We start from the raw sequence: 144,179 nt of genomic DNA on the forward strand, positions 1-144,179 counted from the left end.
TGCATGTTCATGTTTGTCTTAAAATTTTGGTTGACCTTAAAAATTGTGATTTGATTCTCATTGGTGAGCTTAAAATTTTGAACACATGATCTAATGATAGGATTTTTCAGTTTGGTTACTTGCTTTTGGCAATTGAGAATTCACATGTTTGATATGATCTTACACAAGCACATTAGCACATAATTTGTGAGGTATGACATGAAAGTCTAATGTGTGTGTTTCTATGTCTTGGGTGAAACTGGATGACTTATTAGATGGATACCCTGGTATATATATATATATATGTGTGTGTGTGTGTGTGTGATAAAAAGAAAATAGAAAAAAGAAATCATTGATAAGCTTTTCACTAACTGGACCTCTTGCCTCAAAGCATTGAGTGTTCACATCAAAAGGTAAAGAATTTTTATTTGGTTATAGTTATGGTTAATTGGTTTCATAGCCTTTTTGACTCGAGTTAGTAAGTCCTTAAGGGTGTTTTACACCTAATGCCCTAAAACCACTTGGTTTGGGAGTCATTGGCCTAACACTCGCTATATGGGTCAATTAGAAAGCTTAAGGGAACCAAACATTGCACAGTCTGACAAAAAAAAAAAAGTTATGCCATAGATATTCATTCTAATAGGGATTTTAGTGGACTTTGTGATATTGAGACATTGCACATTGGAAATAATTGGAAGCTTCATATTTGTGTGCTAGTTCACTTTACACTGTTTCGAACTTGTGATACCTTCTTGTCTTGTGTAAGTAATTAGACTTTAAAATTCCGAATTCATTGCGAAGATGAAGTTTATCCTTTTAAGCTTGCTAATGAATGAAAATCATGATCTTGAGTGATACCTTAATTTTGGATAACATGAACTTATGCATAATGTTTGTGGGTAACATTTCTGGAAAACCCTCACGAGACTTCACACATCCTCTAGGGAATTCCTAGGGTTTTAAATGGCTTGTTCCATATGCTAAATGCAATCGTACATCCCACGAAAGATAGATTTATCTTTTTGTTTTCTATTTTTCCATTTTGTTTTTAGTTCATATAGCTAAGGGACTAGCAATGTGTAAGTTTGCAAGTGTGTTAAGTGCCAAAATATTCATATTTTAGCCCTTAAACTTATATGTGTTAATTCCTTAGTGTTGTTAGTTTGTGCTTTTTTACTTCCGTTTTGTATTTTTTTTGTTTTATAGGTTTTGGAAGAAAAGAAAGCATTCCTGGAAGTATCGGGCTTCAAGGATAAAATTTGGAAAGAGCTAGAAGACTTGAAACAAGCAAAAGCATTCTGGTAGTGCGATCAATCACAGGTTCCCTTGGATCTAGCGCACTTCCAAAGAGGTCCAGATGAGTGAGTGCACGGCGTGCGCTCGCACGCACAAGAGAAGACTCGATCACATTGCGATCAAGCGCAGAAGACATACGATCGATCGAGCACACACGGGCTACGATCGAGCGCTAGAGAATTCCAAAAGCTACAGCCAGACTCCCTTTGCTTTCCATATTAGAGTTTTTCTAGTCCTAGTTGCACTAGGACTAAACCCTACGATTTTACTAGGGTTTCTAGGTTTTCTAGAGTATTCCTAAGCCTATAAATAAGACCTCTAAACCTTTAGAATAATCATCCTTGAATAGACACAACTTTGGGGAGAGGAATTTGGAGGCTACTTCTATGAGTGGTTTTCGGTTATTTCTTTTCCTTTTCTTTTTAAGTTTTATTTTAATTATGTGTAATTAACTCTTAAGGAGGGCTAGATTGAAGCCCTAATTATGTTTATTTAATATTTCAATATTGGCGCCTTTGTGATAATCATATTGTGTTGCTTAACTTGATTAATTCTTGTTTTCTTGAATTCTTCATATGTATTTGATTGGCCATTATATGCATGTAGTATAGATTAGTTAATTAAATCAATTTTGATGATCGAGTCTTGGGTTTAATAAGAGTAACAAAAGAAATCCACACCGAGTTCTTAGGTTAATTAACATGGGGAACCGGGAGTAGACACCCATGCCCTAGGCCTCATGTGTTTGTCGATTTTCACAGAATTATGCTTTCTTAAAGAACAACTTAGTAGACACCCATGCTAAATCCTTTAAGAAAGAAAAGAATTAAAATAGATACTCATGCCTAATTCGTTGCTTAGGAAAATCAATAGCTTAAAGAGTAGACACCCATACTCTTAGGTTGGCAAACATTAAGTATTCATAATATGATTGGATCATTGGCATATTATTATATTATCTAAGTATGATTAGCAGTGGATATTAAAGCCTACCTTTTCATTTATCTTTAATCTTTTAATTTCTTTTTCATAATATCAGTTTAGTGACAACTTGATATTTTTAATTACTTCTAAAACAAAATCAACAATCTCCGTGGGATCAATCTTGTACTTACTACACTATACTATCATTTGATCTTGTGCACTTACAAGTAAAACGTACTAAATATTATCTATTAATTTAGGTAGTATTTAGTACAACAATGCTTAATAAGGCAAGAGATACAGTTACTCAATGAAAAACTCAAAATAATCTCATTTTTTTTATAAAAAAAAAAAAAAAAAAAATAGCCAAGGTTATTCATCAATAAGTTATCCAACAAAATCTCAAGATAAACATGATTAAGTTCAAATTTCATAACTCATAGACTATATGCTAATATGCTCGTAATAATTCAACTCAAAACAAGTGAAGTCTATTTTGCCCAAAAATAAGTCACAGGACTCAGATTCCTAATGAAATGATCATGTGTTCACAAGTTTAAGCTCACTGATGAAATGCAAACCATAGTTATCATTCAACCCATTCTTAGGAACAACAATTTTTTTTTTTTTTTTGTTGAAACTGATTACAAAATTAAAACAAAAACAAAAACAAGTGGAACTGGACCATTGTCTTTCCGTACCTCCAAACTTGAATCGCACATTTTCCTCAATGTGTAGTATATAAATACAATACCAGGAGGATAGGAACACCTGATCGTGAAAAGGTGGGGTGTCCCCCAAACTTATATGCAATAACACTTGTCCTAAAAATCACAGCAATACTTCATAACAGAAATGGGCATCATAAGATTAATTGCTGTTAGAAACGAAAATAAAATAATTTGACAATAAATAAAAGGAAAAAGAAAATGTGACTCGAGGTGTGGAAAGTAAAATGAAATATAAAAATAATTTAAAGATTAAATAAGTCACGTCCCTGGATAGTGCCAATACACTAGAGTAATCAGAAGTGCTCAAGTGTAGTAATCTTCTGGCGGGTTTGAATGTACAAGGCATTCATTCGAACCCAGTTACCCGCTGGAGGTCTGGAGTGTACAGAAATTGCACTTGATCCCTCTAGGGTCTAACCTATTTAAGCTCAAGTCCGAAGTTGATGGTGTTTTCCTCGATCCTTTGAATGTCCAATTAATCCCTTCTACCCTTTCTTCTTTAAAACTTCATAGCACTCAGGAAGAGTGCTTCGCCATCTTAGGTAGCCAACTTGCTTACTTAGTAGGACATTCTTAGGAAGATGGTTTCTAGATTTGCGTGCTTGTGTGCATAAGCCCTTGAGAAGTTTGGCATAAGATGGATCTTTGAGACATTAGGAAAATGATGAAGGAAGGAGCTTCAGTACTCACTTCCCTGTCATTGGACAAATTTGGATTTGACGGGGGCTCAATTTGCTCCTCTTTTTCTTCCTCCTCGTTGTTATCCTCTATGCTCTCATTGTCCCAATATTGAGTTATTGGGTCAAGTTGATGTTCAGCTGGATAATACTCATTCTCACTCTCACACTGAATTATTAACTGGCCAATCCCTTCTTCCAACCTTCCGATAGCTTGAGTGTTGGTCATGGCGGCATTGTTGGTTTCTAAAATGGATTGGTCGGTTAATTGCATGAAGGATTTGAGAGTGTCCTCCAACGAAGATTGTTGTGGAGGATAGTCGTAGGATGAAAGATGGGAAGATTGGTTATCGAATTACAGATATTCAGGATGGTGCAATTCATGAAATTGGGGAGCATGATTTCTCATAGCTTGAGCTTGCCACAAGAAATCAAAATGGTTGCTCTATTATGAGTTGTAAAAATTGGAATTTGATTCAAAGCCTGGGCTGGAGAAATTGGTGTCCCATTGCTCATAAGAAAATTCAGGAAATTGTCTATTGGATGGACAATTTCTTACCTAGTGATAAGGATTAGAACAATATGAACATGGTGCATAAGGTGTGTAAGTGTGAGGAAAATGGGTATGGGCAAACCTACCTGCTATGAGTTGGTCTAATCTGTTAGATAAGTCATCGATCTCAGCAGCCAAATCTATAGAGCTACTTTCACCAAAAAGACCTTCAGTCTTTAGAGCATTTGGAAAATGTGCCCTACCACTAGTTGAAACATGTTGCACAAGATTTTTGCTAAAATTATTAAAAGAATACATGATCACTCTCACTTTGAAAACAAAAACATACTTCCACATAAAACATTAACCATTCTTCTAAAAATAAATAAATAGACAAAAATTATAACATCAAAAATTAATACTAACACATAAGCATACAAACAATCAAAAATACTAGAAAGTAAAAACTAAAACTTAAAAATTCACAAAAAGGACCAAAAATAAATTTTGGCAAAATATTAGCTACTGCCAATTTGATGGTGCTGTTTGTTGGGCTGGTGCGCTTATTGGTGGAGATCGAGCGCCAATGCGCTGATTCATCTAGTTTGGTGATGTCTGAGAAGATGCGCTCAAGCACCGTTTGGAAGCGATCGAGCGCAGATACGTTGATCCTTCTGGATGGTGTTATCTGTAGCACCACTGTGCTCGAGCACAGTGGGATATGCTCGAGCGTATGCAGTAGATTCTGTCTGGCAATTGTGATAACATAAAACTAATCAAGCCAAAGTTGATCCTTGAAGAGCTTGCAGTGGCTCAGTTGCAAATGGAGTTACTGAGCTGTCCTGGATGATTGCGCTCGAGCGCAATATGGACTGGCTCGAGCGCAACGTGCAACGGGTCTTCTTTGTTTGAGCACAGCTAGTGTGTGCTTGACTTGCCTATGCCTAAGTGCAAAATGAGCTCGAGTGCAATTTTTAAAGGATCGAGTGCAAATGTGCTGATCTGTCGAATGGTGCTCCCTGCGGCACAGTTATGCTTCAGCCCCAAAGTTGTGGGCTTGAGCGTGCTCAAGTACAATATGCAAAACACGATCTGGCAGAAACTGCAAAATAGAACATAATTTTTTTTTTCTTTTAGTAAATGTGTAGAAATAGAATATAAACAAATTTTAAAAGTGAAAATTCCTAGCTATAACTAGTAGAAAGATAAAATTGATCTAGATATAACTTGCTTTCAAAAATATATCAATTCCCCGGCAACTGTGCCAAAAACGTGTTGTATAAATTTTAATGTACTCTCAAGTGCACGAATCGTTTTGCAATATAGTATTGCAAGTGCGAGGTTGATCCCACAGGGAATTGTGTTTATGAAAATCAAATGTATCTAGACCAACTAAATCTTAACCTAGTTCCGCAAGATGAGTGATTCAAGATAGAAAAAAAAAAAAAAAAAAAAAGGAAATGAAGTTTATCAAATGACAAAGTACTAAGGTTTAGGAATCAACACTCACCAATTCATAGCAACATATCCTCATGGTCATCAATACTTCCGAATTTCTCTACATAACACTCTTGGCTCTCACCAAGATTGTTATGGATAGTATTATCATTAATGCTTAATAAAATATCATGTATGTTCTTCTTTGCTTAAAAGAATCAAATCAAAAAGGATACCCAATCTTTAGATCAAATCATCCAATGTATCTGTAAAGCAAATCACAATGGATACCCAATTTTAATATCTTAGCAATTAACATAGGAGCAATGAATTAAATTGCAGTAAGAACATTCAAACCATATAGGTCATATATTCGAAAAATATCAAATCACATAAAGATATGGTTGCCAATCATTGGAGAGGTTTCATCCTAAAAATTGGTTTGGAGATTAGCAACACATAACTATGAAAATAAACCCTACAAACAAAATGCTAAACGTGAAGGAAAAACTAAGCTAAAAAGAGAAAAACAATGCTTTTAGTGTTGTAGCTGAGAGAGAGCCAACATGATCCTCTTCTCTTCTCCCCTACTGCCAGCTGCCCCCCCCCCCCCCCCTCTCCTTCTTTTTCTTTTTTATATCTCTTTTTCTAGGGTTTTTTTCCCAAAATCTGCGCTTGAGTGAATAGGGCAGATTTTCTGGAATCTAATGCGTGCACTCGAGCGCACTCATGCTGATGGGGTTCCTTCCTGCGGCGTTGGCTCTCGAGTGTTGATAGACTATGCTCGAGCCCGTATGCGCTTGAGCATTTCATTTGTCAACTAAGCTCGAGCGCAGCGGCGCTCGAGCGTAGCTGCGCTCGAGCTTAAGGTTGGGCGCTCAATCCTTCATTCTTGGGTTGCATTTTTCTAGCATTTGCATTTCTCATATTATATCTGCAGTTTTTGCTTAGCAACCTGCAAAACACTAAAATTACAGAACTAACACAAAACGTTATGTACAACTAAAGGATTAACATATGTAAATTAATGAGCTCAAATATGCAATATTTGACACTTATCATATAGCAAGTCGGCGCACGTGCGCTGAAGCTCAAATAGGAGTGCGCTCGAGCACATGTGTGCTTGAGCCTAAGGGAGATGCACTCGAGTGCTACTACGCTTGAGCCTAGAATTTCGAGCTCGATCTCTCTTGCTGCCAACGCTCTCTGAAGTGTGTCTTAAGCCCAAAATCAATAGAATTTCTTGCATCTTCATTTAAAACCTAAAAACATTAAAACAATACAAAATCAAACAGATAACAATACTAATGAATTAACATATGCAAGTTAAGGGACTTGAATGTGTAACATTGGTGCTTATCAATTCGCCTTGTGCCTCATTCCAGATGAGGAGAAAAAGGCGAAGAAGTTCGAAAGGGTTCTGAACTTGCATATCTGGACCATGATGACTTGTTTTGAAATCCACAATTTTTCTCAATTGGTGGATCATCCTTCGATATATGAGGAGAGTTTCAAGGAGAACACAATGGTGTTTGCAACCAAAAAAAGGAGAACTTTTGTGCCTGGAACATCATCTAGAGGAGCTGGACTAGTTACCTACCTTAACAACCACAAGGACGTGCTTCAATTGCCCCTCAACCTCAGCCCCAGCAATCCAAAGAGGCCAAGCACCAGAGTTGTGCAAGAAGTGCAACATGGTTCATTAGGGACACTGTAGGGGTGGGTGTCGGGCTATTGGTGCTGCTAGTTCGGCCATTTTAGCAAGGAGTGCTCGGGGAAGTTGCCACCTTAACTAGGGAATGCCTAAAGGCCTTCGACACCGGCACAAGTCTTTTCACTCATTCCTAGAGAAGTGGAAGGATGATTGGAGGTGGTAAGATGTACCATACCTATTCTTGGATTTGAAGCTTTAGTTTTGTTTGATTTTGGACTACTCATTATTTCGTATCTAGCATGTTTGTAAGACAGTCCTGACTAGGAGTAAGATCCCTAGAGATTAGCCTGGCACTGGCTACTCCAATAGGAAAAACTATAGTGTGTAAGCGTGTAGTTTGTGGATGCTTCATGAGCATTTGTGAAAGGGTTCTTCTCACAAATTTAGTAATTCTTGCTATGAATAGTTACAAGGTCATTGTCGGGATGATGGATTGGTTGGCAAAGCATTTTGCCGTTATTGATTGCACCTGAAACTTGGTAGTTCTTGAAAATCTCACTTTATCTAGGTTTAGGGTTTGGAAAAAGGGGGGGGGGGGGGGTGAGAGTGTGGGGGAAGTGAGGGAAGTGAGGGATGAAGGCTGAAGGTGGAGGAGGGGGGGTATTTATAGGGGGAAGGGTATGCAAAAGCTGAAAATGTGGATAATGAGTTAAAATTGCTTTTCAGATTGTCATCAAACGTTTAGTACTATGCTTAAACGTTCGGTGGTCCCCCATCAAACATTTGACCATAAATTAAAGTTAGATGTTTGGAGTCTTTTTTGAATAAAAATGTTTTAAAACAATTTGTAATTAGTATAACATTATGAAATTGTTGAATAAAAACGGTTGCTCTCTATTAGCAGTAATCTCTTTTGAAGGTTTTGAAATTTTGGGCATAACAACCACACATACTTGTCATATTGTCTGGGAACTTGGATCCTAGCAATCTCTAATATTTGCTCCTTCACCTCCTAGCTTGTATTCCTATTAAAGAAGGATAGATGTTTTCTCTAATTGAGCTTATAATCCAAGGCCTTTTCATAGATTTATAGCAATCTTAGCAATTTATATCATTCAAGAGAATTTGCCTCGCAAAATAACAAACTATTGTTAAAAAAAGAAGAAGTAATTTTTGTTTGGCCCTCCTTTAGTACACCTATTATGGTCCTCTATGCACAAAGGATGAAAAGCTAAGAAAATAGTGGATCCATCTAGGGGTGTTCTAACGGGGCGGTTATACCCGCCAACTGTTAATAACCGCTAATTGTTAACCACTTTGGTAGGCCGTTATTAAAAACCGTTAACCGCTTACGGCAGTTGCGGTTAGCGGTTTTAGGGGTTGGGAAATGCGGTTAATAATTGTTAACTACCTACCCTTATATATATAACATTTAAAACCACGTTGGTGTCATTTTGGAGGAAAATTTTGGCAAAAAACTTATAAAATAAGCCAAAAAATGGGCCAATTAAAGGCTCAAAACACTTAAAAAGCCCAAAAGCTCAAAAGCCTATATAAAAAAAAAAAGCGATTATAAAACCGCCGATTATTGGATTGAATAATTTCTAATCGCCGGTTATAAAATAACCGCTAACCGCCTAAGTAGTTACGGTTGCAGTTATTAAAAAGCGATAATCGCCCAATGCGGTTGCGATTAGCGGTTATAGTCAATAACCGCCGGTTATAATTACTTGAACACCCCTAGATTCATCTTCATACCCGATCTATTTTTATTTTTAAAAAATTGATTTTTTTTTTTTGCTTTTGGAAAAATCTAAGAAACAGTGAGACACCGTGTCACCGACCATACAGTTTACCACGCCATTTTTTTTTAAAGACCATATTTTTTCACAGTAAAGTATTTATAAAAAAAAGAAAGAAAAAAGAAAAGAAAAAGAAAGCCGCCCAGGCGCCCACAGGCCACAGAGCATTTTCTTATTTTCTGTTCACCGCGGGATCCCCAAGCTCAGCACTCCATAGTCCATATGCCATACAACGATCCCTTCAAAATTTAGCACAAGAAAGAAGAAAAACCTTTTCTATGATTTTCCCTCAGTTTCTGCCTACCCAAACACTCCCCTCCTAATCCCCAGAACTTCACCGATTTCGTGTGACTCCGAGAAATCGGAACTCCGTCCTCTAGTGTTGTTTCGCGAGTGATGGAGGAGGAGGGGGGATCGGAGATCAATGTAGGGCTGGGCCAGGGCTCCATGGACTCCACCGAATCGCGCTGGGTGTTCCAGGACGAGGACGACTCGGAGATCGACGACGACGACGACGACGTTTTTTCGCAGCGCTCTGCGGCGGCTGGAGGATTGGACTCGGAGGAGGAGGAGGATAATGCGGAGCAGAGACTGATTCGCACCGGGCCGCGCATCGACTCTTTCGATGTGGAGGCTCTCGAGGTCCCTGGTGCGGTCAGAAGTGACTACGAGGTAGCATCCGGGGTCCTTGTTCGATGCCCATTTTTGCTTTGTGAGAGCACTGTGAATGAAATCTGTGTTTAATTTTACTCTGTTTAGGTCTATTTCGCTCTTAGTGACTGTTTGGTTGTTCAGAAATGAAAATTGGATTCGAATTGTATGGTTATTGCTTGTCTTTGTTCATTTTACTAGAAGGACAGTTTAGTGATAGACAGTTCACCAGAGATATGCCGATTCCTTTTTATGATTTATATGGAACATTTTGCCAACTGGTTTGTGCACTAGTTGTCTGGTGTTTGGGTGTGCTTGTGTTCTGCGTCAGAACCCTACAGATAAATAGGTAAGATTGTGGTAATGTGCTGGATGCCGTTACAAAATGCTTGTTTGATCTTCATTGAGTGATTATATTAGGCTGGAGGCCCAATGTGTATTTGGGTGTACGATAACTTGTCCTCTACACTACTCTTCTCTCGGCATGAAATATTTCTTGTTAGAAGGAAATTGATAATATTAGATAATGTTATTAGGGAAAGCTTTCTGTGATATTTTACTTTACGCTGGTGAAGGAGGAATGGATTAATTATATAGTAATTGATTTCTTTGGCATAGGCCATAGTTAGAAGGGTTTGGACTTATTGTCTTAACTATGTAAATGAAATTTCAGGACTTCAGTATGGGAAGGAGAATTACACTTGCTTTTCAGACCCTTGGGGTTGTCTTTGGTGATGTTGGAACAAGTCCGTTATATACCTTCAGTGTGATGTTCAGCAAGGCACCGATCAATGGAGATGAAGATGTTATTGGAGCATTATCACTAGTCCTATACACCTTAATCTTGATCCCTCTGGTCAAGTATGTCCTTGTTGTTCTTTGGGCGAATGATGATGGTGAAGGTATGCTGATGTTGTGAAATAAAACTTCAGAAGTCCATCACCTTCTCTCTCTCTCTCTCTAAGCAAGTGATGTAGTCTGTTTGTTATTCGTGTGTGCATGGCCATTCACATGATTTTTTGTAGTAATAAATATTTCCATTGTGTCACTTAACTGCTGTAGGTGGTACCTTTGCTTTGTACTCATTGATTTGTCGACATGCTAAGGTCAGTCTTCTCCCAAATCAGCTTCCATCGGATGCCCGTATCTCAAGTTTCAGGCTAAAGGTGCCATCGCCTGAGCTTGAGAGATCACTAAAAATCAAGGAAAGACTTGAGACTTCACTGGCTATGAAAAAGCTTCTTTTGATGTTAGTACTTGCCGGTACTTCGATGGTGATAGCTGATGGGGTTGTCACACCAGTGATGTCAGGTATTTACTTGTTGCTTATTGGAAACTTACTAATGCTATGGTTAAAAGAAAAAATCTGCCTAGATGTACATTTTATATATTTTCAGTTTTATTGTGAAGGGGTTTGCAAAATTAGCCCTTAGTTTTAGTTGTTACCTTATGACCATTTTTCATGTAGTTATTTTTCTTACTGCAGTAACATCAGCTGTTAGTGGTCTAAAAGTTGGAGTAGAGGCCATTCAGCAAGGTAATCTGACAACCTGTGATCAAATCTGTAAATCTTTATTTGTTGATCATTCAATGCCCTGTTCCTTGATATAAAGTTATGCCAATACATAATTAGAATTTTCTGAAGTATTCTTCTTTTTGATTAAATCAATTAAATTGTAGTTGTCTTCTTGGTCCTATTAGCTGGTGAAGGTCTGCTTTTTGTGTAGTGAGTAATTGTATACCTCTCCCCTCTCCATTGGTGGCTGTTGAAGAAAACAGAAGTTTTTTACTCATCAAAGCTCTGTAGAAGAAAATAGAAAAATGTTGTTGTTTTTAGAAAAGATTACAATTGGATGCCTAAAAGAAGTTTTCTGAAATGCCCCAATGTATTGATCTCTTTGATGTAGATAGAGAAATCAGTTGTTACTTTTATGTGAGAGGGGTCCTATGCAAACTATTGGATGATTTCCTTAAACAAAATCTTGTGATAATTCTGCTGCTTGGTTTGTTCTGTGTAAATTTGATTACATGGAACTTTGATGTAGAAAAAGGTTGTTGAGACTTGATTAGGAACAGGAAGTTCTCCAATGAGGGCATTTTTCTTTGAATTTTTGCATGTGAGTGATGGGAGCAGTTTTGTAGGGAACATAAATCTGTCTACTTAGAAGGATTCATTTTCTCGCATTAGGATATGGGCAAAGATTGTTTTGCAAGGTCATCTCTCTTGGAACTCTTCAATTAGGCTATGCATTTCCATTCTTGTACGCTGAATAGAAATGCTAAAGTTTATTTCACCCAACATTCTCTGCAGAAATGTGTTTTAGTCTCCAACTATTTGTGTAGTAACTAACTGCTTGGTAAGACTTGGAGGCCTTGTTCTACTGTCGGATGATGCAATATATGTGATTTATTGGTGATTATTTGCCTTCTCATGTATTAGTCTCCACTCAAATTGCTTGGGAGTATCCTGGTGTAATCAAAATGGGAGGCTAGGGTATTGGAGTGTGGGCATAATGGAAGTGCAATGTTCAATTGATGGTGCAGATGGTAATAATTACCATTTGTTCTTAAAATTTTAAACTGATCGGTCATAGTAAATTTAATAATTTAATCAAAAGCTTAAGCATACGGAGAAACAATGGATTTAATCATTCAATTAATCCTTTAACAGTTTTTTTTTTTTTTTTTTTTTTTGATGTTATCAACAAGTTTAGTTGAGCACTAAGCTTTTATAAAGAACTTTTTAAAAAACGCTCCGTTCTCTCTCCTCTCGTTTTTCGTTGGTATTTATTTTTCTGCCCCGCTGCCTGTTAGGGCTTGTCCCGGAGGTGTACATGGAAAGACGATTCTCAGTTGAAGCTAAAACCTTCAACCTCTCGGCGAAGGAAGGGTTATCAGGTTTTTGTTTGGAGGAAAGAAGGAAGGGATTTGTAGGGGTTATTCTTGCGGGTCATTGTTGTGCTGCCTGGTTGGTGGGCATGGTGGAGGAGGCGGTCCATTCTCTGGTGAGGGATGAATTTTTTAAGTCTTTTCGTGAAGACGAAAAGGCGTTGATGGTTCGCCGGGAGGGAAACAAGGCAGGAAGGTTCCTAGAGGTGGCTGCCTACACTGAAGGCGGACGACAAGGGATTATCCGGATTCCAGAGGGTTGAGATGGGCGGGGCTGGCGTTAGTTTGCAGGTGAGTTGCTTCAGATGTTGGCGTTTCAGGCTACTTTTTTTGGGTTTTCAAATTCAGACGTCCCCTCTCAGGCGGGGAAGTAGGTTCAGGATGGGAGATCTTTTGTGGAAGTTTTACGATCGAACTCTTGTGCTGCAGCGGAGGAGGTTGGGTTGAAGCTCCTTTCGTCGCATCTGCTAGATTTGTTTCCGTTGTCGATTCGCTTTGAGAAGGGGAATGTTGGGGTGGAGCAGCGTTTAGCAGTGGATTGCTATGAAATGGAGAGCTCACCTCCATTGTTTCAGCATTGCTTGCTGAATCCTCTTGTGGCGGCTGGTGCAGAGTTGGGAAGGAAGAAGAGGAAGGGTATTTTCGGCAATCGATGGGTGAAGAAGCATCTAGGGTTCATTCGTTCAGAGCTGGGTCGGATTTTAGGTGGGTTGGCCCTGAAGCCCAAAGGTAAGCGTATTAGGGTTGGGCCTATTGGTCCCGTGCGTCCAATCCCCACGTTAGACATTGGATTGGGCTCTGGGTTGGATACCGGGTTGGGTTATGGGTTGATTTCCGGGTTGGATCCTGGGTTAGATACCAGGTCAGTTTTCGCTTCGTTTTATGGTTTGAATCTTGATCTGGATCCCGTTTTGGAACTCGGATTAGTTATTGGCTCAGATCACATCTCTGGTCAAGTTTTGGATCTCGACCCGCCTCTTGTGTCGTATATGGTGCCTCCGGCTCCCAAGGGGACTGACCAGATGCCGTCTTCTTCTTTTGTCTTGGTTTTCCCTTCTGCTACTTCTTCCTCAGGGCCGGTTTTTGTGGAGCTAGATAAAGTTCCAGTCGCGTCAAGTGATATCGAAAGGAGGCTTCGGTTTCCGATGCCAAAACAGTTTCTGAAATATTACCGGAGAGCTAGGGAAGCAAGAGGCAAACTGGTGAGAGAATCCTTAATTTTGGAGGCGGTGGAGGCTCTCAGTGACCCTCCGGTGCAGTTCCAATCCTTTGTTGGGTTTATTAATCAGGTTCCGAGCAATTCGAAGATTGAATCGGTGCCTTCTCTTGGGGCTGTTCCTGCTTCGAAGCCTAGCCTTTTATGGCGGGGTTTTCTTAATCCAAAATCGAAGCCTAGCTCGTCTAAGGTGCCGCATGATTTGCTGAAACCCCAAAATTGCCCGGTAGGAGACGGTCAGTTTGGGGGGATTGTTGTGTGGGATAAGGGTGGCGAGCAATGGGGTGGTGGGGATGGTGGAGAAGGTGTTTTTCCTGTCCCTCTGGATATATGCCATCCATTTGAGGAGATGGATGAGTGGGATTATTCTCCCGACCCCCTTGATTGGGATTATGACAAAGAGGAGGATCTGGCCTTGGCACTGTTGGACGCCATTGTAGAGGATTTTCATAAGGAAGTTAAAGTCACTTGGGCGAAGTATAAAGGCACTAGGGAGCTGCTCAACTTGAAGAGCTCAGTTAACTATGGCGATGATTTTACTTCCAATCGGCGAGGGAAAGGCAAGGTGCAAGGGCGACAACGCTAAGCCTCTTTATGGGTCTTGGGTTTCGGGTGGGAGGGCTTGTGTCTTAGGGCTTTTGTGTTGTAACGATTTGTGTGGGTTTTGAGGGCTTTTGGGCTTCTCTGAGTGTTTGTTCTTGTAGGTTTTTGAGTAGGTCTGTTGGGTGTTTGTTTTGAGGGTTTTTGGGTGGGTCTATTGGGGTTCTTTTGTGGGTGAACTTCGGGTTCTTCTCTTTCTTTTTCTTTTTCTAGTTTGGTGTTCCTGCTTGTATACTTCCAGTGTACGTAGGGGCGCCTTACACTTTTAATAATACTTGATTATTACTTATAAAAAAAAAAAAAACAAAATTTCGCTTTTCCCTTTCTAGTTAGGTGATCCTTTTGTATACTCCCAATGTACTTTGGGGCGCCTTTACGCTTTCAATAAGACTGATTATTACTTATATATAAAAAAAAACTTATCAAAAAAAATTAATCCTTTAACATTCACCTTCATATGTGAGTTCAAAATACCTTTCAATGATTTGGAGTCAACACATGGAAATCCTAAATCTAAGAGGCATAGATTTGAAGAAAGGACTCCGTCTCTTTGCTATTTGTTGCTCTGATACCAGGATAAATTATCACTTGTCTCAACAATTTGAACTAATGGGAAATGATGAATGTAATCATTTAATTCAATATTCTAATCGATAGCCACTTAGGAAGGCTATTCTGTATACATGGAGAGTGGCATGGACTACTTCACCTATTTCTATTTTTTTTTAGTTTTTAGATTTATGTTGTTCTTTCTCTATGGGATGGGGTTCTTTTGTATACTTCCTGTGTACTTGGATTGCGCCCATATGTGCTATGAATAAATATACATTATTTATCAAAAAAGAAATAGGAAGGCCATTCTAGTCTCTTTACACCTCTGGTATGTTCTTAGGAAGGTTAGGTTGGAGGTTGCAGAGTTTGGTTGTGTTTTTGTTGTATGTTTAGGATCAAATAGTGTGTACATTGGAACCTTATATGGAAGGGACGTATGAAATGCGTTGTGGAATTGTAAGACTGATGGAATTTGTGTAGTTATATAGTCTGTACAGATTCCAGTTGTGCTCTAGCTTCCTAGACTTTGAAGGTTCCAAATTTATGATCAAGGAAGGCCATTCTAGTCTCTTTACACCTCTGGTATGTTCTTAGGAAGGTTAGGTTGGAGGTTGCAGAGTTTGGTTGTGTTTTTTATTGTATGTTTAGGATCAAATAGTGTGTACATTGGAACCTTATATGGAAGGGACGTATGAAATGCGTTGTGGAATTGTAAGACTGATGGAATTTGTGTAGTTATATAGTCTGTACAGATTCCAGTTGTGCTCTAGCTTCCTAGACTTTGAAGGTTCCAAATTTATAATATATATATATATATATATATATATATATATATATATATATATATATATAGTGTGTTAGCCGGCATTTTAGGATGCGGGGTTGCATCTTTGCCAGTGAAGTATCTCGGTCTTCCGCTAGGAGCCTCTTATAAGGCCAAGCATATCTGGGATGGTGTCATTGAGAAGCTAGAATACAGGTTGGCTAGCTAGAAAATGATGTATTTAGTGAAGGGTGGTAGGGTCACCCTTATCAAGAGTACCTTGGCTAATTTGCCCACCTATTATTTGTCACTCTTTCATATCCCGGTGAGTGTTGCTAAGCGCATCGAGAAGCTTCAATGCCAATTTTTATGGGGTGGTATAGGTGAAGAGTTCAAGTTTCACTTGGTAAATTGGGCGAAGGTTTGCACTCCAATCAAGGAGGGAGGGTTGGATATCAGAAATTTGATGGTGTTCAACCGCACACTTTTAGGGAAATGGTTGTGGCGCTATGGGCTTGAGAGAGATGCTTGGTGGAGAGTGGTGGTAGATTCGAAGTATGGTAGCTTTTGGGGCGGGTGGTGCTCTCTTGAGCCTGGAGGAGCTCATGGGGTGGGGTTGTGGAAGAATATCAGGAGAGGGTGGGGGACCTTTAAAGGCTGTACTAGATATGTGTTGGGGGATGGAACGAGGATTTGCTTTTGGCATGACTTGTGGTGTGGAGATTCGGTTCTCAAGGTAGCCTTTCCAATTTTATATGGAATTGCTCGTGAGAAGAATGCTTCAGTTGCAGCTAATATGGAGATGTTGGGAGGTTCAAATCAGTGGAATGTGAGTTTCACCAGAGAGGCACATGATTGGGAGTTGGAAGTCTTTGCGTCCTTTCTACAGGTGTTGCATTTAGTTAGAGTGAGACAAAGGTGTGAAGATAGATTGTGGTGGACTTCTTCCAAAAGAGGTCCTTTCAAGGTTAAGGCCCTCTTTCTTGCTTTGGCTGGCAATGAGGGTAGAAGTTTCCCTTGGAAGAGTGTGTGGCGGATGTAGGCTCCTCTGAGAGTGGCTTTTTTTGTTTGGTCAGCGGCTCTAGGCAAAATTCTGACTTTGGATAATCTCAGGAAGCATCACGTCATTGTGATAAACATGTGTTGCATGTGCAAGAAGAGTGAGGAGACGGTGGATCATCTTCTTCTTCATTGTGAGGTTGCTTTGTGGTATGCCATCTTTAGTCGCTTTGGGATGGCCTGGGTGATACCTAGACAGGTTTTTGATCTTTTAGCTTGTTGGTGGGCTTCTGGGAGGCAGAGGAGTGCTGTGGTGTGGAAGATGTTGCCTACATGTCTGTTTTGGTGTTTATGGCAGGAAAGAAACAATAGGTGCTTTGAGGACTTGGAGAGGTGATTTCCTTGCTTGCTTTTCTTTTTCTAGTTAGGTGATCCTTTGTATATTCCTTGTGTACCTTGGGGCGCCTTACGCATTTAATAAGACTGGTTATATATATATATATATATATATATATATATATATATATATTTTTTTTTTTCTTTTGGATATAATTTTTTTCTCATAGCTTTTTGCAGATGGTTTTTTTCCCCCCTACATTGTGCAACCAGTTCCTTATAGAGTTCATTTTAATAATATATTTTTTGGTGCATAGAAAATATCCATTAAAAGAATTAGTGTTTCTTTTAGGGTTGGCTGTAGGGGTGAGGTCATTTTGTCGTGATTGTCCAATCTAATTGTAGAGGGAACTGGGCCCCTTCTATAAGCTTTTAGGTTAGACATTATTATTTATTGTTATTGTTACCATTATTAGTATTGTACTAACCTATAGGCGCAGGTTTTTTTTCATTATGATTTAAATTCAATTTTTTGTTTTTGTTTTTGAGGAAACATCTTGAGAAAGAATCGTAAAAAAATAGAAATAATAATATTGAAAAAAAGTATAGGAAAGAAAGGTGTAAGATGATTGTGTATTAGGTTTGCGCCTCCTTGGCGTTTTGATATATATATTTTTACTTATAAAAAAAAAAGAAAGGTGTAAGATGAAAATAGCAATCTATTAGAATTTTTTAAAACAGCATTTAGGCTTTCAAGTTGCAACTTAGTGATTTACATCTATGAAAAATGAACCAAACCTAAATGCATCTCAATGGCACTTCCTTGTTACTTGTTAAAGAAAAAAAAAAAGATGTTTCTTTGTTGACCTTTTTTCTGATCTTGTCAAAATACTGCTGGTCTGTTAACATAACTCCTAGCCAGAGCTACACACACGTAGACACTCACCATCAGAACCTGTTGGTTGCATCAAAAGAACACTAATTAAGAAAAAAATATAAAGGAAGTTCTCCATCTTCTTCACCCTATAGACACTTGTGTTCTGTTTCTAATGTTTTTTCAAGGTATCACCATTAGACAACAGATGAAAAATTACCATTTGAATGACAACTTTTATCATTTCTACCTTCATAATCACAGCCACCAAAACTGCCAAACCCATAGTCCTAACTTCTAAATCAAGGCAGCCAACATAAGCACCAGCACCTACATCAACAGTCTCCCTTCCCAAAAGCGCCTTCAATCAGAGCAATATAAGGATTAAATAATGACCAAGGCATAAATACAAGTTTTTTTTTTTTTTTTTTTTTTTTTTTTTTTTTTTAAGTCATGACTAAGGCATAAATATAATTATATATAAAACACAATATAAATTGAATATCAACCAACCATAACCTTCTTTTTGCTGTTGAGAACAACAGGTGGGAAAAGAAAGTGCATAAAGCTTTGCATCTAATGAGTTACATTCTGTATTTTTCACAGATTGAAACCTTGGCCAAATAAGCCAAATACTTCGTTGAGTTAATCGGATGCCAAAACTTTATTTACCCTGACCCTCCCATTGTCGACCACAACCATTCTTCTTCAATGATTCAACAATCCATAATTCTAAGTGCGCTAGTATAAAACTCAGATAAAAGGCTCAATAAAATATATAAAAGCAGTATAAACATGTAAAAAAGAAAAAGAGCAACAAAAATACCAAGTCTATATTAATTAAAAGAGATTTCCCATCTTTCTTATAGTACTCCCTTATCGACACTAGAGTTTCGCCCCCTTAACTCTTGAATCATATCTTAACCCTTCTCTGCTACAGCTGAATTAAAACCCTCAAATAATAAATAACAAAAGAAAAACAAACTTTCTCAAATTTGCCATTTTACTTGCAGATTAAATAACATAATTAAAAAACGCAACCCACTTCACTTTGAGGGATTTTATGTAAATGTTGTGTTTAGTCTTAGATTGAGTTCTTGTGTTCAACCAAATGAAAGGAAAAAAAAAAAAAGGACCCTCGTAAACCCAATGTAGTAGTACAATTTTCCTTTTGTGCTACAGTGCAATTATAGATACCATAAAACGATATTGTTTTGCAAAGTTACTTCTATCTTACTTGGAAGCCTGTAAAAACAGAAAAAAAGATCATAATTCTTATTGCCAATCCATACGTTTTCTTTGACCGTTTGGTTTAGATAGGTAACTTGTGTTCAACGAAAATGCTCAATTAAAAGAAAATGTCCCAAAAAAAAAAAACTGTTCCGTTCATTTAGGCAGCTCAATTTAAAGAAATTTTTCTTGTAGCTGCAGCATACTCTAAAATTCTATTTCCGCTATAATCTCACATTTCACATATAAACATATACTTCAGGGATACTAACCTATATCAAAGTTGAAACATAATGCCATTGAAAGAAATCGTTAATTACCCTCAATTGAAACCAAAATCAGCACCTACTATAAGAGAATCTAAATAAACGTAGAAATTATGAGATTAAAATATCAAGGAAGTTGAAGTTGAAACCTTGGTGATGAAACGACGTTGAAATATATATGCAAAATGTAACAGTGTAATTAGGTTTGTTTGGAGGTCTCATTTTCCCCCTCCCCTTGGGGTTAATTTCTTATCAAAAGAAAAAAAAATGTGTTTGGAGTCTTGGAACTGATCTGCCTAAAACATTATTGACAACCCTCGGTCCAACTCTGATATGAATTATGGCTATGTTCAATAGGAAGCTGGACAATCCTTGATCCAAATTTGCTTTCCTCCGCATAATGATCCAATCGGGTTGGTTGTGGTTGCATCACTGGCTGTACCATATTTTGCTTTAGGCTGACATGAGAAGATGCAGGAGTCATTGTCATGTTCATTGCAGGAACAAACTGATGAGAAGGGTTTCCAGTAGATTTATCACAAACAAATGGTTCCACTATCATTCACTTGCGAGACATCAGTCACTCTTCCCCTTCAACACAATTATTTCTTCAAGTGCCACGTTTGACTCTTTCACTATTTAGATCGAATGCCATTGGCCGCGCTGTCTGCTTCAGTATCTTGTTCGTTTGTGGAATCCAATAATAATCACATTATAAAGGTAAACACAACATTTTATAGGCAACAACCAAACAGAGCAATAGGTAATTGGCGATATGTATACCCATTTTTTCTTGCTAAGATTTCTGGGGACAGCAATGGAGATTGAATCGGAACCCATGGAGTTTGTGGACAAAGAAGAAGAAGAACGATGAAACGGATTGCCACAAGCCCTAACTTTAGAAGTCTGAAATGAGAAAAAAAGGGACCTGAAGGTGATGAGAACACCAATAAGGAAGGAAAAGGATCCATTGGGCAAAGATTTTCCCAGGGCTGTAGTTCTTCATTTTCCACATGTGTGCGTGAGAGAGAGAGAGGAAGAGCCTATTGGTTTACAACTCTTATCTCAAATGAGAGGAAAAGTGCAAACCCCAAAGAAACTTTTACAAATCTCAAGAACTTGTTGGAGGCTTAGAGTTCTACCTGACATGAAGCGTTGTGCTGCCTAAATTATTGCTAGAAAAATATGCCACTCGTCAGTAATTTGGGAACTCTAAAATGCCATGCCTCATCAACTCTAAAATGCCACTTATCACAATTTTAACACTCCATTAGTCAAAATTTTAAGCTACGCTCTTGTGATTATGCTATTATACAATATATATGATTAGTGTTATCATAATTATAATGATCATTAGTACTACTACTACTACTACTACTACTACTACTATTATTTTTAGCTCATTGAATATGATGTTGTGCTTGGACATGAAAAACCAGAGATTGTTTTGGTATTTCTTAAGACTTGTTATGTAATAGGCTTGAAAAGCATATATAATATGAAATCATTCTTTTCTGACAAGATACTTGATGTTCCTTGAAGATTTGACTCCAAAGCCTATGCACAAGTGGTAAAATGTAGTTCACTTTATTATTATTTCTTTTAATCTTTCATTTTTTTTCCCATTTGATAAGTAAGACCTTGGTGGTACAATTGTTAGATTCGTCAAGCCTATGAAAGTATATTAGTGTGATATATAAGTTGTAGTGTAGTTTGTCTCGATTAAACAATGCATGTATAACCTATCGTGCCCAAAGGTTATGAGTTTCAAAGCACTCTATACATGTTTGATTGTCATGACTTGGGATCTCATTACTCAGACTTGCGTGATACCTAAAAGATTAGTTATAGTTAGAATCCCTGTTAGGGCCATGCATTGTCACCATCCATACTGAGTAAAGCCTAAAGAACTTCCTCCGCTTGTAACGGTCTCTCCTACCAATCCCTTTCTGCCGAGTCTAAATAAGGAAACTCCTACCCATCTAGCAGTTTCATTAAAGAGATTCTTGTAATATTGAGTGATTAAGTCATTGATCATCCTTTGATTGGAGGTGGCAGTACCTTCAATACAAGGATTTGAGATAAAGTTGTTTCTCCTGTGAGAATTGGCAAGGCGGTGAAAAAAATCTCGTGTTGTGATCCCCTTATTTTAATCAAGTCACCCTAGGCTTCTTCCTCCAACTAATTTCTTACATTAGGGATATTCTTCAAATCTGTTTTTGCCTTAAATATCCTAACCCTCTCTCCTCTTCTACAAGAAATCTCTCCTCTTTTAGAAAATCCAGGGACTGAATCTCCTTCAATAAGGACTTCTTCCTCTCCTCATCATTTCCAAATACCTCCTTGTTCCAGCATTTTAAGTCAATTTTCAGCCGTTATAGTTTATTAGCAAAAACAAAACAGGGGGCGCCAATGAACTGATGAGTCCCACAACTATTGCACCATGTCTACAAAACCTTCTGCTTTCAACTACTTGTTCTCAAATTTAAATGAGCGTGGACCTTTAGAGTTACCTCTGCTATCAAGCAATATGGGAAATTATTTGATAGGGGTCGAGGAATACAGCGCTGAATCAGGCCTGGGAAATGCTCTTCTCACTCCGGAGATGCTAGAAATCTTTCAAATTTAAATGAGCAGACCTTTGTTTAAAATCCTTGTTTTTGAGATCTCTCTTGGATTGGGTTGTAATCTTTGTTCCAAATTTCTCTTCTTTGAGTCTTTTCGATCTTGTCTCCTTTTTAGATTTTAGATGTTTGTAGGGTTTTTGTTTCTCCTATATACTTTTCATGTACGAGGTCTTGTAGTTTCAATAAATTATTATTTATCAAAAAAAATTCTACAGTCTAGATCGACCTTGAACACACTTGATGTGAGACTCAACACACATCTAGACAATGTCCTCATAATTCAAGTCTTTGACATTAATTGCCATGATGAGGTACCACAATCTTCCCTAATTAGATAACTGACGTCCCTGTTAAGGGGAACGTGCGTGAAGTTGCAACCTGAGCAATATAATGTTATCAAGTTGGCTCTAATACCATTTTTCATGAGTCATGAATGGCATTAGCCACATTTGTGTGATATTTCAAAAAGACTAGTAAAAATTTACGGTTTCCCATATCGTTTATATGGCTTAGATCAACGTTGTAAACATCCATTGTGGTGCTTAGTACATGACCGCACAATGTCCTCAATCCAAATCCTTAACGTCTATCACCGTTATGGGGTACCAAACATTATCCAATTCTTGTACCGCTACCTTGCTAGATTGATTGTTCCCCAGTCTGATCATCAGTTCATATGTAGTCAATGATGCTCTTTTTACTCTTATTTAGGAGGATTCTGTTCTTTTCGTTGTAGTTGTTCATTATGATTTTTCCACCACCTTTAAGCTCATGTGTTGCATACCATGACTACTTTCCTTCTTAAGTACCCCAGACACTTTAAGACTGCCCTCTTTAAGTTGTCTATATGTCAATTGGATTCTTCTAAATAAATTAGATTATAGGTCCTACCTTTTGGTTGAGGGATGCATTCCCCATGTCACTTCTACAATATGTTGAAGTATGTATCAAATGATCTTTGGGTTGAATGCTCATAATAATGGTTGAGGATGAGGCCCTAGATTAAGTACTATTGGTGTTCACATTGTGTATATCTGTGAAAGGATCTTTTGAAGTGAAATAGAGGGTAGGGAGTTTTTCTCTTTGTCTTTTATAAATTCTTTATTTTTCTTTTGACTTATGCATATAAACTAATGGCATTGAAATTTTCTATATTTAATCAAGGCAAATTACCCCTGTTTTGAGTAATACATTTATTTTCCTTGTGCAGATCAAGTGGTGATGATTTCGGTTGCCTGTCTTGTGATTTTGTTCAGCGTTCAGAAGTTTGGGACAAGTAAAGTGGGACTTGTTGTAGGCCCTGCTTTATTCGTTTGGTTTTGTTCTCTCGCGGGCGTTGGTATTTACAATCTTGTTATATATGACAGCAGTGTCTTGAAGGCATTTAATCCTGTTCACATCTATTATTTCTTCAAGAGGAACTCAATTAAGGCTTTTTATTCTCTTGGAGGTTGTCTCCTCTGTGCAACAGGTAAAACCATCAGTCTGGGAATATTGCATTCCAGAATGAAACTATTTGTCTTTTAAAAACGTGCATAAATTGGATTCTACCTGTATTATTACTTTCTCCCTTCTTTTACTTAGTTGAATCATTTTCTCGTTCTTTGTTGACCTGATTGTTTTTTTGATAAGTAAGTCAATCTCATTAGAAAGCGTAGAAGAGCATAATCTGTGTACACAAGAAGTATATAGGAGAGATCCTATAAGGGAGAAAAAGAAGAACAAAAGTCCAAAAATTTAGTAAAAACTAGAAAAGTGAACTATTATACATTGCCATCCATGCATAAAGGGGATTTGAACATAACGGATTGATAGCATTCATGCTGACACAAATCCAAATTATTTTGAAGTCTGTTTACCTTCAGGTGTAAAACAGTTGGGGTTTTGAGGCCTATTGGATGATCTTTTGACAGGCTGCTTCATCAAATAATTTATCAAAATATAATTTTATGGTAAAGTTTATAAGAGATTAGTTAAATAACTCTTGGATGTAAGAGATTCAAGGAAAGTTATTTCTGGAAATGGGTGGCATGTTGATCTGAAATTCAATAGATATGAGAGAAGGCTGATTAGATTCATCACCAGTGTTTATGAATGGAGATTAGAATCGATTCATATGGTAATTTTTGGTACATGTAGTCTAACTTGATGTAACCGATTCTTTCCTTGGGTTGGGACAGATTTGGAAATCTACCCACCATTGATTATGTGGTGAGGTTTTGAGTTTGAAAACTTATCAATATATGGTTTACGATTGTGGAGGAAAAGGCTTAGAGTTTGTACATTGACTAAAGTTGGAAAAGATGAATCTTGACTGGATAAAAGAAGCTGGAAACTAAGAAATCTACACACCTAAGATAGGTGCTCAAAGCTGGTTCTTCATATAAAGCATTAGTTATCAAGAATTCATTGGTGTCTGATCAAAATTTTATCATTCTAGTCATAGTATGTCATAGAAGAGGCTATTCGGGTTTATGAATTTGTACAAATGATTTAGGAATAGGATTTTTGTCACGTTTATTCAGCACGGACAAGCATTGAAAGGAATATAAGAATTATATTAACTGGGTCTCAAGGATTTAGCCATGGACTCTATATGTATGAATACTTACATTTTTTACTCTATAGTTTGGTTTTAGGAATCTACTGGGTAGGTGTGCGTGCTGTAAGAAAGACTTAGAACCTGGAGTCATCTGAAATTTTTTCCTCCGCATTTGTGACAACAAGACACATGATTGAATTTCCACTGATCTTGCAATCAAACTGTAGGTCATACCTTCTATCTCATCAAAACAAATTTGGAAGCATGAATTATGGATATCTTGCATCATTTGTAAACAATACATGGAGCAAAATATTGGAGGAATTTGTATACAATATAAAATGATATAAATCATATTTATGCCCCAATTAAAATATGGTGAACGTGCAATACGACATTAATGGCTATCGTAATTTTACGATTGTCTTATCTATTTTAATATTGCTGATGATGGATTTTGTTTCAGGTTCCGAAGCAATGTTTGCAGATCTTTGCTATTTTTCTGTGCGATCAGTTCAGGTAAAGACACAAGATTCAGTTATGGTTACTGGATCAGATATCTTATATGTTTCCTTTGAAATGTAATAGTGACAGCATCTCTGGTGGTTCTCTTTTCTGTTACTGTTTACTGGTGTTCCAATTAGCTTTACTTCTGATTTACTTGATAGTGGTCGTTTGCAGCTTACATTTGTATTTCTCGTTTTGCCTTGCCTTCTTTTGGGTTATTTGGGTCAAGCTGCATACCTTATGAAACATCATGGGGATGTCGAGCAAGCATTCTTTTCTTCAATTCCAAGTAAGCTTCACTGTTTAACTCAATTATTAAGGAATCAATGTGGTCTGTATAATTCTTTATAAGTGGATTATCTTTGTAATTTGCAGGACTTTTGTGTAATACTTGGTTCAGTAAAGAGTGTACTAGAATTGGATTAAACTTTGGATCTGCTATTTGGAACATTTTATTTCCATGCTCACACTAAAACGAAAATTAATTGTTGAGAAATCGAATTGTCTGTAGGTGGTGCTTTCTGGCCAGTCTTTCTCGTTGCTAACATTGCCGCATTAATTGCCAGTCGGGCAATGACAACGGCCACATTTTCATGCATAAAACAATCGACAGCACTTGGTTGTTTCCCTCGGCTTAAAATCATTCATACCTCTCGGAAATTCATGGGCCAAATTTATATCCCTATCATAAACTGGTTTTTGCTGGCAGTTTGCCTGGTGTTCGTCTGCTGTATCTCAAGCATTGATGAGATTGGAAATGCATATGGTAATAATTCTTCCTTGCTTCTGTTTTTTGAATTTTTGCTCTTTGTTTACGGATTAATTCTGGGCTTCATTTTCCTTGTAAGGCGTCCCTAGATATCTGAATAAGTGCTTTGCACCCACTGATGTAGTAGTTTTTTGTTTGTGTTGAGGTGAAGCAAACAGCCTAAACAATATTTCCTTTTGAATGGGCATTTTAGGAAGCACAAGATGTCCAGTAATGGATACACTTGATCCTTTTTGGCATTTATTTTTCCATTTTCTTGCTAGTATTGGTACTGCGCTTTTTAATTAATCACTTATTTATCAAAAAAAAAAAAGTATTGGTACTAGACTTAGCTGTCCGCCTTGTTCCCATTTAGGTTTTAAAATCTGCATCATTCTTTCCCCAAATCCTTCCTTTTGTACTTCATTACTTTAGATTTGTGATATTTTTATTCTGTTCAAAAAGGATTATACAAATCCAAAGGACTTTTCTAGGAATACTAATTAAGGAAGAATGTATTTCAAGTGTTATAAAAGCAAATGCGAATGCTATACAAAGTTAATTATTGTTTCCATGGGACATCCTAGTATACACATTTTTCCCTCTTGTATAGCTGGGTATTGGTGCTAGATTTGGCAGTTTGCCTTCCTTTCATTTAGTTTCTGAAATCCTGTAATTCATTTTTTGACAAATCTGTCTTATTGAACGCTGTTATCGTGGAACTGCAGTGCTTCTGTTCGGTTTTTTATGTTTTGAGACATCCTGGGTGAAGTCATAACGAAATACAAGTGGATTCTTCTCCATTTGATGACTTTTTTCTGGAGAATGTGAAGATTCTCTCATCCAATATAAGGGATTTTCTCTTTTTGGATGCCATAAACCAAAATATTTCAAATGTTGTGTTGGACTCTATCGTTGTTGGTTCCTTGACCCTGGCTCCATTAAAAGAAATAATTGTTTTTACTGGACATTCTAGTGCTCTTTAAATGAACTTTGTTTTAAAAGTGGTGAACGAGGAATTAGAGCTTTAGGAAAATGGAAGGGAAAGGTTTGTGAAATGTGTATGGTAATGTTGTGTATTAAATTGAAATCAATTATATGCTTCCAATTTTTGTTAACTTGATCTTAGTATTGCTTCCTTTGTGGTTACTTGTACAAGCTTTTTTTAATCATCCTGATATTAATTCTTTTTTACAGGCATTGCTGAGTTAGGAGTAATGATGATGACAACAATTTTAGTAACCATTGTTATGCTGCTTATATGGCAGATAAACATTGTAATTGTGCTGATTTTTGTGGTATTTTTCTTGGGGTTAGAATTGACTTTCTTCTCATCAGTTTTGTGGAGTAGTGTTACAGATGGAAGTTGGATAATATTGGTTTTTGCCGTGGTTATGTTTTTTATTATGTATATCTGGAATTATGGAAGCAAGCTGAAGTATGAAACTGAAGTTAAGCAAAAACTATCAATGGATTTGATGCGGCAATTGGGTTGCAATCTCGGGACAATAAGAGCTCCTGGCATCGGTTTACTCTATAATGAGCTGGTGAAAGGAATACCAGCAATTTTCGGCCATTTTCTGACAACTCTCCCAGCAATCCACTCTATGATAATATTTGTCTGTATCAAGTATGTTCCTGTTCCTGTAGTGCCTCAGAGTGAAAGGTTCCTTTTTCGACGTGTCTGCCCAAAGAGCTACCATATATTTCGTTGCATTGCCAGGTGAAATGCCAAATTCCTGCTAGTTAGGAGTGGTTTTATTATATCTGTGGTAGAGTGAGATCATGAGTGTTACTGCCTTTGATGGACTCAGGAAAATCCCTTCATTTCCTCCCAGACTTGTCGGGATGTCGTTATTTTTGATGTCCGTGTTTTAGAACTGAGTGCCTCAATAAAATTGCAGAATCAATTTATTTTATTGCCCAAGGAATGAGATGGAATCTTGACATTATTTTCATTTAATGCTTTATTCGCTTTTATTTTGTTTACATATGTTTGATCACCCTATAGTCTTACAAGTGCAATTCATCACTTCAACAGGTATGGCTATAAGGATGCACGCAAAGAAAATCATCAGACATTTGAGCAGCTGCTTATTGAGAGCCTTGAGAAGTTCATTCGCCGTGAAGCTCAGGAACGATCATTGGAGAGTGATGGGGATGGTGATACAGATTCCGAGGACGAGTCATCTGTCTCAAGGGTTCTTATAGCTCCCAATGGGAGTGTTTATTCACTCGGTGTTCCTCTCCTAGCAGACTTTAAGGATACAAGCAAACCCATCTCAGAAGCAAGCACATCAGAGGAGGTGAGACTAGCAACGCCTCCGGCAGACCCAGCAGTACCTGATGCAGAGCAGAGTCTTGAGAGAGAGCTGTCTTTTATACGCAAGGCTAAAGAATCCGGCGTAGTTTATCTCCTTGGTCATGGAGACATTAGGGCGAGAAAAGATTCGTGGTTTATTAAGAAGCTAATCATAAATTACTTCTATGCTTTCTTGAGAAAGAACTGCAGAAGGGGAATTGCGAATTTGAGTGTCCCCCACTCAAACCTAATGCAGGTTGGCATGACATACATGGTTTGACTGTGGATTTATCTGCAAAAATGAGGCCAATTTCACTTGATCGGAGTTCAAGAAAGGTTTGAAACAGGCGATTGGAGTTCAAGAAAGGGTGTTCTGGCATGCTCTGCTGTAGATGCAAACTTCGTTCCTAAATGTACACATTTTTTGCACTGTTCTGGTGATTAGGGCATGGCCTTGGATCTACCAATCGTAGAAACGTTTTTTGTCGTCAATCAGAAAGCTTTTGTAGTATTATTTCTTCTTGGGTTGCCTTGTATTGATTTTGAGTCATGCATACAAAATCAGGTCGTGTAATTACAATGTCATAATTCCACTTCGAATTGTTTGACTTCAACTCAAGTAACGTTGGACTGGGCGATTGTACTCCCACTCACTTCAACTTCTTTGACCTGCTCACAAGATTTGATCTTTTTGTAACAGTTTATAAATATACCTTCTTTTTTTAATGGTGGTTGAACTAATTGAATATGATATATTTGAGTTCTAGATTTGCTTTATTAAAGTAAATTACTCTCAAGTAGGGTTGTAAATGAATAAGACTACTCAACAAGCCAATCTCGAGCGGCTCGATTGATTTCGACTCATGCTCGATTAGTTTATTAAATGGGTTGTTCGTGAACACAAAATTACGATTGATTATTAAATTTTTTCACTGTTCCTCAACGTTGTGTTTATTTCGGCGTAAAATATTTTCCATCAGAAAATGTTTTCTAATGAAAAAAACATTTTATTGAAAAATGATTTCCTTTTAAAGTTATAGAACTTATCCACATAAGCCTAGAACAAAGAACCAAAATGCATAAGGGCATGTTTGAGTGTGCGTTTGAGGGGTTTAAAAGTGCGTTTAATACTTAAAAAGTCCTTTAAAAAAAAAAAAAAGTATTCGTTTGGTAAAAAAAAATTGAAAGCTTTTTTAAAGGTTTAAAAAGCAAGCCTAAAAATAACAAAAACTCAGTTTTGGAAAAAGCTTAAAAATTAAATTTTTGCCAAAAAATAAACAAGCTCTAAATCAAGAACCGACACGACTTCTTCTTTTTTTGATAAATAAAACAAATTAGAGAAAAAAGCAAGGGGAAAACAAGCATATATCTGAAAATTTTCTTGCGAGGATGAAAGCAAGAAATATTTAACAGAAAACTACTAGGGGTTAAATCTCAAACAATGTCCTGTGTAAGTCTCAAAATTTCAAGAAGTTGCAACATTCCTGATGATCCAACACTCCAAATGATCTGAATAGCCATCACAACATTTCTCGATTCAGTCACATGGTGCGGGGGCCACCACAATCCACTCAACTCAAAGCTATATGATCTTTCACTATATAAAGAAGACAAAAAAGCAAGTAGATGCTTTTTTTTTTTTTTTTTTGGTCGTTAATGAGTTGGTGTCTTTCATTACGCATCCATGATCCATCAGTCGTGTAGGTCCATCACTCCACCAGGCTGTTTCCATCCATCATTTATTTGGTGTAAAAGCAAAACACAGCTTCCCAATCTCATTTTGCTCTGTTTTTTTTTATGCAAGCCTTCGTTAATTTCCTTTGATTCGCAAACAAGATAACATGGCTGAGGTTGCAGGCATATTTCTCTCTCCCTTCCTCCAAGTGTATTTTGACAGAATGGTGTCTCACGAATACATCGACTTCTTTCGGCGACGAAAACTCAATGATGGACTCTTAATGAGGTTGAGGATGACATTGTTGTCTGTGAATGCAGTGCTTGAAGATGCAGAGGACAAGCAATTTACAAAGCTTGACGTGAAAGAGTGGCTTGATGAGCTGAAAGATGCTGTCTATGATGCAGAGGACATCTTGGACAAGATTGTTACCAAAGACTTGCGACGGAAGCTCGATACTGAATTTGGAACCATTGCAAGTAAGGTAAGTAACCCCATCTCTACTTCTCGTTTTGTCAAGAAGGTAGAAAGAAAGATAGAAGATCTACTTAAGAGACTGGATTTTTTAGTAGAAAAAAAGGAGAATTTAGGTCTAAGAGAAGGTGTTGGAGGGAATCCATTAGAAAGACTACCCACGACTTCTTTGATTGAAGAATCTAGTATTTGTGGTAGGGAAGATGAAAAGAAATCGATAATTAACTCACTGCTCTCTGATGATGCAAGTGGCCGTGAAATATGTGTGATTGCCATAGTTGGCATGGGGGGAATTGGCAAAACCACCCTTGCTCAATTAGTATATAATGATAAAAGGGTGGAGAAGCACTTTGACCTCGAAGTATGGGTTTGTGTTTCGGGTCTATTTGACGTGTTCATGGTAATGAAAACAATTCTGGAGGCAGTAACTTTGTCAAATTATGATATAAAGGATTTGAATCAACTTCAAATTAAGCTCAAGGAGACGTTAACAGAAAAGAAATTCCTGCTTGTTTTAGATGATGTTTGGGATAAAACCTATGCCAGATGGGAGGTCTTAAGTAATACTTTTAAATGTGGGGCACAAGGAAGTAAGGTCATTGTAACAACGCATGATCAAGAAGTTGCATCTGTAATGTTCGCTAGTGCAATTCATCGTATAGTAGAGTTGCCCGAAGATGATTGTTGGTCACTATTTGCAAAATATGCATTCCATAATGGTAATTCTGATGAACGTCTAAAGCTAGAGGCACTAGGAACCGAGATTGTTAAAAAGTGCAAAGGTCTACCATTAGCAATCAAGGCTATTGGGGCTCTCTTGCGGTCGAAATTAAATGTTGATGAATGGGATAAGGTCTTGAGAAGTGAATTATGGGATTTACCAATTAAGGAGATAGGCATCCTGCCTTCTTTAAGATTAAGTTATACCTATCTTTCGTCAGATCTAAAGCGATGTTTTGCATATTGTTCCATATTCCCAAAGGATTATTCCTTTAAAAAAGATAAATTAGTCTTATTATGGATGGCAGAAGGTCTCTTGCCGCAACCCAAAAACAAAACAATGGAAGAAGTTGGTGATGATTACTTCCATTCTCTTGTATCAAGATCCTTATTCCAACCATCCAATCGCGATGAATATATAATGCATGATCTTGTAAGTGATTTGGCAAAATTTATATCTAAACAATTTTCTTTAAGCCATGAAGATGACCGTTCTCATGAAATTGGAAGCAAGACTCGCCATTTTTCGTATTCTTGGAAAAAAATTGATATTAAGAAGTTTAAGGCCCTTCAAAGGGGTAAGACGAGGTTACGTACTATCGTAGAATTAAATTTCTTTAGGGACGATTTGTTCCTCGAGTATGAAACCCAATATTTATTTCCAATGACAAGGTGCCTACGAGTGCTCATTCTATCTCATTGTGGGGACATAATTAAGTTGCCAGATTCAATTGGTAAACTTATACATCTACGTTATTTGGACCTTTCTTGCACTAATGTTAAATGTTTGCCTGATTCCATATGTAAGTTGTGCAATTTGCAAACATTGAATTTATCAAATTGTGGGTACCTTGCTGCCTTGCCGAGAGATATGCATAAACTCATTAATTTGCGTCATCTTGATTTTGCTGAAACTAAGATAATGGAGATGCCGACAAATCTGGGTAAACTAAAATGTCTTCAAACATTTACTAGATTTATCGTCAGCAAACACAATGGATGTTACATTGAAGAGCTAGGGAAACTCACAAATCTTCGGGGATCGCTTCCTATTTTTGAGCTCCAAAATGTTGAATCTCCTATGAATGCCAAGGAAGGAAGCTTGAGGGATTTGAAGCACCTTAAGGAGTTGGTATTGGAGTGGAGAGTTGATGCTATTAATGCTTCAGAAGTTCAAATAATGGTACTTGATAGTCTTCAGCCCCATTCAAACTTGAAAAGCCTCGCCATTAACGGCTATGGTGGTAAAAGTTTTCCAGCCTGGGTAGGGCATGCTTCATTCTTTCATATGACATCTCTTCGTCTAGAATATTGTAACCACTGTTGCAGCTTGCCACCGCTTGGGCAACTGCCATCTCTACAGAACCTCTCTATTGTTGGGTTGGATGAAGTTGTGAAAGTGGGCCGTGAGTTTTATGGAAGTGGATCTTCTTCAATGAAGCCATTTGGAACCTTGAAAGTTCTAAGTTTCGGGAATATGTTGAAGTGGGAGGAATGGTTTTCTTTTGACACTGAAATTGAAGGTGGAGCATTTCCTAATCTTAGAGAGCTTGAAATTTATGAATGCCCTAAGCTAACAAGAGGGTTGCCTGCCCATCTTCCTTCTTTAACCAGATTTAAGATTCTTAATTGTTCACAACTGGTGGCTCCACTCCCTAGAGCTTCTTCTCAGTGTAAACTGATGCTCCAAAATTGCAATACAGTGGTTTTATTAAATGAATCATCGACTGGAATACATGAGCACAAAACTCGACAATTTGATTCATTAGAGCTTACCATCCAAAGCTGTAGAAAGTTAGAGCTCCCAACACACCTAGACTATTCGTTTCTTGAATGTTTGAAGTTGCACAGTTGTGATTCTCTCAAGTTCTTTCGATTAGATTTATTTCCAAAGCTTCGTCATTTGAAAATAAGTGATTGTGGGTATCTAGAATCTCTTTCGGTTAAAGAAAAGCATGAACAAGATCTACTTCTCTCATTGATAGACATAGACATCAGTGGATGCTCTAATTTTGTTTACTTTCCGAAAGGAGGATTGCGTGCCCCCGACCTTAAATATTTTTGGGTCAGTAATTGTGGAAGTCTGCTGTCACTACCTGACAAGATGTACATACTTCTTCCGTCTCTTGAGACTTTGTCTATAGATAATTGTCCAGAAGTTAAGTCGTTTCCCCAAGGGGGCTTGCCTTCCAATTTGAATGAAATTTACATCGACAATTGTGACAAACTCTTTGCAAGCCGGATGGAGTGGGGTTTACAAAAACTCCCGTCTGTTAAAAAATTCACAATTGGGGATAAATCTGAAGAAGTGGAGTCCTTTCCAGAGGCGAGGCTGCTGCCTATCAGTCTTTCCTATCTTCGCATCAAAGGCTTTCCAAATTTGAAATATTTGGACAGTAAAGGGCTTCAACACCTCACCTCTCTTCAAGAATTGCATATTGATAACTGCCCTATGCTTGAGTGCATGCCAGAAGACGGGCTTCCTGCCTCCCTTTTTACTCTAAATATAATTTTGTGTCCTTTGTTGGAGAAAGAGTGGCAAAGTAGAGAAGGAAAAGAATGGCACAAGATTGCTCACATCCAGCACAAGTGGATTGATTTCAAACTAATTGGTTGAGCCAAGAGTCCAGCAAGATTCTCCATTTTATTTATAATATCCACTTTTACAGTGAGGTACTTTCCTTTTCAACCAACTAATATTTATCAATATACTTTACCATTTCTATTTTAATTTTTCTGCTATTACAATTTGATGAAACAGAATACTTTGTCCTCTTGTTTACTCCTCCTTTATATGGGAAAACTTCATTTAATTCTCATTAACTTTTTACCACTTTTGTAATTACCATCACCAAGTTAAGAAAAAACTCTTAATTTAGTATATCGAACTTCTATTTTTTTTGTAATGTCATCCATCCATTAGGTTTTTTTTTTTTTTTTCCCGTTAAATCCTATAAAATTTCCAAAATGAGCAATTTTTTTTTTTTTTTACAAAAATAAAAAAATAAAAAATTACAAAGATTCAAGCGTGAGTATTTTTGCAAATTCCGTTAGATCTTGATCAATGCATGAATCTTTGCAATTTTTTTTTTATTTTTTATTTTTTTCAAAAAATGGGGTATTTTGGTAATTTTGACACTCCCTCAGTAGGATTTAACAGAAAAACCTAATAGATGGGTGGCATTGTAAAAAATTAAAAGAGTTAATAATTTGCTTTGTGATGGAAGTTCAAGGGGTGAGTGAAGTTTTCCCTACTTAGATTTAGCATTGAATAGAATAAACATCTATAATTTCTATATGAAAAGAGTGAATAATTTGCTTTGTAACTGCTATATATGCTTTCAAATAGGTGCATTTGGCATTACGATATCATAACCAAACAAAAAGTGCGATTTTAAACCAAATCGCAGAAAATTGATTGTTTGGGATTGTGTTTTCAAAAAATTGTGATTTAAAAACGCAAAAATCGTATGAAAGGAGGTTATTTTCTAACAACGCACAATTTGAAAGGCTAAACTACCATTTTAAAGGCCAAATCATGATTTTGCCAAACGTTTAACTACATTTTTAAAAATTACGTTTTAAAATCGCACTTTTTGAATTCGTAATCCCAAATGGGCAACATGAGCAGTGAATTTCTGCAACAAACACACCTTCATTGAGTGGTTCTTTCGATACTTAAGAGTAAACTGTTCGACAATAGTTTTTCTTTAAGGTGGCAAATGATCCCCGCTTCCCCAGAAAATGATCAACTCTACTTTGTCTAATGGTTGTCATCTTGTTGAATCAGGAGAACATCAAGAATTATTGAGGTCAAAACTCAGCATAATTTCCTCCTTTTCAAACAAGAGAAATTAATATTGCTGACATAAAATCCAACAGACAAGCCCTCCTTGTTTTCTCTGCTGCTATCCCTCATGCGGCCATGCCCAAAAACTCAACTGGAATTCTACATTGAATAGAATATAAAGAATATGAACCAAAAGACCCAAAAAACTGGGTTGAGGGTAAGGGTACTTTCTTCTTATTTATTCATCCTTTATTTTTGTTTAAATAATTATGTATTCTTCCTTTATTTTATCTAATATGCTTATTTATATGAGTATTTCTTAAAAAAAATATTTTTTATTTTTATTTTTTTGTGTTTATATCTAGGTACCAATCAGCTTGCAAAAGCAAAGTCTTGAATTTCATTGGAAAATGCAATGGAAATTAATAATTAACTCATTATATATAAATTTCTATAGTTGCTCCTAGTACTGCATGTGAAATTCAGTATTCTAGTAGCTCCTTTGAGAACTCTAAAATGGAGTAAACATTCTGTTGGGATGTCATTTATCTTTGGTGGCAAAATCCTCAGCTACAAGTGTTCCAATTGATAGTTAAGAGGTGTATTTATTGGGCAGTGTCTCTTTGTGTTCTTATGAACAATTTGTGTGATCATTTTTTCCAAAAATGTCCAGATTTTTGCATATAACTTGGTTACAGAGGACAATTTTGCTCAGTCAATTTTATCCAGCACAAATGGATTGATTGTTAAAAGTCTCCACTTTACTGTCAACTACTTCCTCTGTTCAACCAGCTAATTTCTCTCTTTGTTGAGGGTACAATGCTTTGCTCAATTGTTTATCCTTCCATTATTTTCTTTTGATAATTATTTTTTACTTTGACGCTAGTTGTCTAATTTAATCCATAAAAAATAAAATAAAAAAATAATTAAAAGCCTAGAAGATTCCAAATTGGTTGGATTCTAAATGGTGTTTGCCTTTGGATCAGGTCATCTAGAATGAAATACAAACACCACTTGTCTGCTCACGGATTCTACAATGCTTATGCTTCACATGCATTTCATGTTAATCTTGTGCTTATTGTTCTTTCATTCCTTCTTTTTTTTCTTTCTTTTTATTTTATGGTGCTTGCTTTTATTGAATGGTCTAGAAAGAAGTTCTTTGCCCTTCTGATTATTTCGTGTAGAAGTAATATTTGGAAGAAGATTCAGCAAGTCTTTTTCTTTTTCATTTTCAGATAATTCTTTGGTGCTCTGGAAGTTCTTGAAATAGAGTATGCTACACAAAGCTTAATTAATCTAACCCTTCTTAGAATTTGGCTTGCTCAATTTACGCAGAGCAAAGATGCCATTTAGATTATTGACTGATTTTTGGTTTTCTTTGAAAAATGCTTTGCCAAAATTAAGCTTGTGGTTGCACATAACTCGGTTACAGAAGACAATTTGTTCTGTCAATTGGTAAATATACACCATTGCCAAGCTCTCCTGATAATTTTGCTATTGGGTATATTGTGCATCATTCAGAAGTTCACCTTATTTAAAGGGGAATAGCATTCTTTCTATTTCATTTGAAATGGATAATATTCATTTAATGTAAAATGATGAGTAATATTGTAAATTTTATCCTTCAACTTTAATATTAATACAATATTACCTCTCATTTTACATTGAATGAGATCTTATTCCATCGAAAGATGCTTCTATCAAAAAGATAGCTCTGGAGCATTTTTCAGCTTGGAAGGCCAAGTCTCAACCAGTTAAAGAGAAATGGTCTCCTCCTCCTGCTGGATCTTTCAAAATTAATTTTGATACAGCCATCAGGGATAGCTTTTCAGCCCAATCTGCTATGTGCCAAGACTCCAATGGGTGCATCATCAAGGCTGCCTCTCAAATTAACCCTCCATGTGATCCAAACTATGGAGAGGCTCTTGCAGCATGCCTTGCTTCAACTTTAGCATCCACTTTACAGCTTCAGCATTTCATTTTTGAAGGGGACTCCCTTGTGGTAATCTTTGCTCCTCAATACCCCGGCATTGTTCAAGATTGGAAGATTGCAAATGTCATTGCTGATTCCATCTCTCTCATCCCATCCTCCTGCACTTGGGAGGCTCAAAAAATACACAGAAGTGCAAACTTCTCCGCTCAGCATGTAGCATATTGGGCCGCAGCTAGAGCTCATTCTGGCTGCATTCCCACCTACTTTCCTCCCCCTTCTTCCCTCCTAATATGTAGTGGCAAAGATCCACCTCCCCTTTAATTTATGTTTTCTGTTTTCTTTCTTGCTGTTGTTTGTTGGTTTCTCTGGTTTCTAATGAAAGTTTGAGTCTCATCAATTTTCATAACTTGATTTCATGATTTGAACACGACCAATATAGCAACACCAAAAAAAAAAAAAAAAAAAATCAATTGATTTCATAAAATTGTGAGCATGTTTTACAAGGCTTGCAAATCTAATTTGAAAGAATAAGATGTGACATTCTTCTTGGTAGCCGATTTCATGAAATGAAGTCTTTTTCCACATTTTTACATGAGCATGTGATATCTTGTAATGCCTTGATCCCATAATGGGTACATAAATGACGTAGCAAAAGTGATAGACGTGAAAGAGAAACTGTGTTCTCAATACGCAAAATCAACACACACGTTAATAGAGAAAATTGATAATATTATTGATGAAAATAACTCTGATTATTGTCAGCATGCACGGGGTGAGGCCTCTTGCCAAAACAGCCACGGAGAAGTTTCTTCTGGTATTTTCAAAGGGGATAAACATTTTTATAGGCACTCAAGATTTTGTTATAGGATCACAAAGCTGTAGGAAAGAAGGGAAGGAATGTTAGGAAATTAATCCTATTTTCCAAGACCAGTGAAATGTGAAAAATAAGAAGAATGCGGAATAACAAAGATTAAGCAATCAATACATGACACCAAGATTTAAGTGGTTCGGCTTAACAAGCCTACATGCACTAGCGGAGATGACCTGGAGAAAATTCACTATCAAAAGATAGAGTACAAAAAATAGTGAGGAGAAAATCACTCAGATCCCATAGCCCCAATACATCAAAATCTCACTATCACATAAGAGAGATTATTCCCAAAAGAAATCCAAACGCAAAGTGGACTAAAAGCTTCTCCAAGTCCATCTCAAACTCCAACATCTAGGAGGCCTTGGAGAAAGAGTCGGTGAAACAATACTCCTATTACAAATCCAACTAGAAGAAGCCACTGCACGAGCCCACTAGGCAAATAAATGGGTTCATGTTACCCTCAACAATCTTCACCTTGACTTGAATCCCATCAAGTCTACCAAAACGAATCTCCTTTGGATGTCTTCGCCATAGCCCCTAAGGGCAATCACACTCCACAAGTGTCACTCAAGTTCAAGCGCCTCTAGAACTTGAGTATAGGACTTGATTTAGACATAACACCATGTCTCCCTATCAATCCTGTCGACCATACAAGTTTCTCTGATGACTTTTTCTTTCTATAGACCCATCTGCACCCTTTAGCCTTCTTTCTCTTAGATAATTCTATCGATTCTCAAGCTTTACCTCTCCATAGTGACTCCACCTCTTTTGTGCCACTGAAGCCCCTTCCGCCATCTTTAGGTTGAACAATTTCTTCAGCAGGTGCACCTTGTTGTTAGCCGACGGTTTTTCATACATACTTGATAAAGCTACCATTAGACCTATTGTGGTCTTCTCCTTTACAACGTTGTGTGCAACTGATTTTGACAATGATAATTGTTGTGAGTTTTAATTGCACTCGAAAGTGCATGAGTCGTTTGCAATATAACTTTTGCAAGTGCAAGGTCGAATCCACAGGGAATTATAACTTGAAAACAAATTTCTATCTAAATTAATTAAACTTTAACCCAGTTCCAAAAAGTGTGTGATTTTTCTTGCAAAAATATAAACTAAATGAAATTGACTTTAATTAAATGACAAAAAAATACTAAGGTTTCAAAATTCACTCTCACCAAATTAAAGCAACACACTCTCATGTTTTGTTCATACATCCCAAGAACTATAAAAACCTATGCATGTTCTATTTTTTTTATAAAAATATCCTATCGAAACATTCGACCAATCCATCCATTATACAAAGCACAACAAATACTCAACTTAAACCAAATCATCCAATGTATCTGTTTAATTTACGAATCACAATGGATATCCAATTTAAATTGAATGATTCGATGTATCTGTTGGATGAAACACACCGAATATCCAATGTTTGCACAAGTAATAATCAAACAATCAATTAAAAGAATTTAATTCAATAATTGAATTGAAATAGAACAACTACTAAATTAAACAACGGAATTGTACGAACATTACATGAAAATGTGAAAACTAATCAATGGTGAGGCTTCATCTTCAACCTTAGTTGAAGGTCTTAGCCTCTCATGACTACAAAAAAAGGAAAAAAAAAAAAAAAGAAAAAAAAAAGAAAAAAGTCTAATTGAATTCATTGAAATTGATAAACTTACAAAGGGAATTGTATTCAAAGCTACAAAATGCCAAAAATGCGAAGAAAAACACTGAACAGCGCCCCCTTGGAACGTTTCCCTAGAAAATTATGCTATTTATAACCCTAAATTAGGGTTTTCAGGCTACTGGAAATAGCATCTGATGTGTCCGTCCGGACAGGGACTATTTTTTTGGTGCTTCACCGGGGTGCACTCGAGCGGCACGTATATGCGCTCGAGTGCAGGTCCGTCCAGACAGGCCTTGCTTTCTTGGTGGCTTTCTCCCCAAAAACTAGTATTTCTCACATTAAATCCACGCATTACCCATAGCAACCTTCAAAACCCCAAAAACACAGAACTAACACAAAACATCAGATTATAATATGGCTAAAGGATTAAGAAATGTAAATTAAGGGGCCAAAATATGCAGTATTTGGCACTCATCAAACACTCTAAAACCTACATTTTACTAGTCCCTTAGCAAAACAAAACGAAAAACAAAATGAAAGCTTGAAACATAAGTCCCCTATCGTGGGAGAGACGATTGCATTTACATGCAACAAGCCTTTTAAACCCCTTAGCATCCCTAGTGGACGAGTGAAGTCTCGTAAGGGTTTAACATCAATGATACCTATAAACATTTTTCAGCACTATGTTATTGACAAGAATCCACACAAAAAAAATGGTTCTTACTGATGGGCATGCTTAACAAGATAAACACCACAATCACATCATTAGGACATCCAAAATCAATTCACTCATAAGTGGGCATTTGAAACAACATATGTTCCATTAAATGCAAAGTGAGATTAACATACAATCATGAGGCTTCAATTTCCTCAAAGTTTGTATACCTCAAAATTCATAGGAATTCCTATCAGATGAAGACAACCAACGCTTAAGTCAAAATATGAACTTTATTTTATTTTATTTATTTATTTTTTTGTGTAGGCTGTGCAATGCTCAGCTCCCTTAAGCTTTCTAATTGACCTATGTAACGAGTGTTGGGCCAATGATTCCTAAACTAGATGGTTTTAGGGCACTAGATATAAAACATCCCTAAGGACTTAATGACTTAAGTCAAAAAGGCTACGAAGCCAAACCAGCCATACAATCAACCACACTGAATTTCAGACCTATTTACGTGAACACTCAATGCTTAATGAGGCAAGAGGCTTGGTTACTCAGTGAAAAACTCAAAATGATTTTTTTATTTATTTTCAAGCCAAGGTTATGTCATCAACAAGTTATCCAACAAATCTCAAGCTACACATGATTTAGTTCAAATTTCATACCTCACAGATTCTATGCTAATGTGCTGTTCAAAACAAGTGAAGTCTCTCTAAGCCAAAAATGAGTCCTAATGACATAGGGTGTTCAAAATGCTAAACAAACCAATGAAATGCAAACCATAGTTACAGTGTAACTCATGCTTAATCAACAACATAACGCAATTTTTTTTTACGCAAACAACAACAAATAAAAAGAAATGGATAGTTATGTCTTTCCCAACCCCAAACTTAAATGACATATTGTCCCTAATGTGGCCAGAAATACAATACTGAATGGGACGAACACTTCAGGCATAACATTGGAGAACATCCCCCAATCTTGAATGTAAGACACTTGTCCTGAAAAACACAACAAAAGAACAAGAAAAACAAACAAGATCGAATGACAAAAAAAAAAATACAAAGAACGAGGGTTGCCTCCCACAAGCACTAAGTTTACAGTCTTCAGCCAGACTCTCCACAGCAAATGACGATCACTCTGGATAACTAGGATCCTCCAACAATGTTGTCTCAATCTCTAGACTCTTCAATCCCAAGAATGGTTTCAGCCGCTGTCCATTTTGCTTGAAGGTGCTGCCATTATTTGGATCCTCAATCTCAATGGCCCCATGAGTAGAAACTGACCGAATAATGAATTGGCCTGTCCATCGAGATTTTAGCTTGCTTGGGAAAAGATGCAGGTGTGAATTGTAAAGAACCTTCTGACCAGGTTCAAAGGATCGTCTCAAGATGTTTTGGTCATGGGCCTTCTTCATTTGTGCCTTATACAACATTGCACAATCATACACATCATTTTGTAGCTCCTTTAATTCATTGAGTTGGAGCTTCCTTTGCGAGTTAGCCTTGGTGAGATTGAAATTTAACTACTTGATGACCCAGTATGCTCGATGTTCCAACTCCACCGGAAGGTGACATGCTTTGTCGTACACAAGACGATAGGGAGACATGCCAATCAGAGTCTTGAATGCTATTCGGTATGCCCACAGTGCATCGTTCAATCATAGAGACCAATCTTTTCTTGTAGGATTCACAGTCTTCTACAAAACATGTTTGATCTCTCAATTTGAAATTTAAACTTGGTCACTCGTCTGTGGGTGATATAGGGTAGCAACCTTATGGGTTATGAAATATTTCTTCATCAACTACTCAAAAACCATGTTGCAAAAATGCTTGCCTCTGTCACTTATGATAGCTCGAGGAGTACCAAAACGAGCAAAGACATCTTTCAAGAACTGGATCACGACTCAGTGGTCTTCGGTTCTACATGCAACGGCCTCCACCCATTTGGACATATAGTCCATAGCAACAAGAATGTAGAGGTGTGTAATGCCCCAAAAATTAATTAACTGGTGATTAATTCCATGGTTTGTCTCCCAGCCTTATTCCACTCTGAACAAGACTCAGAGACCTTTACTCCTTGAAAACAGAGGATACTAAACAGTGAAAACATCCAAATTCTATAAACATTAAGGGAAAACTTCAGAAAGCCCCCCTGAACTTCCAGCCGCTTGTCAAAACAGCTGGAAGTTCAGGGGGACTTTATGAAGTTTTTCCAAACATTAATCATTACAACTAGAGCATCTACCAAGGAACATCAAAGTAGCTGAAATCATATTATACACATCATCATTACAAGGAATCTATGCTATACCTTAATATGCAAGCATACATTAAAGTTCTTAGGTCAACGCATAACTCAAAAGTACTAGTTACCATGAGTACCCACCTAAGCTTGCAATAAGTCCTCAAGCATCTACCGGGTCGAATCGTCCACAAAACCGGATGCTTCACGATATCGATCTTTTACTAAACTATCTATAACAGCATAGCTATACATATGGAGAAAAAAAAGAGAAATAATACATGGGTAAGTTCGACGACTTAGTGAGTATAAATGCACATGATATACCCGTCATTCAATAGTGAACTTAGTTGTTTATAAAGGACATGCAACATTATGAGATGACAGTTTATCATAAATGTGATATAGATATAATACATGCTTCTAGTCATGAGTAACAGTAATAGTTCAACTGTATGATCTACCAGAGATATTACACCTTCTCAGCAGGGTTGGCGCTATCCCGAGAGACTTGTAATACAACACCGGTGCCACGGATATTGTACGCTATAGTACATAACATTAGTGGGACGACTGAGTCCGACCTTGGGTGGTCCACACCACTAATGATGTTCGTCCTATAGTGAGCATTCATTAGGGAATGGCTGTGCCTTGGTCACAAAACCACACACGCACATTTGACCATAAAGTTAACTTGTATAGTAAGCCCATGGCCGTTATCCAGCACGTACCGGTATACCATGTCATATGATGTAATTAATCTTATCAGTCTTTTACATGCATAGTTTTACAAGCCTTATTGTTATCTTATTAATCAACACACATTTTCACAAAAGAGAGTCACAGTAGTTCCAAAATCTATTTCATGAAAGTTGCAAGATATGAATGTTTGATATATATAAAGTAGACATGCACTGTGAGAAAAGTAACAAGCACCCATGTGAGTTTGTACTAACCTAGGTTGTAAGGTTCTTTCGTAAAATTCCCTTGAGGCTCCATAACCTCAAATACTGAGAAAAAACTTATTATTAGTTCTAAATCCAACTAAAACGAACTTGAAACCTAAAAACAGAGGTTATTGGATGACTGGCCAAAATGGCGTTCCCTAGAACACCTTTGACCGTACGTCCAGGCTCGTGGCCATACGTTCGCCCAGAAGGCTTGTACGTCCGGTCTCGTGGCCGTACGTCTGCCCAAAAGGTTCAAGTAGAGCCTCATTTGGTTCAACCGTCTTCCTATCCTCCCAATATGGTTCTAAAGCTACCAAAAGGATTCTTAGGACCTCATATCTCAAAACAACACCTCCATGCAAAAGGAAATATGCCGAACAAGAATTAAACGCTAGGCTATGCTTAAACCAAGATTAAGGGTAACAACGTCACTAGAAGCTACCAACTAAGCTAACTATGAAAAGCATAATGCCTATGGAACAAACTAAGCGTAGAAGATTACCTCCTCGAAGCCAAAACCTCCAAGAATCACCTCTCCTTCTCTAAGGACTCACAAAACTCACAAGAACATACTCACAAGAGGATTTTCACAAAGCTTGGGGCGTAACTGGGTGTGTGAAACGTTGAGGGTAGGGGGTATTTATAGTAGAGGGTGCTACCAAGTTCTCTGAAAAGTAGCGGACGTCTGGGTACTATTGAGGCGTATGTCCGGTACTATTTACACAGCGGTCCGAAGGCTGTATCGTACGTCCAGGTATTATGGGGTATTCCAAAAGTAGCATACGTTCATGTTGTCCCAAGCGTATGTCCGTGTACTATTTGCAGAGTACGGCATACTATTGTTAGCGTACGTACGGTGGTCCCCATGCATACGTTTGCACCAAAAACAGAAGCATACGTCCGGCAGCCCTAGCGTACATCCTGTTCGAAAGTCCAAATCCCAAAATACGCCTTTAGCGGTTCTTAGTGACCCAAAACCCAAATTAACCCTCTAACTAAGCTATTTAAGCTTAGTTAATTATTTGGGTCACTACATTCTCCCCTCCTTATAAAAATTTCCTCCTCGAAATTTCGTAGCCCCAAAATACATGAAGAAATAGTAACATCACCTTAACATTCGTAGTCATATAAGGTTCATGCTCAGCCTCATCTTTGGAAAAATCTTATCCCATTTGTTCTTCTATCACTAAGCTCCTTTGTCCAATATAAAGTGATCCACGTCAGCATCCTCACAAGTTGTACCAAATCCCTTTGTAAGTCACCAAGGGTGTCGTAGTCAATGTTACCCACACTATATCAACCATCATCAAACTTGACGACCCCTAAATTCACCAAAACAATAGTAGCTCCACATGGAGTCAAGCCTATGGGTATTTTTCACATGATGCCATACTTCCTAGCCGAAAGCAAACTTATCTTAATCAACTACTCTTATACAATCCAAATGTAACGGTTACCCATAATCGTAACGGATAGGCATACAGTCCAAAAGAAATTAACCATACGAATAAAATCATTGAACCTCAATGTAAAGACATGAAAGACATTGTACCAGTCCTCATCAATCTCGACACCCAAGTCAATTAACTCACAAAATGAGTAGTTCCACATACAGTCCGAATCGGTAGGTATCTATGCCTTAACCTTATAGAGGAAAACAAACTCTTTCTTACTCGGCTATCCCTTTAACCATAACAGGAATAGGTATAATGTCCAAGTATAATCTTGAGAAATCCAGAAAGAGTCATACATAATCAAACAAATGCAGATAACGGTTCTGCATGTCCTATAGTCCTACTCCACTTCTCACCATGATTATGCCACATACCTTAATGATAGGAATTGTCTTGGTGCGTAGCACTTGCTTCTTCTGATCTATGATCTTCACCGGCTCCTCGTTGTACGTCAATCCTTCTTGGATCTTCAAAGGTTCGTACTCCACCACTAAGTATAGATTAGCGATGTACTTCCTTAATACTGAGGCATGAAAAACATCATGTGTTCCCAGCAAGTCTGGGGATAAGGCAAACCTGTATGCCAATCTCCTCTTCCTTCTCAAATCGCATCATTCCCCTCATCAATGATATCTTAAGGAACACATGATCTCCTACTTCAAATTTCGAAGGTCGTCTCCGATTATCGGTGTTGCTCTTTTGCCGACTCTAGGATGAACTCATCCTTTGTCTAATCATAAGCACTTTGTCACGAGTATCTTTCAAGCCCCAACATCTGCCTCTTTCAGACGTTCTCCCCGTACAAGGGCGACTAACACTTGCGTCCATAAAGTGCCCCGTAAGGCAACATTCCAACAGTCGCATGTACCGAACTTGATCAAAGGTAGGTACTAACTCTAACTACCTCTAAACTCCAACATGCAAGCCCCTGACATGTCGTCTAGGATTTGGTTAGTCCGCTCCGACTGACCATCCGTCTGTGGGTGGAAATCAGTACTAAACTCCAATTTTGTTCTCTTCTAATCCTTGTACATCTTGGTACTTTCGGGATGTACAATATGCAGAGAATGATGAGCCTTCAAGATCTCCTTACTTAGCCCTTTGTCTTCCGACACACACTTATTGGAAATGGGTGAGCAACCCATCATCCTTAAGGCAAAACCCTTATGCCTTAGCAACTGCTTGATCTTTGTGCACTCAGGGTTCTCCAACTGAGTGGCCTTAATTCTAGCAAGCAATTCCAATTCAACCACCAAGTTAGACAAGCGTGGAGGCAGACCCTCATCTACCACTTCTACTCCCATCCTAGCGAATTCCATAACCAACTAGGGTTGGGAAATTCCAAGAATGGCAAGCTTTACCATCGCCTTTCCTACTCAATGCGTCAGCTACTACATTAGCCTTGCCAGGATGATCTTGCGATCATAATCCTTAAATTAGCTATAACCACCTCCTTTGTCTCAACACACAACTGCACCCGAGAACTCCTTAGTCCATTCAGGTACAGAAAGATCCTCAGAATCTCTTAGCTTATACGCAACCCAAAATTAGGTAATCCATGCGTACAAGATCCGAAGGTACAAGATTCACCAGTTGGCCTTTACCAAAGTCCAAGTTCAAAAATATCAAGCCTTAACATCCTGATAATGGGCAATTAACAAAATCATGAATCTTATCATCAACACATCAGACATAGTCTAACAAGCATCACGCATTAATAAAACTCTTAGTCAATGTTACACATTTAGGTCCAAAACTCCAAATCAAGTGCAAGTACAAAATAAAATTCAACTGGTTGATGCCTAAGTATACATTCAGCAACCCAGTCCCCAACTCCAAAACAAAGCAAACCCGCATGCCTTAAACAATTCTAGTGGTTACGCTTATCTCTTGTCCTGCCATCATTTCCTTCCAAGTAAACCAATACCATTCCTTTTGACCTGGTTGCAGTTTCGAATGAAGTGTCCCACCTTGCAACATCGGTACCACAAATTCTTCCTTGATTTGCCTTTCCCAAAATGCAGCTTGGCACACCTATGGCACCAACGACTCTGTTTCTTGTTGAACCGCGACTCTTGGGGTGTCCTCATCCTTAAACCCACGAGTACTCTCGATAGAATTCTTCCTTGAATCGGGTCCACGTTTTAGCATCCTCGCTTCCTAATTCCATCACTACTGAGTTCCTCTTAGCGTACCATCATAGCCTTGCTTCTCCAAAGAACTTGTAGGCTACGTACTTCACTTTTTGCTCCTCAGTGCAATCCATAACTCGTATCAATTCTTCCAAGTTCGTAAGCCAATCACTCGCTTCCCCAGAGTTCAGATTCCCCTTAAACATCAGGAAATGATGCTCATAAAACTCCTTGAAAGAGCAACCCTTGCTTCCACTTGGAGTCCCTTCTCCTGGTACGTTGACCAAAGCCTCCACCAGAAGACTTGCCACCGTTTCCAATGCTTGGGTGGAGTCCAGAACATTCCTCGTCTTCTCATTAGGTTGGGATGACCTCTTACCATTGTTGGTCCCAATGTCATCGTACCGTGGCATCTCTGCAGTCACAAGGATCATTAGCCCCTACTTCAAAGTGCTACGTTAAGCCTCGCTTAAGACGTCAAACCTAGTCGCAAACCTATCCTTACGAAGGGCCTAAACCACTACAACCGTATCCAAAGACCTAATGTAGATCTAAGCTTAAGACCTTAAGTAACTATCGTAGTGTAGATCATTCCTAATCCCCAAAGTTGCATCATTAAAGTGGTCCTAGTCCTACCTTCAATACCATATTGAATTACTAAAACCCTCAAGTCCAACATCCTTAAGATCATCAAGATTCAAAACTCTATATCCCTTGTATACATCTAATCCATCCTATGCTCTAGTAGATCATTTCCTACAGTCCACAGAGCCAAAAACTCTAATAAATCTAGACTTAATATTTAACAGATCAATTCTTATGGCGCGAAGAGCAACTGCTCTGATACTAACTGTAACGCCTCGAAAATTAATTAACTGATAATTAATTCCACGGTTTGTCTCCCAGCCTTATTCCCCTCCGAATAAGACTTAGGGACCTCTACACCTCGAAAACAGAGGATACTAAACATTGGAAACATCAAGATTCTTTAAACATTAATTATTACAGCCAGAGCATCTACTAAGGAACATCAAAGTAGCTGAAATCATACTATACACATCATCATTACAAGGGATCTATGTTATACCTTAATATGCAACCTTACATCAAAGCTCTTAGGTCAACAACATAACTCAATAGTACTAGTTACCATGAGTACTCGCCTAAGCTTGCAATAAGTCTTCAAGCATCTACTGGGTCGAATCCTCCACAAAACCGGATGCTTCGCGGTATCGATCTTCTGCTAAATTATCTATAACAGCATAATTGTATATATGGAGAAAAAAAGGGAAATAATACAAGGGTAACTCCGATGACTTAGTGAGTATAAATGCACATGACGTACCCATCATTAAATGGTGAGCTCGGTTGTTTATAAAGCACATGCTACATTACGAGATGACAGTTTATCATGGATGTGATATAGATATAAGATTTGTTTATAATTATGAGTAATAGTAATAGTTCAACCGTATTGTCTACCTGAGATATTACCCATTTATAGTAGGGTTGACACTATCTCGAGGGACCTGTAATACAACACCGGTGCCCTGGATATTGTACACTACCGTATATAACATTAGTGGGACGACCGAGTCCGATCTCTGGTATCCCACACCGCTAATGATGTCTGTCCTATAGTGACCATCCATCCAATAGGGAATGGCTACGTCATGGTCACGAAACCATTGGATCCAAAGCCCCGCCCACACACATTTGACCATAAAAGTTAACCTGTATAGTAAGCCCAAGGCTGTTATCCCGCATGTACCGGTGTACCATGTCATACTATGCAATTAATCTTATTAATCTTTTACATGCATAGTTGTATAAGCATCATTGTTATTTTATTAATGAACACATATTTTTACAAAAAAGAGTTCACAGTAGTTCCAAAATGTATTTCAAGAGAGTTGTAAAATATGCATGTTTGATATATATAAAATAAACGTGCAATGCGGAAAAAGTAACAATAAGCATCCATGTGAGTTTGTGTACTCACCTAGGTCGTAAGGTTTTTCCGTAAAATTTCTTTGATGCTTCATAACCTTGAATACTGAGAAAAGACCTATCACTAATTTTAGGGAAAATTACAGTTTACCCTTTCAAAGTTGACATCGTTTTTCAATTTGAACACTAAAGTTTCATTTTTTGGAATTCACCCCCCCAAAGTTCCAAATTTTTACAATTTGACCAATTGTATCCAAAACTTTCCATATTGCCTCTAATTTTTATTTTTTATAAAAAAATTAAAAAAATATACAGCCACTCCTTTGGCCATCTGGCCATTTTTACAGCCTCAAATTTATGTATTTTTCATAAAAAATAAAAATAAAAAAATAAAAATCAGGGGCAATATGGAAATTTTGGGATAATATTGGTTGAATTGAAAAAAAATTGAAACTTTGTGGGGGTAGATTGCAAAAATTTGAAACTTTGGTGTTCGAATTGAAAAACGCTGTCAACTTTAAGGGGGTAAACTGCAATTTTTCCTTAGTTTTAAATCAAACTAAAACGATCTTTGAACATAAAAATAGAGGTTATTGGACAACTTGCCAAAGTGACGTTTCCTGGAACACCTCTGGCCGTACATCCAGGCTCGTGGCCGTACATTTGCCCAGGAAGCTTGTACGTCCGGTCCCGTGGCCGTACGTCCGCCAAAAAGATTCAGGTAGAACCTCATTTGGTTCAACCGTCCTCCTATCCAATGATTTAGGCGTCGGTCAAGATTAAACGAAATTTTCGAAAAAAAAAAAAAATAATAATAATAAAACAATAATAATAAAATAAAATATTATATTTTCTTTTAAAAATAACAAGGGTATTTTAGATTTGTTAGACAACATTTAATAAAAAATCCTAATAGATAGATAAAATTGAAAAATGATTTCACTAATTGAGAGTTTTTAAAATTTAGGAAATAACTACAAATGTAACGAAAAAGTTCGAGTTGCTTAAGTGAAGTTCTCACTGATTTTAGATTTTATTTTATCTTTTTGCCTGTCTCAATAATCAATGTGATATGAGACAAAAGACTGATTCTCTACTCGTTGGTGATTACTAAGGGAAGAGGAATGGATTTTATACACTAAATAATCAGCTGTTGCATGGGAAAATAACAGAAAAATAACTTGATTCTCAAAGAAAAAAAAGGAATGGAAAAGTTACCCCATTATGCCAAGCAGATAAATTGGAAACACTCTAAAGTTGTCCTTTTTGTTATCTACTGTTGGCTACAATGCTTTTTAAGTTGCATACAGCCGGATAGTCACAGGTCAACAATTTCAATAATAACATAACTAATTTTTTTTTTTTTTTTTTTCAATAATCACCGTTAGAGGACCATGTATATATGAAAACCCTCGATAGCATCGAAAGCACATTATTAGGCATCAATCAGCCAGGGTAATTGAGTTGGGTCAAAAGTCAAAAAGCAACAAGCCCTTATTACTTCTAACTCAATATCATCATCTATCAAACAATTTCAATGCTCTTGGACATTGAAATTTGTATTGAAAGAAGCAATGAGGTTACCCCTTTCATTCTTCCACAATGGGATCTCTTGCAAATGCTCATTTCTTCCATCTTAACCTTTCCTATGCAAATGCTCATTTCAAAGAATCTCTCTCTCTCTCCCTTGCTATGCCGCAACATTCTTCTGTTTATCGTCTCTCTCCCCCAGAATCAGAATCATTCTGCTCCATTTTCTCTTTCTGGCCCCCAAGAAGATCAGACTCCGAATGAATCTTGGCATTTGCATATGAACCATACACCTGTTTTTGTTTTGAGGAAAATTTGTATCTCAAAAGCAATGAATTGGTCATCACCCCAATAGAACTCAAGCCCATGAGGGCTCCAGCAATTGATGGAGTCAACATGGTCCCAGTTAATGGCAGCAACATCCCGGCAGCAATTGGAATTCCAACCTGTACAAAAGTACTAATGGCATCAGACCCATTTTTCATCGAAAATTTAGGCAAAAGCTGCATAAGATGACACCACGAAAATCTTATATTCAGTTATATACAAGCCTATAGCGACCTTACAATCTAGCCATTGACTACATATATCTCTTTTAGTTTAAACCCTTAAGGCAAATCAAAGCCACATGCTTGTAACAAGACATTTATAAACTGAAAACATGACTACAATTTATAGAATAACAGTAATTTAGACACAGTAGACGCATAAACACAAAATAAAGACTTCACTCATCTAGGTAGTGGGTTGATCCACGTGGACTGGTGGGTCTATTGGTGGTGTTACTAGGCTTATTGGATGCTACTGGATCAAATTTGCCTTATTAGGAAATAAACTTCAAATACGTTCAAGAAGTTGAAAGCAGTATTACCAACTTGAAGTTGGGAAACTAGACCCTTTTAGGCATAAAATATCTGAGGGCTGAAACCCAATATTAGTCTCAGAATCTTCTTTTCAATCATATGGGAAATAAAGTTTCACACCCAACTCCATTATCATCCCATACCATCAAGAGGAAGAAACTGATATTTGCCTTAAATTTCCTTTTAAACGGGCAAAAACCTCCAAACAAAGGCATATGACCTTCTCTTCCTAGGTGCTTATTTCATATGCAGTTTCACTACTGAAACTAATTAGAAGAGAAAACAAATCAAACAAACAAAAAAAAAAAAAAATGAGAAAGCTATGTTTATATGATGCATAAACTTACAATATTGTAGGCAAAAGCCCACCAGAGATTTTGCTTGACGGTCTTCATGGTTAGCCTGCTGAGCTCCAAAGCATCGAGCAACTGCATGTAGGTGATCTAGGTCAACCAACCAATATAATACGAGATCTCAAATCAACATAGAGGATTGCTCATAAGATGAAATCAGATAAAACTAGTTGACATTAGATGGTTAAAGAACTAGATACATAAACCTAATTGAAGTAAAACAGATGGGAAGGAAAAAAGGCATTACTAGTTGACCATGTTAAGAAAAATTAATGAAGGCATGCTTCCTGAGAGACATGTGCCTTAAGGAAAAGGCATACCAACTCTCAGCCCATCGAATAAAAGGAGACATTTTTTTCATGGGAAGGCACTTTGTTTTGCCTTGGGCCTTTGCGCATTTTGTGCGTAGGTGCACCTTCAGTAATATTGGTTATACATCTTCAATTTCTTACTTGTTGCACAGAGAAACAAAGTGATACATTACTGTCGAAGAAAAAAAAAACTTAAATTTCAATAATTGAAAATGGCAGTTCTATTTAATGCTGCAAAGAGGACAGATGTCTGAGACCAAAAAAAAAAAAAAAAAAAAAAGCACAGAAATTGGATTCCTGGCTAATTAGAGAAACTAAATAAGTATCTCCAAATGGAGGGAGTTACGAAGTTAAAAAGAACATGTTGCTTCAAAGATACCTGCGAGAGCCTATTGCCCATCAGCACAATAGAAGACACCTCGCTAGCAGCTCCGACACCCCCACCCATGGCAATTCCAATATCTGATGAAGCCAAGGCAGCAGCATCATTAATTCCATCACCAACCATGGCTACAATGTTCTGACCCTTCTGAAGTTCGGTTATGAACTTCTTCTTTTCATCTGGTTTAACTCCAGATACTACCTGCAGTTGCAACATGTTTATGACATTTTACTACATAAAATCTTTTCTTAATAATATCCATTGTTGAATGATTTTGGATATTCTACAAGTTAATCACTTTGCGACAATCAAGCCTCACTACAATGGCAGTTCCAGAAAGAAAAAGAGGAAAAAAGATAAAGAAGCATTAACAAAAAGAAAACCTACACTTACAATACTAAAAGCAAATTGCAAACCAACTGGTTCACTTGTTATAAACCTAATGCAAATGCCCATCTATCTCAAAAATCAGCAATCATGATAATGATAAGAATTGTAACATATTGTTAAAGAATCCAACCCAAGAGCTTAAGCTATAAAGTGACGAGAGCCAACTAATGCGGTTCCTTAACACCCCCTCTCATCCAGGACTAATGACCCAACCTTATCTGAAACAAAAACAAGTGGCCTGACAACTCAACCAAATCCAAAACAAAGACAAATGAGTCTTTCACACGCAGTCCAAAACAATCATACCAGCCTCTGGTACTGTGTTAAAGTATCCAACTCCAAGGCTTGACCTATTAAGTAGAGAGGCACAACAAACATGTAAACCCATACCAAGTCCCAAAGACAACCATTGTGGGATTCTCTAACCAAAAATACAGGATATATATATATATATATATATATATATATATATATATATATATAAATCCAATCTAAAAAAGAAGCACAAAGGGGTGCAACCCCAGTACATGGGAAACACTCAATTAAAAAGTACACATATCAAGAAATTCTAAGAAATTAGAGAAACAAAATAATTATAAGCATCCATCCAATCCTAAAGAGGATTGAACATAAAGACTCTTCGAAGTTCCGAGCATAGCGTTCTCTCTAAATGCACCACATTAAGCACATTGGAATCATCTTCCAAACTTCTATATTGCAATGTCTTTCAAATTGTCCTCTCCAACAAGCCAACAGCTCCACCACCCATTGAGGAATGACCTCTCTATCCCGAATAGACAGAAGATTGATTGCCACAAGTCTTTGGCTAATTGAATCCACCTCCCAGTCATGCACTGTTATGATAGAAGTGATGTTCCACTATAAAGTGCCATTAGAAAACTGGAAGTGATCTGTCACTAAAGTGTCCTTGAAGCGAGTTATACTGTCAAGGAAAGCTGCCTTCAAAATCTATCCCCACACCACACATGATGCATCCGATCTTAGAAATATCACCTACCTGAAATCTAATAAATTTAGAGAATTCATCCCACACCCATGAACACCACACTCCCCACATGTTGTCATATTAATTTCCACAATCATTCTTCACAGAACCTCTCTTCGTGGCATAAAGCAATAACCCCTTCCCCAAAAGAGCTCAGTTAAAAAGAAGCAAGTTTTTAATGCCCAAAGCACCTACGGAAATCAGATTGCAAATCTTTGACAAACTTACTAGATGGAATTTGAAATCACAACGAAATCTGCCCCACAAAAAATCCCGCTGTAGTTTCTCCACAAGATTAGCAAGACCAATAGGGAGGGAGAAGAGGAACAAAAAATAAATTGGAAAATTAGATAAATTGCTTTTAGTCAAAGTAATTCTTTTTTTTTTTTTATAAGTAATAATGCATTAAAAGAGCGCAGAGGGGCGCAAGTAGGGGAGAAAGAAGAAGAGAACATAAATAGAAAATTAGGAAAGTTGATTACTAAAGGAGCAAGCCAGCCTGTAGTCCATGTGAATAAAGTGTACAAAAAAAAGTGAATAAGGTCCTCAAGATTCCTCGACACATTCTCGAAGCATCTTGCATTCCTTTCCATCCAGAGACACCAAAGAAGACAAAGGGGAGCCATCTTCCATACCACAGCACTACTCGTTCTCCCGCCCGCCCACCAACTAGCAAACATCTCCTTTACGCTTCTAGGCATAACCCAACACATGTTAAAGCGAGAGACGATAACATCCCACAACTTGCGTGCGACTCCACAATGAAGATAGAGATGATCCACGGACTCCCCATCCGCCTCACACATACAACATCAATTAATCACAACGATACCTCTCTTCCGAACGTTATCCAACGTGAGAGGTTTCCCAAGGGCAGCCGCCCATGCGAAAAACACCACTCTCAAAGGGGCCTTGGTGCGCCAAATGCTTTTCCACGGAAAGTGGTTAGGTACCTTAAAGGCAAGCATTCTATAGAAAGAGCGTACCTCAAACTTCCCCTTTCTTGAAGGAATCCACCACATCCGGTCCTCCCCTTCCCCCCAAATCGAAGACGAGTACAAGAGCGAGAAGAAAGAGGCTAAGGCCATCTCCTCCCAATCATGAATACTACGGGTGAAAGTAACATTCCAGTGAACCATCCCATTTACACACTCCCGAATATCCGCAATGAAAGCATCGTTATTGCAAGCAATATTAAAAAGACCCGGGAAGGCATTTAGTCAAAGTAATTCTACTACCCTTAGACAAATAAAGTCAGTTTCCTTCCTACTCAATAATACCATCCCAAATTGATTTTTCCATCAAAGAAGCCCCCAACAGAAGACCTAGGTACTTCATAGGCGAAGAAGAAATCCTACAATCAAGGATACAAGCCAGGCCTTCAACATCTTCCACAACGCCAACAAGGACTAACTCTGATTTAGCCAAATTAATTTTCAAACTTGACACAACTTCAAAGTATAAGAAAAGACAACACAAATTACAAAGGTGATCTGGGTTAGCCTCATAGAAGATGAAGGCGTCATCCACAAATAGGAGATGAGACAAAATAAGCTCTCAGGATGTAAACATCCTAGAAGACATCACTCAAGTACCTAATATATTATTTTTGATAGGTAATCCAATCTCATTAAGAAGCACAGGCACACCCCTTGTACACGAAAAAAATACAAGAGAAACACCCAATCAAAAAGAAAAAAAAACCCCAAATCCAGAAATTTTAAGAAATTAGAGAAACGAGAACAGTAGGCAACCATGCAAACATAAAGAGATTTGAGCATAATGGCTTTCAATTCTGTCACCGTCTTCTCACAATCTTAGAAGTTTCAAGCATTCTATTCAAATACCTAATATATTATTCATGGCTTTAACAATGTATTCAGAGACTCTAGTACTAACAATCTTAGTGAAAGCACTTATCAAAAAAAAAAAACAATCTTAGTGAAAGCTAACACAACAAAGAAGCCAATTTACTAGGCTTTTCCAAAGATATTAAAGAAGGGGATAATTTAGGTATTTCCTCTCTAATGACTAATATTGCAAACTAGTAGGCTACTCTTGAATGTGTCAAATCAATATGGCTCTCAAACCCGAGGTCCTGCCATAAGAATAGTTGGATTCTTCCACCTACCTTGGCAATGGCATGGGCATCTCCTACATTACTCTTAAACAAAAACCCCCTTTAGAGTCCCCTAGTTCTTTGTTTTTGTTTTTTTCTTTTTATACAAGTAATTGACATTGTTATAGGATTTAGCGTTTGCATGAAAAGAGAATAGAAGAAAAGGCTCAATATTCACGTAGCATATATATATATATATATATATATATATATATAGTAACTTTGAATACAAAGGCCAAAATACCCATATAACATATTAACCCTAATATTCTCCTCTAACACTCCCCCTCAAGCTGGAGCATATATATTATATAAGCCCAGCTTGGAACAAATAAACTCTAACTTCTTTCTACACAAGGATTTTGTAAACATATTAGCTACCCGATCTCTAGACTTCACGAATGGTGTAAAGATATCTATGTTGAGTATCTTATCTAACAAAGTGACAATCAACCTAATATGCTTGGTTCTTTCAAGAAAGACATAGTTAGATGCAATATGTATAGCAACTTGATTATCACAAAATAACGGGATAGGAGTAGGAGCGGCGAATCCAATCTCCTGGAGAAAATGTTGTAACCATGTCAATTCACTAGCAGTATTAGACATTGCCTTGTATTTTGCCTCAGCATTCGATCGTGCCACCACTGTCTGTTTCTTAAATTTCCAAGTCACCAGATTACCACCCAAGAATGCACACTATCCTGTAGTAGATTGCCTATATGAGGGAGAACCTGCCCAATCTACATCAGTAAACCCTTCTACCCGGAGGTGTCCATTCAGTCTATACAATATCCCAAGGCCAAAAGCTCTTTTCATATATCGAATAATACGAGTAATAGCTTCCCAATGTGAAACCCTAAGAGCCTCCAAGAACTGACGAACAACACTAACTGCACATGAGATGTCTGGCCTAGTAATAGTAAGATAATTCAACTTTCCAACCAAAGGACAATACCTACTAAGGTCTTCAAATAATTCTCCTTCATCCTTTACTAATTTCTGGCTATGATCCATTGGAATGTCAACAGGACGAGCACCTAGGAGACCTGTCTCTTCTAACAAATCAAGTACATATTTTCTTTGAGATAAATTGATACCTGTTTGGGATCCAGCAACTTCAATCCCCAAGAAATATCTTGGTTTTCCCAAATCTTTTTGTATGAAACTTTTGCTGTAAAAACAGTTTCAATCGAGCAATGCCTCTTGAATCATCACCTGTAATCACAATGTTATCTACATATACCACAAGAAGAATGTAGCTTGCACTTGTATGCAAGTGAAATACTGAATGATCTGTCTGACAACGCTGAAGACCAAACTCCATAACTGCCTCAGAGAACTTCCCAAACCATGCCTGTGGAGATTGCTTGAGGCCATACAAAGCCTTTTTTAACTTAACAACTCTGATACTCCCCCTTAGCAACAAACCCAGGTGGTTGCTCCATATAAACTTCCTCATGTAAATCCCCATGTAAAAAGGCATTTTTTGACATCCAACTGAAATAAGGGCCAATTAAGATTAGTAGCCAAAGAATAAGAATATAGATAGAAGAGATTTTGGCAACTGGAGAAAATGTCTCATCATAATCAATAACATATGTCTGGGTATAACCCTTAGCAACCAAACGAGCTTTCAACCATTCAACTGAACCATCAGGATTAAACTTAATCGTGTATACCCATTTGCAACCAACAGTCTTCTTAGCAAGCGGTACTGGAACAAGTTCCCACGTACCATTTTGATACAAGACCTTCATTTCCAATTCCATAGCTTGCCTCCAGCCAGAGTTAGATAAGGCATCTTGCACTGTCTTTAGGGTGGAAATAGTAGAAAGATGGGAAATAAAGCAAGAATGAGAAGGGGATAAAGAACTAGTGGTTACAAGCTGACTAATAGGATGCTTAGTAGTGCAAGACCGTGTACCTTTCCGTAGGGCAATGGGCAAGGAATCAGATCCAGGTGATAGCGGATCCGAAGACGGGACGGATGATGGTGGGAGTGCAGGAGCTGATGGGCGTTGCTGACGTGTATAAACTTGGAGAGGAGCAGAAGAGCGTGGAGGGAACACGACAGACTCAAAGAGATGGAACAGGCAGCGGAACAGACGTGACATTAGGCTCAAGGGTAGACGCTTCGAAAGACGAATCAACATGAAAGTAGGAAAGAGACTCAACAAATGTGACATCGGTGCTAGTTAAGTAGCGGCGAAGAACATGATTATAATAACGATATCCCTTTTGAGTTGTGGAATAACCAAGGAAGACACATTTAGTAGAGCGAGGATCAAGTTTATCAAAGCCAGGACCCAAGTTATGAACATAGCAAACACACCCAAAAACCTTTAGTGTAAGGCAAACGGGGGTGAAGAAGAATATAAGAGCGAATGTGGAGAAGCACCATCTAAGACCGAGGAGGGCATCCGATTAATGAGATAACAAGCAGTGAGAACAGCATCACTCCAAAAATGTTTGGGGACATACATATGAAATAAGAGACAGCGTGCAACATCCAATAAATGACGATTCTTGCGTTCAGCCACACCATTTTGTTGTGGAGTGTGAGCACACGATGTTTGATGGATAGTGCATTTATCAAACAAATAAGAGGCAAAAAAACTAGATGTGTATTCTTTGGCACAACATTATATCTAACATGACAAATGATCAAGCTGGAAGGTTTTCCGGCTCATCTAACATTAATAGTCATATGGGACAACATTACCTCTAACATGAAAATGATCCAGCAGGAACGTTTTCTGGCTCATCTAACAGTTAATAGTGATCAGATTGATTATTCCAGCTAGGGAGCTGTTTTCCTTAATGACTAAGCAATTTTGTGGCCTTTCTTTACTTTTTTTCCTTTCTTTTTATTTGTAGGCACATAAAACTCATGCATATGGGATTGAACCCCAGACCTTTTTGTGGCTAGATAGCATAAAATTCCAACCTTCGCCTTAATATGATGCAATCTCATTATATTTCCTTAATTATTGCTCCCATGTGTCATTTATCGCTTTGAGTGATGTCTTCTCATAATAAGGTATCTTCTCATAATAAGGCTCACCAATCCGCCTCCATCTAGACAATGAAACCAACATTCATCCTAACAGGTAGAAGTTAGTGCTAGAATCTCAACCTCTACACTGTGTTACTCAGTCGTGGAATGTTGTTAAGAAGGAAAACTGAATAATTCTTACCTTTTCTTTTGGAATACCAATAACAGATGCAACATATTCGGCAGTACTTCTCTTGTCCCCAGACAGCATGTATGTGTTAATTCCCTGCCTCGACAAAGATTCAACCACGAATCCAGCATCTTCCCTGATTTGATCCTCAAAATAAATAAGACCAACCAGAGAGTTATCTACTCCAACAAATACGTAGGACTGATTCTTAGGCTCCTCCACTTCTTGAAATGGATTCTCATTAGCTCCTTGCCTGCAGAAGACAAAATATTACATGTGATTCAAACTAAAAAAAAAAAAAAACATAAACAAAAGAAGAATGTCTAAGACCCATGATTACAAATCATTACTAGTTTCCTTAAAGTATTCTAATCATTAACCATGCTGCTTTGGGTGTGAGTCTGTTTCTCTCTTTACATATACACATAAGATACCAAGGATGACAAAGTTAAGTTGATTCCATATCTCATATCATGTTCTTGTGGCAACATGTAGATCATGATCATCGCTAATAGCATCTTCATTGTAATTATCATCTTCTAGAGTTTGGGCACACATTTCTTTTATAAGTAAAACCAAATTCATTAAAAGCACAAGGGGTGCAACCTAAGTACATATAACGTATACAAAGAAGAACACCCAAATTAGATGAAGAACAATGAAAAAGAGCATAAACATCTACAAAGTTAGAAATATTGGCAGGGGCGTTAACAGAGATCCACTCAAAGAGTGATTTAAGAAAACCAAGTTGTAGCTCCAAACTCATCTTCTCACAATCTTTGAAACTTCAAGCATTTCTTTATCTCCAAATGCACCACATCAAGCAAAAGGGGTTTCCATTCCACACAATGTTTAAATCAGTCCAACAAAATCTTCCTTTCCAACACGCCATGAGCTCGACCAACCGTTCAGGCATAACCCACCCTGCTCCAAACATCTGAAACACCATATTCCACAACTCTCTTGACTCTCGCAATATCACAGTGAAGAAGGTGATCCGGAGGTGTTCCCCACTTTTTTCACACATGTAACACCAATTCATCACTATCATGTGACGCTTAAGACGACTATCCTTTGTGAGAATGTTTCCTAGTGATGCTGTCCAAGTGAAGAAAGCCATCCCCAAAGGAGCCTTAGACCTCCAGATGCTCTTCCAAGGGAAAGAGAAAGAGAAGCCAATGTTGGTGAGGACGACTTTTTAAAAAGATTTGACCTCGAAAGATCTTTTCAAAGGATTCCAACAGAGGTTATCTTCCTCTCCCTGTCCCAGCCAAATGGAATACAGAGCATTGAAAAGTGAGGAAATAGAAGAAAAAAAATCATGTCACAATGCACTCCGTCATTGTGAGCGACCATGTGGCTAGCCACCAAAGCATCCATGTCCCTTCCAATGCAAAATAACTTTGGAAAGGTTTCCTTTAGAGAACGATCCCCATACCAAACATCATGTTAAAACCTTGTTCGAGCACCATTCTCAAAGACTCACCCCATATGGCACAATAACAACATTAGAAAGGAAGATTTTGTTGGAAAGGAAGATTTTTGTCGGAAAGGACGCCTTCTCTATTCTAATATGTTTTCAAAGACTCACCCATAAGAACACCAACCACTTGCCTCACTACCATATTTTTTATCTGCTATCTATTTCCAATAAGCTTCTCTCTCCACAACACATTTCCCCAAGACAGCCTTATTAAAAGCGAGCAAATTCCTTGTTCCCAATCCTCCAGGATGAAGGGGAGTACCTACCTTTTTTCAATTAACAAGATGGAACTTAGACTCATTATCTAGTCCACCCCATAAGAAATCCCTCTTTAATTTTTCCAACCAATTAGCAACACTTACAAGGATTAAAAAAAAAAAGAATAAAAAAAAAAGAAAAAAAAAAGGGTAATCGGTGAGAAAGTTGGAAAGCATGCTCTTTGATCAAGGTTAACCAAACACTCTTAGATAAATAGATTCTTTTCCAACCCACTAATCTTCACTCCATTTTCTCAATAATTGTATCCAAAATAAATTTGGCCTTGAAAGGAGCACCCAGAGGGGGCCCAAATATTTCAGGGGCAAAGATGAAATCCTACAACCAAGAATACAAACCAAGCCATTCACATTCAGGCTCAGCACAATACCAACTAGGACCAATTCAGATTTAGCCAAATTGATCTTCAGTCCAGAAGCAGCTTAAAAACAAAGGAGAACACATCTTTGGTATCGACAATTATCTGGTGCAGCCCCAGAGGAAGATAAGGAAATCGTCCGCATATAGAAGATGAACAGATTGATAATGAGTCATCATTCCTAGCCCCCATCGAAAAATATGAATACGCCCCCCATTCACAATGGCAAACATCATCCAACTCAGAACTTCCATAACAATCACAAAAAGGATGGGGGATAGAGGGTCGTCGTCTCGTCTCAAGCCACGAGAGCTATTGAAAAAGCCATTGGGAGTATCATTAAATCACAATAGAGAACTAAACAGTGGATATTCAGTGCGCAATCCATCTTTGCCCTTTCTCCCCAAATCCACGTCTCGTAACATATATAACAAGGAAATCGCGACTAACATGGTCGTAGGCCTTCTCTAAATCCAATTTACATAACACTTCTGGCTCTCCAGATTTGAGACGACTATCTATGCATTCATTGGCGATGAGAACGGAATCTAGGACCTGACAACCTTTGATAAACGCATTCTAAGACTTCAAAATGATGTTTTCCAAAACAGTTTTCAATCAGTTAGCCAGACCCTTCAGTTTTATTTTATAGATGCCACTAACCAGACTAATAGGGAGAAAATATTTAACCTCAACAGCTGCTACTTTCTTAGGAATAAGAGAAATGGCAGGCGCATCAAACTTTTCTAGAACATACCACACTCATGGAACTCAAGAAAGAGTTTCATATAGATCAAACTCATGACGAGCATAGTAAGAGTTTGCTCACTAATAGGATGACAAAGGACCTGGATCATTCTCATACATAATGAAACCAATTAATTAAACATTAATTAAATGGTGCGACTCAGCTACTATACCACACAACAGAGAATTTATTCCATGATATCGCTGCATTTCACTATCCTGATGCCAAACAAATCGAATAACCTTAAACTTGCCATCCAAGTTTGTTGCTGTTTGACGAACATCCGCTCTTCAGGTAGCAAATCACCAAAAAGTGGTAGCAAATCACCAAAAAGTGGTAGAGATTAAATTAGAATGAGCTTCAAATAGAACTTCTAAAACACCCTCTGTCCCATTTTCTTTGTCCACCATTCCTTTTTTGGATGTCTTAAGAATGCTTGTCCACTGTGCAAAGTTTGTCATATGTCCAAAAGCACTATTATATTCACTAAGGAATAGAAAATTTGTTTGAACTCATATAGCTTAAGAAATCTTTAAAAAAAAGTTTAACAGTGTCATTTGAATGCAATAACAGAATGGTTTTCTAAAATAGTCTGGTTCCAAAAGATGGGCAAACAAAATGTGACAAAATAGTAGTATTTGCAAAGCAAAGGAAAAAATGGGAGGCAGAGAGAGAAGAAGAAGAAAACAAAAAACAAGTGTCACAAAGTAATCAAGTAGATGCAGAATAGCAGATGGCATGTAGAGCAGAATCCATACAGGGCTAGGACATTACGTGATACATGAATTGTTGAAGTCTTGATTACATAATTGAATTTATCACTTCTTATTAGCGTAAACTTTTGGGATAAGTGATAGTATAACATGGTATCAGAGCCAGAAATCTTGAGTTCGAACCCTAACTCCGTCAATTTACCCCCACCCCCACCCCTCCAATTTAAATTAAATATTTGATGGGTATCACCTATTAAAAAAAAAAATTGAGCCCACACATAGAGGGGAGTTTTAAAGTATTGATTAAATAATTAAATTTATGTATTCCTTATCAGCTTAAGCTATTAGAATAAATACTAATTTAATATGGTATCAGAGCAAAATGTTTTGAGTTCGAACCTTATTTCAATTATTCATCCCCATTTTAATTAAACATTCTACATGTTGGGCCTCAACTATTAAAAAATAGAGTTTTAGCCCACACGCGAGGGGGAGTGCTAAAATATTGATTATATGATTAAATTTATCTCTTCCTCTCAGCTTAAACTTTTGGGATAAGTTGTAGTTTAACATGAATATTCATTGCTATAAACCTGAATGCAATGAAAAGGATTGAAGTATTTTCTACAGCAAATCACTGTCACATGTAATAAAAAGGACAAATGACTACAATACCTTCGAACCCAGTCCAACGTGCCAACAGAGACCTTTTTGTTCCCAATAATGGCTACTGTACCAGACCCAGGTTCTTCCATGAATGTTCCATCCACCACCTACAAAAATAGCTTCTTAGACAAAAAAATAAAGAAATAAACAAGAAGCATAATTTCATTAAAATAAAATGATGACTGATAAAGCTTAAAAACCAACAATGCATGTCCTATAAACCACATAAATCTTGTTCACGAACCCTGTAATGACAATTAGAAAACCAAAAACATACAAAAAATAGACAAAACAAAGATACCAAACAGCCGAATGAAGGGTGGACTGAAGCCCATCTTAGCTGAACTTTTAAGAAAAATCAACCTGATTTCTCCCATGGACTTCTCTAAACCTTCAAAAGCCCTCTTGTTTCCCTCACCAAATGCACTACATAAGACATGAAGCAGTTTCTCTGCTTGTCACTAGGCTCCAGCCACCCTCGAACTTTGGTTAACTCAGCATTGATTTAGGCATAAGCAAATGCATCCCAGTTAGTGTAAAAACCAAATGATCATGGAAGAGCAAATGATCAGTTCCATCATCCTTGCACGTGTAACACCAACTAAGAATACAATTCTTAGTGTAATGCAAATTATCATCTGTCAAATTGTGTCCTAAGAAAAGAGACCATAGAACGAGTTCTTGCACACCAAATACTCTTCTACAGAAAATTATTATCTGCCTAAATGGAACAGAAAAAACCAACAATTCTGCTCAACTTCCACCTTAAAGTATGCTTCCAACTCCACTCATCTATAAAGCATAAAGAATTAGTAGAAGAGAATCACAGTATTCTACCCCCAATCTTGAACTGATAGTTGGCTAGTATTCCTGTATAGATTAAATAATTTGATACTCAACAGGAATGTTGGATCCTGGTGGTGGCCAGAGGGTGCAATTGCAATGACTTTGTGTGTGGCTAAACCTTTGGGAAAGAAAATAAGATTGTATTTTCATGTGATAATTAAGGTTGGTAGTAGCTGCCTGAAAGTTTTCAGATCTGATTGTCGAACAATGTTAAGGTTAAATTCAAGTGGAAGTATTTTGGGGGCCTGAGAAATGTACTGCTCAAAGTGTGCATGGACACATCACAGATAAAATACTAAAGGTCATAAACAATAGGTTTGAGAGAAAATAATGGCACAGATAGAAATAGATGAGGTTCAATCATCGGAGAAGTTACTTCTGAAGGGAACCAAAAATGCAGTGGTGGAGCAATTAATTGGGTGTTAGCCTAATCAAGTTACTCATTTTTTAAGAAAATAATGCTGAGGTTAATACAGAAGAGACCAGTAGAGAAGAGAACAAAGACACAGCATAGCATAATAAAGAAGAGGACTTTATCAAAGAAAATGACTATGAATAAGAAGATAAATGATATAGCTCAGCAAGCTTAGAAGAAAACAAACAAAAGAAAACGGAAAAAAGAAAGGGTAGATAGTCAATATCGAGAAAGATTTCTGTCCATTTTGTAAATCCTGGATTTAGTTCTGTTGTTTCTTAATTTTACTTGGGTTCTAATTGTCGTTAGATGGGGTTTTAGCGGCCTATGGAGCTGAATTGCCCTTTCTTTCTTGTGGTTGCCTAATGTCTTGGGTCTAACATGTTTTCCTTCTTGGTCTTAAAATTCTACGGTCCCAAGCTTGGTAGGCTTCTTGTAGCCTACATCACTACAAACATGTATACACACACACATTACATAAATAAAGAAGAAAAAAAAAAAGACAACTGCTCCCTCAATCCAGAAGAATAATTTTACAAGCCTTCTCCAAATACACCTAAAACAACTTACATGAATTTCTCAAAATCATTTATAAGTTTACCCCAAAACAATAGCAAAATTATAGAAGTTGAGATGTTATAATATTGTCCACTGCTGCTAAGAGTTAAACTTGAAAGAAGATCAAGTCTAGCAATTTATGGTTCACGTCATAATATTCCAAATTAAATAAATTTGAAAAATTAAACAACAGTTGGATGGACTACATATGATATGCATTTAAAAAGAATTTAAAGGAAAGGTAAATGGAAAATGCACATTCATCAAGCTGGACTGTAAAGAAGTTAAAAAGAAAGGCTAAATGGAAAACACACGTTCATCAAGCCACATAAGAATGTACCTTTGCATTCTGACCATTAAAAGCCCGAGCAGCTTCCACAATTGCTTTCCCAACTGGATGAACTGTATTTGACTCTACTCCAGCAGCTAACTTCAGAACCTCAACTTCGGACCAGGTATGATGGGAATTTTCACTGTATCAGAACAAGCAGCTCATTGTTATCTTAATTGGCAAAACCTAGTGATCAATGACATTCTCCTTATTTTCCGATGTATCATCTTTCTTCAATGAACATTTAAGTGACTCCATATGTATCTATAGAATTCACTTATATTTTAAACAAGCCTAGCAGTTTTCTTATACCTTTCAGTGATTCTTAGCCCCATAAACTTCTAAAGGTATATTCACTATGGAGTTCAGAGTTAGTCTTTGTGTAATATGCTAGCATCAAAGGAAATTAACCGAACAGGTTCAAAATACTCAATCATTATCGCTATTTGGACGCATTACTGAAATAGTAAAATACTCACCGACACAAGACAAGTGACCATATGAACATCATAACTTATTTATTAATTCATAATTTAAACTCTAGCGTCAAATGGTTCTAAAGCTTATGATTATGTACAGGAAAATGCAAAATGAGAAGTGATAATGAATTCCCATTGTATAATCAGATTTATTTGAAGAAAATAATCCTAATAGAACATATTCAAGGTTTTATGAAAACAGCATAAAATTTACTTTTCTCATCACGTTTTTGTGAAATGTAACCATAAATTATAGAAATCAAGAAACTGGATTCTTGAGCAATATAATAGATAGAAACAAATGACAAAGACTCTACTAGGAGAGGAAGTCCCACATCCAAGAAAAAGAGCTACCTAATACGGATAAACATCACCTTTTTTGGGTACACAAATGAGTCTCAATGCTTTTTGATGGTACTATATCATAATTAGTGAAGTAATTACCTAAACAGATCACCAAAAAAACAAAAAATAAAATTAAAAGCTAAAATAATACAATAGATTTTATCAACAATAAAAACAGAATAGTGATTCAATACACCTAAGCACCTTTCAAGTTAAAACAACTAAATTTACCCTTGCCTAATAGCTTGAAGTTTTTGGAATAGTGGTAATCAATCATAGTATCATAACATAAGGTCCTGTGTTTAAACCTTGCTAATCTCTACTTACCTTTCATTTTAGTTAAATAGCCCACATATTAGACCTTAATCGTCGAAGGAAATCCTAAACACACTTATGAGGGAGAGTGTTAAAAGAATTGTTAGAAGAATGTATTAGGGTTTGAGGGTAGTTTAGTTATTGTCATATTTCTTTAAGTTTATATAATAATATGTTTGAGGTTGGCTATGTAACATTGAACGAGCCTCCTCTTTTCTCTAACCTTCTTCATGCAAACCTCTCAACATGGTATCAGAGCCTAGGGTTTATACATTTTCTTGATATTGTGTATTTCTCTTCAATATTTTTTTCCCTTCTCCCTCCTATATTTTCTTTTTTCTCTCTCGCCCCATTCGTCTTGCTACTGCTCGAAGAAATTTGTATTATTGGGCTTCATGCCCGTGATAGGAGATGGCGCCGAGTTCACTGTCACCAATGATGTGATCCCATTGTCATCTCCAGGATTGGATTTGGATTTGTCGTTGGCAGAATTGGTGTAGTCGTCGTCTTTGGTGGTTGGTTGGTGTAGTCAGCCAATTTTGTATGTGGTGGCTGGTACTCTTTGCAGTTGCCAGAGACAGGTGTTGGGTGTTGCCGGTTGCTCTATTTCATCGTAGTTGGGGTGTTGTCAGCACGGTTTGAGCATTTTCGACACGGTCTAGGTGTTTTTCGGCCCAATCTGGGTGTCGCAGGCATGGTTTGGGTGTCATTGGCACTGTCTAGCTGGTCTCCAACGATTTTTCGAAGAAGAAGATGGGCGTTTGGTTCCAAGTGTTTGCTGTCGCGTATTCGGAATAAGGATATCCCAACCTCAAACTGTAAGGCTGTTCGTGTTTTGGTTTCCACTGGTCCAATCCGGTTCACCACGGTTCTGTTTTGCCTCCGGTTCAGACCATTTTACAGACGGTTCAGGTGATTCTACAGCTGGTTCAGTCCAGTTCAGACTGGTTTGCAACCAGTTCAGGTAAGTTTTTTGACATTTCTCTCGGTTCACAATGGTTCAGACCTATTTTGCTGAAATTCAATCTGGTCCAGGTCAGTTTTTGACAACTTTTCTCGGTTCTGCCACGGTTTGAGTTGTTTTCAGTAGACATAAGTCGCTTTCAGCAAGTTTTGCTTCAATTTGGGGCTGTTTTGTTTGTTTTTTTTTTTTTTTGCCTATTTCTACTGGTTATTTCGTTCTTTTTTTTTTTATAAGTAATAATGCATTAAGAGCGCAGAGGGGCGCAACCCAAGTACACTTTGGTGGGATCTTGTCGTTATTTGCATCTTGTTACCACATTATGGGGCCTCTAACTCAGATTTAATTACTTCTGCTTCTATGGATTCTGCTCCTATGACATATATGAAACTAAATGGCAAAAGTTATGTCTTATTGGTCACGATCTATGGAAGTATACTTGCGAGGAAAAGGTCTGTATTCTCACTTGCAATCCGGGCAGCCTCCGGAAAATACCTCCACGAGCCTTTGGGACCATCCCGACAATCAAATTATATCTCTTATGTTGAACAGTATTGAGCCCAACATCGGATCCTCATGTCTCTATCTTCCTATTGCAAAAGCAATTTGGGATCATCTCCAGCATATTTACTCTGGCATGGGGAACATCACTCGAATTTATGAGATGTGTAAACAATACTTTGGGCTTGAGCAAGGTAATCAAACTGAAGACGAGTACTACAATCAAGTTGTCGCCATTTGTAAGGAGAGAGACATGTATCAACCACTCTCCACTGACTTGAAGAAAATGGAAAAGCAACGTCAAGATGTGGATGTGGTTCGGTTCCTTCTTGGCTTGAAACCTAAGTATGAGTATGTTCATGCGCAGATTTTCGGTGGTTCCGACCTCCAATTGCTTCCTGAGGTTTTTTCTCAGCTTCAGTGTGCTACTATCTCTGATCATGGTTCTCTGTTGAGCACGGAACGTAATGGTGATCGTGCTGCTTTTATTGCTGCCCGTGGTAGTAATGGTAGTTCCCGTGGGGGACGTGGCAATCGAGGTGGTTGTGGTTTTCGTGGTGGACAAGATTATTGGTGCAGTGGTTGCATTGGAGGCTATGGGCCTCGCAAATGCACTCATTGTGCTCGTAGTAACCATTTTGTGGTTTCTTGTTGGGATTTACATGGCACACCATCTGGGTTTGCCAATCAGGTTGCTTCTCACGAGGATTCTCCAGCCCCATCTGCACCACTTGTTAGTTCGAGCTCAAACGTCGAGAATGATCTGATCTCCGTTCCAAAAGATGAGTATGCTCGGTTCTTAGCCCATAAGCGGGTTTCTTCCTCTTCTACTGCTACTCTAGCTCAGTCAGGTACTGCATCTCACTGTCTTTTATCCTCCACTAGCGACCCGTGGGTTATCGATTCTAGTGCCAATAAACATATGACTAGTTTGTCTACTTCCCTTTGTGATTATCATCCTATTGCTACACCTAAAAGTGTCACCTTAGCTAATGGTTCCCTCTCCAAAGTGGTCGGCTTGGGCACTATCTATCCGAGTCCTGATATTGAGTTGTTGTCTGTTCTACATGTTCCTGGTTTTCCTTTTAATTTGTTATCTATTAGTAAAATTACAAAAGCCCTTAATTGTTCTGTTAGTTTTTACCCTTTTTTGTGCATTTTTCAAGATGATTGGTATGGGGCATGAAGTTGATGGATTATATTAGATCTAGCACCTATACCTCCCTCTCGTTCTTTGCAGTCGTCAGCCTCCACTCCTCAATGGCATATTAGTCTTAGTCATCCTTCCTTTTCTACGTTGAAGCATCAAGTCTCGAGTCTTCATCATAAGTTGTCTGTGCCTTGTGAAGCTTTTCAGCTTAGTTAGCATCATTATGTCTCATTTCCATCACGAGTTGTTCCTAGGGCTTCTAGTCCTTTCGAGTTAGTTCATTCTGATGTATGGGGTCCCATTAATACAACATCCAATAAATTTCACTATTTTGTGACTTTTGTGGATGATTTTTCCCGTATGACATGGTTAATTTTAATGAAAAATCGTTCCGAATTATTTTCTATTTTCCAAATCTTTCGCAATATGATTAAGACTCAATTTGCTTAGAAAATCTATATCTTGCATTTTGATAATGCTAAAGAATATGCATCTCGTTCTTTTGCCTCTTATTTGTCTGATAAAGGCACTATCCATTAAACCTCATGTGCTCACACTCCACAACAAAATGGTGTGGCTGAATGCAAGAATCGTCATTTATTGGATGTTGCACATTGTCTCTTGTTTCATATGCATGTTCCTAAACAATTTTGGACTAATGTTCTCACTGCTTGTTATTTCATTAATAGGATGCCCTCCTCGGTCTTAGAAGGTGCCTCTCCTCATTCTCTTTTATATCCTTCTTCATCATCGTTCTCCTTGCCAATGAAGGTTTTTTGATATGTTTGCTATGTTCATAATTTGGCTCTTGGTTTTGATAAGCATGACCCTCGTGCTACTAAATGTGTCTTTTTTGGGTATTCCACAACCCAGAAGGGCTACTGTTGCTACAGTCCGGTTCTTCGACGCTACTTCACTTGCGCTGATGTCACCTTTGTTGAGTCTCTCCCATATTTTCCTGCTATTACTTCTTTGAGTGACTCTTCTCTTGAATTTGATGCCGCGTCTCTTCCGCTACCTGCCCCCCTTCTCTCTGAGCCTGACTCTGCTTCTCCTCCTGTCCTCTTGCCTCCCCACTCGCCTGCTCCACTTCAGGTTTATCAGAGTCGGCCTCGACCATCTGCTCGTGCTCTGCCACCATCATCCTTATCATCTCCAGATCCAACGCCCCCACCTCCATCCGACTACTTGCTTATTGCCATATGGAAAGGTAAACGTTCTTGCACTACCCAACATCCTATCAGTCAATTTGTATCCACTAGTTCTTTATCTCCTTCATTTTCTTGTTTTGTTTCCCATCTCTCTGGTGTTTCCATTCCCAAGACAGTGCAGGCCACATTATCTGACTCTGGTTGAAGGCAAACTATGGAATTGGAAATGAAGGCGTTGCATCATAATGGGACGTGTGAGCTTGTTCCCTTACCAACTAAAAAGAAGATTGTTGGTTGCAAAAAGGTCTACACGGTTAAGTTTCATCCTGATGATTCTGTTGAATAGTTGAAAGCTTGGTTGGTTGCTAAGGGTTATACGCAAACATATTGTATTGATTACAATGACACTTTTTCTCCGATAGCTAAAATTAATTATATTTGTGTTCTTATTTCCTTGGCTGTTAATCTTGATTGGCCGTTGCTTCAACTGGATGTCAAAAATGCATTTTTACATGAGGACTTGTGTGAGGTAGTTTATATGGAGCAACCACCTGGGTTTGTTGCACATTCTTCGGCGGTAATCTTGTAACTTGGAAGAGTAAGAAACAGACGGCGGTGGTACGAACTAATGCTAAAGCAGAGTACAGGGCAATGGCTCATATAGCTACTGAGTTGACATGGTTACAGCATTTTCATTAGGAGATTGGTTTCTCAGCTCCTACTCCTATCCTGTTATCTTGTGATAACCAGGCTGCTATACATTTTTTTTTTTTGATAGGTAATAACCAAGCTGCTTTACATATTGCATCTGACAGAGTATTTCATGAGAGGATTAAACATATTGAGGTCGATTGTCATTATGTCCATGACAAAATACTCGAGGAGCTGTATGTACAGCATTCATGAAGTATGGAGACCAATTAGCTAATATGTTTACAAAATCTTTATGTTGTAACCAGTTAGAATTTATTTGTTCCAAGCTGGGTTTATATGATATATATGCTCCAGCTTGAGGGGGACTATTAGAAAAATGTATTAGGCTTTGAGGGTAGTTTAGTCATTTTCAAATTTCTTTAAGCTTATATAATAATATGTTTGAGGTTGGCCACGTAACATTGAACAAGCCTCCTCTTATTTTTTGATAAGTAATGATGATATAAAAAGCGCAAAGGGGCGCAACCCACATACACGGGAAGTATAAACAGAGAGCGCCTAGGAGGGAGAGAAATGAAAAAGAAAATCAGAAAAAACTAATCACTAAGAGCATTCTCAATGGAGGAGCCATATTTTTATGTAAAATAGCTTCTAAAAACTCACTTTTATCTAGTTTAGCTAAGCCATTTTTAAATGTCTCTACATCCGATTAGCTATATTTCTATCTATTCTATTAAAATATTATTAAAAGTAAGAAAGTTTTGGAAAAAAGAGAACATGTGAGAGGAAAAATGGGAAAATTTTTGGGAAAAGAAAACTTGCAGAGAAAAAGTAGGAAAATATTTGAGAAAAAAAGAAAACATGTGAAAGAAACAATGAAAAATAAAATATCTCCCTTGAAAAATGCTGCAACATTTAGCTTTTTTTTTTAGCTCTTCCAATCAAATGTCTATTTTACATTCTCTTTTGGCTAATCCAATGTAGGGGTTTTTTTGAACATTTAAAGAGCCATTTTAGATAAAAATAGTATTTGGCTCTTCCATTGGGAATGCTTTCAAGGAGCTAACCAAACGGCTATCCAAGAGTAAAGAGTAAAGAAGAAAAAATGAGTCAATTCCTCTATGGTCCTAGTGGAATTTTCAAAACATCTAGCATTTCTTTCATGCCAAATACACCACATAAGACAAAGAGGGATCATCTTCCACACAACTGCGCTTCAAGATCGTCCTCCCGACCACCAGCTATCAAACAAGGCCCTCACCCTGCAAGGCATGACCTAATGCAACCCAAACCGCTTAAAAATCGTGTGCCAAAGAGCACTTGCGAGCTCACATTGGAGAAGAAGATGATCGACTGACTCTCCGGTTTTCTTGCACATACAACACCACTCCACTACCACTATGTTCCTCTTACGCAACGTATCATGAGTGAAAATTTTGCCTAGGACCGCAGTCCACCCAAAAAAAGCCACTCGCTGAGGCGCCTTACTACGCCAGATGCTCTTCTAAGGAAACTCCTCTTGATTAGAAATGGACAAGGCCTTGTAGAACGACTTAACCTCGAACTTGCCCTTCTTGGACGAAGACCAGCAAAAACGATCTACACTGCCTAGGGAGACCTTGCAAGAATACAACCGATCAAAAAAAGGAGAAACCAAGTCCATCTCCCAATCTTGGACCGACCGTACAAAAATGACATTCCACTCAACAACCCCATTCCTCCCAGTAAAATTATCTTTCACCCAAGCTTCTTTGTGTCTGGCGATATTGAATAAGGACGGGAAGGCTTGCTTCAAAGAATTGTCCCCACACCAAATATCATGCCAGAAACGAACTTTCGAACCCTCCCTCACCTCAAACTGAATACCTTTGGCAAAAAAATTCCACCCTTTACGAATATGCTTCCATAGACCCACACCATGAGAACCCGAAGCCTCCTTCATGCACCACCCACCTTCTTGGTCTTCATACTTAGCTTTGATCAACTTACACCAAAGAGCCCCTGTCTCATTTGCGTATCTCCAAAGCCATTTCCCCAAAAGAGCTTGATTAAACTGGTGCAACTTCTGAATGCCAAGACCACCATAGCGTAGAGGGCGGCAGACTTGGTTCCAACTTACAAGATGCAACTTGGGCTCAACTCCCATTCCTCCCCACAAGAAATTTCTTTGGACTTTCTCAATCCTTTTAGCTACACTTACAAGAATCGGAAACAGAGACAAAAAGTAAGTCGGAAGATTAGCCAAAGTGCTCTTAATGAGAGTTAAACGACCTCCTTTAGAAAGATACATTCTCTTCCAACCTGCCATCTGACGCCCCATCTTTCGATCACTTCATTCCACATAGCCGTATCCTTATATGGCGCCCCAAGAGGGAGACCCAAATACTTCATAGGCAACTCGGCAAAACTACACCCAAGGATATTAGCTAAAACCCCAATGTTCTCCACCTCACCAATGGCCACAATCTTTGACTTTCCCAGATTTACTCTCAAACCCGAAACAGCTTCAAAACATAAGAGGATGAGACGAACATACCAGATTTGCTCGATAAAATCTTCACAAAAAATCAAAGTATCATCTGCAAATAAGGAGTGGGAGACCATCAACTCCGAGAAGACCCTATTTCCCACCGAGAAACCAGTCAAAAGGCCTTGGTCAACCGTCGCATTCACCATCTTACTCAAAGCCTCCATAACAAGCACAAACAATAACGGAGAGAGAGGATCTCCTTGCCGGATTCCCCTCGAACTATTAAAGAACCCTTCTGGAGAACCATTCACAATAATGGAAAATCTTACCGTCTTAATACACCACTCTATCCAAGCCCTCCACCTCTCGCCAAAACCACATCTATGCAGCAAATACAAAACAAAGTCTCAATTTACATGGTCATAGGCCTTTTCCAAATCCAATTTACAAAGAACACCTGGCACCCCTGATTTCATGCGACTATCCACACATTCATTTGCAATGAGAACGGAATCTAGGATTTGCCGACCCCCAATAAAAGCATTTTCAGAATAGGAAATGACCTTACCCAAAACAGTTTTCATCCTATTGGCAAGCACCTTAGACACAATTTTATACACCCCTCCCACCAGGCTAATGGGCCGAAAGTCCTTCATCTCCACCGCATCTGCCTTTTTCGGAATCAAGGAAATAAAAGTTGCATTCAAGCTCTTCACCAGTTAACGTCTAAGATGGAACTCTACGAAAACCGCCATAACATCTTGTTTAATAACACCCCAACAAGCTTGAAAAAAAGCCATGGAAAAGCCATCTGGACCCAGAGCCTTATCACCATCCATGCCTTTTACCACCTCCCTAACCTCCTTTTCCTCAAAATCTCTTTCTAACCACCTATTATCCTCCTCATCAATGGACAAAAAAGGCTGGTTATCCATTCTAGGGTGCCAAGTGCTTTGTTCCGAATATAAACTTTGGTAATACTGCACTATGTGATCTTTTACCTCAGCTGGATCATCGGATAATACGCATTAATACGAAGCACTTCCACACGATTATACCTTCGATGAGAATTAGCCATCTTGTGGAAGAAGCGAGTATTCCGATCCCCCTCTTGAGCCACAAAGTTCTTGATTTTTTGCGCCAATGAATTTCTTCACACAACAAGGTATTCTCCAAATCTTTCAACTTGTCCGCCTTCCAGATCTTCTCCTCCTGATCTAAGCCTCTCGATTCTGCCAACTCATCCAACTCTTGGATACCTCCCAACAACTCCTTTTTCCTCCCAATATCCCCAAAGACCTCCTAATTCCACTTTTTCAAGTCCACTTTAAGGGGTTTCAATTTATTAGCAAGCACAAAACTAGATAAACCCTCAAACGAATACGACCCCCACCAAGAAGCAACCTTGTCAACAAAACCCTCTGCTTTAAGCCACATATTTTCAAATTAAAAACCCTTCTTACCTTCACAAGGAGTCCCACAGTCCAGTAATAAAGGGAAGTGATCGGAGAGCAGGCGTTTAAGTCTTCTTTGTAACACTGCTGGGTAGTGATCTTCCCAATCTGATGATAGCAAGAACCGGTCAATCCTCGACCAACTCATTTTCTTGATTATTAGACCAAGTAAATTGACCCCCCATCATTGGAATATCCACCAAATTATTCTCTGAAATGAAGTCCGAGAAATCCATCATGCCCGAAGAATAATAAGAAACACTGGAGCGCTCACTAGGAAAACGTACAATGTTAAAATCCTCGCCAAAACACCAAGGGACCTCCCACACCCTCATCAAACCGGCCAGCTCTTCCCAAAGTGCCCTTCTCTCCACTTCCTCATTCGGCCCATACACTCCCTCAAACGCCCAAACCCTGCTATCCTCCACATTTTGAAAAGAGCAAGCCAAAGTGAAATGCCCCACACAATCCTCCTTACACTCCACTACCCTCCTATCCCACATCATTAACATCCCCCCCGACGAACCATTAGATCCTTTATACTTCCACCCCACACGTTAACCTCCCCAAAGACTATGTATCACCTCTCAGGAGATAGTCTCCATCTTAGTCTCAATCAAACACACTATATCTACTTTCCATTCTTTCAAAAGACCCCTAATGCGCAACCTTTTTTGAGGGCATTCAACCCTCTCACATTCCATACTACGATATTAAGCTTCATGATCCACCAAAGGGACCCTCTCACATTCCTCAATCTCTTCAAGTCCTTTGAGTGCAGGAACATAGGCAGAAACACCTCCCAAATCAGAATCGTACTGCATTCTAGAAGCTTCAATAGCTTTGAACAAAACCTCCAAGTCCTCCTTATTCCCCTCCTCAGAAACACCAATTTTAGGACAAAATTTGAGGCAGTTTTCAACTACCCAGCTGGATGAAATCGTGTCTGACCCTAAATCCTCCAACCCTATTGTTTCAGAAATTTTGTCCCCATCCATACCTGAATCAGACTCAAAAAACTCCAATTCCGATGTTCGATCCAATCTTTCCTGCCCAAATTGAATCAGCGGACCCAATCTCATTACCTCCCCCTGACGAGCCTACTGAGCACAATCCCCCACGGCCATCAAACTTCCGGCGAGAGGGACTCCCTCTCAGAAGCTGACGTGTGGCCGAAACCGTACCCTCCCTAGCCTCGCCAGTCTCCATAGGCCTCTCCGGTGACCTCTGATGTTCCTCCGGCAACAGAAGCGTCTCCGGCACCCTCTGAGAATTTTCCGGCGTCGGTCCAAGGAGCCCCTTCAACTGCCCAGATGCCGAAACTGAGGCTTCTAGTGAACCCACCAGAGTCTCGTCCCTTCTTTGCGGCCCAACCTTCCTCCTCCTATATGTCAACAGAGTTTTCCCTTTACCAGTGGGCTAAGTCTCCTCCACCGGGCTTACGGGAATTTTTTTGACTTGAGTTCTCTCCGGCCAAGAAACCGTTAGCACCTGCCGTAGAAGTGCCGATAGACACCCTAAGAATCCCTTCTGTCGCTGACCCAGTCCCCCCTCCCCCTGTTAGCACTCTATCGGCCAACGACGAACACGCCGGTGAAGGCATGAGAAATCGCAACCCAGTCGTGACTTTCTCAGAGGCCGCCGTTGAAGCCAACCCAACTTGAGAATTAAAAACATCTTGAGCTGGGCTAAAACTATAGCCCACGCCCGAGCCCACGACACCTTTGGGCTTAAACATCACCTTCTTCTTCACCTTCAGCCTGCTATTGGCCTTTATTAATTTTCCTACCGGCCCAATTTTCTCTTTCTCTTTCAATACAGCCTTCCACTGACCAGGAACTTCCTTATCTCCCGGCCCAAGCCCACTGACCAGCAACTTCCTTTCTCTAACCTTCTTCATGCAAACCTCTCAACAATAATAAAGTAATCAAATTTCTCACTTCCCATTAGCTTAGCCTTGGGACAATGGTAATTTATCATTTACAAAGGAATAAACAATGTGTATTCATGCTTAATTGAAATTTACAGCACTGGCTGTTCATTTGACGCTAGACCAATCGTGATTAGTTAGATTCCAAACTTGAACAGAATTAATATGATACTATATTCTGAAGTACCAATACAAGTGGATCAAAAAACAAAGAGATGAGATTTCTTTGTCTACTTTCACAGATGAGTGATAGGGTGTTCTTAGATTCCAAACTTGATATGAATTAATATGATACTATATACTGAAGTACTAATACAAGTGGATAATAAAACAAAGAGATGAGATTTCTTTGTCTACTTTTACAGATGAGTGATAGGGTGTTCTTAGGACCTGACAGTTTCACCTCTCTGCAACAAAGGATAACTGTGTGTCCACGTGCGCTTTGTTTCTTCTAAAATTGATAATTAAGTCAAACAACACGGACATAAAGTTAAAAAGAGCAATTCTGCACTTAAATGGTCCAGTATTTTTTTTTTTCCAAAAGAAAAAAACAATCAACACTCAACTTTGAATCTGTGCTTCCAACACGTCCAGGAGTCACAACCTTTGTCACAACAGGTCTGCCAATTGTAAGGGTCCCTGTTTTGTCAAATACAATAGTGTCCACCGTTGAAAACTTCTCTAAGATATTACCACCGCGCCAGAGCATTCCTCTTGTTGCCCCTAATGATGTTCCAACCTGGAAAACGTTCCATGTCAGACAAAATGTGATATCACATATTAGTTCAACCAAATCTCCTATCAAATAAGGAAGTACAGCTTTTACAGATACATTACCAGCACAGCAGTTGGTGTGGCTAAGCCTAGTGCACAAGGGCAAGCAACTACCTGAATTAAGAAAATAGAGTTTTACTTTCTTTCTTTTTTGACAAGTAATCGAATTTCATTAAACACCAAAGAGCGCACTCAAGTAGACATGATGTATACAAGAGAAACACTTAACAAGAAGGAAAAAAAAAAATGGGAAAGAAAGAAAGAAAGAAGTCTTAAAAAAGTAGAAATATGAAAACAATCACTGGCAGCCATCCAATGAAAATGGGAGTTGAACAAGGTCTTTAACTTTGCCACCGTCTTCTCAATGTCTTCAAAGCTATGGTCATTTCTTTCTCTCCAAACACACCACATCAAGCATAGTGAAATCATCTTCCAAACAAATTTTCTTTGAAGGCTACCAAACAGGCCGAAGATAGAGTTCCATAATACACTAACTAACTCGTAATGGAATAAAAGATGGTCAATGATTTCCCCAATCTTCTTACACAAGCAACACCAATCAACCACAATGATATGCCGCTTCTTTAAGTTATCTAAACTGATGATCTTACCTAAAGTGGCCGACCAAGCGAAGAAAGGCACTCTCAAAGGGGCCTTACTCTGCCAAATACACCTCTCCACCAGAAAAGAGTGCAATTATGGGGGCATTAAGACATTATAGAACAAACTAACCTCAAACCATCCTATCTCAATCTAAAGGAATATAGCTTATCGAAGAACGATGTAAAGAATTCCAACTCTCAATCATGCACCACTCAAACAAAATTTTAAATTGAGAGACTGCAAGATTTAAGCGCATATGGAAACCAATGACAATGATGAAAAGTGATATGGCAGACATTAAAAATTTGTGTCTAGAAATCCTCATTTACAACAGCAGATGTGAAGTGACTTGCAACAAGATTTCCATTGAATATTTGACAACGCCAGGTTCAGACCCTAAAGAAGTTAATATCGTGCTATCTGACTGGACAAGGCATAGTCAACTCAAGCTGATTGGGACATTCAATCAAGAAAAAAAACTCACAAATTACATTGTTTAATAAGAGTTGTCAAAATCAGTAAGGCAGGTAAGAGAATAATACTAAACGAACATTGTTGTTGAGATTCTACTGAATGTACGTATTTATTTAACAAATCGCGCCCTGTTAGGGAAATGGTTGTGGCGCTATGGAGTTGAGAGAGATACTTGGTGGAGGGCTGTGGTGGATGTGTAGTTTGGAAGTATTTGGGGAGGGTGGTGCTCATTGGAGCCGGGTGGATCTTTTGGGATGAGGTTATGGAAGAACATTGGAAAGGGCGGGTCACCTTCAAAGGGTTTACTCGGTTTGAGGTGGGGGTTGGGACTAGGGTTCGATTCTGGCATGATTTGTGGTGTGGTAATACGGCTCCCAAGATAGCTTTCCCAGGCTTATTCAGCATTGCCTGTGTCAAGGACGCCTCAGTTGCGGATCATTTGGAGGTGCTGGGTGGCTCTAATTAGTGGAATGTTAGTTTTGCAAGAGAGGCTCACGATTGGGAGGTGGATGTTTTGGCCTCTTTTTTTAGGTGTTACATTCTGCTAGAGTGAGTCGAGGGTGTGAAGATAGGTTGTGGTAGAACTCCTCCTATAGAGGCTGTTTTAAGGTCAAGCTCTTTTACACCTCCTTGGCTTGTACTGAAGGGAGGGGTTTTCCTTGGAAGAGTGTGTGGCGTACACAAGCTCCTCTGAGGGCGAGTTTCTTTGTGTGGTCGGCGGCTTTGGGCAAAATTCTGATCCTAGATAACCTCAGGAAGCGACAGGTGATTGTAACAAATAGATGTTGTATGTGCAAAAGGAGTGAGGAGACGGTGGATCATCATCTCCTTCATTGCGAGGTTGCCTATGCTCTGTGGTACTTTTTTTTGTCGGTTCGGGTTGTCTTGGGTGATGCCGAGACGGGTTTCGGATTTACTCGCCTGTTGGTGGTCTTCGGGGAGGAGGGGGAGTGCCGCGGTTTGGAAGATGGTGTTTATGGAGAGAAAGGAATAGTAGGTGTTTTGAGGTCTTAGAGGGGACCTTGGAAGACATCTTAGCCTCTTGTTTTCATACTTTGTATCTCTGAACCATGGCGCATGTCTTTCCGTTGTCGATTACTTATGATGATTTTCTTTTTCGCTTTTCCACTTCTAGTTAGGTGATCCCGTTGTATACTCCCAATTTATTTTGGAGCGCCTTTACGCTTTTAATAAAACAGTTTATTACTTATCAAAAAAAATTTAACAAATAAAATCTAGGAAGTCAATTATTTGTAAATAGAAAATGTACATTTGCAATTGAAAAGAGCATTAATGGCAAAATTTGATGTTCCCATTTCTTTTATTTCAAGTATGTAGTTATGGACACTAACGTATTGTTTATCTAGTTTAGGACAAGTACAAATCCACAAATACCCACCTGAGTACTAAAACGAATGCTGAAAGTATAAATAGGAATACAATCCATCCCCTCAAACAATGAAAAAGATATTACACAAGCACAGCTTGCTTAAGGTCTCGTAAAAGATTTGATGTTTTAAAATATCTGCAAGTGGTTCTCCTGTCTTCACATAAGGTGGTGTACAAACTAAGACAACACACAATTTCTTCTTAATAAGATATCTGTCCACTTTAATTTACTTGGTTCGATCATGTTAAATTGGATTATGGGCAATGCCAATCACAGCTTAGTTATCACAATACAACCTCCTGGAATCTTTAGAATCATGACCAAGTTCGTTCAACAACATCTTCAACCATGATAAGTTACAAACTTCATGTGTCATGGCTCTAAACTCAACCTTTGTACTAGATCTAGTGACCACTAACCGTTTTTTGCTATGCTAGCTTATTAAATTTCCTCCCACAAGAGTGCCATATCCTGAAGTAAACTTCCAATCCACAACTAATCCAACACAATCTGTATCTCCATAAGATTTTATTCTCAAGTGATTATGCATAGAGAACAACAAACATTTGCCAAGTGAGGATTTTAGATGATGAAATCCAATAAATTGCTTTCCTATGACTTATGCATCAAATGCAAAAACCAACTCACCATATTAACAACATAGGCAGTATCTAGACGAGTAGAAATAAATAGATTGGTCTACTGATATATGCCTTGGCCCACAAATGAAATCTCATTATCTTCTTTCAACTTATTATTATGCTCTATTGAATTATTAATGCCCTTACATCCAAGCATTCATGTTTCCTTAAGAATATCAAGAACATACTTTGAATGAGAAATGAATATACCATGAGTAGTTTGGCAATCTCAATGGCCATAAAGTACTTCAAAGTTCCCAAGTCCTTCATTTTCAAAATCATTTGTAAGATATTTTTCGGACTCTTGCATTCCTATCAATCCAATATCATCTACATATATAAGAAGAGCGATAACTTCCCTTGTGGAGAATGCTTAATAAACAATGTATGCTGCTTAAGTATGCTTATTTCCACTTTGCATAGAAGGCCTTCTTTGACCTACACATTTTACAATTGGCTACCAAAAATTCAAGACCAAGAGGAACCTCCATATACACTTCCTACTCCAAGTCTCCATGAAGAAATGCGTCTTTTACATCAAATTGTTGAAGTGGCAAAATAAATTTGCAACAATGAAAGTAAAACATGAACTGATTCATCTTCGCCATTGAAGCAAACATCTCCTCAAAGTCAATACCATAAGTTTGTTTTAAACCCTAGGCCACCAATCTAGTCCTATACCTTTCCACGGAACCATCAGCTATTCTAACATTTCCTCTGCTTGGAGAAAGTTTTTTTTTATAAGTAATAATCCAATCTTATTAAAAGCATAAGGCACCCCTAAGTACATCGGAAATATACAAAAGGAATCAACTAACTAGAAAGGGAAAACCAAACAAGAAAATCATCATAACTAATCGACGGAAGGGACACAAAGATACAATGTATGGAAGAAGGAGGACAAAATATCCTCCAAGTCCTCAAAGCACCTATTGTTTCTTTCCCTCCATAAACACCAAAAGAGGCAAGTAGGCACCATCTTCCATACCGTAGCACTCCTCAGCCTTCTAGATGACCACCAACAAGTCTATAACCCGTCTAGGCATTATTACATTACCATTTATCCCAAAAGCTTAAGCTAATAAGAATAGGTAAATTTAATCACTTAATCATTACTTTAACACTCTTACTCACTTGTGGGCTCAAACTCCCTTTTAATAGGTGAGGCCCAACACATGAAATATTTAATTGAAATCAGGGTGAATTGACAGAGTCAAGGTTTGAACTCAGAACCTTTAGCTTTAATGCCATATTAAATTACCACTTATCTCAAAAGATTAACAAATTCTATTTTTCTACAGACATAACCTAAGACATCCCAAAACAACTAAAGAGAGCATCTTGCCGAAAGGTTGATTTGGCCGTGGGGGAGTGGGCACAGCAGGCTCGTCGGGGGGAGGAATGGAGGTTGGGTTCGTTGTTTCATTTTGGGCAAGAAAGGTGGATCGAACATCAGAATTGAAGTTGTTTGGGACTGATTCAGGCATGGATGGGGATAAAATTGCTGAAACAGCAGGTTTGGAGGATTTAGGGTCAGACACGATTTCAACCAGCTGGGTAGTTGGAAACTGCCTCAATTTTTGCCCAAAAATTGGAGTTTCTAATGAGGGGAAAAAGGAGGAATTGGAGGCTCTTTTCAATGCCATTGAAGCCTCTAGAAAGCAGTATGATTCGGACTTGGGAGGTGTTTCTGCATGTGTTCCTGCACTCAAAGGCCTTGAAGAGATTGAGGAAAGTGAGAGGGTCGCTTTGGTGGATCATGAAGCTTAATATTGTAGTATGGAATGTGAGAGGGTTGAATGCCCTCAAAAAAAGGTTGCGCATTAGGGGTCTTTTGAAAGAATGGTAAGTAGATGTAGTGTGTTTGATTGAGACGAAGATGGAGACTATCTCTCGAGAGGTGATACATAGTCTTTGGGGAGGTCAACATGTGGGGTGGAAGTATAAAGGCTCTAATGGTTTGTCGGGAGGGATGCTAATGATGTGGGATAGGAGGGTAGTGGAGTGTAAGGAGGATTGTGTGGGACATTTCACTTTGGCTTGTTCGTTTCAAAATGTAGAGGATAGATGGGTGTGGGCGTTTGGGGGAGTGTATGGGCCGAATGAGGAAGTGGAGAGAAGGGCGCTTTGGGACGAGTTGGCTGGTTTGATGAGGGTTTGGGAGGTCCCTTGGTGTTTGGGCGGGGATTTTAACATTGTACGCTTTCCTAGTGAGCGCTCCAATGTTTCTTATTATTCATCGAGCATGATGGATTTCTCGGATTTCATTTCTGAGAATAATCTGGTGGATATGCCGATGATGGGGGGTCAATTTACTTGGTCCAATAATCAAGAAAATGAGAGTTGGTCAAGGATTGACCGGTTCTTGCTTTCGTCGGATTGGGAAGATCACTACCCAGCAGTGGTTCAAAGGAGACTTCAACGCTTGCTCTCGGATCACTTCCCTTTATTACTGGACTGCGGGACTCCTTGTGGAGGTAAGAAGGGTTTTAAATTTGAGAAGATCACTACCCAGCAGTGGTTCAAAGGAGACTTCAACGCTTGCTCTCGGATCACTTCCCTTTATTACTGGACTGCGGGACTCCTTGTGGAGGTAAGAAGGGTTTTAAATTTGAAAATATGTGGCTTAAGGCAGAGGGCTTTGTTGATAAGGTTGCTTCTTGGTGGGGGTCGTATTTGTATGAGGGTTTGCCTAGTTTTGTGCTTGCTAGTAAATTAAAATCCCTTAAAGTGGACTTGAAAAAGTGGAATGAGGAGGTCTTTGGGGATATTGGGAGGAAAAAGAAGGAGTTATTGGGAGGTATCCAGGAGTTGGATGAGTTGGCAGAATCGAGAGGCTTAGATCAAGAGGAGAAAATCCGGAAGGCGGACAAGTTGAAAGATTTAGAGAATACATTGTTGTGTGAAGAAATTCATTGGCGTCAAAAATCGAGAGCTTTGTGGCTCAAGGAGGGGGATCAGAATACTCGCTTTTTCCACAAGATGGCTAATTCTCACCGAAGGTACAATCGTGTGGAAGTGCTTCGTATTAATGGCGCTTTATCCGATGATCCAGTTGAGGTAAAAGATCACATAGTGCAGTATTACCAATCTCTTTATTCGGAACAAAGCTCTTGGCGCCCAAGAATGGATAACCAACAGTTTTTGTCCATCGATGAGGAGGATAATCGGTGGTTAGAAAGAGATTTTGAGGAAAAGGAGGTTTGGGAGGTGGTAAAAGGCATGGATGGTGATAAGGCTCCGGGTCCAGATGGCTTTTCCATGGCTTTTTTTCAAGCTTGCTGGGGTGTTATTAAACAAGATGTTATGACGGTTTTTGCAGAGTTCTATCGTAGACGTCAAATGGTGAAGAGCTTGAATGCAAGTTTTATTTCCTTGATTCCAAAAAAGGCAGATGCGGTGGAGATGAAGGACTTTCGGCCCATTAGCTTGGTGGGAGGGGTGTATAAAATTGTGTCTAAGGTTCTTGCCAATAGGATGAGAAATGTCTTGGGTAAGGTCATTTCCTATTCTCAAAATGCTTTTATTGGGGGTCGGCAAATCCTAGATTCCATTCTTATTGCAAATGAATGTGTGGATAGTCGCATGAAATCAAGGGTGCCAGGTGTTCTTTGTAAATTGGATTTGGAAAAGGCCTACGACCACGTAAATTGGGATTTTGTTTTGTATTTGCTGCATAGATGTGGTTTTGGTGGAAGGTGGAGGGCTTGGATAGAGTGGTGTATTAAGACGGTAAGATTCTCCATTCTTGTGAATGGCTCTCCAGAAGGGTTCTTTAGCAGGTCGAGGGGAATCCGGCAAGGGGATCCTCTCTCACCGTTATTGTTTGTGCTTGTTATGGAGGCTTTGAGTAAGATGGTGAATGCGACGGTTGATCAAAGCCTTTTGACTGGGTTCTCGGTGGGAAATAGGGTCTTGTCGGAGTTGATGGTCTCTCACTCCTTATTTGCGGATGACACTTTGATTTTTTGTGAAGATTCTATCGAGCAAATCCGGTATGTTCGTCTCATCCTCTTATGTTTTGAAGCTGTTTCGGGTTTGAGAGTGAATCTTGGAAAGTCAAAGATTGTGGCCATGGGTGAGGTGGAGAACATTGGGGGCTTGGCTAACATCCTTGGGTGTAGTGTTGCTGATTTGCCTATGAAGTATTTGGGTCTCCCTCTTGGGGCATCGTTCAAGGATACGGCTATGTGGAATGAAGTGATTGAAAAGATAGAGCGTCAGATGGCAGGTTGGAAGAGAATGTATCTTTCTAAAGGAGGTCGTTTAACCCTCATCAAGAGTACTTTGGCTAATCTTCCGACTTACTTTTTGTCTTTGTTTCCGATTCTTGTTAGTGTAACTAAAAGGATCAAGAAAGTCCAAAGAGATTTTTTGTGAGGAGGTATGGGGGATGAGCCCAAGTTGTATCTTGTAAGTTGGAACCAAGTTTGCAGCCCTCTTCGATATGGTGGTCTTGGCATTCGGAAGTTGCACCAGTTTAACCAAGTTCTTTTGGGGAAATGGCTTTGGAGATACGCAAATGAGAATGGGGCTCTTTGGTGTAATTTGATCAAAGCTAAGTATGAAGATCAAGAAGGTGGGTGGTGCACGAAGGAGGTCTCGGGCTCTCATGGTGTGGGTCTATGGAAGCATATTCGTAAAGGGTGGAATTTCTTGGCCAAAGGTATTCGCTTTGAGGTGGGGGAGGGTTCGAAAGTCCAATTCTGGCATGATATTTGGTGTAGGGACAACTCTTTGAAGCAAGCTTTTCCGTCCTTATACAGTATCGCCAGACACAAAGAAGCTTGGGTGAAGGATAATTTTATTGGGAGGAATGGGGTTGTTGAGTGGAATGTCATTTTCGTACGATCGGTCCAAGATTGGGAGATAGATTTGATTTCTCCTTTTTTTGATCGGTTGTATTCTTGCAAGGTCTCCCTAGGCAGTGTAGATCGTATTTGCTGGTCTTCGTCCAAGAAGGGCAAGTTCGAGGTTAAGTTGTTCTATAAGGCCTTGTCCATTTCTAATCAAGAGGAGTTTCCTTGGAAGAGCATCTGGCATACTAAGGCGCCTCAGCGGGTGGCTTTTTTCAGATGGACTGCGGCCTTAGGCAAAATTTTGACTCATGATACGCTGCGTAAGAGGAACATAGTGGTTATGGAGCGGTGTTGTATGTGCAAGAAGACCGGAGAGTCAGTCGATCACCTTCTTCTCCACTGTGAGCTCGCAAGTGCTCTTTGGCACATGATTTTTCAGCGTTTTGGGTTGCATTGGGTCATGCCTTGCAGGGTGAGGGCCTTGTTTGCTAGCTGGTGGTCGGGAGGACGTTCTCGAAGCGCGGTTGTGTAGAAGATGATACCTCTGTGTCTTATGTGGTGTATTTGGAATGAAAGAAATGCTAGATGTTTTGAAAATTCCACTAGGATCATAGAGGAATTGACTCATTTCTTCCTCTTTACTCTTTACTCTTGGACGGCCGCTTGGCTAGTTCCTTTAGTGATTAGTTTCTCTGATTTTCTTTTTCATTTCTCCCCCTCCTAGGCGCTCTCTATTTATACTTTTCGTGTATGTGGTTTGCGCCCCTCTGCGCTCTTTTTATATATCATCATTACTTATCAAAAAAAAAAAGCACACCACAAAGTGAAAGCCACATCGCAATGAAGAAAAAGTGGTCCATTGTCTCCCCATTTCTCTTGCACATGCAGCATCTGTCCATCAAAATAACATGCCACTTCCTAAGATTATCCAAGGTCAGGATCTTGCCTAGAGCTGCCGACCACGCAAAAAAGGCCACCCTTGAAGGAGGCTGAGTCTGCCACACACTCTTACAGGGGAAACGACTACCTTCAGAACAAGCCGAGCAAAAGAATGACTTGACCTTGAATAAACCCCTTTTGGAGGAGACCTACCACAACTTATCTACACAACCTTTTGTCACTATACCTGAATGCAACACCTAGAGAAAGGAAGCAAAGACACCCACCTCCTAGCCATGCGCCTCTCTAGAAAAACTCACGTTCCACTGATTGGATCCGCCCAAGAACTCCAAATTAGCCGCAACAAAGACATCTTTCGCACGAACAATACCAAATAAAACTAGAAAAGGTACCTTAAGAACCGAATCTTCGCACCACAGATCATGCCAAAAGCTAATCCTATTCCCATCCACCACCTCAAGTCTTGCAAAGCCTAAGAATGTCTCCCCAACCTTATCAAAAAAAAGAATGTCTTCCCAACCTTTTCTGATATTTTTCCACAACCCCACCCCAAAAGCTCCTATAGGCTCAAGAGAGCACCACCCGCCCCATAAACTGCCAAACTAAGAATCCACCGCAACTCTCCACCAAGCATCTCCCTCAATCCCATAGCGCCACAACAATTTACCTAACAAAGCACAATTAAACACCATCAAATTTCTTATACCCAACCCTCCCTCATATATCAAAGTACAAACCTTAGACCAACTCACCAAGTGATATTTGAACTCATCACCAAACCCACCCCACAAAAAATCACGTTGTAACTTCTCAATGCGATTAGCAACACTTTTTTTTTTTTTTTGATAAGTAAAAAATTATATATCAAAAGCGCAGACGGGCGCAACCCATATACACGGGAAGTATAAAAAAGAGCGCCTAAGAGGGAGAGAAATGAAAGAGAAAATCAGAGAAACTAATTACTAAAGGAGCTAGCCAAGCGGCCGTCCAAGAGTAAAGAGTGAAGAAGAAAAGATGAGTCAGTTTCTGTATAGTCCTAGTAGAGTTCTCAAAACATCTAGCATTTCTTTCAATCCATATACACCACATAAGACATAGAGGGATCATCTTCCAAACTACCGCACTTTGAGCACGACCTCCCGACCACCAGCAATAGAACAAGTCCCTTACTCAATGCAATTAGCAACACTTATGGGGAGAGGGAAGAGAAACAAGTAATACGTGGGCAAATTGGCACGGTAATAAGAAGATAATAGAATAGATAATCCAATCAAATGACCAGAGGCCCCTAAAGCTTTGCCACCATCCTCTATGCCTTTAAAGGATCAACCATTTCTTTATCTCCAAATGCACCACATCAAGCATAGCGGAAATCATCTTCCAAACAACTTCACTTTGAGGGCTACCAAACTTCCCTCTCCAACAAGCAAAGAGATCTCTCACTCAACAAGGCATGACCCACGCTAAGCCGAACAAGCCGAAGATATAGTTCCATAATGCACTAGCTAACTCACAATGGCGTAAAAGATGGACAATGGTTTCTCCACACCTTTTTTTTTTCTTTTTTTGATCAGTAATATTGTATATATCAAAAAAAGCGCAAAGCGCTTCTAAGTACACAAGAAAGTATACATAGGTAGCCCAATTTAATACCCAAAGACAAAACCCAGGAAGACCTAACGCAAAAAACCCAACAAGTAACCAAAGCCAAACGGTAAGACCAAAAAAAGAACCCAAAGACTAAAACCCACACTAGCCCAACACCAGCCCTAAAAACCCAAAGCCCTTAATGCACCTCTGGAGGAAAGGAAAATGCATTTTTGGTCCCAACACACCCCGCCAGTGCTGGCACCTCTCCGGAGAGAGTCTCCCTCCAACCTCATAATTGATGGAGCATTCTAAATTCTTGAGTTCCCTCTTCCCTTTTACCTTTGGGGTATAGGGCTCCCGCTCCTCTTCAATATTCGAAAAAAGATTCAATTCTCCACACTTATTACACAAACAACACCAATCAACCACAACGTTATACTGCTTCTTTAAATTATCCAAAGTGAGGATCTCACCTAAAGCAGCCAACCAAGCGAAGAAAGCAACTCTCAAAGGGGTGCTGTCATGGGGGATTAAGACATTATAGAATGAGCTAACCTCAATCTATTCTCTCTTGGAGGGGATCCAGTAAAGTTTGTCTACACCATCATGCCTCAATTTGACAGAGTACAGTTGATCAAAGAACAAAATAAAGAATTCCCAACTCTCAATCATGCGCTACTCTAACAAAATTAACGCTCCACTGAAGAGAGCCATTGGAGAGCTGAAGATGATCATTAGAGCACCACCCGCCCTATTGACTACCACCTAGAAGCCGTCCCCCACCTCAAATTTAGTAAAACTAGAAAACTCCTCCCAACCCCTCCTAATGAATTTCCAAAGCCCCACCTAATACGACCCATTGACTCCATTAGAGCACCACCCGCCCTATTGACTACCATATTTAAGATACACTACCGATCTCCACATGGCCTCTCCCTCATAAGCATAACAGCATAACTACTTGCCCAGAAGAGCTTGATTGAACATGAGCAAATTTCGAACCCCAAAACCCCCCAAAGAAACCGTAGAACACACCTTAGACTAGCTTACCAAGTGACATTTGATCTCTTCGCCTATACCTCCCCACAAAAAGTCCTATTGTAATTCTCAATTTTGTTGGCTAGGGGAAACAAAGACATGAAGTAGGTAGGCCAATTAGACAATGTGCTTTCAATCAATGTAATCCAACCCCCTTTAGACAAGTACAATCATTTCCAACTAGCCAATCTATCTTCAATCTTCTCAATAATGCCATACCAAATAGATTTGGCTTTAAACGACGCACCCAAAGGAAGACCTAGGTACTTTACGAGCAAAGATGAGACCCTATACCCCAAAATCCTAGCCAAGCCTTCTACATTATTGACATTACCAACAGGAATCAATTCTGATTTAGCCAAATTAATCTTCAAACCCGAGACATTTTCAAAACATAAGATCAAACAACATAAAAGACAAAGGTGATTTGGGTCGGCCCCACAAAAAATTAAAGTGTCATCCACAAAAAAAAAAAGAGATGAGAGATATCAATCCCACCATCATTCTCATTCTCCACAGAAAAGCCAAACAACAAGCCCCCACAATGACTAATTAATATTGCTATCTCATATTTGATCTTTGTTACTTTTTCTTAATAATGAGAAACAATTTGAAAGAGGTGAGTTGATCACTAGAACTATTGTCTTAGAATAAAAAAGAAATAGGCTTACTCTTCACTTAAATCCTCCCTGTGAGAGTGCAATTAACAAGCTTACATTAGCAGTCTTTGGTCATTGTGCAGAAAACGTATTTATATAGTTGATACTAATTATATTTATGTATCTTGACCAAAGTGTACTACACCTTTATAATTATGCACACCCTAGATGGATACACTTACCAAGAGAAACATTCTGGATAAACAAGGTACTGTATCCTCAAGTGTCTGATGCCAATTTTCAAATAGCAGTTGTGCCTTGGAAGTATCAAATAACAATTTCAAACAGAAGTGTCCTACAGTCTTACGTATTAGAGTTTTTTACCCTATATGTACAAATTTTAGCTTTCTTACAACTTTCTGTTTTTTTTTTTTTTTTTTTCATTGTGTTGGCACTAGAAAAGTTTTTCAACAAAATTTTTGTGATGATGAATCTTTAACTGCTTGTATTTTCTTACTTGGACACAGTTGTAAATGCCAACTTCATTGAGTTCCTCTACTGATACACACTAAGCAGAAGAAAAGAAATGAAAAGAGAAGAAACAATTTGTCCCAGATTGTGTAACAAAAAATAAGAAATGATACGTGCTTCATGTTTTGAAGAATAATAAATCAGAATAGCCATATGGAGAATGTCAGCAGCAAGAACATATTAGAGCTTACTCAATACCAAATAAAAATTTGTAGAATACTTGAGGTTCAGATACAACGTTCAAGCATCATACCAGAACACTGCAAGAGAGCTGCAGTGCCAATGAGACCAAACTTCCTTTATAAAACGCAGCAGGTAGAATGTGTGCGCCAAACATATTCCAAAACACGAATGTAGCAGCAGAGAGTGCCATTACTCCATAAGTAAAATGCCCAGAAACCTGTTGAAACCAACAACAAAAAAAGGATAAGTAGCTCTTTACTGTGATTAACAACTATGAGGGGAAAAAGATAAAAATAAAATAAAAGAACACCATGACTATGCAGAATATTTTTTTTTTTTTTTTTATAAGTAATGTTGTACATATCAAAAAGCGCAGCGGCGGAGTGCAACCTTAGTACACAGGAAGTATACAAGAGGAAGTAGAATGAGAAAAGAGAAAAAAAAAAAAAGTCAAAAAAGCTAACTACTAAGGGAGCTGGGAGCTAAACAAGCAACTGTCCAAGTAAAGAGAAAAAAAAAAAGGACTTGTGCTTCTCTAAAGTCCTCTCTTGGTTTTAAAAGTTCCTATCATTTATTTCCCTCCATAGGGTCCACATAATGCAAAGAGGAACCATCTTCCACACGACCACACTCAAAGAGCGACTCCCCAACCACCAACAGGAGAACAAATCCGCCATGCTATTAGGCATAACCCAAGACAACCCAAAGCAACTGAAGATGGCAATCCATAAGGCACAGGCGACCTCACAATGGAGGACACAAGAGTGGCACATGACAACTCTATTTGCCATTTGTTCCTCAAAGATATGCAAGAGGTCACCTATATTACAGTTAAATGACGATGACGCTATATGCCTAGTCAAATTTTTTTTGATAAATAAAAGTCAAATGTATTAAAAGCGCAAGGGGCGCAACCCATGTACACAGTAAGTATACAAAAGAGCCCACTATACGAGCTTTAAACTGAAAAGGCCGCACATAGATCTATAAATTTCGTAAGCGTTGAGGCTTGCGAAGAAGAGCCCAAGACCCTCCAAGAGAAGAGTGTTTGGAGCACCCTTTTCTTCAATTCTATAGTTCCCATTTCACGATCCTCAAAGCTCCGTACATTCCTTTCTCTCCATAAGGACCACCTTACACACAAAGGAGCTATCCTACAAATGTGCATAGCTGTCCGCTTTCCCCTTTGCCCTCTCCAACTTCCCAAGCATTCCTTCAAACTCCCCGGCATCACCCACATTATACCAAATAGCAGGAGAATCATGTTCCATACCTCTACAGCAGCTTTACAATGCACTAAAAGGTGATCAATAGATTTGCCACTCTTCTTGCACATACAACACCATTCTGTCACAATGATGTTCTTCTTTCTTAGGTTGTCTAATGTTAAAATTTTCCCCATAACTGCTGTCCATACGAAAAAAGCCACTCTCAGAGGAGCTTTACTCTTCCAAATAAGCTTCCACGAACCATCCACTGGAGCTGAGTTTAACTTCACCTTGTAGAAAGACTTCACCTCAAAAATTTTCCTCTTTGAGGGAATCCAACTAATTTTATCTACCCCATCATGCCTTACCTGTTGGGAATACAGCATTTCGAAAAATCTCGATACCTCCTCCGGTTCCCAATCATGAATAGGTCAAATAAATCTTACATTCCAATAAATAGCTCCATTTACCCTCTCCATATTCTCCTCTACCTATGCCTCCTTTCCACATGCAATATTAAACAAGGCGGGAAACAAATTCTGCAGTGATGCCTCCCCACACCACATATCCTGCCAAAACAACACACAAGACCTGATTCCTACCTCGAAGCGCACATATTGCTTAAACTCATCCCACCCCATATGACCCTCCTACCTCCTTGGTACACCAATCACCCCTCATCACCTCATATTTAGTCTCCACTAATTTCCTCCATCATGCATCTCTTTCATGTGCAAATCTCCACAACCATTTATCCAATAAAGCTCGATTAAATTGTATCAAATTCTTTACCCCTAATCCCCCCGCCTCCATAGGCATGCAAATTTTGGACCAACTGACCAATAGAATTTGAACTCGTCTTCGTCACCTCCCCACAGAAAATCTCTTTGAATTTTTTGGATCCATTTCGTCACAGTCACTGGGATTTGAAACAACGATAAATAGCATGTGGGTATACTAGATAGCGTACTCTTGATCAACGTTAGTTGCACCGCCCCCCCCTTGGATAAATACATTCGCTTCCACCCCGCCAATTTCATCTCCATCTTCTCTATGACCTTATTCCATATAGAGGGGTCCTTATTATGAGCCCCCAAAGGCAACCCCAAATATAAAAAATGGCATCGAATCCACGCCACATCCAAGTATACTTGCCAATCCTTCTACATCTTCCACCATACCTATAAGAGCAAACACAGACTTTGATAAATTTATTTTCAACCCCGAAACCGCTTCAAAACACAACAACAAGCATCGCAAATTCCGAAGTTGTTCCACCTTTGACTCGCAAAAGATAATAGTATTATCGGCAAAGAGTATGTGTGACACTTCCATTACCTCATCAAGCCGCGAACCCACCGAGAAACCAGCCATAAGCTCTCTCTCCGCCATTGCCTTCATCATCATACTAAACGCCTCCATCACCAACACAAATAAAAGAGGGGACAAAGGATCCCCTTGTCTCACTCCCCGAGAACTACCAAAAAAATCTGCTGGTGTTCCATTAATGAGCACTGAAAATCGTATAGTAGAGACAAAATGATGAATCCAACGTCTCCACCTTTCCCCGAACCCACATCTCTCCAACATGTATAATAAAAAATCCCAGTTGACATGATCATATGCCTTCTCCAAATCCAACTTGCAAATAAGACCTGGTTCCCCAGATAGAAGCCAATTATCCACACATTCATTCACCATTAAAACAGAATCTAAAATTTGCCTGTCTGGTATAAAAGCATTTTGGGTATGTGATACAAGCTTTCCCATTACTAAATTCAACCGACTAACCAAAACCCTTGAGATTATTTTATACACTCCGCTTACCAAGCTAATGGGTCAAAAATCCTTTATGTCTACCGCCCCAGCTTTCTTTGGAATAAGTGCAACAAAAGTAGTATTAATGCTCTTCTCGAATTTACCACTATCATGGAATTCCTTGAAAACCGCCATCAAGTCCTCCTTAAGCACCTCCCAACATTTCTGATAGAACGCCATAGTAAAACCATCCGGTCCAGGTGCCTTATCACCCTACAAATTCCTCACCACCACCCAAACCTCCTCTTCCTCAAAATCTCTCTCCAGCCACAATCTCTCCCCTTCCTCAATAGAGTTAATATGTTCCATCAGAAGATCTAATAATGTGGTTGGTCTCTCCTGACACTACTCAAAATACAAAGCTTTATAAAAATGGACAATATGATCCTGTATAGCTACCGGATCCTCGGTCCTTCTCCCACCCACCATCATTGCCGCAACCGTGTTATTTCTCTTGTGGGAGTTTGCCAACCTATGAAAGAACTTCATATTCCGATCGCCCTCATTTAGCCACAATGCTCTAGATTTCTGCCTCCAACTCATTTCTTCGTGTAAGAGTGTCTTCTCTAAGTTTTGAGAGCATTCATCTCGCCGAAGTGTCTCCTCCTCCGTTAATTCACTACTTTCTATTATTCTATCCAGCCCACCCAAAACCTCCTCCAACTCCTTTTTACGTTTGCCTATGTCTCCAAAAACCTCCACATTCCATTTTTTGAGGTCCCCTTTCAAAGCTTTCAACTTACGGGCCAGCACAGAACTAGGGTTACCGTCGAAAGAATAGGAGTTCCACCAATTCTTGACCTGCTCCACGAACCCCTTCGCTTGTAACCACATGTTTTCAAACCTGAAAGGTATACGACCCCTTCTTCCAGTTCAACACTCCAACATCACTGGAAAATTATCTGATAATATTGTAGGCAACCTTTTTTGACATACATCTGGATAGTGTTCCTCCCATTCTGCATAAATCAAAAATCTATCAAGCCTAGACCCTGGACACCTATTAAACCATGTGATCCGCCCTCCTACCATTGGAAGATCGATAAGCCCACGCTCGAAGATAAAATCAGCAAAAGCGGTCATTGCTTGCATTTGTCTTGTAGCCTGTAATCTTTCTCCAGGATTGCGCACGACATTAAAATCCCCTATCCCCTCCCACACACCAAGGTCGATCCCACACATTCATTACACCTCCCAGTTCATCCCAAAAATTGCTTCGGATACTAGCATCATTTGGCCCATACACACCCGCAAAAGCCCATTCAAAATTTTCTGTGACACTTCGAAAGACACAGGCTACTACAAAATGCCCTACACATTCCTCAACTTTCTCCACCACTCGTCTATCCCACATTAACAAAATACCTCCGGATGCACCCGTAGCTCTTAAGTATAGCCAACCAACATGATTACACCCCCACACACTCCGAATCACGTCAATATTAATAACCTCCATTTTTGTCTCCTGTAAATACACAATATCCGCCTTCCACTCTCTTAGTCTCCGCCTAATCTTCACTCTTTTCTCTGGCTCATTCATACCTCGCACATTCCACGAAATTATTTTTGGCTTCATTGACAAGATTTTCCAGCCCTCCCTTGACCATTCTCTTTCCACGATCCCTTCACGTCATAATTCACTGTGCTTTCCAATTGCTTTAATTCCCAACTACCTCGATTCCCCAATTTAGCAATCCCCGGGTGTCCACTGCCCCTTCGCCCATTTGCTCTATTGGTCTCGATGGCAGTAAACAGTGACAGCAACTCCTCCGCATGCCCATCGCACTTGAGACCCAGTTCTTAGCAAAATTCTAACACCCATTCTAGGACCCAATCTGGGGACACTGGTGGAGTTTCTCCCGCTCCCATTATGGCTAAAGGTGGAATATCCAATAACCCCCCCCCCCCCCCATTTCATCTAGTAAACTGACCCTTTCTATTACTACACCAACCCCCTCACCCACATCCAAACACTGCTCGACCTCCCTCGCCTCTCCCATTACTTCAGCTTCCCCTCCTTCATACTGCTCCATAGGCGTCTCCACAGCCAAATCTACCTCCCCGGGCATTTTCGCACCTGCGGTTTCCTGAGCTGTCTCCAATATGTCTCCGGCGGGCTTTCCGGCGATGTCAGGTATTTTCGAACATTGATCCACAAGCTGACCCACAACTTCAATAACTCCCAATGTTTCTATGCTCCCCTCTTCGTCCCTGTCTGAGACAGTCTCCCCCTGCTCCGCCACCCCTGTTGCAGCCGTACCTCCAGTCGCCATTGCTAGTACCATGAAATCGACGCCAGCAGAGTCTGGGCCGTCTCTAGTCCCTTCTTCGGCCAGCTCTGTCTTGTTTTTAGCCTGCCCAGATGTTCCATCCTTCTCATCGGCGTGTTTTGTGCTGAGAAGCTCCGTAAGTTGCTTCGGTGTCCCACTCCGATCAATCTCCAGCGAACTTGCATTTACCGGTTGATAGGTGTGGTCACTCGCATTGGCGTGTTCTGTGTCGATATACTCCGTTACTTGCTCCGGCGTGTCACTCTGGTCAGTAACCGGCGATACTGCAATCACCGGTTTTGGGCGCCATATTCTGTTTCTAGGGGAATACCAGCGAACGTATATCTTCCGGTACCTGTTGATAATCTGCAACCTTGTGGGCTTATCTATTGGCTCTACAACCATTTTAGTCTGCTCAAGCCCATTCTTGTTCACCCCGTTCATTCCCCATTTTACTCTGGCCCATCTGATTCTCCTTCCCCTTATTCCCCCAGCCCATCTCTCCATCTCCTTGTTCCCCCAGCCCATCTCCAGCCCCTTATTCCCACCGCCCTACTCCAACTTATCTAGACAACTGGATATCTGTTTTAGTAAGGAAAGCAAAATTTCCTTAATGCTCGTGAGATCCACCAGGGTGTGTGGCGCCAAACTTTCGTTTTACTGCAGGGTGTGATCCCCATTCGTAATCTCCAGGATTTGCGCACCTTCCTTACGTAGGTTGGACTCCCCCTCACCGGCTGCCTGTGTACCGCAGGTGCCGGTTGTGCTTTTTTTCCCAACCACCGCCGCTGCATACGAACGCCAGTTCTGAAGCTCCGTTTGCTGGTTTTGGGGCCCTGCCGATGGCATCTCTTTGATCCCTCCACCCCTCGGTTGCATCTCTTTGGTCTCTTTTGGAGCCCTGCTGGTTTGTCTCTTTCCCTCCGACTCCTCCCCATTGATCACCCCTTCTCTATTCTTCTCAAAGTGCAACTTAGCCGCTGCAATTGCGAACAGCAATCTTTCCATCCCTTCCCTTCATGCCCCTCCAGCATAATCACAAAGCTCCTCCATCCCTTCCCACCATATTCCAATAACTCCAGATAATTGTCGTGGGAATTCTTTCTTCGCTGCATCACGTACGAAAAACTACCAAAGCGAAAAGTCCTCCAATTGTCACAAACGATCTCAATATTTGTCAAATAGTCCCATGCACTCACTAACCAGAAGATGGTTGGCCATGCCATGATCACGTCTTGTGTTTTTCCCTGACTCTTCTCCGTCAATTGGATTCCGCCTTGCACATTCGATCTAATCTCAAAAGATTTGGTTTCTACATAGAAATACCCCAGATAACCCATTTTTCCAATCAACACTCGATGACCCTCAATCTACACTACCGGAACACCGATCAGAATTCACCCACGCTCCGTCCCATCATGCTGACGTGGCAAGAGAATTACTGAAAAATTATGCCTAGTCAAATTATGCATTGAATGTTTTTGGAAGAACCAGTAAGTCCCAACCAAGCCTTCAAACTTCATAGTTGCTTGATTGACACAACCATAAACTTCCCTACAACTGCAACTTGTGACAAAAAAATTCAAAAATAATATTAAACAAGTAAAACTGATCATATACGCTCAACATATGCTATCTAAAATGTGGCCATCATAAAATACAGAACATGTACAGTTACACCATGCCGCATGCCACTAGAACACAGTAGGGGTAGGCTTACAGAAGCTCATATAGATTTTTAAGTAACTGTAACGTGAGAGTTTCAAATGCACCACTCCACATGCCACTAGAACACAGTAGGGGTAGGCTTACAGAAGCTCACATAGATTTTTAAGTAACTGTAACGTGGAAGTTTCAAATGCACCACTGAAGTTTCCTTTCGTGGTCTATTTACATAGGATTTCTAATGTGATTTGGACATTCCCCTTCTTGCTTCAAAACTTCATATCCTATTTTCTTTCCATCCAATATCTTTTATATTGTCTTCCAATAAGGGAATAAGGGATTTAGGTTTGCTAAACTATGGCTGTTAAGCACAATAATACCAAATTAGGAATGCTAAGGTAACAGTTGATTGTGGCAATTTCGACTACTTAATAAAAAAAGTATTTTCTATCCTACCAGAAGCCCCTTTTTAGAACCATTAGAGAATTATGTATCTACAGGTAATATAAGATTCAGAAAGAACCTTGTCAGCCAACCGCTGTACAGGAGCTTCCCTACTTTGTGCTTCTTCTACCAAACGAACAATGTCTCCCATAGCAGTCACACCACCTGGTCTCCGCACTTCAACTGTAAGAGTTCCATTAAGATTTATGCTTCCAGCTGCAACTTGACTCTAGAACAGACATAAGATTCACTATAGCTCGACAATATGAAATTAGACACAGCTTCTACATCACTGAAGTGAGAATCCACACAGCAAAAAACACACCTATTCTTAGGAATAAGCATGCTAGTTTGCAACATAACTACTAGATGGCAATTGAATCTTGAGAACAAGAAATATTTATATGTCAACAAATAGTCATACCCCAGGTAATTTGGTCACTGGCAGTGGCTCCCCTGTGAAGCTAGACTCGTCAATGGTACTTCTACCAGCTCTGACTACTCCATCTGCTGGAACACGATCCTAAAATAAGGGAAGAATATGTATGTATTAAAGGCTTCACATGATAGCCACTGAGGGGAAATGAAAAATGTTTACTATGTTTTAAAAATTTGAATTGAATGTGGTTGACAACTAGTTGTAGTAACTTTTGCACCACAAGTTGGAAATAAACAATGATTCATGACAAAAGATGCAAGAACTAAAAATCAAATCTATGGAACCTAGAGTCCATTTTACTTACTCCAGGAAGCACAACAATTTGGTCTCCAACAGAGAGACTGCTACAAGGAACTTCAACGGTTGAGCCCAACCCGTCTGCATCACCATTGACCAGAAGACGAGCTTTTGATGGTAAAATACTGAGAAGTCCAGTCATATCACTGGTTGCTTTAATTTTGGCTCTCTGCTCAAGATTCCTTCCTAACAAGACAAATGCTATCAACATAATCGGTTCTTCAAAGAAAGCCTTCCAACCCTGCATATAAAACATCTATTAAACAGGCTAAGAAATCCATTAGTAATCATCCACATGCCTAGTTTCTTAGTATGACAGCAAGAAGTAAGCTACATCTATTTTTTTTTATGAATAATAATTTCTTGAAAGCAAAGGGCAAAAGAAGTACCTTATATCATAAAGAATGAGATGAGGAAATCAACTTTAACCAAGCATAAAAATACTTTGATCGAGTGTTTGCAATTCCAGATTGAAGGGGATATCTTTTATTTAAAGAGTTCAATTCATCAAGCCTGATTATAGTTTTCACTTATGAAACAATAATGTAACAGTACGAAAAACTCCATAATAACATGACCATACAGGATAATATTATGTTCAATCATATGTCATTGCCACTAAGTAATCAAAGAAATCATGACATATTTAAATTTTGAAAGGAAAAAAAAAAAAAAAAAAAAAAAAAAAAAGAAGCCAAGGAAAAAAAAAAAAAAGAGATCCAAAATTTAGATATGCATGATAGAAGGAAGCACAAAATGTTTGTTTATCATGGACTTAGATATTTGCATATTTAGATTAATTTTATCTCACCCAAATTTTTTTTTTTTTTTTTTTTTTGATAGGTAATATCAATTTATAAAAAAAAGCGCAAAGGGGCGCAACCCATGTATACAGGAAGTATACAATAGAGCCTACATATACAAAAGCTATTGAGCTGAAAATGAAGCACATAAATCTAAAAATTCCGCAAGCGTTGAAGCTTGCGACGAATGCCACATTACTCTCCATGAGAACAGTGTTTGGAGCATCCTTTTCTTCAACTCTATGAGTCCAAGTTCTTGGTCCTCAAAGCTCCATGCACTCCTTTCTCTCCATAAGCACCACATTACACATAAATGAGTCATTCTCCAAGTTGCAGAACTGTACAATTTCCCCATTCTCCAAATTTTATCTCACCCAAACTTATCTTATTGAAATTAACAGAAATGGAAACTCACTTAAATGTTTTCTTTTTTTGGCCAGACACCTCACTCAAAGAAATTTTTTTGATAAATAAAGATATATATATCAAAGGTGCAGTGGGGCGCAACCCTAGTACAACGGGAGTATACAAGAGAGCGACTAAGAAGAAGAAAAAGAAGAAGAGAACATAAAAAGAAAATCTTGGAAGCTATTTTTAAGGGGTGCAACACGAGGACCTCACTCAAAGAAATTATTAGGCGAAAACCCATGACAAGAATCAGTCAAACACAACAGCTTCATAATTGGTACTAGCAGTCAGACTCACAATTCTCAGTCAGAGTGGTAACACACATAAGCAGTGTAACATCAATACAACATAGCATCACAGACCTACTCTAGGATTATGAATGCAAACATTCATATACTTCAGTGGTGTTCAAGAAACCGACTACAAAGCGGGACAACTTCACCCCAAGAGTCAAAAATAAGAAAGCAAAAGTATATATGTTAGAGAATGGGTCATGACTTCATCACCTAAATCCAAATGTGTGAAGTGTCACTAATTTAACTTCACAAATTAACAGCACCAATCACAATTTCTCCAAAGTAATATTGGACATTAGGAATATGATATGATTATGTAGTAGAGTTTGAGGTTCCATGCTTGGGAGGATTTATCACAACCCTCAAAATAAGGAGGAAAATCAGACAAGGTTACAGAAAATTTTAGAGTTGTGGGCTTCCAAAGATATTTATGATCCGAGTGCTATTGATGTTCTTAAGGGTGAGATGATTGGTGGAGCACCAGCTAATTCCTTTCCGGGGCCTCCAGCCACCAGTGGTTCAGCAGATCCAGCTGCTGTTAGAGTTTTGGTTCTCTCTCTCTCTCTCTCCCTCCATCCTTTCAGCAGTGGGAGAAGGACTTGGATACAAGAAACAAATATCTGAAAAAGTCAAAACAAGTTTGACAAATATTAAGATAAAATAAACTAAGATGGATTGATCTCTTCATTTATTGCTTGATTTTGTCATTAAATCTGTTCTGAGTGTCTGAGAGCTGAGTGTGAGTGCTGAGTGTCGTGGGGGCGCGTGGGGGCGCGTGTTTGTGGTTGATGTTAGCTGGAGGCTGTGCTATGGCGGGGCCGAGTAGATGGACAGTGGAGTCTAAGGAATTTGAGGTGTTGATCAAGGTAGGGGCATCAGGGGTGAGGATCTTTGAGAGAAGCAAAAGATTCAAAAGGTCCATTTTCTTAAAAAAAGATGAACTAGCTTGGTTGGTGCGTATAGTGGATGAACTGGTGGCTGTGGACAACTCTGTTGTATTTTGGGATCAATCCAGGGCTGGATATCCTAGAATAATTGCCCAAAAGAACTCAAATAGGCACGGCTGCTTTTTGACAGTGGAGGAATTTGATGGTAGAAGTAGATGTGGCTCGATCATCATTCCTGAAGGACGCCGTGGGTTTGGGTGGGATCGCTTTACCAAGGAAATGAAAATGGCCAATGCAGCTCTCGGGGGAAACCGTATGTTCACTGAGCACAGAGAGTTTAGGGGAGGAAAGGAAGATAACGAGGACAAGAAGAAGAGGAGTTATGCTGAGATAGTAAGATTGCAGTCAAAGGAATCTCAGGATGAGTGCACTTTCGGCCAGGCTCAGGATCGACGACGTTATGTCCAGAAGTATGGCAAGAACTTGGGTGGCCCGAAGAAGACCCATGAGGTGGCGATGATTCAGAGAGGCGGTGGGGGGATGCCGACGAAGGTTTTCTGGCCGGCGAAGTCTGTGCATAATCCGAGAAAGAATGGCCTGACAGTTAGGAAGGATGGAGTCTGCGTGGGGTCCTCGTCTTCAGCTCCGGCGAACGTTACAGGGAAGTCAGTGGAGCAGGTGGAGTTGGTGTCAGGTTCTGAGCGCATGAAGGGACGGAAGGGGATGGAGCACCATACGGAGCAGACCTACTCTGAGGTAGGCATCGAGCTCCTCACTGTGAAAGAACTGTTGAAGTGTCTGAAGAAGGAATGCGACGTGGGAATGACAAGGATCGATAAGGTGTTAAATGTGATGTGCTTCAGTGGACCTGGGCCGGCAGTTAAGAAAGAAGCTGGAAAGAGTATGGCAGAAATTAAAGGGAAGATGAAAACTGGGCCGGGAGAAAGAATTTGGAAGCCCATTAGTAGGTTGAAGGTTAAAAAGAAAATGGTGTTTAAACCCAAAGGGAGCGTGGGCTCAGGAGCGGGTCCAAGCGGTAGCCCATACAAAACTGGACCACGAGTGTTTAGTTTTCCTGCTGCTTTGGACTCCACAGAGGCCCCTGGGAAACTCTCGACTACTCCGGTGAGTACGCCGCTGGTCGTAGGAGAAGAATTGGGGGAAGGGGGGACTGGGTCAGGAACCGTAAGGAATCGAAGGGACTTTAGCGGCATGTCTGTGCAAGATGCGGGAGTTTCCCCGGCCGGGACGAGATCCAGCGACTTAAATGTCGTCAGTCCTGCGGCGAAGAAGACCCAGCCTAATGGTATAAACAAGAACCTGATGACCTATAGAAGGAGGAAGAGGGGACCGCAGAAATGGAACGTGGCACAGGTGGGTTTGCTAGAAGCAGCAGTTTCGGCTTATGGGCAGATGAAAGGGATCCTTGGGCCGTCACCGGTAGTCTCGCAGAGGGTGCCGGAGACGCTGTCGTCGCCGGGGCAGGGACAGAGGTCGCCGAAGAGACCTTTGGAGGCCGGAGAAACTGGGATAGGCGTGGGAGTGGTCCCAGGGCAGATTCTGAGGGGGAGCTCTTCTCGCCGGAAGGTGGGGTCAGTCGTGGGGGGTGAGGAACAGCAGGATTATGGGGGGGAGGCTAGGATTTTGGGTCAGATGAGCCAAGTGGGTCAGGCCAGAATGGATCATATAAAGGAATTGGAGTTTGTGAGGCAGGATTCAGGCAGGGTTGAGGACAGTGGTTCAGATACACTAGGGTTGGAGGAGTTAGGGTCAAATGTGATTTCATCCAGGTGGGTAGTTAATAATTGCATACAATTCTGTCCTAAAATTGGTATTTCGGATGAGGGAAGAAAGGAGGAGTTGGAGGCCTTGTTCAATGCTATTGAGGACTCTAGATTGCAGCAAGATTCTGGCTTGGGGGGTATCTCGGATTGTGTTCTGGATTCCAATGGAATTGAGGTATTTGAGGAAGGTGAGAGGGCGAACTTGGTGGATCATGAAGCTTAACATTGTAGTATGGAATGTGAGAGGGTTGAATGCCCTCAAAAAAAGGCTGCGCATTAGGGGTCTCTTGAAAGAGTGGAAAGTGGATATAGTGTGTTTGATTGAGACTAAGATGGAGGTTATTTCCCATGAGGTGATTCATAGTTTATGGGGAGGTCAACATGTAGGGTGGAAGTACAAAAGTTCAAATGGTTTGTCGGGGGGGATGTTATTGATGTGGGATAGGAGGGTAGTGGAGTGTAAGGAGGAGTGTGTGGGGCATTTCACTTTGGCTTGTTCTTTCCAAAATGTGGTTGATAATTGGGTTTGGGCGTTTGGGGGGGTGTACGGGCCGAATGAGGAAGGGGAGAGAAGGGCTCTTTGGGAAGAGTTGGCTGGTTTGGTGAGTGTGTGGGAGATCCCTTGGTGTTTGGGTGGGGATTTCAATATGGTTCGTTTTCCTAGTGAGCGATCTAGTGGTTCTTATTACTCTTCGGGCATGATGGACTTCTCAGATTTCATTTCAGAGAACAACTTGGTGGACATTCCGATGGTGGGGGGTCAATTTACTTGGTTTAATAACCAGGAAAATGAGAGTTGGTCGAGGATTGATAGGTTTTTGCTTTCTCCGGAATGGGAAGACCATTACCCAGCGGTGTCACAGAGGAGACTTCAACGCCTACTTTCCGATCACTTTCCTCTATTGTTGGATTGTGGGACCCCTTGTGGAGGTAATAAGTCTTTTAAGTTCGAAAATATGTGGCTTAAAGCAGAGGGTTTTGTGGAAAAGGTTTCTAATTGGTGGGGGTCATATTCGTTTGAGGGTTTACCCAGTTATGTGCTTGCTAATAAACTGAAATCCCTTAAAATGGACTTGAAAAAGTGGAATGAGGAGGTGTTTGGGGATATTGGGAGGAAGAAGAAAGAGCTGCTGGGAGGTATTGAAGAGCTGGATGAGGTGGCAGAGGCGAGAGGTTTAGTCCAAGAGGAGAAGAGTCGGAAGGTTGACTTGTTGAAAGAGTTGGAGACCACCTTGTTGTGTGAGGAAATTCATTGGAGACAAAAATCGAGAGCTTTGTGGCTCAAGGAGGGGGATCGAAATACTCGTTTCTTCCACAAGATGGCTAATTCTCATCGTAGGGGAAATCGTGTGGAGGTGCTTAGTATCAATGGTGAATTATCCGGGGACCCAGCTGCTATAAAAGATCAGATAGTGCAGTACTATAAAGACTTATACTCGGAACAAAGCTCTTGGCGTCCTAGAATGGATAACCAGCCGTTTTTGTCTATTGATGAGGAGGATAATAGGTGGTTAGAAAGAGATTTTGAGGAAAAGGAGGTTTGGGAGGTGGTCAAGAGCATGGATGGTGACAAGGCCCCGGGTCCAGATGGTTTCTCCATGGCTTTTTTTCAAGCTTGTTGGGGAGTTATTAAACAAGATGTTATGGCGGTTTTTGCTGAGTTCTATCGAAGACGTCAATTGGTGAAGAGCATGAATGCAACTTTTATTTCCTTGATTCCGAAGAAGGCGGAAGCGGTGGAGATGAAGGACTTTAGGCCCATCAGTTTGGTGGGAGGGGTGTACAAAATTGTTTCTAAGGTGCTTGCCAATAGATTGAAAATTGTTTTGGGTAAGGTCATCTCCTACTCTCAAAATGCCTTTATAGGGGGTCGGCAAATCCTTGATTCCATTCTCATTGCCAATGAAAGCGTGGATAGTCGCTTGAAATCAGGGTTGCCAGGTGTTCTTTGTAAATTGGATTTGGAAAAGGCCTATGACCATGTCAATTGGGATTTTGTTTTGTATTTGCTGCATAGATGTGGTTTTGGAGAGAGGTGGAGGGCTTGGATAGAGTGGTGTATTAAGTCGGTGAGATTTTCCATTCTTGTGAATGGCTCTCCGGAAGGTTTCTTCAATAGTTCAAGGGGAATCCGGCAAGGGGATCCTCTCTCTCCCTTGTTGTTTGTGCTAGTTATGGAGGCTTTGAGTAAAATGGTAAATGCGACGGTAGAACAAGGCCTTTTGAATGGTTTCTCGGTGGGAAATAGGGTCCTATCGGAGCTGAGGGTCTCTCATTCTTTATTTGCGGATGATACTTTGATCTTTTGTGAAGCTTCTATTGAGCAAATCCGGTATGTACGTCTCATTCTTTTATGTTTCGAGGCTGTATCGGGTTTGAAAGTGAATTTGGGAAAATCAAAGATTGTGGCAATTGGTGAGGTGGAGAACATTGGGGTGTTAGCTAGTATCCTTGGGTGTAGTGTTGCCGAGTTGCCTATGAAGTATTTGGGTCTCCCTCTAGGGGCGCCGTACAAGGATACGGTTATGTGGAATGATGTGATTGAGAAGATGGAGCGTCAGATGGCGGGTTGGAAGAGGATGTACCTCTCTAAAGGAGGTCGCCTAACTCTTATTAAGAGCTCTTTGGCCAATCTTCCGACTTATTTCTTGTCTTTGTTCCCGATTCCTGTTAGTGTAGCTAAAAGGATTGAGAAAGTCCAAAGAGATTTCTTGTGGGGAGGAATGGGAGATGAGCCTAAGATGCATCTTGTAGGTTGGAATCAAGTTTGCCGTCCCCTTCGCTATGGAGGTCTTGGCATTCGGAAGATGCACCAATTTAATCAAGCTCTTTTGGGGAAGTGGCTTTGGAGATATGCGAATGAGAGCGACGCTTTTTGGTGTAAGGTCATTAAAGCTAAGTATGAAGAAAAGGAAGGTGGGTGGTGCACAAAGGAGGTTTCAAGTCCCCATGGTGTGGGCCTTTGGAAGCACATTAGTCAAGGGTGGAATTTTTTTGCTAAAGGGATCCGGTTCGAAGTGGGGGAGGGTTCGAAAGTTCGCTTTTGGCATGATGTTTGGTGTGGGGAGAATTCCTTGAAACAAGCTTTCCCGTCCTTATTTAGTATTGCCAGACATAAAGAAGCTTGGGTGAAGGATAATTTTATTTGGAGGAGTGGGAGAGTTGAATGGAATGTTCTTTTTGTTAGACCCGTTCAAGATTGGGAGCTGGATTTGGTTTCTCCCTTTTTTGATCGGTTGTCCTCTTGCAAGATTTCCATAGGAGTGACAGATCGTATGTGTTGGATTTCGTCTAAGAAAGGTAAGTTTGAGGTTAAGTCGCTCTATAAGGCTTTGTCCCACTCCTATCAAGAGGTGTTTCCTTGGAAGAGCATTTGGCGTACTAAGGCTCCCTTGAGAGTGGCTTTTTTTGGGTGGACTGCAGCTCTAGGCAAAATATTGACTCATGATAATTTGCGTAAAAGGAACATAGTGGTTATGGAGTGGTGTTGTATGTGCAAGAAGTCCGGAGAGACAGTTGATCATCTCCTTCTCCACTGTGAGCTCGCGAGTGTTCTTTGGCAGTCGATCTTTATTCGGTTTGGTTTGCATTGGGTCATGCCTTGCAGGGTGAGGGACTTGTTCGATTGTTGGTGGTCGGGAGGTCGATCACGAAGCGCAGTTGTGTGGAAGATGATCCCTCTATGTCTTATGTGGTGTATATGGATTGAAAGAAATGCTAGATGTTTTGAAGATTCCACTAGGACTATAGAGGAATTGACCCATTTTTTCTTCTTTACTCTCTACTCTTGGACGGCCGCTTGGCTAGCTCCATTAGAGATTAGTTTCTCTGATTTTCTCTTTCATTTCTCTCCCTCTTAGGTGCTCTTGTTTATACTTCCCGTGTAAATGGGTTGCGCCCCTCTGCGCTCTTGTTTTATATCATAATTACTTATCAAAAAAATGTAGTAGAGTTCGAAGTGTCACTAATTTAACTTCACAAATTAACAGCACCAATCACAATTTCTCCAAAGTAATATTGGACATTAGGAATATGATATGATTATGTAGTAGAGTTCGAAACAGATACTGGGCCAATCAAACCTATTTGTAGATACAATCACTTATCTATTTGATTTGTTGTATTCCCTTAGATGGAGACAAGGTGGTGAGGATCATATTCAGTGGATCCCTTCAAAGAGGAGGAAGTTTAAAGTGAGGTCGTTTTTTTCACAAGTTAACTAATACATGGGATTCATCTTTTCCTTGGAAGAGTTTTGGAAAGTCAATGTTCCTTTGAGAGTGAGTTGTTTTGAGTGGAGGAGCTAGCAGTTTAAGCAATCATGTTGTAAATTTCTATAAGAAATTATATTGCGAAGAGTATCAGTGGTGACCTAAGATGGATGAGCAATCATTCAATTCCATTGACATAGAGGAGAGACAATGGATGGAAAGAGAGTTTGAGGAAGGTGAAGTGTGGGAGGTGGTGAGGAATTCAAAGGAAGACAAGGCACCAGGACCTAATGGCTTTTCTATGGGCTTCTTTCAAAAGTGTTGTGCGGTATTAAAGGATGATATTATGGCAATTTTTAAGGAGTTTCATACCTGTGGAAAATTTGAGAAGAGTCTCAATGCTACGTTTGTTTCACTTATTCCAAAGAAAGCGGGGGCAATGGAGATCAAGGATTTTCGCCCTATCAGTTTAGTAGGTGGGGTGTACAAGATTATCTCGCAGGTGTTGGCTAATCGATTGAAAACAGTTTTGGGGAAGCTTGTCTCACACTCCCAGAATGCTTTTATTAAGGGTAGACAAATCCTCGACTCTATTTTAAAGGCAAATGAATGTCTTGACAATGGATGCGTTCGGGGGAACCGGGTATCATTTGCAAACTGGATTTGGAGAAGGCATATGATCATGTCAACTAGGAGTTTCTTGTTTATTTGAAAGATGGCGAGGTTGGATACAACATTGCATATCCACTGTTCGATTCTCTATTCTTATAAATGGATCGCTTGCGGGGTTTTTTAATAACTCTCGAGGAGTGCAACAGGAGGACCCTCTTTCTCCTTTATTATTTGTGGTCGTGATGGAGGATTTTAGTAGGATGATGACTGTGACGGTGGAGAGAGGGCTCATGTCTGGATTTTCTGTGGGTTCAAGAAATCAAGAGGCTATGGTAGTATCACACTTGTTATTTGCAAATGATACGTTAATTTTCTATGAGCCTAATGTAGAACAACTTCACAACTTGAGATGTTTGTTGCTTTGTTTTGAAGTGGTTTCGGGGTTGAAGATTAATCTGTCAAAATCTGATACTGTCCCAGTAGGAGAGGTAGATGATGTGGAAGGATTGTCTAGAATTCTTGGTTGTGGGGTGTCATCGTTGCCAATTAAGTACTTCGGTCTTCCTTTGGGTGCACAGTATAAGGCTTCCAACATCTGGTGTAACATTATTGAAAAAACGGAGAATAAATTGGCAAGGTGGAAGAGGTTGTATTTATCTAAGGGAAGCAGGTTAACGTTGATTAAAAGCAGTCTCTCCAACTTACCCACATATGCTCTTTCCCTATTCCCTATTCCAGTGGGAATGGCAAATCGAATAGAAAAAATCCAGAGAGATTTCCTGTGGGGGAGGAATTGGTGATGAATTTAAGTTTCATTCGGTGAATTGGTCAAGGGCTTGCACTACGATGAAGTTAGGGGGGTTAGGGGTGCACAACTTGCTTCAGTTTAATCAAGCTTTGTTGGGCAAGTGGTTGTGGAGGTATGCAACGGAACTGGATGCTCTGTGGAGGAAATTAGTGGCAGCTAAATATGAGAATCAAAGGGATGAATGGTGTTCTAAGGTGGTAGGAGGAACTTATGGAGTGGGAGTGTGGAAATGTATTCGAAGGGGGTGGGATGATTTTGCACGTCAAGTGCGGTATGATATAGGCGATGGTTCTAAAGTGTTATTTTGGCATGATGTGTGATGTGGGGAACTTCCTTTGAAGATAGTATTTCTAGAATTGTACAATATTGCATGTCACAAGGATGCATGGGTGGAGGAGAATATGGAGACCCCAAATGGTCTACTTCATTAGAATGTTCTGTTTATTCGCCCCATGCATGATTGGGAATTTTATGTGATCTCGAGATTTCTTGCATTGTTATATTCCCAAAAAATGAGAGTTGGAGGTGAGGATAAAATTTGTTGAATTCCTTCAAAAATGAATGAATTTGAAGTAAAGTCATACTATCAAGCTTTATATACTCCGGCACAGGCGTTTGGTCCTTGGAAGAGTATTTGGAAGGTGAAGGCTTCCCCGAGAGTGGCGTTCTTTGTGTGAACGGCGGCTCTAGTAGGGTCAAAGGCAGGGGGTTTAGGCTTGCCTTGTGAGCTTAGGGTTGTTTTGGGTTTTGGGCATCATGGTCTCTTTAGGCTTCTTTTGGGTTTTAGGGTCCTTATATGGGGGTTTTTTGTGGGTTAACGAGAGTTTTCCTATGTATACTCACTGTGTACTTAAAGGCGTATTGCGTTTTTTTTGATATATACAACATTACTTATCAAAAAAAAGATCCTAAATTCCAATTTCAACAAAATGAAAAAAAAATAAATAAATATGTGGGTAAAATTAGTGGCCCTTTCCTAGGAAATATGCAAGTTGATATTAGGTAAAACTGAGGGGGGAAAAAATGTGCAGCACTCTATCATACAAGCAAACCTCATCATTAAAGGAGCACCAATTAAAAGGAGCACCGATTATAGCTTTCTATTGACATTCAAAAATATAAAGTATCCATAACACAATTAAACAATCTAGATATCTAAAAACAATACATACAAAACAGTAGAAACGATTTCTTCATTCACTTTATAGATAGAAGAATAGCCATATCAGAGATAAGGATCAAAGCCTACCAGTTTAGGCATTAAGGAAGCTAACGAACTGACAGTAAATGATGATAAAGCCCCAAGACCAACTAATGCATTCATGTTTGGAGCCCCTTTGAAGGCAAAACAGGGAAAAAAAAAAAAAGTGCAGCACTCCATCTTACAAGCAAACCTCGTCATTAGAGGAGCACCAATTATACCTTTCTATTGACATTCAAAAATATAAAGTATCCATAACACAATTAAACAATCTAGATATCTAAAAGCAAGACATATGATTCAGTAGAAACAATATCTTGATCAACTGAAATGCAGTATAATTTATAGATAGAAGAATTGCCATATCAGAGATAAGGATCAAAGCCTACCAGTTTAGGTATTAAGGAAGCTAACGAACTGACTGTAAATGATGATAAAGCCCCAAGACCAACTAATGTGTTCATGTTTGGAGCCCCTTTGAAAAGGCTTTTAATACCATCGAGGATAAGTTGACGCCCAGGACCAAGCAACGTAAATAAAGACAAGGAGAGATGGAATCCAGTGGAATGAAATGCATGTATCCATGAAGCCTTAGCTCCAAAAAAATGAGAGAGATGGCCAAAGAGGCAGACAGCACATAAAGCCCAGGAAACAGCAAGCTCACGACCTAAGGAAGCATAAGTAAACAGACTCACATTTCACAGCAGATGAACCATCAGCACATGCAAACTTATAACCAATTATAAGAGAAGCTAGAATGCCCTATAGAAATATAACAAACTACGAATTCACAACTTCTAATGTTTTATAAGAAGTCGTAAAAAGATGAATACCACTTTCTTTTAAGCGATTACGCTTTTCTTCCATTTTCTTTTCAAATACTTTGAAGAAATTGTCTCTTCCTGAATCTGCACATATAGGAGAAGCCAAGTAATCAAGCCATCAGGTAGATTGGTACATAAGACTGCAAATATTTAGAATTTACGACCACTTGCAGTTGAGATTAAAGGCAGATCAAATGAGTTAAGCTCCATCTATGATTTAAGCTTTGACTTTGTAAATTTTAGTCACTCCAAAAAAATGCAAGTAAGAAGGCAGGCTTAAGTAGAATTAACTTAAGGACAATTATTTCAGTATTAGCAAGTAGAAAACTGTGTCTCCGTTACACAAGGCAGAATATATAAGAAAGCCTACTCCTTCAAATGAGACACAAACTTTTGGCTCACAATTGGATGGTTCATTTTATATGTTGGGGAGTTAAGGTATATACAACAGGAAAATAAAGAAGATTTTAAATTCAAAGCAATGAAGACAAGCAAGAGATGGAATCAATAGCATTGTCCTCATGAGTGAAGAAGACGAATAAAAAAGCAAAAGTAAATGTAAAAGGAAACATAAATTAACAGTAGCACTTTGCAGATAAATACAAAAGTAATACTAGTTCACAACCAGAAATATATTATCCCTATCCAAAATTGAGTCAGGGACCACAAAGAGTTTTCTTAGTGGGAATCCATACTCCATGCTTTCTAGCTATACTATTTACTACCTTTTTAAAGTTCAAGAAAGTGTTATTCTTGAATCTCATGCTCTGAGACATAAACACAGTAAACTCCATTTGGTGTATCAGATGATCTCTAATCATGAGAATATCTAAGCCATCTTTACACACTAAATCACTGGAGCATAGAAACCCAAAAAAGGCCATGAAAAGCATATACAAAGAGCGAAGTTCCACAACATACAGGCATGACAAGTGACAACTGTTAACAAACAGAACTGGAGAATCAACATAATGATAGTAAATTACTAGTTGTTCTGTAAGTAGGAGATTAAAAAAAAGAATGGTATACATCAGTCAAATTCCCATCATGATACATGCCTTTAAACATATGCACGGAGGTATATCAACTGAAATCACTTTCTTTCCCCCTTTTTCCTTTGGCAGGATGGAGGCAGAACAAGAAGTTGTATTGATACTCAACTTTGGCCACAGATCTAACTTTGGTAGACTGAATCTTAAGCAAAGCTTTGCACTTCCCAAACTGTAATATAGTGGAGATCTATGAGACTTCAGATCGTGAACTGAAAATTTTCTTGCAAGGATGTATCCACTTGTAAAATTTACATTGATTACCATGAACATAGTTCAGTTTGACAACACTTTTAAATGATCCCTCTTTATGTTTATCAGCAACGTCCCAGATTAACTTTACATTCTACAACACTACAAATGAACTCTCTTTGTATTTGTCTTACTCTTATATCAAGAAAATGTTAGGAGACCTCCAGAAAACCAGCGTCCCAAAACATACAGGATAATTATCTCCTCACAAAACCAGCATCCTCTGATATGACTTCTTTTTTGATAAATGAAACAATTTAAAAATTAAAAATTAAAAAAAAAAAAGAAGGAAAGGGCGCAACCCAAGTACATCAAGAACTGATATGGCTCCTTGGTATACAACTAGTTCTTGTGACAAAGCCCTCACAAAAATAAGCACAGCATAAAACCTCAGAACGAAGAGAACCTACTGAATGCTCCTTAAGTGTGGCAAGAATATCCAAATAACAACAATGCCCAAAGCGATACACAATATGTAGTTCTCAACTATTGTACATTAAATAGAACTGTAAGAAAGAAAGTCCTCAGTTTTCTGACTATAATTAAAAAACTGCAAAGCTCAGAATGTGCAACAGCAAATTCTCCAAAATGAATGGGCTCCCCAGTAACAGAAATGGCTGTCTGACTAATCCACCATAAGTAGCCGCAGAGACTCACCTATTGAAGTGATATATTACAACGTCAATAATGACTTTTAAGCCATTTCCTTTCATATCAAATATAGTGGAGATGATATTTAAAAGGTTTTGTTCATAAAGACAAGTCACTGGAATTAAAAACCGAAATAATTACAGACATACCATAAAGAATTATGGTTGCTCCTTACAAGAAATCATTTGCATTTTTATGGTGACATATCTCCTTCAATAGCTTCCTGACCTGCCACTTAACCCACCAATCTTCACATAAATTACATGAAAACCCTGAATATGACCATGTCTACTCTGATTTTCAGTTAGAGGTGCTTAACAGACAACTAGATAAGGATGCATTATTTTCATCTCTTTGAGAATTAAATATGTACACTTACATTTCTATTTTCATTTGAACAAACAAAGCAACAATCATCATACGCAAAAGTATCATAATTCCTACAAGTATTTCTTCCATCATCCAAAGATGAAGCTTGGTAGCAAGGATGGTTACAAGAAATTAATTACACTTAAACTCCAGAGTGGCTTAAGCTTAACATGAAGTTCATCCTCAAGGTTTGAGACACTAACCACATATATCTGCAATGAACTCAATGGACATCAAATATTTAAAACAAGCATATCTGATCATAGAAAGGATGCAGAACTTTCCAGACACGCACACATGTATTGTGTATTCTAGTAAAGAAGCAGGTCCTTCTGCATATAACCCAGGAAAGTTACTTGAAGCAACAACAAGAAGGGCCATAAGAACAGTCTGCAAGAACTCTTGGAGCTACCATCGGTAGATGAGGCATGTATCCCAATACTCATCTAGAAGTGGTGCAACTGACCATAGAAAAATAACTGAAAAATAATTAACAGAAAGCCCAAACATCAGCCCAACTATTACTGAAAAATCTCTCTATAGGCAATACTACTAGTGGTTGAATCTCAATCAATGTCATGTGAAAGTCTCAAGGACTTCAAGAACTTGCAGCATTCCTATAGAACTTGCAGCATTCCTATGATACAAGACTCGTCATGTCTCCAAATGATCTGAACAGCCATCCCAAATCTCATTGTAAGAAATCACCAATTTTTTACAGCCCTTTTACTCAAATATTGTTCTTAAAATAAGCATAAGCAGACACGCCCATGAAAGTTGGCTCAAAGGTACAAACATGGGATGTGGTCAGCGTATGATTTAAGGTCAAATCTTGCCTGATAAAAAGTAAGGCACAATACAAACAATTCAATAAACTTAACCGTGCAAACCTACAATTTTCTTTCTTACAATAACTATGAATAACAGTCAGATTAAAGTTATAATTACAATAACGATGACGATGATAATCATAACAATCACAATATTAGTAATGACAATTACAACAACATGAACGACAATAACAATATTGGTGGTGGTGGTGATATACTGATATGCTTACCTCGAAGGTTGGACTTAAAACCACAGCTAGTCAAATGCTTTGCTAGCGCCTCTCCTAACTGTCTTTGCCAGTTCGGTGTACCCTTGGCTTCAGATACAGGCCATACAATAGCTGTCTCTGTCGTCAGATTCACACTAGCAGAAGACACTTGTGGCTGTCCCAGATTACAATCAAAATGAAGCACACAGATTTAGTTTGAAGAAGCAAGTAAATTTCTCACATGCAATTGACTTGAACAAGAGAGAGAGAGAGAGAGAGAGAAAGAGAAATGAGAGGGAGAAGAACATCAAGGATATGAAACCCTTCAACTACCCACTCCCAACCAGGCGAAGGGCTACTTAAATTGAGCTTGATTACATGGAACTGGATTGCAAGGTTTAAATTAATCTCACAACTTGGGTGCTTTTCCTCCACTAAATTATAGTTATTTATTCATCTCATGGCAGTTTAATACTTTTATTTTCTCCATGTTTTCTTGCTAAATTGAATTTCCAGCACCACAGGGCTTTGAGCCTTCAGCTCCTATCGACCCGAAATCCACAATACAAATTGCACACTCAAAATAATATATTTTCAAATTCCACAGATTTCAAAATTTTGAAATCGAATTCAATTTCCGTTCCAATACCCAAAAAATGCAGCCTTTTAGTAAGTCTTCTTACATCAATTTTCGAATGAACAAAGACGCGTCAGTCTAGGACAAGTAATTTCGTTTATACGAAACATATTAAAAATACTAAAAAAAAAAAAAACAAAATCTTCATATTTTTCAGCTCTTCACCTTGGCAAAACTCCCCAAATATACGATGTCAATATTTCACGTAAAAATTTTAAAAAATAAAATAAAATAAAATAAAAACAAATTTTAAAAAACCAAATAAAATAAAATAAAAACAGAAAAGGAATAACTTACTTGACTCTCTAGAATTCTTTTAACACTAGCTGCGCATCCTCCACATGTCATTCCCTACCGTACACGCACAGAAACCAAATCAATTAACCAAAATACATAGCAGAAAATGAGAAATTGAATTAAGCCATAGAGAGAGGAGAGAGAATTCATACTCCAACATCGAGCATTATCACATCAGGCGAGAGCGCCGAGGCCTCCTCAGGCCCTCCGGCGACCAAATTCCCCTTCGCATTCCCACCGTCCGATCCATTCTCACCACCGCCACCTCCACCTCCGCTCTCTCCACCGAACCCACCACCGCCGGAACCGAACGAAGCAGCGGAGCTCGACACGCACTGCAGACGGCGTCGAACAGGAGGAACAGCCGCCGCGGCGCACAGACTCCTCGGAGTTGAGGAGAAAGCGAAAGCGCTAGTGCATCTGAGTCGGCGAGTTAGGAGTTGAGTCAGAGGAGCCGTACAGAGGCGGTGGCGGCTTAGGGCTTTGGAGACCGTGAAGAGCGCTATCGTCGTCCCTGATAAGGGCAATGCGGACTCCATTGGAGCGAGCGAGAGAAAACGATTAGGCTAAGTCCCTCTCTCTCGTTTCTGACTTTGGTTTTCGCTTATCTTTTTATGCGGACTCCATTTTAGGGAATACATTCTCTCCATATTTTATTTGAAATTGAAATTATTTAGTATAGAATAGAAGATAATATTATAAATTAAACATTAAGATGGTATTATCTTTTATTTTACACTAAATAAATACTCTTGATTTGAAATTGAGAAACTCTTTTCCGGAACTGAAGCGCAGAACGGTCAAAATTGGACTTTGCTTGTTTGACTTATTTACCAAGGATATCCCTTTTGTTTTTTTTTTTTTTTTTTTACTTTTTCCTGGACACTTCCTTTAAGGCTTTAACCTTTAAGTTGTTAAACAACTTAAACAACACCCCACCACACCACCCCCACCATACTGCATTGTTTATGAATAAAAAGAATAAAAAAATAATAATAATAATTGATATTAGAAAATGAAAAAATGGTATTGGAAAGTGAAAATTTTTGTTTGGAAGTGATTTTTTTATTTGAATAGTAATAAAAAGTAAATGATATGATATAAAAAGTGAATGATTTAATATAAAAATAAGAATGTTTTTTTTAAAAAAAAAATGAAGTAAATAGTGTGGTGGATGTGAGGGAATGTGAGGGGGTTTAACAAACCACCCCGTAGATTATGTTGAATTTTTTTAACTATTTATATTTAATTTTTTTTTAATAAAAAATTTGAAATTCAATCTAGAGAATTGAAAAAGTTTAAGCACATGTTATTTTTACAACACCTAAATAAAATCCTTTTTAAAATAAACTAAAAAGTAATAAATGTGAAGAAAAATGCAAACAAAGATGGTGTTCAATTTCTCGTACAATACATGAAGTAGAAATATTAAGAGAAAAGTACACATATTTCCTTGAATTATCAGACAATTTGTAATGCCCTCTCAAACTATCAATTAAAGCAATGTTCCTCTCCAAACTACAAAAAAATTGCAATATACTCTCCATACAAAAAATGTCACAAATACCCTTCATAAAAAATAAAAATAAATAACAACCAAACCCACTGCTATCTTGGTTTTTTTTTTCCTTTTTTTTTATTTGGAATCTATAGAGGTAGTTTTGTTTTTGAAAATTTTTAAGTTTTTTTATCTTTTTGTGCGACAAATGGGGTATATTGCAATTTTTAGATAATTTAAAGGACATTACTTCAATTAATAGTTTGAAGTGAACATTGCAAATTGCATGATAGTTTTGATCGGATTTTGTGCACTTTTTCCAAATATTAGCAAGTGAAGAGCACTAACAAATGGGTTTTCCTCTTGAAAATGTTTTGACAAGAACTTTCACAAACTCTCTCTCTCTATGACAAATTTTTCCTCTCCCCCTCACCTATTGCTCAAACTGCTACATTAATGCCCTCCCATCGTCCTTGTAGCTTTTCACTACAACACAAATGGATACTCTCCATTTTAAGTGATACGAAAAGAGTTATTTATTCAAAAAAAAAAAAAAAAAAGAGTTATTTATAGTAATGATTTAATGTTGTTATATCTAACAGTATAGATGATATCATGTGATAAATATATTGGCATGTCACTCGAACAAAATTAAATGATGTAACATCATTTATATTATTGGATGCAATAACATTAAATCCTTACTATAAAATAGGTCATTTCCATTTCAAGTAAAATTGAGAAATATGAAAAGCAGGTTTTGTATGGTGTTTTCTCTCTAGCCTAGCCCTAGATGAGAAGGAGCCTTTTCTCATAATTTCCTACGATTATTGAGAGTAGATTGAGTTTTATTGTCGTTGATCAACAACTATGGTGGATGAACTTACAAATCTCTGGTCCAGTCTTCAACTGTCAGATGGAGAAGGGGCAAAGATTGAGGTTCAAGCGATTGAAGTCAAAAAAACAGTGAAGAGAGGGCAATCCTGCATCGTGGGCAAACTAGTGTCGGATAGGATTGTGAGCAAGGAGACAATCAAAGATACGCTATTGCGGTGGTGGAGATTAGGTGGGGCTTTTACGCTCAAAGTCCGGGGAGATAACTTATTTTTGATTGAGTTTGAGCAGACAAGGGACAAGGCACAGGTCCTAGAGGGTAGGCCTTGGGTGTTTGAAGGTAACCTTTTCTTGGTAGAAGACTTTGATGGGCGCACATCACCATCATAATTCACCTTTGATCAAGCTTATTTCTGGGTGAGAATGATGAATTTGCCTCTGGCATTCATGGGAAGAGAAGTGGGCCTTAAACTTGGTACCTCTGTTGGGTGGGTGTAGGAGGTGGACATGGACGAAGATGGAATTTGGTGGGGGGAGTATCTCCGGGTTAAGATTATGATCGATCTGTTCAAACATCTTCCACAAGGGCACATGCTAAATTTTGAGGGGAAATCAACTTTGGTCGGTTTTAAATACAAAGGCTGCTGAAGTTCTGCTATCACTGTGGTGTAATTTGCCATGGATCTGAGGGATGCACAAAGATGAGCAATTTACGAAACTAGGAGGATACTACCCAATTCGGCCCATGGTTGAGAGCCAATTCCCCGACGAGAAGAAGGGAAAGGTTTCATGAACGTCAGATGGGCAAATCTGAACATGTGAGACATGCGCAACCTACTTCTAAAGGTTGGGCGAGACGGGATGATAACCATGCACGAAGGGGATATGGCTGGAAGAGGAGAGCTACAGCTGCCAATGAAGGGGAGGACGGCGATGAAACTTTTATGGAAAGTCAGCATGTACAGGCCAAAAAAGATGAAAGCGGATTCTCAGGCGCAAATCGTGAAGAATTTATGGGAACTTTCCAAGGTGAACCATAATTGGAAACGATAGGAAAATTGGTGGGGATAATGAGGAAGCAATTCGAAAATCAGTCAATTGTAGAAAGGTGAAACGAACAGTCTCTGTGGAGGGAAAGAATCCTTTTGGCTTAAAGATAGGTATGTTGACGGATTTATCTCCCAAAAATAAAACACAGCTGGCGCCAACTAGGATGTGGTTTGGAGGGCAGAGTGAGAAGCGTGAGAGCACATCTCCACAGTCCGTGGGCTTTGAAGGTATTTTCTCAAGTCTGAGGGGCCCATACAAAGGTTTGGTCCTAGCTGATGTGGAGAAATCGATTATGGGAGCCAATGCAGGGAGTAAGCTAATGAAGAAGAACGTGGCTACTCAAGGTGCAACGGGGCTGTCTTGGAAAAGGAAGGAGAGAGATGAGATAATTTCACAAGATGAACAGCTGATTTCATTGAGCAGTCGGAAAAAAAAGGAAGAGGGAGGCGAATTAAAAAGACCTGAGACTGCTAAAAAGGTTTGATCGGTGAGTGATGACAACGATTTTTATGATGGTTCGGGGATGGCAGAAGCTGGTGACCAGCCTCGCCGACCGCAATGATCATCCTTAGTTGGAACTACGAGGGCTTGGGAACCCTCGGATAGTTCACAATTTTTGCCGGATGGTGAAAGATAAGAAGCCCAATTTGGTTTTTCTCATGGAAACCAAACTACAAAAAAATAAAATGGAAAGTATACGGAATAAGCTGGGATTTGCTAATATGTTTGTGGTGGAGTGTATGGGGAAGAGTGGAGGTTTGGCGCTTCTATGGGAGGACGGATGCGAGGTGGAGATTCAAAACTTCAGTCATAGGCACATAAATGCCATTATTCACAACCGACAAATGACTGTAAAATGGAAATTCACCATCTTTTATGGGCATCTAGATGCGACAAAACGTTTTGAGGCGTGGAACCTTCTAAAAATTTTAGCCCAATTGAACTTGGAACCGAGGGTGTGCATTGGAGATTTTAATGAAGTCTTGTCGAGGACACAAAAATGTGGTGATAATTTAAGATAGAGAAATCTCATGCAAGCATTCCAACAAACGTTGGAAGAATGCGCTTTGACTGATCTAGGTTTTTTTGGACCTAAGTTCACTTGGAGCAATTGTCAAAAGGGAGAAGCACTTGTAAGAGAGAGACTCTATCAGGGTGTGGCCAATTTAGTTTGGCGGAATTTATTTCCTAATGCAGAGATTGCCAGTGTGCTACCATTAGCTCCGACCATGCACCTCTAGTGTTGAGTTTGTTGGGAGCCCCTGATTTAGCTAAACAAAGAACACGGTTTCACTGTGAAGCAAGTTGGGCTTTGGATGAAGGCTGCCAAGATGTCATAAGGAGAAGCTGGCTGCAAGACAACCCAATTGCAACAAGGTGGGACCGCCTGGACTTCAAACTGAAAGTGTGCATTAATGATGTCATCCATTGGAGGAGGAAAATCAAGGGCAGTGATCGGGATCTCATTCTCAAATTTCAAGGGAGGCTTCTAATGCTCCAAAGCCAGGAGGACATGGCTACTGGAAGTGAAATAAAACAATTAAAACTTGATTTACAAGTTTTGTTGGATAAGGAGGAGTTGTGGTGGAGACAACGGGCTAAGGAGGAATGGTTGAAGTTTGCGATCACAATACTAAGTACTACCATGCTTGTGCAAATTCCAAATGACAACGCAATCATGTTGGGCTGATTAAGGACAAAATGGGACGAACATGGGATACGACAGAGGGGGTAGGGGAAGCATTTGCGAATTATTTCACAAGCTTGTTTTCTATGGGACCAATCAGTGATTACTCACCATGCATACAGCTTGTTGAATGCCGTGTTACTAATGCGATGAATACCGAATTGATAAGGCCTTTTATGGCTGAGGAGATCACAACAGCTCTTTTCCAAATGACGCCTTTAAAAGTATCGGGTCTGGACAAGCTGAATGCATGCTTCTTCCAAAAAAATTGGTCTACAATAGGGGATGAGGTATGTGGTGCATTGCTTGATATACTTAATTTCGGTGTGATGCCTCAAGCTCTTAATTTGACTCATGTTACCCTTATCCCCAAAATTAAAAACCCATGAGTGTTATGGAATTTAGACCAATAAGTTTATGTAATGTCTTATATAAACTTATTTCCAAAGTGCTAAATCGCATGAAAAAAATCTTGCCCCTTGTCATTGCTCATACACAAAGTGCCTTCATTCCAAGACGCCTTATCTCAGGCAATGTACTTGCAGCCTATGAAACCTTACATACAATGCATACGGGGATGTGGGGGGGAAAAAGTTTTATGGCTGTAAAGCTCGATGTGAGCAAAGCATACGATAGGGTGGAGTGGGGTTTTTTAGAGGTAGTGATGAAACGCATGGGGTTTAATGAGCAATGGATAGCTCCTATCATGATATGTGTAAAATCAGTGCAATACTCAATTCTTGTAAATGGGAATCCCATGGGCTTATTACCCCTACCCAGGGTATTAGGCAAGGTGACCCCATATCACCCTACTTGTTTCTTATTTGTGCTGAAGCCTTGAGCGCCATGATCACTTGTGCGAATAGGGATGGGCTGTTGACAGGAGTTCCCACTTCGAAAAGAGGCCCTGAAATAAGCCACCTATGTTTTGCAAATGACAGTTTGTTGTTTTGCAGGTCAAATATAGCCCAATGGAATCATTTGTCTTCTATCTTGCATGCATATGAAGTGTCCTCGGGGCAGAAAATGAACAACAATAAGACGACCATATTCTTTAGCAGAAATACTACCACTAAGGACAGAAAACAGATACAAGAGATAGCGGGGATTCCCACAAATCAATGTTATGACACATATTTGGGGCTGCCCGCTTTGGTGGGACGGTCACATACAAGGGCTTTCAAAAGTATCAAGGAAAGAGTGTGGAAACGTCTCCAGGATTGGAAGCTCAAATTCCTGTCTCAAGCGGGGAAAGAAATATTGTTAAAGGCTATGGTTTAGGCGATCCCTACCTATTGTATGGGTGTTTTCAAGCTACCTAAGGTGCTGTGCTCGAAGATAAATTCATTGATGATGAGATTTTTCTAAGGGCACCAAGAGAAGGAGAAACGGATCCACTAGATGAACTGGAGCAAGATGGGTTTATCTAAGATTCATGGGGGTATGGGCTTTCGGGACCTTGTTTGCTTCAATCAAGCTTTGTTGGCTAAGCAAATTTGGCGTCTATGGAAAACGTCGGATAACCTGATTGCAAGGATTATGAAGGCCAAGTACTATCGGGGTTGTTCGGTCCTTGATGCTCCTCTAGGGAAAAAATCTTCTTTTGCTTGGAGGAGTATTCAAGGGATGTGTGACCTGGTTCAGGAGGGGCTGATTTGGAGAGTCGGGAATGGGAAAAAATTTCGCATCTGGAAGGATAGATGGCTTATGTCACCAACCATGTATATGGTGCACTCACCTCCTTTGGTACTCGATCCAAATGCTACGGTTTGTCAACTTATAAATGCATATACAAAATGGTGGGATCAAAACCTATTGAATCAGATTTTCTCTAGGGAGGAGATTCTCTCTATACAATCGGTGCCAATAAGTTTGACGGATCAAAAGGATGCTCTCAAATGGAGGGGAACGGCAAGAGGTGTTTTTTAGGTGAGAAGTGCATATCACATGCAAAAAGAACGAGAAGAGATCAACAAGGTGGAGGGATTCTCTAGGGCTCATGATAGCACCTTATGGGGTAAGATCTGGCAACTTAATATTTCTAATGCTGAAAAAAGCACTTTCTATGGCGTGCATGCCATGAGATCCTCCCTACTAGAGTGAATATATGCTCTCGGAAGGTGATTACCGATTGTAGCTGTCCAATCTGCGAGAAGGAGGATGAAACTACATATCACATCTTGTGGCAATGCCCTGCTACAAGGAATGTCTAGGGTGTAGGGTGCATAAAGTTCCAAAAGAGTTGCTTTGCAGGGCCAAAATGTGATAAGACATAATTCTCTCAATTCGTGGGGATAGCTAGGCGAATTTGGCTTCTACGAAATGAATTGATACACGGTGGGCCTTTTTTGCACCCAAACATTATTGCCCAGCATGCAATACAGGCAACAGAAGATATACAAGTACTAGAGGATGACTTGAAGAGCAAAAATGCAATTTCAGAAGTTACAGCAGCTATTACGTGGAAGGCTTCCCCCTCTGGTTTTCTCAAGGCTAACTGGGATGCCAGTGTTGATAGGAAACACGGAAGAGTTGATTTAGGGGTGGTTATTCGGGATCATTGTGGTAAAATGTGGCGTCGAAATGCATGACCCGTGATGGAATTTTGGATCCCATGTCTACAGACGCGATGGCGACTACTGTTGCTGCCCAATTTTGCAAGGAGTTAGGGATGAGACAGGTTCAAATGGAGGGGGATGCAAAAAATGTGGTTGATGCTGTAAACTTACAGTGTCCTGATGAGAGTAGTAGAGGTCATCTTATAGCAGATATCCTCTTGGCACTTAGTTCTATCCCAACTTGGGAAATGGGTTATGTTCATAAAGAAGGGAATAATGTGGCTCATGTTTTAGCAGCCATTGCTATGCACGAAAATGTTAATAGGGTGTGGCTTTATGACCCCCCCGGATAATATACGTGATTCTTTGCATGCAGATATTTCTGCTATGCACTCTTTGATATAGTACAATGCGATAGCAACTTTTCTCAAAAAAGAAAAAAAAAATTGAGAAAATCCTTGTTCATCGTACCACCTCCTACACAAGCCACAATGGCATTAATCATGACAATAATTTAAACTAATCAAAAAAAACCATATATACCTATAACAACTAGGGTTTTTACGAGTTTTTTCTTGTATTTGACAATTTTGATTGTTGTGGAAATTATGGAGTTTTAGAGAATTAAATGAAATGATAGAATGAAATTCAAATAGAAAATTATAATTGTTGTTATTTTGAGAATAACCAAACCTCCAAGAAAGTATAATTTCATACAACTTGGATTTTGTCCCCCCTCCTCTCAGCCCTTTATACAAATCAACTCAAAGACAAAAGCAATTACAACATAACATGAATTAATGGACATATATTCAAAGGGTTTTTTGGGACTTTGCCGACGTGGCATAGGTCTCCTAGAGTTTTTTGAAAGTTGGTTGGGATCTTTTGCGACTGGGGCTACGCGCTCTTGCTGTGTTTGCACGTGAGGGCTTGTGAATTTTCTGACGACTGCGGTTCTAGTGGAGGTGTGCCGGAAAACTACAGGTGCATGCAATTCATAGGTGATGGAGTTCCAATTGGTGAATTATGGCTAGAAGATCCAACAGAGGTCGTGGCAGGAAAAAGAATTCAAAGGTGAATTTGCAGGAGGTCAAGGTTGCCATGTATTGGTATAGTTTTCGGTATGGTGGACCCAAGGGGTGGGATCGTAATTTTGGATATCACTCCTTCAATCTGCAAGACAAAAATGGGGTTAAGAGAATCTGCCGGGGGTGCTCCGGCGAATCCTCCTCCGATGGTAAAGTTAGCTCATTTATGTGTTCTATATAGTGTTTAGTGGGAATGAGTCATGTACTTGTGGTGATGATGACCGAGCGGAGGATTTGGGATCCGGGCATAACGGACGGAGGAGTTAATATTGTTGCTCTTTGACCGTTATGGTTAATGTGGAACCACTACCGCAGTTATTGTGAATCCTGAGAGTGGCGCATAACTGTCATAGCAATAGATATTGATCCGAGAATGCTTATAACCAATGTCGACCCCAAGAATGGTGCGCAACGGTTGCTGTCACGAATGTCGATCTGAGAACGATTTGTAATTGTTCCTGTAATCAATGAATATCCGAGGCTGTGTGTAACTGTTTGATGTGATTAATGCGTATTGCTCCCACGATTACTGTAAGTGTTTGGCCCTGAAATTATCGACTTGATGATCGCTGCAGACGTGGTGGAAGTTAGCTCTCCTAGGCTGTCATAGAATATCGATGACGATGGGCTTAGGTCTCCAGCACCGGGCTGGGCTTGTAATATCATTTTGGGCCTTTACCTCCCACTACGGGGCCTTGGACTCATTTGAGTTTGGTACGATTTTTATGTGTAACAGTTACCCCCCGAATTCCTTCTATCGAGGCTTCGAGAAAAGAGAATTTTGATGCTCGGTTTCCTCCTTTTCCTTAAAATGGTGAATTCTTCAGATATTTTGCCTAATCAGACTCATTGAAGCCGTTATTTTTGGCGTTTTATCCATTTATGGAACCTAACAATCGCATGTCCGAGATATCCGATGGTAAGGTGCGATCTTTGATCTTTCAAATCTTTTGTATGCATCCTTATACATGCACCGTTACTTCTTCCACGTGTTTTTCTTCGAGTGGGTGGCGTTGAGCATGTGGCTCTTGAGCTGGGTACTAGCATCGAAAGGCATTCTTCATCGCATCTTTTGAGAGAAGGGACGTCGCGAGTTCCCTCGGTTTAGGCGTGGCTGCAAGCTTATGATGAATTTACATTAAACGCTCCATTGCTGGTTTCGAGGTTTTATCTCTTTATAAATGGTTTTCCCTTCTTTTCCATACTTCACCACTTTAGTCTCTCTAAACCTTTATCAGCGAAATTTCTTGAGAGTTCTTTTTTTCTTTTTGGCAATCATGTCTTCTTCTCATTGTCCTCAATCTTCTGACAGGTAAGGCGTCGGACGACCATTCTTCGGAGGTGCCTCTGGTTTGAAAGAGGGGAGATTCATCTGCTAGGGTTCGCCCGTTTGGTAAGGCGTCTTCTTCCAATGTGGGGACGTCCCTGTGCTTGGACTTTCCTTGTAAACAGAGGTCTTGCTTTTCGCCATCCGATGAGAAGGTACTCAGACATAACTATGAGATTCCTTCTTTAGTTTCTCTACATTTTCCTGGTGATTCTACCGGAATGATCGGTGGTCCTGGAGACATATGCGTTTACGAGCATATGTTTCTGGGTGGACTTCGTTTGCCCTGCTCTCCCATCATTACGGAGATGTTATCTTTTTTGGGCATAACCCCAAGGCAGTTGATGCCCAATGGTTGGCGATACTTTATGGCCATGTTTTTGTTGTGGCCTTCTGTTTTCTCGGAGAAGACCCTTTCAATCCCGGAATTCTTCAACATATACGGTCCCCATATATACCCAAACACTTAATAAGGTTCATACAATCAATGGAATAGCATAACCTATCTTTGGTTGGCATGGATCGTCTACCTAAATTACACTAAACTAGGGTGTAGTATGATCCGTCTTTCCTAGGTATGGTCTATCTAACCCTATTGATTGCATCTCAATTAAAAACCATTGCATAACCATCATTCTTAGGATCTCAAAAAATAAGAAGGATTTGAGTTCAATAACAGTAAAATACTTTCTAAGACAAGATAAGAATTTTACTAGTATTGATTTTAAAATTAAGAACAATTGCATTTAATATGAAGAACAGAAATCAATTGTAGCAATTCTCAGAGTTATACAATCAACATGCATAAATTAAAAAACTAGAAATTAAATACAATCAAACCACTGTGCTTGGAAAGGGTTGCATCAACACCCCACAAATGATTTAGCCACTAATGATCTTCTAAGCTCCAAAGACAATTTTCTGATTTCTAGCTCTAGGAAGAGGTGTGTCTATTTACAATGTTTAGAGGCATATTTATAAGGATTAGGAGAACCCTAAAAACCCTAGAAACCCTAGGAAAACAGGAGCTCAGTCTCCCAGTCCAATTGAGAGACTGGAAAACAATTCCAAGCTGTAAAAGGATTCTTGCTGTGCACTATACGCTCGTGTGCGTTCGATCCTAAGGATGTGTGCTTGAGCTTAGCTGATGTGTGCGTGAGCGCAGGCGAGCGCTCGATCTCAAGTGCAACTGCGCTCGATCCTAAGTCCATAATGCCTCCAATTTTTGCCTTTTAAGCCCGATTTTCAATGGTTTATCAAATAAAACCTGGAACACAAAAACAAAACAAAAATCAAACAAATAACAATGCTAAGAAATTAACATATGTAATTAAGGGGCTTGAATGTGCAATATTCGGCGCTTACCAACTAGCAACGTGTTGTGCCAAATACTTCCTAAATTAATAGATAATATTTAGTACATTTTACTCGCAAGTGCATAAGATAAAACTATAGTATAGCAAGCAAATATGAGATCATTTCAACGAGGATTGATAAATTATGTTTAGAAGTAATTTCCTATTTAATTAAAAGATAAAATTCAATTGTCACGATTGAACTTAATATAAAGAAATAAAATAAAAGATAAACTAAAACTAAAAAGGATTAGGGTTTTGATATCCACCACTAATCAGACTAATTAAGACAACAATATGCCAATGCTCCAATCATACTGGTATAATTAATGTTTGCCAACCTAAGGGAATGAGTGTATACTCCTTAAGTTATGGATTTCCCTAAGCAACGAGTTAGGCATGGGTGTATACTCTAACTCTTTTCGTTTTTAAAGGATTTAGCATGGTGTACACTAAGTTGTTCTTTAAGAAAGCATGAATCTATGGAAATCGACAAACACATGAGGCCTTGGGCATGGGTGTATACTCCTGGTTCCCCATGTTGATTAACCCAAGAATCTGGCGTAGATATATTTTGTTACTCTTATTAAATCCAGGACTCGGTCATCTAAATTGATTTAATTAACTAGTCCATACCACATGCATATGTTGATCAGTCACACACATCTGATGAATACAAGATAATAGGAATTAATCAAGTTAAAAATACTAAAATATAATTGTAGCAAAGGCGCCAATATTGCAATCTTAAAAAGACATGACTAGGGCTTCAATCTAGCCCTAATAAAAATATAAACTACATAATGAAAAAAAAAAAAAGGTAGAAGAGAAGAAAAACCCAAACTCCTTTTGATCTAGCCTTCAGTTCCTTTCCAGAGCTTGTGCCTCTTTCTCCACACCTATTCCTAGAGGCTAAGAGGTCTATTTATAGGCTTTAGAAGTCCTTGTTACACTAGTAAACCTAGGAAATTCATAGGGTTTTATTCCTATTACAAGTGGGAGTTGGAAAACCCTAGTATGGAAATAATAGCATTCTGGCAGCCTCTGATGTGTCACCTGCGCACAGGTGCGATCGATCGCAGCCCATGTGCGCTCGATCGCACATCTACGATCAAGACTCGGCTATTGTACGCAAGATTGCACATGGCCGCTTCGCTGCTCATTTTCTCTGGTAGTGCAGTCGATCACAGGGAACCTGCGATCGATCACACTGTCAGGAACTCCAATTTTTTTGAATTTCTCTTTTTGAGCCCAAATCTTCCAGATTTACTTCCTTTTCTTCCAAAAACCTATAAAAGCATGAAAAACACATAAAAGAACTAAAATAGCACAAATTAACATACTTAAGGAATTAACACATATAAGTTTAAGGGCTAAAATATGAATATTTTGGCACTTAACACAACGTTGAAGAAAAGGAGTGCATCCATTGCTGACTACTACCAAAAGATGAAGACTCTAAAAGACACGTTGGCTGCTGTAGGCCAACCATTGAACGATTTTGAGGCAGTATCGTATCTTCTTGCTGGACTTGGATCCGAATACGTTCCTTTTATCACCTCCGTTACCATAAGGGTTGATCCTCTCACCATTGATGATATCTATGGCCATTTGTTGGCTCATGAGTTATGTCTTGAATAGGATTTTCCAGCTGTTGATTTGCCCCTACCATCTGCGAATGTCTGAGCTAGATCTCCTAGCAACCGTGGCAAAAACATTCGTTTTTCCTCCTCTGGCCGAGGGAATTCTTTTGGAGGTCGTAACTCACGTAGAAGTGGGAGTTTTTTCTATGGCCGTGGACGTGGTTCATCTGCCAACTCCAACCAGCCTCGAGTCATCTTCTAGGTATACAATTGTCCTGGACATTCGATGCTTAATTGCTACCGTCGCCTTGATCAATTCTCTTCCCAGCATGAAGGATCCTCTACTCCATAGGCCTTCTACTCCTCTCCCAATATGGCTGATGATGAAAACTGGTATTTAGATACAAGGGATACGAACCACATCACCAATGACCTGAACAATCTCAACCTTGCGGCTGAGGAATATGCTGGGTCAGATCATGTTCGAGTGGTAACAGCACAGGTTTGTCCATCAGTCATACTAGTTCTACTCCTCTATTTGCTTCTCGTCGTTCATATATTTTAAATCAATTACTTCTTGTTCCACAGATTTGCAAAAATCTCCTTTCTGTGAGTCAATTTGCTAAAGATAATTCTGTCTTTTTTGAGTTTCACGCATCTTTTTTTGTGATTAAGGACTGTCACACAAAGAAAATACTCCATCAAGGTCCACTTAGTGCGGGTCTCTACCAACTCAATCCATCACATGCTTCTCCCCAAATAAATCAAGCTCTTGTTGGTGAATGGACCTCCACTGATCACTAGCATCACCGCATGGACCACCCCGCCTTTCAAGTCGTCAAGCATGTTTTGTCCAAGTTTTCATTACCTTTTGCTTCCAATAAACCTAGATCACCTTATTCTGCATGTTGCCGGGCCAAGGGTCACCAGCTTTCGTTTTCAGCATCTACGTCTGTGACATCTAGTCCTTTAGCTTTAATTTATTCCAATGTATGGGGTCCCTCCCCAATTGTTTCATGTCATCGCTGGAAATCGTTACTATGTATCATTTATTGATGATTTTAGTAAATATACATGGTTGTTTCCTATTTCTTGCAAATCTGATGTGTATGCTATTTTCCTTCAATCCCAATCTATGGTTGAACGCTTATTTAATCGTAAAATCATATGTGTTCAAACTGATTGGGGTGGAGAATTTTGACCTCTCTCATCCTTTTTAAAAAAGATTGGAATTATTCATCAAATCTCCTGTCCACACACTCATCAATAACAAGGGTGTGTCGAAAGGAAGCACCGTCACATAATTGATACTACTTTACACCACAAAAAAAACAAGGTTTAGCGACATGGTTATTTGGGGCATTTTTGGCCAAAAAAATGTCCCTATTGATTTCGCAACGCTTGATTAGGGGCACTTGGGACACGTCGGTTTTTATGGCGACTAGAATTTAAGATTGAGACGTTTTTTTTACTAAAGAGCGCCTCAAAAAGGGGACGTTTGGAACAAAGCGTCCCCTTTTTTAAAAGGGGGCGCTTAGTTGTGAAAAACGCCCACTTTTTTAAATGGGGACGCTTCCTAGGCAAGCGCCCCCTTTTTTAAATGGGGGCACTTCCTAGGCAAGCACCCCCGTTTTTAAATGGGGGCGCTTCCTAGGCAAATGCCCCTATTTAAAAAAGGGGGCGCTTCCTAATCAAGCGCCCCAATTTTAGAATGAGGGCGCTTCCTAGGCAAGCGCCCCCTTTTTTAAAAGGGGTCGCTTGCCTAGGAAGCACCCATTTTTTAAATGGGGGCGCTTGCCTAGGAAGCGCCCCCTGTTTTAAATGGGGGCGCTTGCCTAGGAAGCGCCCCATGTTTTAAATGGGGGCGCTTGCCTAGGAAGCGTCCCCTTTTTTAAATGGGGGCACTTGCCTAGGAAGCGCCCTCATTATAAAAATGGAGCGCTCAGGTGGGCAAGAAAGGGGGCGCTTGCGTGTAAAGGGCCCCTATTTCTATATGGGAGCACTTCCGCGCCTCCAATAATTAATATATAGAGAAAATATTTTTCCCATGCAATCCATATATATTTTTTATATTCTCCTGATATACAATATGCAATACAATATTGTATTGCAGATTTTCTCCATAAATATTGAATTAATCCATAAATATTTTCTCCATTCATCAATCTCATACAATCTTATATATATATATATCTCACAATACATATCTAATCCATATATACAATCTCAAATCTCATATCTCATAAGACATCTAAATCCAAAATGATGATGTCATAAACACAAAATGTACCATACATATGAAATAAAATAACCAAAACGATATTATAAACACAAAGTGTACCACCTCTTAAAAGAGTTCACAAAAATTATATATTGCTCGTAAACGGCCAGTATATCCTGCATTCTCCATGACCTTGGCATAAGCGTCATCAGTTGCCCAATTTATTGATCCATGTGTCATGCTTGAGCTTACTGCAGTGTCTTGTGAACTCAGAGCCCTCATCTTCTCCTATATTTATATAGAATATGGAAAAGTGTTACACACCAACTAATCGACTCATAAAGACTTACAATATTATAGTGTTTTTGAAAAAATAAACACATGCATACACAAATTAAATATACAAGTTAATCACATACAACTTTGTCCTTAATGTCTGTATTGAGGAAACTGCTATGTTACATGGTGAAATGCTTAGAATTTAATTTTTTGGAGCAGATAACTTTTTGGGAGGCATGTCTTACTCTTACTGATTATTATTTGAAACACCTTTTCCTTATATTGCAAGATTGATGATTAGCTAAGAGTTTAGATTTGCCTTATTTGGTTTTGACTCTAAAATAAATTTTCTTTACTGTTTTACCTAGTGCCCATAAACAAATCTCAAAATGATACAATAGTCAAAATTTCGCAGTAGAAAGGGACTTCAATGGAGTAGATCACTATTGATGATGCTATATATTTTTCTACCCTTTCAACACATCCGTGCAAAGTATTTTCTCCTAATGAAAATATTATTTGATCTCAAATTTCTAGCTAGTATGTGTGAAAAGATTTTTATTAGTTGAAAGTGGCACCTTAATTATCATGAGAAAAATACTTTAAAACTTATTTTTTTTCGAAAATCAGATGATTGACGAATAATTTCCTGATGATAAGATAAATTTTATGGCAAAGATAAGATCTATCTGGTGGATAAGACAATTAAAATTCAAAAAATGGCACCAATCTCGACGAGTAATTTTGGATAGTAAAGCAGACTATTCTGGCACTACCAATGAAGAGGAAAAACAAAGGAACATGCTAATAAAGGATAAGGAAAAACAAAAAAGAAAAAGAAAAAAGAAGGTATTACGAACGACCTGCACAGTGAAATCAAAACTGAATTAAATCTGAAAGAACACTACAAGACAACCACGGAGATTCTTCAAAATTGTGATTGCTGCATTCAACAAACCAACTACACCCTAAAAGCAGAGAAAAATTTGCTGAATTTAAAATCTCTAATTCTCCTAAAAATCATAATACATCAAAAATCTAACTATTAGAATCCCAAATCGACAACTTAAAGAGACAGCAGATACAAAGAAAAACAGAGACAGAGAGAGACTCACTAGTACAGGAACGTAGAGAGAGGCAGGCCGGTTTCGACTGGAGAAGATGGCCAGTGGGTTGGCCAACCGTGCGGGTCACTGGGCGCTGGAGAGAGAGATAGGAAAATCGAGATTGAGAGAGGGGCAACTGGCGCCGTAGAGAGAGATATGGATTGATATATATTGAGGGAGAGGGGAGAGGATATATATATATATATATCCTGATGCAGAGAGGGGGGACTAGCGGGCCGCACGGGGAGAGGTTAGGGAAAATATATATTGAGGGAGAAATTAAGTCTTAGAGCGGGAGCTAAGGAATCAAAAGGAAAATTAAGTTCCCGCTCGCAAAAACAAAAAATATAAATATATTAAAATTAAAAAAAACACTTATAAATTTATTTATAAAAATAAAAAGTAAATACAAAAATTAAAAAGCATTTAAAAGAGACTTAAACTAAAAAATATATAAATGCAAAATCAGTTAATGTGGTTGTCTAGATTAAAAATTCATCTATGTGATATAAAAACAAAAATAATACTAATTCAGAAATTATCGAGATAGGCCACAATAATAATTTAATTCCTGTTATCAATTAAATTTTGTCAAAGTAGTTAACGGATTCCATTAGTGTATCACATCATTACCAATAGATACATGTCATTCTTATTTAAAAGTAAATAAATATATTAAATATATAAATTAATTTTAATATTAAAAAAAAATGAGGGCAGGGATCGGAGGGGGTAGCCAACAAGCCACCCCCAGAAATGGCCGGGAGTGGCGTGCGGCCACCCCTAGCCACCATTGGGTGGCCCACGTCCCACCCCTTAGGTGGGGGTGGCCTTTGGGCCATCGTTGATTAATTTGGTTGGGGGCTGGGGGTGGTGCACGGCCACCCCCAGCAAAATCTGGGAGTGGCTCGACGGCCACCCCACCTGCAGAGTGGCACGCAAGACACCCCAGGGTGGCCAAGGGTGGCTGTGCGCCACCCCAATGGGTCAAGGGTGGCAGCGAGCCACTAGGATGGCTCCTTGGCCACCCCCTCCCCCAAAGGGGGTGGCTACCAACCGGCAACCAACCCATATTTAAAAAAAAAAAAAAAAAAAATTAATTTGTAAATTTTATGGGTATTAATTATCATTTCCCCCCAATGAATTACGACCACTCGATTATCATATACCCCTATTGACTACCAACTTTACATTACAACCCCGACCATCAAATTAAACTATATCCTTTCGCTACTAAAACCCACATTCCGTCGGTCAAGGTTGTTTAGTCGAACGGGATCAACCGGCCATCACGTACGTGCGACTAGTTCATAGGTAGGGATTCGGTGGTGAGTGGGTGAGCGTTGGGTTAGAATTAACGAAAAATTTCATAAGATTTATTTGAATTAAAGATACTGTACGGGGAGAGGGAAAATATTGTAGGGAAAAGTATTAGGTGAGAGCTAAGGAATCATAGGTGAGCTTAATTTTCCCTAGGGAAAATTAAGCTCGCGCACTAACAAAAATAATTTCGGTGCGCCTACTATCCAAGCGCCCTTATTTAAGTGCGCCGGCTGGCAAGCATCCCTAATTAGGGGCGCCTGCCAGCTAGGCACCCTTAACAAAGGGCGCCTAGCTGGCAGGCGCCTCTAATTAAGGGCGCCTAGATGGCAAACTCCCCTAATTAAGGGTGCTTGCCAGCCAGGTGCACTTAATTAAGGGCACCTAGCTGGTAGGCACCCCTAATTAAGGGCGCCTAGATGGCAAGCGCCCTTAATTAGGGGCGCTTGCCATCTAGGCACCCTTAATTAAGGGATTCAGGGCGCTTGCCAGCCAGGTGCACTTAATTAAGGGCGCCTAGCTGGCAGGCGCCCCTAATTAAGGGCACTTGGATAGCAGGCGTCTCGAATTAAGAGCGCTTGCAAGCCAGGCGCCCATAATTACGGACGCTTGCCAGCCAAGCTCACTTAATTAAGGGCGCTTGCCAACCAAACGCACTTAATTAAGTGCGCCTAGCTGGCAGGTGCCCCTAATTAAGGGCATCTTGATAGTAGGCGTCTCGAATTAAGGGTGCTTGCCAGCCAGACACACTTAATTAAGGGCGCCTAGCTGGCAAGCGCCCCTAATTAAGGGCGCTTAGATAGCAGGCGTCCTGAATTAAGGGCGCTTCACAGCCAGGTGCCCTTAATTAGGGGCGCTTCCGAGCCAGGCGTACTTAATTAAGGGTGCCTAGCTAGCAGTCGCCCCTAATTAAGGGTGCCTGGATAGCAGGCGTCCCGACTTAAGGGCGCTTGCCAGCCAGGCGCCCTTAATTAGGGGCACTTGCCAGCCAGACGCACTTAATTAGGGGCGCCTACCAGCTAGGCGCCCCTAATTAAGGGCGCCTAGATAGCAGGCGTCTCGAATTAAGGGCGCTTGCCAGCCAAGCGCACTTTATTAACTAAATTGGGGCATGTCCTATTGGAATGTCCCGAATTAAGGGGACGTTTTTCTGCGCAGGCGTTGCTAATTTTATTTTGTGTCGTTTACACAATAAAACGTCCCCATAAGGGGATGTTTTATTAAAGCGCCTCTATTCCAAGCGTTACTAAACCTTGTTTTTTTTGTAGTGTTAGCTCTTCTAACTGATAGGAATGTTTCCAAAATTTTCTAGGATGAAGCATGTCAAACTGCATGCTATCTCATAAATAGGTTACCAACTCCAACTCTACATTACATGTCTCCCTACCACAAATTATTTAAATCAATTCCTGACTATAAATTCCTACGTAATTTTGGTTGTGCCCGCTTTCCAAATCTTCGACCTTACAATAATCGCAAGTTTGAATTCCGGTCAAAAGAGTGTGTTTTCATGGGTTACAGTTCAAAACACAAAGGATATTGTTACTTCCACATTGAATCTGGAAAATTTTATATCTCACGTAATGTAGTATTTCATGAGACAATTTTTCCTTGTTCAAAAATTAAAAATATGGCATCATCATCTTTATCTACTTCCTCATATACCATGTTACCCGTATCCCTTCAATCTCCTCCATTAGTTTCGGATTCAGGTCACCCAAACACTGAGCCATCCATATCTTCTACACATCATGATAATCCTAATATCCCAAGTCCTATACTTGCACCACATGACTCCACTCGAACTCATCCGATTGCAACACGGGCTTAGCATAATATAAGATGTCCATGCTAGTTCACAGATGGCAACATAAGATACCCCCTTCCGTGTGCTCTTCTCACAATCCAAGCATCGGCTCTTCAAGAACCCATATGTTATTCCACTACTATACATATCCCTGAATGGCGTCAGGCCATGCAAAGTGAGTTCAATGCTCTTCTTGCAAATAATACTTGGAGTTTGGTTCCTCCGTCAACTGCTGCTAGTGTGGTTGGATGCAAGTGGGTCTTCAAACTGAAACGTAAAGCTGATGGAACGATAGAATGCCACAGGGCACGACTGCTTGCTAAAGGATTTCATTAACAAGCTAGGATTGATTTTGGTGAGATATTCAGCCCGATAGTCAAACCCACAACTATCTGCACCGTTTTATCTATAGTCTGGGATGGAAAATGAGGCAAATTGACATTCAAAATGCCTTTCTCCATGGGTTCTTGTTTGAGGAGGTCTATATGAGCTAGCCACCAGGCTTTGAGCATCCATCACTGCCAAAACTTTTATGCAAATTGAATAAGGTGCTATATGGCTTAAAACAAGCTTTTCGTACTTGGTTTTCATGACTTAGTGGCAGACTTATTCATTTGGGGTTTATTGGATCCAAAGCAGATTCATCACTTTTTACATACAAGTCCGAATTTGTTACTATTTTTGTTTTGATCTACGTTGATGATATTATCATCACAGCTTCCAATCCGACTTCAATTGATGATCTTTTGAAACAACTGGAGATGGATTTTGCAGTCAAAGATCTTGGACAACTACCCTTTTTCCTTGGCATTGAGGTTCTCCATGGACCGGATGGGTTGCTTTTGTCACAAAAAAGATACATTATGGACTTGCTCAAACGAACCAACATGCATGAAGCAAAACCGATTTCTTCACCAATGTCTTCTTCTCACAGTTTATCAGCTAATACAGGTGATTCAATGGAGGATTCTACTCTTTTTCAAAGCACTGTGGGGTCTCTACAATATTTATCTCTCACTCGGCCTAATCTTGCTTTTGCAGTAAATTGAGTGTGTCAATTTATGCATCACCCAACCAATCTACACTAGCAGGCAGTAAAACGGATTTTAAGGTATTTGAAGCAACTATATCTCATGGACTATTAATAACTCGTTCAACTGTATCTCAACTTCAAGTCTATTCGGATGCGGATTGGGCTGTGGCTGGATGCCCGGATCACAGAAAATCCACAGGTGCATATTGTGTGTATCTTGCCTTAAATCTTATATCTTGGAGTTCGAGAAAACAACCTACAGTCTCACGGTCTAGCAGACAACTATTCAAGTAAAGATCAGATTGCGGATGTTCTAACAAAATCGATTTGTATCTACATGGTTTAAATGGTTCTATTACAAGCTCAATGTTCATGACTCCCCGTTGAACTTGCGGGGGAATGATAAAGCACAAGATGAAGCTTCAAGTTTGAATTCAAATATCATTGAAGATAGCTCATAGTTGAATTCAAGTGATAAAGGATAATGTCTCTTATCCCTTATCTGTCACTTGTGTATATCTTAGTTTCAATATTATTTGTTATTAGATGTAATCTGATGGCTAGTTGGAATTGAGAAATTGTAGGAAATCTTGTTGTAAAGAATTATTATACATATCAATGAATACCCATGTAGATGGGTACGAAAGCCATTACATCATATAGTGTTATTTGACATTTATTACTGATGAAGGACACGTGGATCTCATGAATGGCACGTAACAATACCCCCTTCTTAGAAGACCTTTCCCACAAGGTCTGGGTATCTCGAAACCTGTTGCTCCAGCTCCTCCCACGTTGCATCTTCCTCCACTGTTCCTTCCCATTGCACCAAGATTTCACTTGCAGCTTTATTTTCCTTTTGCTTTAGCCTTCTTGCGAGAACCTTCATCGGTATTGGTTGTAGAGTTCCATCGGGCTTTGTGGGTGGTAAAAAGGGATTTGGGTTTGCTCTGGAACCCACTTTTTTCTTTAATTTGGAGATATGAAACACAGGATGAAAATGAGTTCCCTCCGGTAAATTGAGCTTGTACGCAATAGCACCAATTCGTTGAGCTACTGAAAAGGCCCATAGTACTGAGGTGAGAGTTTAAGGTTTCACCTAGCTGCTGTCAAAACTTGGCGGTAGGGTTTGAGCCGTAGGCAAACCCAATCTCCCACTGCAAATTCTCTATCCATGCGTTTTCTATCAGTGAATTTCTTCATCGTCTCTTGTGCTTCCATTTAATTATCCTTCAACATCTGCAAGATTTGGTTTCGTTCCTTGAATGTTTCTTCCACAGCACCCACCATCGTCGTTCCTGGCACAAAAGGGAGACGCTTTGGGGGAGGGTTTCCATATAGAGCTTCAAAAGGGGATAGCTTTGTAGATGAGTGGCCAGATGTACTGTAAGACCATTCTATAAGTGGAAGCCATCGTGACCAATCTTTGGGTTTTTCTTCTATGGAGCAATGTAGGTAATTCTCAATTCCCTTATTTACTATTTCAGTCTGACCATTGGTTTGGGGATGGTATGCTGAGCTCATAGCAAATTTGATATCCTTCAACTTGAACAATTCTTTCCAAAATTGGTTTGTAAATACCGGGTCCTTGTCATTAACAATTGTCTCTTCCATGCAGCTTAAAGACCTGATTGAGAAATTGAGTAGCTACTAAACTTGTTGTGTAAGGGTGGCTTAGAGGAATAAGATGGACATATTTGGAAAGTCTATCCACTTCAACTATAATCATACTGAACCCATGCGAGATTGGAAGTCCCTATACAAAATCCATATTAATGTCAGACCAATTTTGTTCGGGAATACGGAGGGGTTGGAGGAGCCCAGCTGGTGAAGTGTTTTCCACCTTGTTTCTCTGACATATTTCACATTTGCAGACATAGTTACGAACTACCCTTCATAATCCAGACCAGTAGAACTCCCTCTTCACTCACTCCAATGTTTTATGGTATCCCATGTGACCACATGTTGGCCTATCATGCATAAATTGCAGAATCTTCTCCTCAAGTCCCAACTGGGTGCCTAGGTGGATTCTCCCCTTCTAGAGCAAAATACAATTGTGTCTCCAGAATTTATTGGATTCAAGCTTCCCTTCTTCAAATTGCTCTAGTAGATGCTTCAGTAGTGGATTGTCCACATACCCTCTCTTCACTCCTTCAGTCCAATTACCTACAGGTGTTGATATTGCTAATATGCTTCCTGAAGTTTGATCTTCATGAATTCTGGACAAGGAGTCTGCTGCCTTATTGATTTTGCCACTCTTATACTCTACAACCATGTCATAGTATAGGAGCTTGGAAATCCATCTCTACTATGTTGGTGTGCCCACCCTCTAATCAAGGAGGTATTTCAAGCTTTGATGGTCTGTGTGAATTTGAAACTGTTTCCCTAGGAGATAGGGCCTCCATTTCTTCATTGCCATCACCAATGCTAACAATTGTTTTTCATATGTAGACAGGTGCAAGTTCCTCCCTTTGAGTGCTTGACTCCTGTAAGCTAGGGTCTGTCATCTTGCATAAGCACAGCTTCTACTCCTATCCCAGATGCATCGCACTCAATTATAAATTAGCAAGGGCTAGGACTAATGGATTACACATGGTTGTTTTGAGGCTGTGGAAGGCTTGTAGTGCACTATCTGTCCATTGGAATGAGTCCTTCTTCAGGAGGTTAATCAAAGGGGCTGCAACTCCCTCATACCCTTCAATAAACTTTCGGTAATACCCCATAAGCCCTAGAAAACCTATTAGAGATTTGAGAGAAGTAGGTAAGGGCCATTTGAACATAGAAGATATTTTGGAAGGATTAGCTTTGACCCCATTTTTGGAAATAAGATGACCTAAGTAATCCACCTCAAGACACCTGAATCTACACTTAGAGGCCTTGACATAGAGCTCATGATCTCTTAATACTGTTAGGGTTAATCTCAAATGGTCTATGTGTTTAGGGAGGCTCCGACTATAGATGAGGATGCCATCAGAAAAGGCCAATATGAATTTTCTGAGACATGGTTTGAAAATTTGGTTCATTAGGCTTTGAAAAGTGGAAGGGGCATTAGTGCCCTTCATAAGTGCGAAATGCGGTTTTTAGAACATCCTCATGACATACCCTAATTTGGTGGTAGCCTGACCTCAGGTTAAGCTTGGTAAAGATTTCAACTCCATTGAGCTCATCTAGCAACTCATCAATCACTGGTATAGGGTACTTATCCTTGACAGTTTGCTGGTTTAGGGCACGGTAGTCAACACATAACCTCCAACTACCATAAGCTTTTTTTTTTTTTTTTGAAAGGAACATAAGCTTTTCTTACCAATAAGATAGGGGATGAAAATTGACTTTGGCTAGGTCTAATTACCCTTGATTGTAACATATTCTTCACTAATGTTTCAATTTTTGTCTTTTGGTAGTACGGGTAGTGGTATGGCCTTACACATATAGGCGGGCTACCTTCCAATAGAGTAATTTTGTGGTCATGGGTTCTAGGAGGAGGTAGACCAAAAGGTTCTGAAAAAATTTCAAAAAATTTGTCTAGGAGTGTCTGAATTTGTTGAGAGGTTGTTTGAGAGTTGGATTCTGGTTGGGCTGCCACTAACTACACCGAGATTCCCTTCCTCTCAATTCTACTTTGCCAAGCAAATCTCCTTACATGCTCCAAAGTATGACCCGAAGGGCATAGCTCTTCCAACACTATCTTTCTTTCTTTCAATAGGAAGGTCATAGTCATTGGAAAAATCACATAGAATTGGACCTAAGGATCTTAGCCAATTGACTCCCAGTACAACATTACACCCACCTAAGGTAAGTAGGTAAAAGGAAATTTGGAAAGTGTTACCTTGCATGGTGAGTTGGGCTGCCCTATAAAATCCTGAGCAAGGTAGCTTCTCTCCATGAGCAACCATCACTGACAGCTTGCAATTCTCCTGTACAGCCAGCTTTGCTCTCCTTGCCACCTTTGGGTCTATGAAGCAATGCGTACTACCCATGTCTATGAGCATCACCACCGACTGGTTGTGGATCTTTCCTTGCACTCTCATAGTCTTGAAGGTGGGAGTCCAAGTGATAGCATTCAAGTAAATTTTCAATTGCTCATCCATCTTACTGCACAGCTCATCAATTTCATTTTCCAACGAAGAGATTTTTGGAATAAAGGGCTCGGTTGCCACTTCTCCTTCAAACTCTACTTCGAATAAGTATATTTTTGGCCTTCTACATTTGTGTCCTGGGGACTATTTATCATCATAATAATAGCACAAACCTTTCTCTTTTCTCTCCCTCATCTACTGGTTGTTGGTTCTTTGGATGGGTAATATAGTTTTTCTAGGAAAGTTGGGGGAATTTAAGATGGGAGGCAAGGCTTTGATGGCTGAGGAAAAATTAAAACATGTGGTACAGTTTTGTAGCCTTCCGATTTAGGACCCATTCTACTCAAGGCTTCCTTTTCCTCCTGCAACCTTGCTAAGCCAGAGGCTGCTATGAGGGTAGATGACCTAAACATGGTCATTATAATCCTTATCTCCTCCCTCAGTCCACTAATAAAACTATTAACCTTAAATTCCGCATCTATCCCTTGTATTTTGCTGGACATGACTTCAAATTGGGACTGGTATTCCTCAACCGACCTTGTTTGCCTCAGCTTGGTGAAGGCTGCCACTAGATCCTTAAACAAGGTTGGGCCAAACCTCACGGTCTAAGCTCGGGTTGACTTTTCCCAAGATTTCAATGCTCCAGACGCCACTATCCATTGATACCACAGTAAGGCTCTTCCCTCCATGTAAATTGTTGAGATAGTAATCCTTTGTTAGGCTGGAATTTGGTGAAACTCAAAGAACTGCTGCACTTGACGGATCCAACCCGTGGGGTTGTCCCCATTAAACCTGGGAATATCCAGCTTAATGGAACACCTTGGAATGTCTTCTCCAAAATTGTGGTTCTCCCATCTAGTGTGGTGTTGCCCTTGCTGATTAGAAGACCCTTCTCCATCTTTTCCCTTCTAGACAAGGATTCATAGTTAGAGGCTAGGGTGTCGAGTTGTTGAGTAATTTCTTTAAACATTTTTTGGTGAACTTCTTGCGTCTCTTGATATGTAGTTTGGCTAGCCTTTAGTTGATTTAAGTCCTCAAAGAGCTAGTTCATCCTTGTACCTTCTGCCATCCGAGGATCAGTTGCCTTGATACCAAATTGTAAGGGGTGCTTTGTGAAAGGAAATGAAATTAAATAGGTAGACCACTTCAAGGTAGTCTCGTCCTCCACACTTTGCTTTTGGGTTTCAATTTCAGATGCTCTTGTCATTCACAAAGACAATTAAATAAGAGTTACAATAACTGACCCATTACACCACTGTACGTAACTGGCACAATAGTAATAGACCCGTTACAATATTGATTTATTACAATTAAAACAGAAACATAACTGGCAATAGCCCAAAGGATACATTTATTTGATAAACACCTTGACAGTCATAGCACAACCAAGTAACTGATGAAGGACGTATGGATCTCATGAGAGACACGTAACATAGGTCGAGCCACATATTCCAGTCTCATGTACCTGTGGGACAAGGCATTCGAAAACCTCACAAATTTCACTACTCATTTTTCCTTTGTCTTTGATTCTCAAAATAATATTAATTATGGAGATGGGCTTGTCTTCTTCCCAGCACCTCTAGGTTCAACGATTCCTACTTGCACCAGCGGCGGTGCTATGGGTCTTGCAAGGGATGACCAGCGGCTAAACTCGACAAGCAATCCTTTTGTCGCCATGGAGTTTGACATCTATCAAAGCAAACTGTGGGATCCGCTCGGGTGGCTCTGTGTACATTTAGGTATTGATATAAACTCCTTGAAATCTTCTACTAATGTGTCATGGGGGTGGGCTAATACTTCTATTAGTGAAGGGAGAACCAATGACGCTCAAATTACCTATAATTCTATTTCTCATAATTTAAGTGTTCTCCTCACTAGTTTCATAAAAGATACTACTGTAGAGTAGTCCCTTTTTTACATTGTTGATTTGAGAGATCATAACCTAATTGAATGGCTAACTTTTTGATTCTTAGCCGCAACAAGATCTTCTCCTACAATGCATACCATTCTCTCATGGAATTTTATTTCTACTTTGGAAAATATTGTAACCAAATCAATTGTGATAGTGATTGGTAGTCCGAGCCTGAATCTGGCCCCAAACCCATGTAAAAAAAAAAAAAAAAAAAAACGATTAGGATTAGCCATAGGGTTGGGTCTTGGTGGATCTTTTTGTTGTTGGTGGCTTTGCTTTAATTATGTTTGCCTTGTGGAAGAGGAATAAGAGTCACATAGAAGAGAATCTTACCCTTGATAGTTGTATGGATGACGAGTATCAGAGGGGAATAGGACTGAAGAGGTTCTCATATAAAGAATTGGCTCATGCCACGAATAATTTCAATGATGAAGAGAAGTGAGGTCAGGGTGGATTTGGTGGGGTTTATAAAGGATTTTTAAAGGATTCAAACTCTTTTGTTGCTGTAAAAAGGGTGTCAAAAGGGTCTAAACAAGGGTTGAAGGAGTATGCATCGAAAGTTAAAATCTTTGGTTGATTGAGACATAGGAATTGGTGTAGCTCATTGGCTGGTGCCATGAAAGAGAAAGAACTCTTACTCGTCTATGAGTTCATGCCCAATGGAAGCTTAGATTCACAAGAGAGTTTGTTGATATGGGCAATGAGGTACAAAATTGCTCAAGGATTGGTTTGACAATGTTTTACTTGAACGAAGAGTGGGAGGAATGTGTAGTGCATAGGGATATAAAATAAAGCAACATTATCCTTGATTCAAACTTTAATGCCAAACTTGGGGATTTTGGTCTAGCAAGGTTTCTGGACCACTTGAAATGGTCACAACCCACTATTGTACCTGGCACCATGGGCTACATGGCTCTTGAATGTGTCACAACCGGTAAGGCTAGCAAGGGGTCATATGTCTATAATTTTGAAATTGTCGCGTTAGAGATTGCTTGTGGAAGAAAACCAATCAACCCCAAGGCCCCTGAAGATCAAGTAGTCATGGTGGAGTGGGTTTGGGAGCTCTATGGAATGGGAAAGATACTTGAACCAGCTGATCCAAGACAAGGGGGAGATTTTGATGAGCAAAAAATGGAGTGCTAGTTGATTGTTGGGCTTTGGTGTGCTCTTCCTAATTGAAACCCTCGGCCTTCAATAAAGGACACAATTCATTTATTCAATTTTTAGTCTCCAATGCCTGTTCTCCCATCAAATGTGCCGGGGCTGCAACATCTTACTTCCGTAGTGAGTAGAAATGCAATGTCGCTTTCTATGTCGAGTAGTACTAATGATTATGACAGAGGACGAAATCAATATTCATGCAATAATTACACCAATTCCTCTATGTTCTCCTCATCCTCTGTAGCTTCTCAATCTGCATCGCTTCTACATACGCGCTAAAGTGGTTAGAGATACATTTAATTTGGGATTCTGATTATTTGATTAGGTGTTCAGTTTTCCTCCTACATTATCACTTCTTTGTGTTTCATTTTATCTTGTAGTTAACTAATGCTCAATATGTTTTAGAGTGTAAATGATACACATGTGTATGTGTTTTCTACATGAAATAGGAATTTCATACGATACATGTATAGACAACCTAATTGTCCCAGATTGTGATCTTGTGATTGATTGAACATCATAATATCATATACTATGGGTCCATTTTGGATTGCGGTTTCAATAAGTATGATTTTTAAAATTGCATTTTTAAAATATCTACTTTTTAAAATCGCAATGGCGTTTAGTAAAACATGTTAAAATATATATATATATATATTATCAAATATTTGTTATGCAAAATTGTGATTTTGGTTTAAATTCACGCTTTTTCAATAAGCACTCCCTAGCGTGCTTATAAAAATCGCAGATTTTTTTCTTCCCTATTTAAGATTAAGTGCTTTTTAAATCGCAATGTCGAACGCCTTATACATAATAGCAAAAGCCTGTTTGTTTGTGTGTGCCACCAATCTCCTCCGCCCTCGCTTTGCTGCTCACTGCTCGCTGTCGGGTCTTTTCACGCACCCCTCCCGCGCCAACCTTTTTGTGCCACCTTCCACGGCGGTTTCCGGCCAGCTCGCAATCGGCCTCCTCCGGCTGCCGTGACCCGCTTTGAGTGTTTTTCGCATTTATTTTCCTGTTTTGTTGTTTTTTCTATTTTGTATTTCATTTGAGTTCCCCTGTATTTGATTTTATTTGCTATAATTTCTTTTCCTGCATTAGTTTTATTGTTCTCTTTATTTCCCTGTATGGTTTTATTTATGCTTGTAATAAGGCTTTCTCCTCCTGCTTTATTGCGCCTGGTTGCTGGCCGATATTACTGGTCCAAACCTTTGGGTTGTGGATGTGAAATTGATCCTGGCTTTCGAGTCGAGGAGGATGAGTATCGGCTTGTGGGTTTTGCTCTCAAGGCCGAGGAATAAGTATTGGCTTGGGGGTTTTGCTCTCAAGGTCGAGGAATAAGTATCGGCTTGGGAGTTTTGCTTTCAAGGCCGAGGAATAAGCGCTACCTATGCATTAGATGGTGTCTGTTTGATGCAGATCTGAGTTTTCAACCTGATATTTAGTCATAGGTTAGTGGATGCTGTGTTTTGGTTGATTTGGTCTGTTGTTGATGATCGTATCTTTAGCTTCGGCTATGATTTACTATAGAGCTTTTTGCTCTGTTTGTAAGAGCTTTAGGCTCGCAACTTTTATCAATGAATAAGTATGATATGTTTTTAAAAAAAAAGCCTTCTAAAGAAAATTTTAAAATTGCAATTAGTAAGAAATTTCTCTTTAAAAACTTACAAGTACTTGCCAACTATAAAAATTAGAAACAAGATAATTAATAAAATTTACTTTAATATCATGTTGAGTATATATTAGGACCCTCTCAATTTGATTTGAAATGAAAATTGAAAGTATCAATTTAGTGTAAAATGAGGGATAATATTTTCTTAACATTAAAACTGAAAGGACCAAATTTACAATGTTACCCCTCCTTTTACACTAAATAAAAATGAAACAGAGAGGATTGTATTCAGTACGTTGAGTATTCGTTTATGAAAATGATCATTAATGAATCATTATTTTAACCGTTAATGT

The 144,179-nt window shown here is 39.3% G+C and overlaps 3 protein-coding genes, 1 non-coding gene and 1 pseudogene across 4 annotated transcripts; 4 read left to right on the plus strand and 1 right to left on the minus strand.

Annotated features, from left to right (window-relative positions):
* The first annotated feature begins 9,124 nt into the window (after positions 1-9,124).
* LOC132179019 (potassium transporter 7) lies at positions 9,125-28,821 on the plus strand. Its single transcript, XM_088515431.1, has 10 exons — positions 9,125-9,665; positions 10,318-10,546; positions 10,707-10,955; positions 11,131-11,181; positions 23,207-23,467; positions 25,005-25,057; positions 25,220-25,334; positions 25,557-25,811; positions 26,991-27,516; positions 27,835-28,821. The coding sequence occupies exons 1-10, from the start codon at positions 9,390-9,392 to the stop codon at positions 28,373-28,375; spliced, it is 2,556 nt and encodes an 851-aa protein (XP_088371557.1). The 5' UTR covers positions 9,125-9,389; the 3' UTR covers positions 28,376-28,821.
* A 1,110-nt stretch (positions 28,822-29,931) lies between these two features.
* On the plus strand, positions 29,932-34,969 carry LOC132179317 (putative disease resistance RPP13-like protein 1). The gene is given in 3 exon segments (XM_088515868.1): positions 29,932-33,509; positions 33,511-33,637; positions 34,755-34,969. Coding segments are annotated over 2 exon segments (3,636 nt in total). The 5' UTR covers positions 29,932-29,936; the 3' UTR covers positions 33,574-33,637; positions 34,755-34,969.
* A 14,779-nt stretch (positions 34,970-49,748) lies between these two features.
* On the minus strand, positions 49,749-114,982 carry PAA1 (P-type ATP-ase 1). Its single transcript, XM_059592436.2, has 17 exons — positions 114,472-114,982; positions 114,320-114,373; positions 113,407-113,560; positions 110,035-110,109; positions 109,591-109,868; positions 98,199-98,432; positions 97,880-97,978; positions 97,535-97,684; positions 90,121-90,267; positions 77,366-77,416; positions 77,095-77,267; positions 65,128-65,260; positions 62,978-63,075; positions 58,737-58,977; positions 52,019-52,222; positions 51,323-51,403; positions 49,749-50,558 (listed from the first exon to the last, which is right to left on the minus strand). The coding sequence occupies exons 1-17, from the start codon at positions 114,856-114,858 to the stop codon at positions 50,295-50,297; spliced, it is 2,823 nt and encodes a 940-aa protein (XP_059448419.2). The 5' UTR covers positions 114,859-114,982; the 3' UTR covers positions 49,749-50,294.
* A 12,222-nt stretch (positions 114,983-127,204) lies between these two features.
* LOC132180172 (small nucleolar RNA Z247) lies at positions 127,205-127,343 on the plus strand. The gene has a single exon (XR_009440064.2). It is a non-coding gene; the product is annotated as a small nucleolar RNA Z247 (small nucleolar RNA).
* A 12,299-nt stretch (positions 127,344-139,642) lies between these two features.
* LOC132178080 (L-type lectin-domain containing receptor kinase IX.1-like) lies at positions 139,643-142,493 on the plus strand (annotated as a pseudogene).
* The last annotated feature ends 1,686 nt before the right edge of the window (positions 142,494-144,179 follow it).

This window comes from Corylus avellana, chromosome 4 (assembly GCF_965113065.1).
Source record: "Corylus avellana chromosome 4, dhCorAvel1.hap1.2, whole genome shotgun sequence".
Classification (NCBI taxonomy): domain Eukaryota; kingdom Viridiplantae; phylum Streptophyta; class Magnoliopsida; order Fagales; family Betulaceae; genus Corylus; species Corylus avellana.

Bases quoted from the DNA above. Each gene is read 5' to 3' on its own strand.
- LOC132179019 (XM_088515431.1), top strand. From the start codon at position 9,390: ATGGAGGAGGAGGGGGGATCGGAGATCAATGTAGGGCTGGGCCAGGGC. The intron at 9,666-10,317 runs GTAGCATCCGGG...ATGAAATTTCAG, and splicing joins CGGTCAGAAGTGACTACGAG to GACTTCAGTATGGGAAGGAG. The intron at 25,335-25,556 runs GTAAGCTTCACT...AATTGTCTGTAG, and splicing joins ATTCTTTTCTTCAATTCCAA to GTGGTGCTTTCTGGCCAGTC.
- PAA1 (XM_059592436.2), bottom strand. From the start codon at position 114,858: ATGGAGTCCGCATTGCCCTTATCAGGGACGACGATAGCGCTCTTCACG. The intron at 77,417-90,120 runs GTATGATGCTTG...TTCTTAATTCAG, and splicing joins AGCTCTCTTGCAGTGTTCTG to GTAGTTGCTTGCCCTTGTGC. The intron at 50,559-51,322 runs GTAAGTTTATGC...ACTTTTGTACAG, and splicing joins GGGCTTTTGCCTACAATATT to GTTGGAATTCCAATTGCTGC.